The sequence below is a fragment of the Capricornis sumatraensis genome, chromosome 15 (assembly GCF_032405125.1).
Source record: "Capricornis sumatraensis isolate serow.1 chromosome 15, serow.2, whole genome shotgun sequence".
In the NCBI taxonomy this organism is placed as follows: Eukaryota; Metazoa; Chordata; class Mammalia; order Artiodactyla; family Bovidae; genus Capricornis; species Capricornis sumatraensis.
The window spans coordinates 14,627,305-14,769,532 of NC_091083.1; the positions used below are offsets into that span (position 1 = coordinate 14,627,305).

Sequence of the window (142,228 nt, forward strand, 5' to 3'; positions counted from 1 at the left end):
CCCAAACACGTGTCCTGAACTCTGCTCACTTTTCCCCTTTCAGGCTGGCCAGGGTCTCTTAATTTGGGGAAAGCAATGCCCAAGTCAGAAGCCGAGGCACCATCCTAGGTCCCTGCCTTCCCCTTGTGCCCAGCCCAGTCTGTCACTGAGACCTGTGGATTCTGTTTCTCATCTTTCGCATTAACCTGGAGGAGCTCCTTGATCTCAGATCCTCATCATCTCTTGCCTGTAATAGACCCTGGTCTCCAGCTAGACTCCCTGCTCTAATCCACTTCTCTCATCTCCCAAAGCAGTGCCCCAGCTGTTCATGTTACCCCCGTGTATTAGAGTCTGTGACCGTTCTCCATAGCCACGTCTATGCTCCGTAAGTGAATAAACTGGGGAGTTCACCCTACCCCATGTTTACGCTTCCCCCGCCGCACCTTCACCTTCAGTTCCAACAGTAGAAACACTGGCTGGGTTTTTGCTTACGTTCTTCCCTCTGCCTGGAGTACTGGACCTTTCCCCTAGTCTTCCATCAATTATCTTGCCCCTAGCAGATTGCTACTCATGCACCAGAGGCGTATAGTGGAAAACAACCATCCTCTACTCTGTACCTCTCATGCAGTCACTACTTTTAACTGTTTCATTTGGTGGCTTCTGGCCTCTGACTCCTTGTTTCCAAATACACCCTCATGAAGCTTTCCCCCACCAGCCACACACACATTGCCCGCCTTCTTCATCCTTCTCTCCCGGAGCAGGAATCTAAGGCCAGTAGTCTGAACTCAGTCTCCACCTCCCTAATTCCCACTACAACCCAAGGAGTAAATCCAGAAAGGATGACATTGGCTCAGGGAAGCAGGGGACCTGACAGAGGAGAGAGGGAAAGCTGTCCCAGGATGAGGGGAAGGAAGGCTTGGCCCAGGAACCGTGATGTGCAGACAGCCTGGAGAGCTCAGGCCCCCAGGAGCGGGAGGAGCAGGGCTCTCAGACCCGTGTCTCCCCGGGGGAAATGGAATGGACTTACTACAAACTTGACTCCCTTCCAGGAAAAAGTTGACTCAGTTAAGTCCAGGAAAAGTTGTATAACAATGAAAATTAGTCACTGTACACGGTTGACTCTACTGAGAGCAATATACAGAATGTCTTAAAAATAGAAGTACTAATTTCTGACTTGTTTTTAATGTTTTATGACTAACTTGAAAGAATGAGCAGAGAGGGTTAGAAGGGGTGTTTGGAGGCTGGACTGTTTCGTAGCAAACGAAAGTCAGTGGATTACTAAAATTCTGTCTCTCCTGTATTGGATCTTTTTCTTGATATCCTCTCTATTTCAGATGGAGCTTATTCTCTAGTGGTTTCCTGAGAAAAGAGACTGGGGAGGTACATTTTTTTGAAGCTTTGCCTCTGAAAATATCTTTCTGTCATCATACTTCATTGGTAATTGACTAAATATAGACTTCTGAATTAAAGTCCATTTTCCCTCAGCATTTTGAAGGCACTGCCGCTCTGTTCTCTTCCTGCATTGCTGTCAAGAGAGGCAGTGCCATTCATGATGCTCTGTCTTCCTTCTCTGGAAGGTTTTGGAGCCGCTGTTCTCAAGTGTCATGACTGTGCATCTGACGTGTCTGTGTTCACACATGTGTTGGGTGTCGGAGACAGACTCTTTCAGCCTGGAATTCACGTCCTTTGAGTTCATACCCTGGAAATTCGTGATATCATTTTGCTTTGATAATTCCCTCCCCTTCCTTCATTGGGTCTCTTTCTGGACCTAATATTAGTTTGTTATGGAGCCCGTGTGGCTTCCAGTCCGCACCCCGCCGGCCCCAGACTGTGCAAAAAAGTGTCCACACTGCCAACATGCCCGGCATCAGTGGGCACAGAGTAGGTGCTCTAGTCTCTGTTTAATGAAGGAGTGACAACTTCTTTGAGCTCTGAACGTTTTTGGTGTGACTTTTGCACAATTATTCTTGACTTTTTCCCCCTTTGTATCAGCAAGTTAAGGTTTGTGGTGTTTTAAGGGAATTGATAATGTGTATCAATAAACCCAAAGGAAACTTTTTTTTTTGCTGTCTGTTCTAACTTCTGCCATCAGTAAAAGGGTTTATTATTTTTTTTAACTTTTTATTTTTTATTGGAGTCTAGTTGATTAACAATGCTGTGATAGTTTCAGGTGAACAGCAAAATGATTCAGTTATATCGGGTTGGCCAAAAAGTTTGTTTGGGTGTTCCCACAAGATGTTACGGAAGAACCTGAATGAACTTTTGCCAACCCAGTACGTGTGCATGTATCTATTGTTTTTCACATTCTTTTCCCAAGTAGGTTGTCATATAACACTGAGCGGAGTTCCCTGCGCTGTACAGTAGGTCCTTGTTGGTTATGTTTTAACTATAGCAGTTGTGCATGTCCATCCCCATCTAACTATGCCTCCCCCTACTTCCTAACCATAAATTCATTCTCTAAATCTGTGAGTCTGTTTGTTTTGTAAATAAGCTCATTTGCATCATTTAAAAGAGGGCTTCTATGCCTGAGGAGACACTCAAAGCATGGAAGTAATGTATCAGAGGTATTAAGGTACTTGAAGATTGAGAGACGAGTGCAAGTCATCCAGTGTTGGAAAAAGAACTTGACACACGTTCTTGAGGGTTGTTGCTGCAACAGGGAGCCTTGGCTTAGGCTGACAGCAAGGGCTGTGTGTGCCCGTCAGGTTGACATCTGCGTTACATCAGGAGGAGGAGCCAAGAGCAAGGATCTCTCAGTTTGCACAGAAAGCGCCTCTCACATGGCAGTTACCCCGCTCAGATGCTGCTCACTCTGTTTTATTTTTGGAGTTAGTACAGTTATGAACCTGAAGTTTGGGCATAGAAGACTTAGTTACCACAGCTCCTCTAGATGGCTCTGAATGTACTTCCCAGGTAGCAGTCTGTGACTGGGCTCTGGGATGGCTCAGGGAGAGGAGGACAGGAGAGGGCACAGAGGGATGAGGGCACGAGTGTGGAAGAGAACCTGAATGTTGGAGAGGAAGCTCTGAGTGACCTTCCTAACTGGGCACCTGTCCTGCTCTGCCTTCCTTTCCTCTAAGGCTATCCTTCGGTATCCAAGGGGCATTGGTTCCAGGGTACACACACCCCCCTCCTACTCCTAGAATACCAAAGTCTAGGATACTCAAGTCTGTTGTATAAAATTGCATAGAATTTGCTTATAGCCTACCCACATGCTCCCATATACTTTAAATCATCTCCAGATTACTTATACCACCTAATAATGTAAATGCTGCATAGTTGCCAGCATGGGGCAAATTAAAGTTTTGCTTATTGGAACTTTTTTCTGGAAGTTTTTTCAGATATTTTCATCTGTAGCTGGTTGAATCCACAGATGTGGAACCTGTGGATATGAAGAGCCAACTGTCCTGCATTTTTTTATTAGTGGTGCAGAAAGCTGGTCACAGAGCACTGCTGAGTCCCAGTTGGGGGGTGCAGGGAGGAAGTTCTGGGCAGAGTTAGAGGAGCTGGTAATAAAACCTTTATCTCCTATAAGTCAGTGGAAACCACCAGCCATTTGCCAGCAGAATTCCCATCCCTGAGTAAACAGTGATGTTGGTGTAGAGATGAAAAAAGCGGTGGTTCTGCAAGGTTAATACAGACGGTTGGGCTAGGCCTTGCGTAACAAAGACAAAACATAGAGCAGGAGCTGTACCGGTTTCCTGGGGCTGCCGTAGCAAATGATGACAAACTAGGGGGCTGAAAACAGCAGACATTTTTTTTCTCCCATAGTTCTGGAAGCTACAAGTCTGAAATCAAGGTGTCAATAGGGCTGAGCTCTCTCTGACGGCCTCTTCCTTTCTTATGGCGGCTGTGGCCAATCATGTAGTTTCCTGACCTCAATCCTGTGGCTTTCTGTCTAGGTATCTTTTTCCTTACAAGGACACTAGTCATCTTGGATTTCAGTTCAATTCAGTTCAGTCACTCAGTTGTGTCTGACTGTGCGACCCCATGAATTACAGCATGCCGGGCCTCCCTGTCCATCACCAACTCCCGGAGTTCACTCAAACTCTAGTCTGTCAAGTCGGTGATACCATCCAGCCATCTCATCCTCTGTCATCCCCTTCTCCTCCTGCCCCCAATCCCTCCCAGCATCAGAGTTTTTTCCAAAGAGTCAACTCTTCGCATGAGGTGGCCAAAGTACTGGAGTTTCAGCTTTAGCATCAGTCCTTCCAATGAACACCCAGAACTGATCTCCTTTAGGATGGACTGGTTGGATCTCCTTGCAGTCCAAGGGACTCTCAAGAGTCTTCTCCAACACTACAGTTCAAAAGCATCAATTCTTCGGCGCTCAGCCTTCTTCACAGTCCAATTCTCAAATCCATACATGACTACTGGAAAAACCATAGTCTTGACTAGACAGACCTTTGTTGGCAAAGTAATGTCTGCTTTTGAATATGCTGTCTAGGTTGGTCATAACTTTCCTTCCAAGGAGTAAGTGTCCTTTAATTTCATGGCTGCAATCACCATCTGCAGTGATTTTGGAGCCCCCAAAAATAGTCTGACACTGTTTCCACTGTTTCCCCATCTATTTCCCATGAAGTGATGGGACCAGATGCCATGGTCTTAGTTTTCTGAATGTTGAGCTTTAAGCCAACTTTTTCACTCTCCTCTTTCACTTTCATCAAGAGGCTTTTTAGTTCCTCTTCACTTTCTGCCATAAGGGTGGTGTCATCTGCATATCTGAGGTTACTGATATTTCTCCCAGCAATCTTGATTCCAGCTTGTGCTTCTTCCAGTCCAGCGTTTCTCATGATGTACTCTGCATATAAGTTAAATAAGCAGGGTGACAATATACAGCCTTGGCGTACTCCTTTTCCTATCTGGAACCAGTCTGTTGTTCCATGTCCAGTTCTCACTGTTGCTTCCTGACCTGCATATAGCTTTCTCAAGAGGCAGGTCAGGTGGTTTGGTATTCTCATCTTTCAGAATTTTCCACAGTTTATTGTGATCCACAACAGTCAAAGGCTTTGGCATAGTCAGTAAAGCAGAAATAGATGTTTTTCTGGAACTCTCTTGCTTTTTTGATGATCCAGCAGATGTTGGCAATTTGATCTCTGGTTCCTCTACCTTTTCTAAAACCATCTTGAACACAAGGAAGTTCACGGTTCACGTATTGCTGAAGCCTGGCTCGGAGAATTTTGAGCATTACTTGTGTGTGAGATGAGTGCAATTGTGTGGTAGTTTGATCATTCTTTGGCATTGCCTTTCTTTGGGATTGGAATGAAAACTGACCTTTTCCAGTCCTGTGGCCACTGCTGAGATTTAGGGTCACTCAAATCTGGTTTGCTCTCATCTTGACTAATTGCGTCTGCAAAGAGCCTATTCCCAAAGAAGGTCACATTCTGAGGTTCTGGGTGGACATAAATTGGGGGATACTGTTCACCCCAGTACCGTAGCTTAAATAAGCTAGAAACAAAAGATGTGTTATCGTCTCTCGTAGAAGAGTTCCAATACAAGCCGTTTGAGGGGCCCAGATGAGAGTATCAGGAGCCCAGCGGCTGCCTATCTGATTGCACCGTCTTGTTCAGCACATGCCTTCTACTCATGGTCTGTGAAGACTGCCTGAGCTCCAGCCATCTCATTTGCCTCCCACCTGCAGGAAAGAGAAAGAGAGGATGAAGAGTTTACAGAGGCATATGCCATCTGTTCTTTGAGAAACAGTCCATTATTTCGGTTTGTGTTATATCAGATGAACCTCTGTCAGATGCACGGTCAGCTGAAAAGGAGGCTGGGGATGTCACCTTTTTTCAGATAGCTTTGTGTCCTGCTAAACCTTGGAAGCTCTCTTTCTGAAAACAAGAGGGTTAATGGGTATTAAGTAGGCAACCAGCAATCTTCCACAGTCAGGTTGGGTTGTCTTTATTTCCCCATGATATGTAAGAAGTAGTTTCTTAAGTGTATCTCCAAAACCTACTGTGCTTATTAAATGATTTTCTAAATGTCTTGATTATATATTCTCTTAAAAAGTGACCTAGGTTCGTAGGAACCAGAGATGACTGAAGAACTCCAAAGATGACTTAAAAAAATAAATAAGATGCAGGCTGTTGGTTGCCTGAGAAGCTCAAGGGAAGTGATGGTCCTTCGCGTCTGCCCCCTTGCAAGCACACAGCCAAGCCTCCCATCCCTGCCCAGGCTGCCCTCGTCCACAGAGAGTGGCGCCCTCCTCTCCCGCACGCGTGTCCGGGTGTCATGGAGTCTCCTCGCTGTTCTTCCGGATGTGTTCTCCATGCTCCCTGCTGTGGGGGCTTTTCTAAGCCCCTGGAGGCCTGAAAAAAGTTAGGGTTTCTTGCCACGTTTTCTCAAGCCTGGATGTGATCAGATAACACGAAAGGGGAGACATGGCGGTCACTAAGAATAACATCCTCGGTCCCGTAGAAAGCCTGAGGGAGGCTGGGAGAGGGCTGGAGGAGGAGAGCTTTCTGCTTCTGTTGCCTTGCTCGTGCCTGGTGCAGTGAGTCGTCGTCTCCTCGCTGACGCGGATCTCTGACTCACTTGGCTGCTCTCTTGGCACTCCGTTCCCCGCGTTCCCACTGAGGGGAGCCTCCTGCCTGTGCAGGGCGTGGTCCTCTCAAGCTTTTCCTCACAGTTGTCTTATCTTTTGCTCTCACTGACCACCCCTCCCACCCCTCATTGGACTTCCCCAGTAGCTCTGCGGTAAAGAATCCTCGTGCAGTGCTGGAGCTGTGGGAGAGGTGGGTTCAGTCCCTGGGTGGGTCAGAAGATCCCCTGGAGGAGGAAGTGGCACCCCACTCCAGTGTCCTTACCTGGGAAAGCCCATGGACAGAGGAGCCTGGCGGGCTACCGTCCATAGGGTAGCAGGGTGAAACATGAGTGAAGCGACTTTGGATGCACGCGCGTGCACACACACCCCCTTGTGAGCGAGGTGTAGGAAGGGCTTAGTCACGTCTCAGCTCGAATCCAGAGCTTGGTGTGGGTAGAGGGGTGACACGGGGGCTGGGACCACAGATGGAGACAGTGCACAGGCCGGAGGGCACTGCTGTCCTCAGGCTCCTGCCCTGAGCCCGCCCTCGCGCCTTCGCGCCTTCTCGCGAACGCCTGCTCTTGCAGCGCAAAGTCCTGCCGACCCAACAGCAGGGCCTGATGCCGGACGGCTTCCTCCTGAGCACTTGTAGCCGGCTGTATGTGCGTGCACAGTCGTGCCTGACTCTTTGTGACCCCATGGACTGTGGCTCCATGTGCATGAGATTTTCCAGGGAAGAGTACTGGAGCAGGGTGCCGTTTCCTCCTCCAGGGGATCTTCTCACCCACCCAGGGATTGAACCGGAGTCTCCTGCAATGCAGGCAGGTTCGTTGCCCCTGAGCCACCAGGGAAGGAAGCCCTCTAGTCCAAGACTCCATTCCTTTCCTCAAGAGGAGAGCTGACAGTTTCTCTGATTGTCTGCACCCTTCACAGTGGACGGTTGCTTATAAAACTCGAGAAGGCCGGTGTATAATCTCCACGTTTGCCACCTCTCGCTAGCTGTGCTAGTTTCATAACAATGACTACGCAGGACTTAAGGCAGTGCTTTTTCCTCCAGGCGATCAGGCCTGTTTTTCTGACAAAAATAAACTTTCCTCCTCGCATGTCCTTTTAGGTTTCCCACCAATCACCCACACGCCTCTCATTTGGAATAGCTGGTCCCTTCCTACTAATGACAGCCCTTGGGGGCAGGCCCAGAAATTGTGTCCAGAGACTGAAATAACATTGCCAGCTGGGTGGTGCCACTACAGTACTATTTGATGGCTCTTATCGAGTTTAATTATGTTGAAACATTTTGTCTTCCCAGGGCTTAGAGGGAGGAACAGGCTAGAGTAAGATGTTTAACTTCTTTTTGAAACAAGTCAACTTGAAAAGTATTGGGCGAGGCAGGGAAGAGTGATAGAACTTGCTTTTCCCAGTGTTGGAAGATGCCATCTCTCTGCTTGTTTGCAGAGAGGAGTCATTTAAGCCAACTTGCGTAATTTATTTGTTTATTGGGGCAGGTCGAAAAATGTATTCAGGGAAATCATGTATCTTTATACCAGTTAGCCTCTGAGTAAATATTTATGAATTGCTTACCATTCTGTTAGGCAGTAACATAAATTCAAAAAGTATATCAGCTGTCCCAAATCCACAGTGAAAATGAGGGAACAAATACAGTTCTAGAATATGAAAGCCATAATGCTGACAAACAGATGGAGGGACAATTAGCCTGAAAACCTCAGGCTTAGAAGTTTGTTGTTGTTGTTTTCTTTTTCCAGCTTTTAGAGCACCATTAAAACATTCAGTTCAGTTCAGTTCAGTTCAGTCACTCAGTCGAGTCCGACTCTTTGGAACCCCATGAATCGCAGCACGCCAGGCCTCCCTGTCCATCACCAATTCCCAGAGTATATCCAAACACATGTCCATTGAGTTGGTGATGCCATCCACCCATCTCATCCTGTCGTCCCCTTCTCCTCCTGCCCCCAGTCCCTCCCAGCATCAGGGTCTTTTCAAATGAGTCAACTCTTCGCATGAGGTGGCCAAAGTACTGGAGTTTCAGCTTTAGCATCAGTCCTTCCAATGAACACCCAGAACTGATCTCCTTTAGGATGGACTGGTTGGATCTCCTTGCAGTCCAAGGGACTCTCAAGAGTCTTCTCCAACACTACAGTTCAAAAGCATCAATTCTTCGGCACTCAGCCTTCTTCACAGTCCAACTCTCAAATCCATACATGACTACTGGAAAAACCATAGGCTTGACTAGACGGACCTTTGTTGGCAAAGTAATGTCTCTGCTTTTGAATATGCTATCCAGGTTGGTCATAACTTTCCTTCCAAGGAGTAAGCGTCTTTTAATTTCAAGGCTGCAGTCACCGTCTGCAGTGATTTTGGAGCCCAAAAAAAGGTCTGACACTGTTTCCACTGTTTCCCCATCTATTTCCCATGAAGTGATGGGACCAGATGCCATGATCTTAGTTTTCTGAATGTTGAGTTCTAAGCCAGCTTTTTCACTCTCCTCTTTCACTTTCATCAAGAGGCTTTTTAGTTCCTCATCAGTTTCTGCCATAAGGGTGGTGTCATCTGCATATCTGAGGTTATTGATATTTCTCCCGGCAATCTTGATTCCAGCTTGTGCTTCTTCCAGTCCAGCGTTTCTCATGATGTACTCTGCATATAAGTTAAATAAGCAGGGTGACAATATACAGCCTTGGCATACTCCTTTTCCTATTTGGAACCAGTCTATTGTTCCATGTCCAGTTCTAACTGTTGCTTCCTGACCTGCATATAGGTTTTTCAAGAGGCAGGTCAGGTGGTTTGGTATTCTCATCTTGCAGAATTTTCCACAGTTTATTGTGATCCACAACAGTCAAAGGCTTTGGCATAGTCAATAAAGCAGAAATAGATGTTTTTCTGGAACTCTTGCTTTTTTGATGATCCAGCGGATGTTGGCAATTTGATCTGTGGTTCCTCTGCCTTTTCTAAAACCAGCTTGAACATCAGGAAGTTCACGGTTCACGTATTGCTGAAGCCTGGCTTGGAGAATTTTGAGCACTACTTTACTAACATGTGAGATGAGTACAATTGTGCGGTAGTTTGAGCATTCTTTGGCATTGCCTTTTTTTGGGATTGGAATGAAAACTGACCTTTTCCAGTCCTGTGGCCACTGCTGAGTTTTCCAGATTTGCTGGCATATTGAGTGCAGCACTTCCACAGCATTATCTTTCAGGATTTGAAATAGCTCAACTGGAATTCCATCATCTCCACTACCTTTGTTCGTAGTGATGCTTTCTAAGGCCCACTTAACTTCACATTCCATCATGTGGAGATGTCTACCATCATGATTATCTGGGTCATGATCTTTTTTGTACAGTTCTGTGTATTCTTGCCACCTCTTCTTAAGACCTTCTGCTTCTGTTAAAACATTAGAGCACATTAAAACAAAAACTCCCAAAGTACGAACCCTTTCCTAAAGCCATTGAAAGGCCGTCATCCACGCCCAAACTTCAGTGTTTACTTGGCTCGTCGGTCTTACCTGAAAGGCAGGCAAACTCCTTCCACCCAACAGAGGGGGATGAGGGCTTTAGTTCCACATCCTCATCAGTGTTCAGTTCTAAGTCCATTGACCAGACATGGGCTGCTCAGCGTCCTCTGTTAGCAAAGATGTGGACACTGACTTAACCTAGGAGAGAGCAAGTCGACCATGAACTCCAAGCTGATCATGGACATCAGTTCATTCTGAGTGAAGTAAAAGTTGCTCCGTCATGTCTGACTCTTGGCCACCCCATGGAATTCTCCAGGCCAGAATACTGGAGTTGGTAGCCTTTCTCTTCTCCAGGGCATCTTCCCAACCCAGGGATCAAATCCAGGTCTCCCACATTGCTCTCTTTATCAGCTGAGCCACAAAGGAAGCCCATTTTAGTTCATTTTAGTCAGATGTTTTAAAATCCTGGGTCCATGATCGGTGCTGGTCTAGAATCTTTGCTTTGAGTAAGTTCTCAGGACTGGGAATGGAAGAACCTTGAATATCCTACAGAGCCTGCTTCTCCTCATGATCCTGAACAAGACTGAAAAGCCTTCAGATGCCCTCCTCCCCACATACTGGGGTCACACACTGTCCCCTGGCCTTCCTTTTTCTGCCTGCTCTACCCTAGGAGACACACTTTCTGCTTCCCCAGCAGCAAGCCTTAAGTGTGCCTCATGAGATGAAAGTAGGACCACGTTAGGCCCTCCAGGCAGCGCTTTTGCTTTCCTGGTAAAGGGGAAAGGTGAGCTGGTGCAACCCTGTGTCCCTCTTGTAGCTTGTGCTACGTGGCCCCAGCACCCAGAGGTGCAGCAGTGGCTGCACTGTGGGCAACAAGCTCACTTGCCAACAGAACCTGTAGACTCATCACCAGCTCTGAACTGCTCACCTCTGGACTGTTTCCCCACAAAAGAGGAACCTTTTCTTAATAAGTCCCAGCAGACCCAGGTTTCTATAACTTGCAGTTAGAAAAATCCCAGACTGGTATAGAGTTAGAGATCTGAAATTCATAGCTCTCTGGATTATTTTTTTTTAATATGGAGTATAGGAGGTATTAGGAGGCCTGTCTCCCTTGGGCCAGAGGCAAGTCACGCTACTTTTATTATGGAAAATAGTCTGTGGATAGTGGGAAAAGAACTTGGTCAGTGCACGGACTGTGAAAAACCAAAACAGGTGCAGCAGCTGTGCTTTGCTGGAGTGAGCGGCTATGAGGAGATACCCCACGTCCAAGATCAGAGAAACCCCAGTAAGACGGTAGGTGCTGGAGCAGCTGTGAGGAGATACCTAATGTCCAAGGTCAGAGAAACCCCAGTAAGACATAGGTGCTGGCGGGGCTGAGGAGATACCCCACACCCAAGGGCAAAGGAGAAGCCCCAGCAAGATGGTAGGAGGGGTGAGTTTGCATTTAGAATCAAACCCCATTCCCGCCAGAGACGCTCAGAGGGCTCAAACAAACCTTGTGCGCACCAGGACCCAGGGACCACACAGAGACTGAGACAGAACTGTGTTTGAACATCTGTGGAGGTATGGGTCAGCAGTGTACTGCCACAGGGCCAGGGCTTCTGGGTGCAGTAGATGTGGGAATGGCATAAGCCCTCTTGGGAGGATGGAGCTGCCAGACCTTACACAGGACTGGGAAATAGGCTCTTGGAAGGCACCAGGACCCAGGAGAAAGGAGCAGTGACCTCACAAGAGACTGACCTTGACTTGCCTGTGAGTGTCCAGGAGTCTCCAGCAGAGGTATGGGACGGTGGTGGCCTGCTGCAGGGTTGGGGGCACTGAGTGCAGCAGGGCCTGCATGGGACCTTTTAAAGGAGGTCTCCATTATCTTCATTACCTCTACCATAGTTTGGCCTCAGATAAATAGCAGGGAAGGAACACAGCTCCACCCATCAACAGATAATTGTATTAAAGATTTACTGAGCATGGCCCTGCCCATCAGAGGATAGTTTCCCCCTCAGTCAGTCTCTCCCATCAGGAACCTTCCATAAGTCTCTTATCCTTCTCCATCAGAGAGCAGACAGAATGAAAACCACAGAAAACTAACCAGTCTAATCACATGGACCATGGCCTTGTCTAATTCAATGAAACTATGAGTCATGCCATGTAGGGCCACCCAAGACAGATGGGTCATAGTGGAGAGTTCTGACAAAGTGTGGTCCACTGGAGAAAGGAATGGCAAACCACTTCAGTATTCTTGCCTGGAGAACCCCATGAGCAGTATGAAAAGGCAAAAAGATAGGTTAGTGAAAGATGAACTCCCCAGGTTGGTAGGTGCCCAACATGCTACTGGAGAAGAGTGGAGAAATAACTCCAGAAAGAATGAAGAGGCAGAACCAAAGCAAAAACAACACCCATTTGTGGATGTGACTGGTGATGGAAGCAAAGTCCAATGCTGTAAAGAGAAATATTGCATCAGAACCTGGAATGTTAGGTCCATGAATCAAGGCAAATTGGAAGTGGTCAAACAGGAGATGGCAAGTGTGAACAACAACATTTTAGGAATCAGCGAACTAAAAGGGACTGGAATGGTGAATTTAAACTCAGATGACCATTATGTCTATTACTGTGGGCGAGAATCCCTCAGAAGAACTGGAGTAGCAACAAAAGAGTCAACAAAATGGAGAGCAACAAATGGCGTGAACAAAAGATTCTGAATTGCAGTACTTGGGTGCAATCTCAAAAACAACAGAATGATCTCTGTTTGTTTCCAAGGTAAACCATTCAATATCATGGTAATCCAAGTCTATGCCCTGACCAGTAATGCTGAAGAAGCTGAAGTTGAACCGTTCTATGAAGACCTACAAGACCTTCTAGAACTAACACCCAAAAAGATGTCCTATTCATTATAGGGGACTGGAGTGCAAAAGTAGGAAGTCAAGAAACACTTGGAGTAACAGGCAAATTTGGCCTTGGATTACAAAATGAAGCAGGGCAAAGGCCTAACAGAGTTTTGCCAAGAGAACACACTGGTCATAGCAAACACCCTCTTCAAACAACACAAGAGAAGACTACACACGGTCAACACCGAAATCAGATTGATTATATTCTTTGCAGCCGAAGATGGAGAAGCTCTATACAGTCAGCAAAAACAAGACTAGGAGCAGAGTGTGGCTCAGATCATGATATTGCCAAATTCAGACTTAAATTGAAGAAAGTAGGAAAACCACCAGACCATTCAGGTATGACCTAAATCAAATCCCTTATAATTATACAGTGGAAGTGAGAAATAGATTTAAGAGACTAGATCTGATAGAGTGCCTGATAAACTATGGGCAGAGGTTCGTGACATTATACAGGAGACAGGGATCAAGACCATCCCCAAGAAAAAGAAATGCAAAAAAGCAAAATGGCTGTCTGAGGAGGCCTTACAAATAGCTGTGAAAAGAAGAGAAGTGAAAAGCAAAGGAGAAAGGGAAAGATATACCCATTTGAATGCAGAGTTTCAAAGAATAGCAAGGAGAGATAAGAAAGCCTTCCTCAGTGATCAGTGCAAAGAAATAGAGGACAACAATAGAATGGGAAAGACTAGAGATCTCTTCAAGAGATTTAGAGATATCAAGGGAACATTTCACGCAAATATGGGCTCAATAAAGGACAGAAATGGTATGGACCTAACAGAAGCAGAAGATATTAAGAAGTGGCAAGGATACACAGAAGAACTGTGCAACAAAGAGCTTCATGACCCAGGTAATCATGATAGTATGATCACTCATCTAGAGCCAGACATCCTGGAATGTGAAGTCAAGTGGGCCTTAGAAAGCATCACTATGAACAAAGCTAGTGGAGGTGATGGAATTCCAGTTGAGCTATTTCAAATCCTAAAAGATGATGCTGTTGAAGTGCTGCACTCCCTATGCCAGCAAATCTGGAAAACTCAGCAGTGGCCACAGGACTGGAAAAGGTCAGTTTTCATTCCAATCCCCAAAAAAGGCAATGCCAAAGAATGCTCAAACTACCACACAATTGCACTGACCTCACATGCTAGTAAAGTAGTGCTCAAAATTCTCCAAGCCAGGCTTCAACAATATGTGAACTGTGAACTTCCAGATGTTCAAGCTGGTTTTGGAAAAGGCAGAGGAACCAGAGATCAAATTGCCAACATCCATTGGGGATCATGGAAGAAGCAAGAGAGTCCAGAAAAACATCTATTTCTGCTTTATTGACTATGCCAAAGTCTTTGACTGTGTGGATTACCACAAACTGTGAAAAATTCTACAAGAGATGGGAATACCAGACCACCTGACCTGCCTCTTGAGAAATCTGTATGCAGGTCAGGAAGCAAAGGTTAGAACTGAACATGGAACAACAGACTGGTTCCAAATAGGAAAAGGAGTACGTCAAGGTTGTATATTGTTACCGTGCTTATTTAACTTATATGCAGAGTACATCATGAGAAACGCTGGGCTGGAAGAAGCACAAGCTGGAATCAAGATTGCCGGGAGAAATATCAATAACCTCAGATATGCAGATGACACCACCCTTATGGCAGAAAGCGAAGAAGAACTAAAGAGCCTCTTGATGAAAGTGAAAGAGGAGAGTGAAAAAGTTGGCTTAAAGCTCAACATTCAGAAAACTAAGACCATGGCATCTGGTCCCATCACTTCATGGGAAATAGATGGGGAAACAGTGGAAACAGTGGCTGACTTTATTTTTGGGGGCTCCAAAATCACTGCAGATGGTGACTGCAGCCATGAAATTAAAAGACGCTTACTTCTTGGAAGAAAAGTTATGACTAACCTAGATAGCATATTAAAGGAGATCTGTCCTGGGTGTTCTTTGGAGGGACTGATGCTAAAGCTGAAACTCCAGTACTTTGGCCACCTCATGCAAAGAGTTGACTCATTGGAAAAGACTCTGATAACGAGAGGGATTGGGGGCAGGAGGAGAAGGGAACGACAGAGGATGAGATGGCTGGATGGCATCACCGACTTGATGGACGAGTTTGAGTGAACTCCAGGAGTTGGTGATGGACAGGGAGGCCTGGCGTGCTGCAATTCATGGGGTCGCAAAGAGTCAGACATGACTGAGCAACTGAACTGAACTGAGAGAGCATATTAGAAAGCAGAAATATTACTTTGCCAACAAAGTTCCATCTAGTCAAGGCTATGGTTTTCCAGTAGTCACGTATGGATGTAGACTATAAAGACAGCTGAGCGCCAAAGAATTGTTGCTTTTGAACTGTGGTGTTGGAGGAGACTCTTGAGAGTCCCTTGGAGTGCAAGGAGATCAAACCAGTCCATCCTAAAGGAAATCAGTCCTGAATATTCATTGGAATCACAATGAATGTTGATGTTGAAGCTGAAACTCCAATACTTTGGCCACCTGATAGGAGGAACTGACTCATTTGAAAAGACCCTGATGCTGAGAAAGATTGAAGACAGAAGGAGAAGGGGACGACAGAGGATGAGATGGCTGGATGGCATCACTGACTCAATGGACATGAGTCTGAGTAAACTCCGGGAGTTGGTGATGAACAGGGAGGCCTGGCGTGCTGTAGTCCATGGGGGTCTCAGAGTTGGACACGACTGAGCAACTGAACTGAACTTAGGAGGTATTGTTTATTAAACTGCACTTTTCCATGTTTACTGAGCATTTTCCACATGCCATACATTGTGCGAGACCAGTGACACAGAGGACAAAATGTTATTTAGAGTCCAAGCCAGACAGAAATAAGAATCCATATTCAGCAAGGGTAGCTTTGTAATCGGCTGACTAATTCCTTTAACAATGGTTGTGTACCTACAGTGAACCAGGCTTTTGGAGCTGGAGATACAGAGATGAATATCATAGCTATAAGCCCTTAGGAGCACAATCTTCTAAATATTCATCCTTCATTCATCCAATAAATGTTCATTGGACACCTACTATGGGCAATGGCACCGCACCCCAGTGCTCTTGGCTGGAAAATCCCATGGATGGAGGAGCCTGGTAGGTTGCAGTCCATGGGGTCGCTAAGTCGGACATGACTAAGGGACTTCACTTTCACCTTTCGCTTTCATGCACTGGAGAAGGAAATGGCAACCCACTCCAGTGTTCTTGCCTGGAGAATCCCAGGGACGGGGAAGCCTGGTGGGCTGCCGTCTACAGGGTCGCACAGAGTCAGACACGACTGAAGTGACTTTGCAATAGCAATGTACCAGGCAGGCTCAGAGCTCAAGCTGAGGGGAGAGTAAACAGGATTAAGGAGTCATTCTGCTTTTGAATAGGACCACAGGTGCCGGAAGTTAGATTCAGGAAGGAATGAAACACGGGGTAGGGGACCTAGCTGGAGGCATAGCATGAGAGGTCAGCTGTCCTTGCAGCGTGACCGGTGGTCTCCAGCGACACTTGAGTCACAAGTCCCCTCCCTCACATGAGTTTTCCGTCTTGGCCAGGCTGTTTCCCTCAGCCCGCATCGTTTTCTCCAGAGCCCAACTTCCTCTAGGCTGTTTACTGTGTGACCCCTGCCTGCGCCAGCCTGCCCAGCGCCCTTGTTGCTGCTAGTTACCTTGTGACCCAAGTATCTTTATTAAAAGTGAAGTGTCCCCTAATAAGGAACATGTACCCTTTTTCTCAGGAAGTGATTATGTGACTAATTGAAATCACAATGACTCCTATTTTCCCCTTCAGAGGCAGCAGTGTATTCTCAAACCGTAATGGGGTGGAAAGCCGCCACTTGGCCCGAGAGGTTTGCCTGATTTCTGGGAAAGAGGCATCGTTGCTACTCAGCCATAAATAGGTTATCAAGACAAAATACACCGAGACTGGATGGCCCCCGATTCCCAGCTGAGCTAACCCCAGAGGATCCTGACATCCCACCCAAGGACACTGACAGCAAGAGAGAGCCCAGCTCCCTAGAGATTCGGGCCTCTGTTCTGTCTTGGTCTGGCCCAGCCACCAAGGCAAGCCACTTGCCCCATGGGGCCAGCTTTGTGATTCGCGAAACGGGGTGAATGCTGGACGCTGCTTGACTCAGAAACTTGTCAGTGCAGTGGAAAAAAAAAAACACATGAAAGCCCTTTGTAGCATTAAATAAAAGCTTAGTTGTACTGACAGAGGAGTGGCTTCCCAGCAGCAGACTGGTTATGCTCCAAGTCCTTTAGGACTCTGATGTTTTCAGCAGCTCCCTCCTCAAGGTAAACCCGTCCCTGGGGCCCGCAGGCATCAAAGGCCCGAGTTCAACTCTGAGCAGCTCAAAAAGGCTGACCACTGGAGCCTCACTTAAGCTAGTCTTTACTTCTGAAGAAAGGGGTGACCGTCCCGACGGAGCAGGTTGGCCTCGGGGTGCATGTTCCCAGCAGGCACAGCGGTAACTGCTCCCAAAGCTGCAGGCACAGTTGAGCAAGAGATACAAAGGTGCTTGCCTGCCTTGGGAACATTAATCAAGGGTCTGAGAAGGCTCTGTCCCCTAGAGATTAAATTCTGATTTCTGAAACTCCAGCTGGAAGAGAGGATAACGGATGACATTATCAACATCATGGTCAAGCAGCAGAAGCAGGAGGAGTGCTCAGAGAGAAAGGAGGCCCCTCTGACAATCAGCCATGGCTGGGCTGGGTCAGACTCACTTGTGAGGCCCTGGGGCAGCCTCACTGTGGGTAGTCCGCTCTGCCATCCACATGCCAGTTCATACATATGTGTTCGGTTTAAGAGGTTACTCTCCGTGGTAGGCAGGACTCTCATGTGGCCCCCAAGACCCCTGGCTCTGCTCTACACACCCCTCTGCAGCGAGCATGGCAAACATGAGTCTAGGTACTGCCGAGGAGGAAACTGCAGATAGAATTGAGATCCTAAGCGAGCTGGCCCTAAGAGAGGGCAATTATCTGAGTGGGCCTGACTCTTTAAGGTGGAGAGTTTTCTCAGACCACTGTCTGAGTGGTCCCAGACGTCAGAGCTCAATGCGTGAGAAGGATTCGTGGTCTTGAAGATGGAGGGGCCATGTAGCAGGAATGCAGGCAGCTTCTGGGAGTGGAGTGTGGCCCGCAGACAGCCAGCAGGACCCGGGGACCTTGCTCTTGTTGCTGTGAGAACTGAATTCTGCCTCCGAGAAAGGGCCCTGAAGCGTGTTTGTCTCCAGAGCCTCCTGGTGAGACCTGAGCCCAGCTGACACCGTGGTTCAACCTCGGGAGACCGAGCAGAGAGCCCAGTCCCGCTGTGTGACCTCTGACCTACAGAACTGTGGCCCAGTAGATGGGCAGTGATAAGGCACTGGGTTTGTCAGCACTTGGGCCACCCGGCCCTTGGGCAGTTCCAGTCACTAGGGTAACCGGCGGGTGATCACACAGCCAAGTCAGTTTGGGAGTCTTCGCATTTAGTGAGCTCTCCAGCATCTATAATTATGTTTTGACTTTTTAAACCTTTTCATTTTTAATTAATTTCAGACTCACAAAAAAGTTGTACACAGTACACAGCATTCTCAAAAACCCTTCACTCCAATCCCCCAACTGTTGCATAAACACAGCAGAGTTATTAAAGTCTGGAAGTGAATACATTCCCCCAGCTGCCCTGCTGGCGTCCCCGTTGTGGTTCCGTTGCAGTGCAGGAAGCCCTCTTTCATCTGGAACATCTCAGTCTTCGTCTTCCTGATTTTGATGTATTTGAAGAAGTATCAACTGCTTATTTTGTAGAATGCCCCTTACCTTAGGTGCCTGTTGTTTCCTCGAGATTAAATTCAGAGCACGGGTTTTTGGCAAGAGCATAGAAGATGTGACGCTGTGTCTTTCTCGGTGCACTGTGTCAAGAGGCCCCATTTGGTCCCTCAGGGAAGGTGTTCGCGTCGATCCCTTGGCCAAAGCAGCTGCTTGGTTTCTCCATCGTAAAGCTGCCTTCTTCCCCTTTATCATGAATAATTACCTTGTGGGAAAGACTGTGAGCCTGTTGGTATCCTGTTTCTCACTGTATTTTTGGTCACTGATTTTAGCAACTACCGATGATTCTTCTGTGAAACAATTACTGCCGTGGGATTTGCCAAAACGTTCCTGGTTCTATAATTCCTTCTACATTTATTAGCTAGAATTCTAATAATTTCAGTAAATCTAGAAAGCTTCAATTTCTACAAATCCTAGAATTTGTGGGGAAGAGTGTTCCTTCCAGTGCCACTTGTTTACTCACCTATTTATTTACTTCAGTGTGGATTCAGGGAATCTTTCTTTCTTCTGTGGGTCAGAACCCATTACGACCATGGTTTATCTTGCTGCCCAAACTGTCCCAGAGGAGCCCTTTCGGGTTGGCCCCCGGCTCTTCTGGACATGCCCCTGTCACTTCTTCATAACTCAGTGTAATGGTTAATGATTTCCTGGCACCCTTATCTTTCCTGTTCCAATTCTCCAAGGTCTCCTGGGTCCTTTATTGAGCGATTGGTATTTAGAAACCAAGATCTATGAGTATATAGACATGTCCACAGCACTGTTCTTCATTTTTAAAATTTTATTGAAGTATAGTTGATTTACAACATTGTGTAAATTTTTGCTGCATAACAAACTGACTCAGTTATACACATATATATTCTTTTTCATATTCTTTTCCATTATGGTTCATCATAGGATACTGAATATAGTTCCCTGTGCTCCACAGTAGGACCTTGTTGTTTATCCATCCTATAAATTATAGTTTGCATCTGCTGACCCCAGACTCCCAGTCCACCCCTCCCCTAACGCCCTACCCCTTAGCAGCACAAGTCCTCAATATCTGTGATTCTGTTTCTATTTTGTAGATATGTATCATAGTTTAGATTACACATATAAGTAATATCACATGGTATTTGTCTTTTTTTTTTTCTGACTTACTTCACTCAGTGTGATAATCTAGGTTCATCAATGCAGCTGCAAATGGCACGACTTCATTCTTTTTATGGCTGAGTGATCGTTTGCTGTACATAGGTACCACCATCTTCTGTATCTGTTCATCTGTTGATGGACATTTCTGTTGTTTCCATGCAGGTCTTGGCTGTTTCCATAGAACTGCACTTAATGGTCATGCTCTGACACTGCGGATCATTGACCCTTTCATCGTCACACACAGACACATACTCACCTTTTGGTAAAATGCAGGGTCAAGCGGAGCTCATCCGCCTGCAGCTGGACTCCTCTTGCTACACTTGACCCCCCTGAACCTCAGCCCCCACGTTCCTTGGACTAGCCATGTGCGCCTACCCCATGCCTCCGCAGGCGCTCCCATGACTCACCTCCTCTGCAGGGATCCTTCCCACTCAGTGACCCTGGAAAGAGCCTCTCTGCACTTTCAGATCTATTATTATAAATGTTACTAATAACTATTAATACCTCTTACTGGGCACTTGTGCTCCAGACAAACATGAGTTCGAATCCTTACAGCAACCCACAAAGAAGGCAGCTTCCCCATTTATGGACCAAACACGAAGGCTCCAAGAGGGCTGTCACCCAGCTTAGGAAGCACGAAGTGAGGATTCTCACTCTTCAGCTCTGCTCTTTGCATCCGCCCTGCCCTGTGCGGACTGTGGGTCTGCAGACACACCCAGGAGCCAGGAAGAGTGAGGGGCAGCCAGGCCGTGACAGCCCCTGGACTCTCCTCCCTGGGAGTCTGGCAGAGGTGGGGTGGGGCCGTTCCCCTGGCCCCCTCCTCTTTCTTCCTCCTTCATACACTCTTTTTTACTACTGTTCCTGGCCCCCATCAAAATTTCCCAGGTTCCTTCTTGGGCCTGGGAACTCCAGGAGACAAAGCCTAACGTTCTGTGATCAGGGAGACAAGGCTTGAAAATGCAGAGGCCCAAATACCTGGGGAAGGAAAGGCTGCAGGTGGGGTGGGTGAGTTTCCGGGGGATCTCTTCCTATTTTAATGTTCCTGTCCCTATGAGAGGACACGAAAGCCTTCTGCCTACGAGTCAGAAAAGAAATCTGGGTGGGGACCCTTTTCTTCCTGCAGAGAGAAAATCAGAGGCTGTGCCCTGGGCACTTCCTGCCAAGAGCCTGGGCACAGCGCACCAAAGCCAGGAGAAGGCAGCTCATATCCTGGGGAAACAGAGCCGGAGATGCTGATCTGGCTCCTCCAGTCCCCTGCCTCCCATCTAAGCTTCACTTTCCTTTCGGTTCTCTAAGTGCAGTCTGAATCAGGAGAACCAGCAGCATCCTTATAACCTGGGCTTCTTGACAGATGGGTCAGTTGCTGGGCCCCACCCCAGACTGAATCAGAAACAAGGCCTGAGGCCTAGCGGTCCGAGTGAGCAGCCCTTCAGCCTCTTCTCCTCTCCTGCCTGCAAGCTGAGTGCCTCTGGCCTCAGGACCTCAGATGATTCTGCTAATGGTGACCATCCTAAACTGATGATCAGCTGAGGGACTAGGGGAGGCCCTGGAGTTTCCTTACAGTTCTATAAATTAGGGTAGGTTTTAAAAATGCCACTTCGATGCACTAAGAGCTCCTTAGTAGAGAAGAAGCGTTGAATCAATACTCCATTAGACTGAGGACAGAAATGTCAGCTGACACAATTGAAATATGCTGAACACTGATGACATGACTTAGTTTATGACTCATGTTACATGGTGACAGGGCCTGGGAACATATTCTAAATTTCAAATCACTCCCGACTTTTCCTCCACATCTGCAGACCAGAGGACCATGACCCACCACCCCAGCCCATTGCCCACCAGCAATGCCTGTGATAAGTTAGTGCTTCAGCAAATCCCACTGTCCATGACACTCTTACCTCTTGTGGGAACTTGCTTGGGCTATTTCCTCCCTTCTGCAAGGGACAAGCAGAAGCACTCTGTTATTATGTGTCAACATCAGTCCTTGTTGGCTGCCTCTGACTGGTGGTAAAATAACAAATGTTCTCAGGGATGTTAAACAGACACCACAAAAATCAGAGAGGGCTGCTCTCTGAACATAGGAGGGAAACCAGACTGTAAGGAGTCCTGTTTCCTACTCTGCGTTATACTCAAAGTGGAGCGATCAGGCTGCATGAATCTGAACTGGTTTTACTCAGCCCTTCTGATACCAAACGTGTGGGTTTTCCACACCAACAGCCATTTGTCCCGCTGGATGTCCTGAAGTTCAACTCAGTCATGAAACCACCTGGGTTTAGCCCATATCCCACAGGTTACAGGCTTAGTCCCTCAAGACTGCCCCGTTTCAGACGCCTGTCACAAGTACTGCCCAGGGTACCATTTTCTGTCGAATTCGGCTGCGAAGTGTGGGGTTCCTCCAACCCCATCCTTTCAGGTTTGATAATTGGCTAGACAGGCTCACAGAAGCCAGAAAAGTATTAACCGCTATTATGGTGGCTCAGATACTAAAGAAACTTGCCTGCAGTGCAGGAGATGCAGGTTAGATCCCTGGGCCAGGAAGAGCCCCTGGAGAAGGGAATGGCTACCCACCCCAGTATTCTTGCTTGGAGAATTCCATGGACAGAGGAGCCTGGTGGGCTATAATCCACGGGGTTGCAAAGAGTTGGACACGACTGAGCAACTAACGCTAACGTAGAGGATGCAAGACAGAAGCGGCCACACAGAGGAGATGAAGGGGGCAGGTGAGAGGGGAGGGGGCAGAGAACCTCCAGGCCTCCTTGGGTGCCCCGCCATCCCAGCACCTCCACATGCCCACCACCCAGAAGCTCTCCTAACCCCGCCATGGTGGGGTTTTGACTGAGGATTCGTTTTGTAGGTATGATTAATTAAATCATTGCCCATTGGTGGTTGAGCTCCATTTCCAGTCCTCTAATCATGCTGGGTCTTTCTGACCACCAGCTCCTAACCTGAAACTATCGAGGGGCTCCTGGCTACTGCTCTAACTAGCATACAGAAGATCACTCCAGAGATTTCAAAGGTTTCAGGAGCTGTGTGCCGAGAACCAGTACAAAAGACCAAAGATTTCTTACTGTATTTCACAGTCACTCAAGTCCATAGAGCAGTAAAGGTGCCAACCAGAAGGACAAAAGGGCTGTCATTGCAAGGTGCACGTCCTCTGGCTTCAGTGACTCAGAGCAGTCTGCATCTGTGATGTGCTTTCCTGTGCACTTTATCTGTGCACTTAGATACAATTTGCCTTCCCTGGCAGCTCAGACCATGGAGTAAAGTGCACGGCCACCAGGCATTATGCTCGTGGCGGGAGAAAAGGGCAGAGGGAGCTGGAATTGCATCTGGGGCTCTCCCACCTGTCCCTCATTTCCTGCTCCTGTGGGCAGACTGACGCCCACACTCATCAGGGCTCACTAGCCTACTCTCTAGCTGGGTCCATGTAACAGTGTCTTTCCAGAAGGCTCCACCAGGGCCCTAGACAGTCTGACCCAATGGCCACTTCCTTCTTTCAAAACAGGGTGCGGTGGAGGGGGTTGGGGGGTGAGGAGGTAGTTAGGGCTGTTGACCAGTAATGGTTCTGATTCTGATTAAGAAAAAAAAAATTTTAAACCACACTACTAGCTTTGACTTTTCCAGCTCACCTGGTTGGTAGTTTTCACCACATAGAAATGCCAACTGCTATTTGCATGGATGCTTTAAATATTAGATCAGGAGATTGTGCTAACATCTTCAAACTGTAACGTGAAATAGCACTTGTCACAGGAATTAACTCCTACTTGACTGGAAGGATGACCTGCCTTTGAGGCTCTTTGAGTCCATCATATTATAAAGCATTTTCTCAGGTGCTGGTCTCGCAAGCAAACCAGTAACGTGAGGGGCAACGCCCCTCCCCCAATTCTCTGGGTTACAGTTCTGTAAGTCCCACTACCACCATTATTTTTTTAACATACTTATTGAGCTGTGCGTGTGGCTGCCCCCTCCAGCCCTCATTTAATTTCAAATCAGTTCAGCCAGCGTTGGAGCCATCTCCTGGGCCTGAGGACAAAAGATTGAAATGGAATAAAGTTCTCCCAGCACTTCCAGGAAAGAAGCCCCCCGAGCAGCCCGAAGGCTTTAATAAGGGAGTAGATTTTGTTCCCAATCAGGAGTTTCCGCTCAGATGCGTCAGGAGACGAAGGCCGGGCGTCAGGGAGCTCGGGACCCGGACCCCAGCAGTAGCCGGGAGATTGCCGGCGTCGGCCGGCCGACCGGGAGCGCAAGGGTTAAACAGTTTCCGCGAGGCCCGCCCTGGGGCCGCGCTTCCCGCTCCGCCGCGGTTCCTCCCTCTGCCGGTGACGCGCCGGCCTTTGCCCAAATATGTCCCTTTCCCCTCCCTCGCCCGACACCCGGCGCCCGCAGGCGCCCCCGAGCCACGGGGCTGGCACTCGGCCGTCGCTCAGCCTCGGCGTCCCGGGAGCACTTCTCCGCGATGCCCTTCCGAAAAGGTAGGCGGGGTCCCCGCGGAGCGCGCTCGGGCCGGGGCGGGAGACCTGAGCGGCCAGGTGCCCGGGGAGGCCGGTAGGGCGCGGGGCCCCGGGCGCCGCGGTGTGCCCGAGGCCCCCGCAATGCCCCTCTCCTTCCGCGCGGCTCCTCCGACCCCGCGTCGCCGCCTCCGGCCACCCGGTGGGCTGACCCCCACGTGCCCGAGCCGGTGTGCAGCGCGCGCGCCAGAGGCCGCGCGCAGAGCGTGGGTCGCGGTACTTGGACAAACCCCGATCCGATCGCGCCGCAGCAAGTTCTGAGACGCAGGTGGAATCGGGTTCTCCCGGCGGGTTGAAGGTTTGGGAGGGGAGTGTTCTATGGCGGCCAGAGGTGGCGAGAGGTTCGCAGTGTCGGGTCCCGGCGGCGCGCTCCGGTTGAGGTCCGAGCCTCCCGGAGAGACGGGCGGGGGAGCATGCAGGTGTGGAAGCAGATCCGAGTGGGAGTCCTGCCTCCGGCCTTTTCTGCTTACTCTCTGACTCTCGGGAAGTCCTTTAGCCGACCAGAGTCTCGATTTCTTCATCCGCAATACGGGCGCGTCAGCTGGGACGTGTGGGACTGGTGAGCGGCGCGCGGGGCAGCCGGCAGAGGAACGGCCCGCCCACCAGGCAAGACCTGCCTCCCCGTGCCCGGCAGCCTGCGCCGAGCTTCCCACCGGGCCCACCTTCAGGCCCTGCTCCTCTGCAGAAAAACCCCGGCTACTCCCGCGGCCCTTTTCCTGGCGGGGTGGTGGAGGCCCTGCTGTGCCCCGGGCGCTGAAGAGCTGGGCCAGGGCGCGCCATCCTCAGGTTGGACCCTGATGGATGGATAGAAGAGACTCGGCTTACTTTCCAAACAGGAGCAGTCTGACTGACTCCTGCTCTTTCTATTTCTGTTGGCAAGGGCTCGGGGACCCACTTTCACTCAGACCCAAGGCTTCCCCACCCCCACCTGGGTACCAGTGACCCATGCCAGCGACTCCCTCTCGAACACCTGGGGACTGGGGACTGGCTGCGTGGCTTCCTCCCGCTGCCTCCACCCACCTTTCTGGCCGTCTCTACACTTCTCTCATCATCTCGATACATCGTCAGATTAATGCTAGGGCTTCCCCGATTACCCTGTTGGCCTTTGTCCCTTAAACGGAGGTTGCTACGGTGCCACTGTGAGGTCCTGGTTGTGAAGGGGCACGGTCTGCATGCCGGCCTGTGGGGATGTTGAGAAGGTAGGTGGCAGCTCAGCGCAGGGACTGAGGGTTCAGTCAGGTCCTCGGCTGATGGCGTGTGGTCCCAAAGTGGCCGGCTTCAATGGATCCATTATTCCATATAATGGGGCTGCCATGCCTCTGGGCACTCCCCAGAGTCCCCACCTGACCTCATGTCGCTGCAGTGTGAATGGTCATTTATCTACTGTGTCCGTGTGGTCTCTGGAGGCAGGCTCCTGGGGGCACAGCCGCCGTTCACTCGGAGGGAGCCAGCCTTGCTCGGGAGGAGTAGGTCCCCGGGCAGCTGAGCCGATGTTCACCTGTGAAGATTTCCCTCGGTCCTCACAGCAGACCTCCGTCACAGCAGACCTCCGTCCTCACGCTGCCCACCGTGTTTTGACTTTTATCCCTAGTCTGAAGAGAAGAACATTGCTGCCTGGACAGGCGAACCCTGCCCCTCTGTTCCATGAATACTGATTCCTGAAGAGTCCAGGATGTGAGAGACCTGCCTTGTGGCTTTTTCCTAAGCTTTGTTGTGAGCCAGGGCGGGGCTCCGGTGGGCTTGCAGGCCAAGCAGAACTTCCCCACTTGACTGGGTTGGGACCTCCTGTTGAGAAATAAAGGCAGTGAGTGGAAATTAGGGCCAGACCAGGTACGTTCAGTCCAGTTCGGTGATGAGACAGCATTTGGACCTGTCAGGAGGTGGAAAGGTCAGCCTGTGAGAAGGGCTGCGGCACTCCATCCTGGGAACCATCTCGCTGCTAGAGACTTCTATATATATATACATATACACAGAATATATGCATGGTATATATACTAAGACTTCAGTGTACACATATATATATACTCTTTCATACTTTAAAGGGGGGGATTCCTTGGTGACTCAGATGGTAAAGAGTCTGCCCACAATGACGGAGACTTGAGTTCAATCCCTGGGTCTGGAAGATCTTCTGGAGAAGGAAATGGCAACCCCCTCCAGTATTTTTGTCTGGAAAATCCCATGGACGGAGGAGCCTGGCAGACTATAGTCTGTAGGGTCACAAAGAGTCAGACACGACTGAGCATCTTCGCTCATTCATACTTTAAAGAATTTGAATCTATTAAATATTTATTTTAAATAACTTAAAAAATGGGAAATGAAAAGACTTTGCTTCTCTCCCTGCAAAACAATGAGAAGCCAGATGGAGGGCTCCTTTGTGGCTCACATCCAGAAGGCTGACGGCTGTGTCTCCTAGGCTGTGTTTCTGTGTCTTGCAAGACAGATTCGGGGACCAGCTGGGTCAGGGCCTGACAGGAAGCACTCGGCCCACTCATTCCAGGCAAGCTGAGAAGAGCTTAGTGAAGGTCCTATTACAAAGATGCAGGATAAGGGAGAGAAAAACCACAGTGGGTATTACAGGAGCCCCAGCAGTCCCACCCCAGGCCGGGGGTCGCTGAAGGTCCAGCGGTCACTGGAGCTGGTGGCTGGATGGGGCCTGCCCCTCTCTGGAGGATGCTGGTGGCTCGTGACCCTGCAGAGACCGCTTGCCGCTCCCTCTTTCTGACCCTAGGGCACTGACAGCAGAGGGCCAGGAAACTCATCGTGTGCATGTGGGTCAGCTTGTGGGGACCCGAACCTGCTGGGACCTGACCTTGCCCTTCGTGGCAGTGGGTCTGGGGTGACAAACAGATCGCCGCTCAGGCTTTGGTTCTCAGCCTGTGCCTTACCTCTGGAGGGGCTCGATGGATGGCACTAAATGTAATGAGGACAGAGTTCCGTGACTGCACACCACTTGCTTGCTCGCTCATTCGTGTGCTCCTTCACTCATTCTTTAGATCGAGCGTCTGCTGTGCGCCAGGCATGCTAGAGGTTCTCTACTTGCAGTCACGCCCCCGGGCGTGATCCACCTGCTGTGATGACAGCAGCAGGAAGCATGGAGCCTGAATGGGGTGAACGGTGGGGCTGGGGTGGCGGGCAGAAACCTTCGATGGCCTTCCCCGCCGGCCAAGGGGGTGACATGCCAGCACCGTGTTCATGCTGTTCACATGTCCACCATGCTCACACCCGCCCTGGCCTCTCTCCTTGGTGGCTCCAGGGTGCCGGTGGCTGTGTGTGGGGGGGAACAGAGTGGGACCGTTGGGTGAACTGCTGGAATCTTGAGATGGGCTAGAGTGACAATGAAACACCCTGATGTGGCCCATCAGGGAAAATCGTGAGACCAACGGGGGCGGCCAAAACTTAGGTGGGAACCCATCACGGCAGGTGGATAACGTCCGGGGGCGTGACTGCAGGTAGAGAACCTCCAGTGTGCCTGGCGCACAGCAGACGCTCGATCTAAAGAATCATTGAGTGAAGGAGCCTACCCCAAAACTTAGGCGGTAAATCGGGCGATTAAACCTGTGAACCCGTCACGTCCACCTCTGGGGGACTTTGAAGCCAGGCTGGATGGTGATTTTCTAGGGGGTGGAGGGGTGCTCCATTCTGAGTCTGGGGCTTGGACCAAATTCTTCGGACTCTCTCAGGTGAAGAAGCTGGAAAAATGTCTTTAGATGGTGGAGTCCTAGGTGTTCTGCACATCCCACCTTCAGAAGGGAAGGGGAGAGAGGGGTGAGGTTCTGATAATAAATAACAGTGAGAAACCAAACTCACACTTAGGGAGCACCTTCCAGTCCTGGGGTGAGAGCTCTGCCTGTGTGCACTTACCCTCTCAACCACCCCAGGACTGTTATGTCCACTGTGAGGGTGAAGGAGTGAGGCTCAGTGAGGCTCTGTATGCAGCAGTCAGCTCGGGCGCTGAGCAGACCTGGACCAAGGCTTTGCCTTTCCAGCTTGGCCCACGATGATAGGCTAGGCGGGGATGTGGTACTTTGTGCATCAGGCTGAGACTGTGCAGCGTGAAAGTCTGCAGTTATGGACCAGCAGCATTTTCCACGTTAGACAGGAGAAAGGAGAAAGTTAGATGCCTGAATCTTCTTTGTCCTTGAGGGAGGCCCGAGGAGGGCATGGGTCTGCACGTGGAGACAAATCGTGTTCCTGTTTCCAGAACACGTTTGTGGCCCCGAGGGCACACCTGTCAGGGGCAGGACTCAGTGCCCTGGTCTGGCCAGATGATTGGCTACAGGTGCCTAGGGAGCTGCCCTGGCTCCTGCTGGGAGTGGAGGCACAGACCAGTGCCACCATCACAGGAGAGGCGGCCCCTGAGGGGTTCCTGCAGGTGAGCTGCTGGCAGTGGGTTTTTGGACCCAAGCTGGGGCCCTCTCCTTCCTTTCTCTCCCAATAGGATTGCAAAAAGCAGACCCCGACTCTACCCTCCAGGAGGCTGGGCTGGTCCCCTGTCCCTCCATCAGCCCCAGCGCTCTGGTGCTGGGCCAGCACCACCCTCTGCCCTGGTGCAGGCAGGCCGTGTCGTGGGGCGCTCTCCTCCCGTGGGTCCGGGGCAGCTTGCTGGGCAGGAGGCTCTATCTCAGAAACTCTGCCCCAGGGAAGCACCTGCCAGCCAGGCCGGGCCATCTTGTTTCCTTGAGGGCCTCTGTTCCCCACAGGATCCTCTGCTTTGTCCTCCTAGGCCTTCGATCCCTGAGCTGTGCCCCTCTGACTCTTTCCTGTTCCCTTAAAGCGTGTCCTCTGCTGTGGTCCATGTCCTCAGCATCCAGTGGTGGCCCCCAGGACCCCCATGCTCCCACATCTGGGCTCCCCGCCTGCATCTGCTCCCCTGGGAGAGCCGTCGGCCGCCTCATTGGTTGCGGAGGGGGAGATGTACCATCCTTCATGGTACATCTGCACACACGTGCATATACACACAGGCTTCGGGTCCTGCCTTAAGGCCCTGCTCAAGTTCACGTCTTCTCTGCCCTGTTTTCCATCTATTCTGTGCAGATCGGGCTCTTGCAGACGCTTACTTTTGCTCAGTTTGCTTGCCCTCGATTTGGGGAGGGTCGGGGTCTCATACTTCTGTCCAGCCAGGTGGTTGCAAGTGCTCCGTAAATCCTTGTGCCTTGTTAGTTTGTCCAAAACTCCATTTTTCTCTGCGGTAAGCAGTGGTAGAGCCGAAGTAAGACTGTCAGATTCCCTGATCACCGAAAGATTTACGGTCATGCTCCCGTGCGTAGTCTAAAATAAAGACAATGCCGAGCCATAAATGTAAGCAAGGCAGACACACTTGTGATTCTGACGATGGTCCCTATTTTTTTATGTTTCTGGGTGAAACTGTAGGTCCTTAACAGCAGCACCTGATGCTGTGCGCCTGTGTGGTCTGCACCTTGGTGGGTTCCGACCTGGGGGCCCCATGCAGGCAGACGCTCTTCTCTTCTCCTTGTGGAGCTAAAAGCACCCATTGCTCACACATGCTCAGGATTTGTGGATCCATGAAGTGTCCAAGCCTCTGGCACACCCGCTCCCCCAACCTCCCCTGCATGGGACATGAGTCTCTCCTTGAACTTCACAGAGTTTTCCCCGGGCAGGCCTGCCTGAGCCATCATCTGTCTCCCAGTACCCAGCTTCTTTGTGGGTGGCCTTCCTGTTACCTCCTGATCTCCAGTGGGTCCCGGGAGGTGCGGACAGCCCTCAGCCTCAGCTGACCATTTGGAAACAAAGGGGTAGCACCCTGGGATTGCTCCAGCTCCGGCCCAGGGACCGATGTCCGCGCCCCCCCCCGCCCCCCGGCTTGGACGCTCATCACACACGCTTTCTGCTCTGTCTGCCCCTCCGAGCTCCTTTAGCTAAGCTGAGCTGTGGGAGGCAGGGGGTCCTCCACTGGACTATGTCCTCCAGGGACTCTATCCTGGGCACCCTGGACAGCCTCTCCCAGCAGCTCCAGGGGACGGGCTGACATCTCAAGAGAGTGGCAACTGAAGGTGTCCTGGGTGCCAGGAAGAAGCGCATCCTTGTCCCACTGGCCTGAAACAGCCCGTCTGGATACTGGCTGCATCTGTGTCCAGGGACTGAGCAGGGGGGCCCAGCTGAGGTTGGGGACATGTCGAAGCTCTGGGCAGGGGCCAGGCAGGCAATGTGTGAGCAACAGCAGGGTGTGGGACTGTCCGGCCCTGGGTGCCCCTGCTGGGATGGGCAGAGGTGCTGACGCTCTTGAGGGAACAAACGTGTTCTTTCTGAGGACCGACTACTGCTTTGGTGTTTTGCCTGTGGGCTTGACCTGCTGAACCTAGAGTAGGGTTCAGGGAGGCCTCCCCCTGAGGCTGCCTGGGCTCATCCGGAGGCCTAGGGACCTGGGCCCGTGCAGTCAGAGGGAGAGCAAGGTTCCATCAGCCTGTGGGGGTGGACAGGAGCTTCGCGAGTTGCAGGAAGAGAGAGGGAGAAACACCCGAGCAGGACCCTGGGGAAGGCCCAGCCCCTGGCACCGTGGCCCCAGGACGGCAGGTGCTGGCTGGGGACAGGGCTCCAGGGGTACCGTCTGTCTTATTTCTGGCTGCACACTTGGGTTGTGCTTAGCTGCTCAGTCATATCTGACTCATTGCAACCCCACGGACAGTAGCCCACCAGGTTCCTCTGTCCATGGGGATTCTCCAGGCAAGAACACTGGAGTGGGTTGCCTTGCTCTCCTCCAGGGCATCTTCCCGACCCAGGGATTGAACCCAGGTCTTCTGTATTGCAGGTAGATTTCTTTACCAGCTGAGCCACCACAGAAGCCCACACTTGCGTTAACTGGGGGCTTTTTAAAAAAGTCTGATGTGCCAGAAATTTTGATTTAATGGTACTGGGTTGATGTCTGGACAGAAAGATTCATGAAACAGTCTCATCCTTAGCATACAGGTACACGGTGACATTTCCAGTCAGTTCCATTTCATTAACAAGGAGGCTGGTCAGGCTTCAGCAAACCCACTTCAAGGCCATGAACAGGGAGAGCCCAGCACTCCTGAGAACGCTCCCATTGCACCTCAGGGCGCCTCCAGACTTCTTGCCGCTTGGGCTCTGGGTGTGACTGAGGGTCTCTAGCAGGTCTGGGGGTGCAAGGGACCTTCCCAGACTCAGTGGGGTTGGGGGGCTTTGTGAATCTGCATCAAAGGAAGGAGGCCCCCACCATGCAGCCATCCATCTGCAAGGGCCACCTTTCTCTGGGGAAACATCAGAAAACAGATGTTTGGGGAACACGAGGAAAGAGAGAGTTACAGCTGAGGAACTTGGGAGAAAAGGCAGGAGACGCACTGGGAGGCTGGATGGGCTGCCTCGGACGACCCCGACCCGGTGATGTTACTTCAGTCGCCTCCAGAAGTCTTTTGATTGCACGGCACATGTCTGTCCTTTGCCTCATGGAGCAGGATTGGGTGAAGCGCCAAGGGGGCAGCAGGGAACTGGCCAGACGCCTGCCCTTGTGGGCTTCCATTCTGACGGGGAGACAGACGGTAACAGGCGAGTCAGTGAGCACAGCGTCTGTCCACGGGGTATCTGCGTGGGGTAGAAAAATAATGCAAGAAAGACAAGGGAAGGTGAGGGGGGGCACTGCTGTTTGCAATAGGATGGTCACTGAGGGGACATTTTAGCAGGGACCGAAGGGAGTGGGGAGTGAACCACGTGGTTTCTTAGGAGAGTGTCTGGCAGGGGGATGTGTAGATGCAAGGGCCCTGTGGCTGCCATGGGCTGAGTATGGAGGTGGGAGGGGCTGATGTAGGGTGGGTGTGGGTCACGGTGCCAACGGGCTGGGTAGGTGGTGTGGGTCCTCAAGGCCGTTGTAAGGCCTTGGCCTCCTCCCTGCAGTGGGATGGCAGGCCCCAGGAGGGACTTGGTGGAGGGCAGCCACAAATCAACTGTATTATAAACCCTCAGGCTGGCACGTGGCTGCCCTCCTGGGACCAGACTGCAGGTGACGTATTCATGAGGTAGAGATGGTAGGTCTGGATCGGATGTGGAGGGAGAGAGAGTTGGGGCGGCTCCCACGACTGCCCCCCGCTGACCTGTGCACATGCTAGGCACGTTACTGTTAACAGTTGGCGTGGTCAGCAGAGGGGGCAGGTCACAGCAGGGCTGGGGGACTCAGTGATTGCTGAGTAACCGTGAGAGGATTCAGGAGGATTGGGACTCGGCAAGTGGACATCTGCAGAGATCCAGTTTGCTCTGGGCTGATCTCCAGACAGACGCTTTTTGTAAGAAGAAACTTTCTTTCAAGTCAAATCAGTGTTGATGTTCTTTTTATTAAAAAAAAAAAATTATTTGGCTGCATCGGATTTTAGTTGTGTCATGCAGGATCTTTCTCTGCAGCACAGGACTCTTTAGTTGCGGCTCGCAGGCTTAGTTGCCCTGCAGCATTTCGAATCTTCAGTACCTGCTGTTGTTCAGTCCCACAGTGGTGTCTGACTCTGCGACCCCATGGACTGCGGTACGCCAAGCTTCCCTACCCGTCACTCTCTCCTGGAGCTTGCTCAAACTCAAGTCCATTGAGTTGGTGATGCCATCCAACCATCTCATTATCTGCTGCCCTCTTCTCTTCCTGCCTTCAATCTTTCCCAGCATCAGGGTTTTTCCTAATGAGTCAGCTGTTCACATCAGGTGGCCAAAGTATTGGCGCTTCAGCTTCAGCATCAGTCCTCCCAGTGAATATTCGGGTTGATTTCATTTAGGATTGACTGGTTTGATCTCCTTGCTGTCCAAGGGATTCTCAAGAGTCTTTGCCAGACAGTCTTCTAGTTCCCTGACCAGGAGTCAAGTCTGTGTCCCTGAGATCTCCCCATTTTAGCATCGACAGTCCCCAGAGCCAGCTGCCTCCTCATCCCAAGCAAACTGGGACGGTGGATACCTGACCCACCTTCCACCAACCCTCGTGCCTTGGGCTTGATGACCCCTGGATGGCCTCTTGTTGGAGAAGTAGGTTTGAAAACATTCATATTGGAGCAACAAATCGAATCCAAGTTATTTTTATGGCCCTGGGTTACAGGCTGGAAAGTATGGAAGATAAGTTTCAAAGCAATTCTGTCAGCAGACACCGTAGAAAATCAGAACAAGAATGTTATCAGCAACTCGCTGTAATAACAGCAAAGGAATCTGAATCTGCAAATTGCCTGGCTTCTGCATGAAAAACCTAAAACTCAAATGTCATCCCTTTTTCACGAAAGTGAGTCAGTCAGCATCCACTTTACCACGAGTCATGCTTGCTGTCATGACATCATTTCCCAGACGTGAAAATGGGGAACGAACCACGCTTCAAGCTGAAATCAGGTTTGGTGCAAATCCTAGATGATATAAAAGCTTTTTTTGTATAAAGTCATTTGAATGCAGGGAAAGGTCATGTGGTCACTGAGTGCTCTAGAGGAAATTGATTTCTTCACGTTATAAAACTTCTACAGATTTCATTTGTGGATGCCTCCCAGTGCATAATTCAGGGCGTGATGGTAAACCAGTCATCTGCACCCCAGGAGCACCAGCTGTGCCCAGCAAGCGGGGTGGCCTGTGTCCCTCTGTGGCCACGTTCCTTTCTCTGGCTCCTGTTAGAAATAGCCAAAGGCCTGGGAAAACCTTTTAGAAATCAGCCAGTGTGGAATGGGATGAAGGAGAAAAAGAAATTCCTCCTCTTCACCGCTCAGGAAAATGCAGGTGGAGAGCGTGGCGGAAGGCACCATTTTCCCCTTCTTTGCTGACAGACAGGAAGGCTGGCATTATGGAGTGCTGGGAAGAACATGGACCAGAAGGGTGGTCTCTGACATACTGCTGGAGGGTGACTGAACTGGCACGCGTGCCTGGGAAGCAGTCTGGGGCTGCCTTATAAAGTGGACACCCACACATCCTATCACCAGGTCATTCTTGGGTGTGTCACTGAGACAGACTCCTGGGCAGCTGGTGTCCACTGAGACTCTGTTAGGAAGCCCTTTAAACACCCCGAAAGCACATGAACAGAAGCATGAGTTCACTCTTGGTATAGCCCCATAATGGAGTATTCTGTGGCCGTCTGAATGAGCTACACTCTGAAGACAGCTACACTCAGTATTGCCCAAGCCTATTAAAAAAAGACCTCAAAACATTGGATACAGATACTTTCAAAAAAATAAAAACCACAAAATCTAAGCCATATGCTTTTTAAAAACTTCATTCCCTTTTATAGCTTTTTTTCTTTTTTAAATAATTGATTTGGCTGTGCTGGATCTTAGTCACGGCACGTGGGATCCTCGTTTTGGCATGTTGATCTAGTTCTCTGCCCAGGGATGGAACCCGGGCCCCCTGGGTTGGGAGTTCGGTGTCTTAGCCACTGGACCACCAGGGAAGTCCTACCATTGCTTGGTTTTAAATGCGTGAATTATGTCTCAAGAAAGCCGTTCCAAACACCAAACAAAAAGACTTCGTTGTCTTCATGGCAGCCGCTTTCTCAGCCTTCAAGAAGCAAGGTTTTGTCTCCACTTTCTGGATGAGCAGAAAGAGAGAAAGATTTCACAGACCCTGCCTAGGTGACGGATGACCAGGAGGAACAGCCGAGGCTGGTGCTGGGTTCCAGTCTCCGTCGGGACTTCTGCCCACCCACCACGTCTTCTGCTTCTTCCGAGGGCGCCAGGTTCCGGGCAGGGGTGACGTGGACCTTGGCCTGGGGGTGCCCCAGCCGACCTCAGGGGGCATGGGAGAGGGTACTGGGCGGGCAGGAGGGACTTGATTCCAGTCCTGTGATCTCTCTCTCTGTCGGAGGGCCTCTGATGGTCCCTTCATCTCTCAGGACTTTCGTTCTCTTCTATAAAAGGAGGAATCGGCTGGGTCATCTCTTCCAGCAAGCGCACTGTGTGATTCTAATGATCCTCTTTCATCTCTCATGCTGTTAGGGTTGGTTTCTTCAATATGCATTTGAGTTTTAGTCCCCAAAGGGCTACACTAATGATTCCTACACTTAACTGGTAATACATGTAGTATATGTAGTTATCTCGATGGGTATCCTGAAGGTCTTTCAGTTTTCATTAACCCCTCTTCTTCATCCCCTCTACAAAGTGTGTGTCACACTAAGAGCTGGTATATAGGTGACTTGAACAAATCACAACAGGACAGTCTCTCCTGCTCTGAAGTGTCATCTTGTCCTAATCTGGTGATCCATACACCTGACGTCTTTGGTGATTACAAAAAAGTGGTTTACACCAAGACCTAAGTGAGTCTTTTCTGTTATTGGCTTACATTTTATGTGCTTTTAAGCTGAGGTGTAACATATACGGGAAGTATTCAAATCTCCATCAGTCTCTACACGTCTATAGGTATTGAATTCACTAAGACATTAGAAGCAATTCTTTCCTTTGCAAGATCTAGCCCTTTCTCTCTCTCCGGAGGTAATAGTGGCTCCTGTGCCATAATGTATGTTCACTCCATTTCCCCAGCTGGACCGTAAGCTCCTGGGCAGTGTCCCCTTGTCCTCGGGCCTGATATGATTGATAACCATATACTGAATTAACTGAAGAATTAGTAGGAACATTAATGCTTCAGGCCTCAAAGGATATCACTCTCTGATTTGAGGGTCTTTCTTTCTTCTTGATTAACTTATTAATGGAATCTTCTCCCAGCCCCTGACAGCGATCGCATGGAAGATCCACGCAGAGGAGCCTGACCTTCACGGGAAGGAACACAAGGCTGCAGAGCCAGCGCCGTGTCCAGAGCCTCCAGGCTTTGTAGCCCCCTGGCTCAGGAGCCCGCAGCCCCTCAGCCTCTGTGTGTTGTTGACGCTGTAACACCGCTCTAATGACTTCTCTGAGGGGCATTTCTGCAGGTTTTATTCTGCCTTGTACCTCTCCTTCATTGCTCTGCCTGGTTAACAAGTCAAATGCCTCTTTTTCAAACTGGGGGACCAGTTTGGGTTAGACACTGTCCTCTTCAAGCTGCTTAGATTGAAGTCCTGAGTTATTCCAGCCAGGACACGTGCTGTCCCATTCACACAGGGTGTCTGGGGGGTTGTGCAGAATGAATCAGAACCCCTGAGAGGAGGGCCCTGGAACATGAGATAACAGAGTTCAGGCCACCCTGGGTCTCCTCCCAAAGGCTTGAGAACCACGGCAGCAAGTGTGTGATGAATGAATGACATGGGCCTGGCCGACCTCCTGTAACGAAGGAGACATATAATGCTTAAATGACAGCAGAAATGTGTCCCAGCACAACTAGCCAAAGGGGGGACCTTGGTTTCAGGAGACCTTTGCAGTGACCCCGTGTGCTTCTTAATAATCAATGTCCACGTCGCTCTTTGAGCTGCACCTGCCCTCCTCAGAGTCCATTATAAAGAGGCCCCCTCTGAGCACGTGAGCCCCCCCGGGGGGGACACCGCCCTGCTGAGAAGGCGGCCTGGGAGTAGATGGAAACCTTTCAGCCACGAACGTTGGACAAAACACCTGGGATTCGTTTGCCCCAGACATGTCCCTTTCACTGCGTATGTATTTTATTTGTGAGTCTACAGGAACATAAGATGTTTGATTTATGTTCGATGACTCAGAAAACAGTTCTCAGGTCCACAAGCATTCTTTGCATGTGTCAGCAATGAGTGATACTCCTTGCCTGGAGGAAGTTTTCCATTTCTGTCTGTACCACTTTCTACTTTAAAAAATGGTAAGCATTTAGCAAAGTTGCAGGCACAGCACAGAGGATGACCTGCATCGCCTGGATTCTCCAGCGGTTGTTGCATTTTACTGTGTTATTGTCTCAGGGTGTTTTGTTGTTGTTGAAACATTTGAGACTTCATTGCAGACATCCTAACACTTCATCCCCAAATACTTTAGCGTGTTCCTCCCCAAATCAAGAATGTTCTCTTAAATTATCCATATGGATTCGAGGATTTTTAAAATGATGATTGCATGTGTTAGAATCCAATCCTGACTGCATGGATTTTAATGCTCAAAACGTCCCAGATTTAACAGACACCCTTTCAAGTCGGCTGCCATGTCTTTTCGACACATTCCCTTTGCCTTTTGAGCTCTTCCTTATTTTTCTGGCACCACCAGGTGCTTTGTCTCTACATCCTGTCTCAGCCTTGGGATCAGCGGCTGCTCCAAAGAGCCCTGGTTTCTTTCACTGGAGGATGGTGGTTATAAGTCAGACCTGGGCTCTGGTTTGATTTTTGCTCATGGGCTACCGTTGTTTCTGGGGACTTTTCAGTGGCCAGAGCTAGGAAACATGCTTAAAAAATATATAAATTCATACTGCTCTCATTCTGGCCCAATACCAGATAGCTCTTCCTCTCCTTCCTCCCAATTTTGCATATTTACCTTTTATATTTTCCCCAGGAATCTTTTTTTAAAAAATCTCGGGGCTTCCCTGGCAGCCCAGTGATAAGACTCCATGCTTCCACTGCAGGGGGCATGGGTTCGATCCTGTCAGGAAACTGAGATCCCAGAAGCTGCACAGTGAACCATGTTTTTTTTTTTTTTAATCTTCACTCTCCTTTACTCCTGGTATTATTAATTTGGTATCCAAAATTCCTTGTGCTGCATATCTGATTCCACATGAGTGACGGCATTGAGTGGATCATAAATTCAGTGCACAGGTGGGGGCTGATCGTCCTATCTTCTGGGGCCTTAAAAAATATCTGCAGACAGGAAGTCTGAAGGAGACCACAAGCAAGAATACTTCGGTTCCTTCTGTGTCTGCCAGTCATTTCACAATGCATGTGTTTTAACAGAATTTTTACCGAAAAGTTCAGGGGACAGAGTGTGGCACTCCCGCACCTGCCGTCTGAGTGCCCCCAACTCCTCTGGGCAACAGGCCTGCTCCTCAGCCACGGCCACGAGCAGATAAGCAACATGCAGCACGGACCACCAGGTATTTAAAGGAGAAAGGAAATGAAAGAAAAATGTTCGATGAAGATTGCTTCTCCCCTCATAAAAAGATCAATAGAAGGAAAACAATGTTTCAATGATGAACAGACGTATACCCACAAAGATATGACACTCAAAAGGCTGCCAGGCAGTTGAACTAAGGACAAGGATGAGGGTCTGGGGGCTTCAGAATGAAGGATAGGTCGGTGAAGAAGCACTGTCTCCCATAAACAGGACCCCTTCCAATGTGAATTTCTCTTATAAAAAGGGTAACTTTTCCTCTGTCTGCGGTCTCTCTAAAATAACCAGCTCAAAATAATCCTTAAGCCAGGAGGCATATTTTAGGGTGGCAAGCTCTGCCGCCCTCGATACACCTCCTGGAGCCAGGCTGCAGGGACGGAGGTGGCCCAGGGGCTGGGGGAGAAAGAGGGGCAGGCAGAGGGCAGGTGTCCGCGGGGCTTCCGCCGTGGGAGGCCAGGCAGGAGCCTGCAGGTGGAGCCCTGCCCTAGCGGCCGCCGCCTCACCCTCCCTGGGTTAATGATGGGCGCGCAGGTCAGCTGAGCCCGGCTGCCTGGGGAGAGGTCACCCCGGGACACGAGGCGGCGGCGGGAGGGGCAGGGAGGGGCGGGGGACAGGGCGGGGCCGAGCGCGCGGACTGGCGCTCGGATTGGCTGCCTGCGAGGCGCACGGGCAGATCAGCGCGCGCCCCGCCCCGCCCCGGTGCGCATCACGCCGCGTTCACGTGGCGCCGCCCCAGCCGGCTCTGCGGCGCAGGTCCTGCACGTGGGCACGGCGTGGCGTGCGCCCCGCGGTACCGGCAGGCGCCGCGTTCGCGTTCCGCGCCTACCCTCCCCGCGGCCTGGTTTCATTTTCCGGCCTAGGGTTCTTTCCGAGAAGGCCCGGGAGTGGCCGTATTTTGTTTAAAGCGCCGGAGGAACTAGGGCGACAGGTGGTTTGGCATCCGGGCGGGGCCGGGAGGGCGCGCCGCAGAAGAGGAAGGGGATCGGAGAGGCATTAAAAAGAGCCCTGACGGGGAGATTGCGTAAGCCCGTGCAGTTTTTTTATCTTCGGGACGTAAACAGTGGCCGCGTTTCGTTTTACTGCCCGGCCGAAAGATACACCAAAAGATGTACCAAATTGACCGTGGACGCGGTGTTCCGTGCGACACGGTGTAAACAACTTGCACAGCCTCCCCTGGAGGGCGCCTCCAGAGGGTCGGGGGCCTCTGTGGCCCCAGGAAACCGTGGCCACCTTCTGCGTGCGAGCTCTCCCAGCCCTCATGGGTTGAGGCTTAGGTGTCTCAAGCTTCGACCCCTAGCTGAACAACTCTTTCCCCAGCCTCTCACCCTCACTCAGAGCCCAAAATGAGCTGGGTTTGTGGAGCTCTGGAATTAACTTTCGAGAGTGACTCAGCTAGTGGAGGGTCAGGAAACCAAGTCACGTGAGGAGTGGTTGAAGAATTGGGGTGTTTAGCCCAGACAGGTCCCTGGGGCACACAAGCCCAGCTACAAATATGTGAAAGACTCTTGGATTGCTCTGGTACAGTGCTGCCTGAGGGGACAGAACAGGGATATTTATGGCAGGTGAATTTCAGGTCAATTACGGAGAAGGGGCAGCAAAGAACCTTGCTGGAGTTTTATCCAGGAACCTGGTACAGATAGGTGTTTACTTGTTTCAGTAGGAAAATGGTGGCGTTTAGATTCAAACTCTGATCTGCCAGATTCCAGAGCCTTTTCATTTTTCATGATGCATCGGTTTTAATGCAGTGGGTTACTCTGTGGGTAATGACAGTGCCAAAGTGTTTCTGCAGTGATGGAGTGCAGTGGACTGGAAGGTTCAGCCAGCCCTGTTTAGCCGTGTCCCTGATTTGTGTATCTGATGGAGAAGGATCTTGTCCTGGGCCAGACAAGGATACCAGGGCTACCTGAGGAGGAGGAGATCCCCCCATTTCACCAGCAAGTCAGATTTTCCATCAGGGCACATGTCTGCTCCGTTGGCCCTGCAAGTGCTCTCTCTTATTGAAACAGTCCTGACTTTGAGTTTAACAAATGTGGTCACAGGGTCCAGTTGTCATCAGTCCTTGTTACAACCTCCCAGCCCATTTTTTGCATCTGACACTGCCCCTTGTGCACTTCATCTGTCTAGACTCAGGTAAACGTGGGACTAACACAGTAAGAGCTGAGGTCTGGGGGAGCAAGTAGGACTGAGTATGTCAGTCCTACGGGCAGCATGAGACACAGCACTGTGAAAAGTCAGGAGGGGAGGGCCCAGGCTGGTTGGATTTCAGTCTGTGGCCCCTAGTGCCTCAAGAGTTCACACTTTTAAGCTTCTAGAGAAGATGCATAGAGGAAGTGGCCCTCTTTGAGGTCTTGGATTCACTTTATGAGTTAATATCTTCAAGCTTTCTGAAACCCTGAGCACCTTAGGAGTCATTTTTTGTCTCCACTACATGTATTGTTCAGTGTTTCTCATGTTACCAACCCTGGGAGGAAGGTAAGGGTATGAAATGCATGTAACATAGGAGGCAGAATCTGGTTTTTCTTGGCTCTCTAGTGAACCTGGCTACAATTTCTTATAAAAATAACCCACGGAGAAAATACCAGGCTGAGCCCTCTTCCCCTAGAGGAATTTGCCTGCGGCTGCATCCACCCTGCACACAGTTTTTAGACCTCCAGAAGGCTGTTGCTGAATGTCCACTCTTCTTCCTTTCATTAAGTTTCCTGATTATTCATCCTTAACCTCCTGGGTCCTCCCGTTTCCAGGGTACCAAGACATTGGCCATCTCCCAGGCAGCCCAGTCCAGCCCTGAGCAGCACCACAGAGAGTGAAATACGTCTGCCTGCTTCCTTCTGGCCTCTTTCTCGCTGGGTTACTTCCTATCTCTCAAGCCCTCTCCTGCACTCTCCTGTTCCTCACAGCCTTCATGGCCATCATCTGAATTTATTTTATCTGCTGTTTATTTCTGTCTGCTCTGGTCGCTGTGCGTGGGCTTTCTCTAGTTGCGGCCAGCGAGGGGCTGCTCTGCAGTTGCAGTGCTCGGCCTTATTGCGGTGGCTCCTCCTGTCTCAGCTCACCCTCTAGAGCACCGGCTCCACAGTGGTGATGCACAGGCTTCGTTGCCCTGCAGTATGTGGAATCTTCACGGACCAGGGAGCAAACCTGTGTCCCCCGCATCAGCAGGTGAACTCTCAACCACGGGACCACCAGGGAAGGCCCCATGGACATCGTCCTGAAGGGACAGTGTTGCAGAGAAGCCAGTTCTGACTCCATGTTGGAACTGTTTCTTTGATTTGCTTTTCGTTGCTTTTGTTGTTATAATCATACGGAATGGGCTGCCTCAGAGTATCCTGCCTCTCTGCCTGACTGTTAGAGTGACTTTGTTCAGAACCCAGTCCACCTGTGGCTGGCAGGAAGGAAGAAATGAATACATCCCTTGCCTGAGGCTTGCCATTCTAGGAGATATTTGCAAGACTAATGGCCTTCTTATTTTGCTCCCTCATCTCCTGGGATCTCTGGTCTATAAAAGAACCTGGAATACAGACCATCCCCACCCCCCCAAGGCCCCCAGTCATCAGATAGTTATTTTGAGGCACTAGCTTGCCATCTTCTTGGTCAGCCGGCTACCGTTAAGTGTCTCCCTTGCCTCAACTCCTCATCTCTTGGATGCCTTGGCCCATCATGCAGCAAACAGAGAGAGCTGCTGCTGCTGCTTAGTTGCTTCAGTCGTGTCCGACTCTGTACGACCCCATAGACGGCAGCCCACCGGGCTCCTCTGTCCCTGGGATTCTCCAGGCAAGAATACTGGAGTGGGTTGCCATTTCTTTCTCCGGTGCGTGAAAGTGAAGTCACTCAGTCGTGTTCAACTCTTCGCAACCCCATGAACTGTAGCCTACCAGGCTCCTCCATCCATGGGATTTTCCAGGCAAGAGTACTGGAGTGGGGTGCCATTTCCAAGAGAGAGCTAGGACTTGGTAACAATAGTAGCTTGGTTTGTATTTTTACTGATGAACATCCTAGGGTTAGGGTGGGGGCAAAGGTTGAATCACATCCTTCTTTTCCCAGCTTCCCCCCTTCTCACCCTAGCCTACTCACCCTGAAGGACCGCTGGGGTGGGGCCCAGATCGCCTGACTGTGAGGTCCCTACTCCTGCTCCTGCTTACTGAGCCAAGGTTCTGCTCCCCAGCCAGCTGTCTTTCACTGTTCACGTATAATCCATTCAATAAGAGATTCCGTCAATGAGATCAAAGCCTTAGACTTTGTGCTGGAGGCAGAGGTGGGATGTTGCTGCGGGCTCTGGAGGCTTGCGTCTTGGGTTCACACACCAGCTGCGTGGCCTTGGGGAAGTTCCTTCCTCTCTCTCTCCCTCGGTTTCCTCACCTGTCAGCCTTGTGGGGTGGTCGTGAGGATGAAGCAAGAAGCAGCCTGGTCTGGGACTGGCACATGCTTGGCAATCCGTGGCTGGTGCCCTCTGCCCACTGATGCCAGCTCTGAGGGTGTTGTTGCCACCCGCTGCTGTCTGGGCATCAGTGCGCTGGACGATGCGGGGGGCAGGTGGTCAGCACTGCTGTCACGCCACTCCAAGGGCTTAGTGCCCTTCCAGACCCACCTGAGTGCGACTCCCAGGCCTGCCCTGTGGAAAGGCGGGCTGTCTGCAGTGCTGTGTCCAGGAAACTGCCAGGGATCCATCCACCCAGGACCACACCTCCCGAAGGGGTCCTCGGCCGAATGACCCCCTTCCTGCCGCCCTAGGTTCTCCGCAGGGACCACCATGTGTTTTCTTGGGTGTAGCCAATAGAGTGGGCCCTGCACCTGGGGAAGAGAAGGACTGTGTTCTTCACTCTCACAGCCTGTGGGGCTGTGATGGGGTCTCTGGTGGCCACACGCATCTTAGCTTTAGTGGGAAGAAGAATGAAGAGGGTTCAACCCGCGGCCAGTCACGGGAGCTGTTGGGAGACAGGCGTCTTCAGTGGGTACAGAGCAGGTGTGTTCCCCTGGGATTTTTTTATTTTGATCTTGAAACTTTGTGTCTGTTCCTAAGGCTGCCAGGAGGCTGGGAGTGGGAGGCGGTGGGGGGGGGGGGGTGTGCCGTGTGTGTGTGTGTGTGTGTGTGTGTGTGTGTGTGTAAGTGAACTTGCCTTTGCTGATTGTTGGGTGTGGGGGAGGAACTGCGAGAAAGAGGTAGTTTTCTGAGGTCCAGAGAGAGGCTCAGTCTAAAGAATCTTTAAAAAATCTTTCTAAAAAGTGTGTGCATGTTCAGTTATGTCTGACTCTTTGTGATCCCCTGGACTATAGCCCAGTAGACTTCTCTGTCCACGGCATTTTCCAGACAAGCCATTTCCTACTCTAGGGGATCTTCCCCACCCAGGGATCGAACCCATGTCTCCCGTGTCTCCTGCATTGGCAGGCAGATTCTTTGCCACTTACACCACCTGGGAGGCCCCCCTAAAAGGTGTGGCATCCCTGAATGTTTGTGTCCTCGGGTGAAATTCCAGTTCCTGGGCTCTGCTGCAAGGTTTGCCAGGAGAGTCAGAGACCCCAGGGAGGACTGGCCCCTCCCTGCCTCTCACAGTTGGGTTTTTATAAGGTTTCCGTTTCAGTTTTGTATGTTCATGTCCTTGAACCTCCACCGGCGTCTCTGAGGCTCTGGGTTTGCACTGGAAAGATTGATGTTCTCACTGGTTGTGTGCTCTCTGGGATGACTTGACTCTTCCTCTTCCCTGTTTGTAGAAACCTTAAATTAGTAACATTTTGGGATTTTTTTTTTTTTCTTTGCATCCAGTCTCCTGGACTTCTTTCTGTGGTTATTTTGAAGTGTCAGCACTGGGGGATGTGCCTTGGGGGCCCACCCACTGGCTCTGTAATGAGGAGACTGTAGTTTGCTTTCAGCGGGAGAACCAAGTTTACCACTTACTGGAGCTCCAGAAAGAGCCATAGACCCTTATCCCAAGATAGGAGGCTGTGAGCCTAGAAGCAGTTTAAAAACCTCTGTACTTTGATCCTCATCTTATCCGGAGAGACTGCTTAGATTGTTTGGTGATCTAGGAATCAGAAAGAGAACGGATGGCTTTCACGTTAAAAGAGAGACCTATTCTCCAAGCTCACTCCCACCCTCCTCTGCGTCTCATGTGTGTTTTCCTTCCTGTCCCTGTAACAAACGAAGTACAGAAAGACAGAATGTTTGAAAGGGACTAGAAACTTTCAGCCACAGAAATTCCTGGGGCGGTGGATGGTGCAGAAGGGAAGATTAGGAAGAAGAGTGGAGGTGGGTAATGTATGGAGGTGATGGTCAAGCAGGAACAGAGTGTACTGGGGGGTGAGGGGAGTGAGAAGCTGGAGGAGATGACCCGTGTATGCCAGGAGCCCGAGCTTCCTTCCCTTAAGCTCGCTGTTGGGAAAGGCAGGGCACGCCGTGTCCCTGCTCAGCCCCCAAAGCATGACTTCAAGTACCAGAAGAAAATACCACAGCTTCTCTTTCTGCTTGCTGCGAACTCATCTTTCTTCATTTCTAATTTTCAAGCAGGTTTTACAATGTACATAATATTATCAGCACAGTGGTATGTGTATATAATTTACAACTAAAGACATACCTTCTTGGGAGGTGGTGGTTTGCCATCAGAAGAGTTGGGAGGTCACTGCTCAGAAATGATGACACAGCAGGGAGAGACCAGTGCTCCGCAAAGTTGAATGCTCGTGACTCATTGGAGACTTTGTTGCTGAAATGCAAATTTGTGTTCAGGACGTCTGTGCTGGAGCCCCAAATTCTGCAATTGGAGGGCTGACTCAGAAGGAGTGAAATAGTGGTCCCTCTGCCTGCCTTTTTTTTTTTTTTTTTCCCAGTACTGTTCCAGTTGGTGTTTTAGTCATTGAGGGAAAGCCAGTGGGGGGGTCAGAACAAGATGCTGTGGAGCCTCTTCCCTGGAATGTCCCAGCCTGACCTCCAACACTGCAAGGAAGTCCCCGTGTGGTCGGTGTCACAGAGGTCCTGGGATCCGTTCCCATCAGGGATGTGTCAGTGTCCTGCGTCATATGACACTGTGATGCTGCTTTGCTTCTTGGGCCAGATGGCCCTGACCCTCTGCGGTGTGCGGGCACGGGGGAGGGGAGGGGGAGAGAGGGAGCTGGTGAGCAGACAGGTGGACCTGTGAGAGCCGGTGCCGCCCCTCCTTGCTCCGTGTGGTTCCTGGTGTTTTCCGTCCTCTGCTGCCTTCATCTGGGCACTCTGCGATGTAGGCACCTTCTGCTTCTGACACTTAGCTCACATTTGCAAAGCACATTTCAATACTGCTGCTTAAAAAGGATAGCTCCCCAGGCCCAGAGTTGTTAATACTATTATTTTTTTTTTAATTAGAGTATAAGGCTTCCCTGGTGGCTCAGTGGTAAAGGATCGGCCCTGCTAATGCAGGAGATTCAGGAGAGTCCCTGGTCCATGAAGACCCCGTGTGCCATGGAGCAGCTGTAGCCTGTGTGCCACAACCGCTGAGTCTGTGCTCTGGGGGCTGGGGGCCCAGCTGCTGAGCCCACTCGCTGCAGCTCCTGAAGGCCGTGCTCCACAGCCAGAGGAGCCACACAGTGAGAAGTCCGCGCGTCGCAACTACAGGGCAGCACTCGCTGGCCAAGGCTAGAGAAAAGCCCTCGCGGCAGCAAAGACCCAGCATGGCCTAAATAAATAGATGATACGATTATTAAGGTCTCATTGCTTTACAGGGTTGTGTTAGTTTCCGGTGTACAGCACAGTGCATGAGCCATACCAGTACGTGTATCCCCTCCCTCTGGAGTCGCCTCCCGCCCCCCAGGTGACTGCAGCACACTGAGCTGAGCTCCCTGCACTATACAGCCGGCTCCCACTCACTCTTTTATACATGCTGGTGTGTGTATGGACTTCCCAGGTGGCGCTAAAGGTAAAGAACACGCCTGCCAGTGCAGGAGACATAAGAGACGTAGGTTCGATCCCTGGAAAGACCCTTGGAGGAGGAAATACAATGCAGTGCAGTATGATTGCCCAGAGGACCCCATGGACAGGGAGCCTGGCAGGCTACAGTCTGTAGGGTCGCAGAGAGGGCGGGACAGGACTGAGCGACTAAGCACAGCCCAACGCAGTGTGTTACGGATGCCAGCCCCAGTCTCCCAATTCATGCCCCTCCCCGCCCCGACTCTGTCCGCTTGTCCCGTCCCTGCAGCTGCGTCTCTATTCCAGCCCTACAGATAGGTTCATCTGTTCCATGTTTCTAGATCCACATATGTGTGTTAATACACCGTATTTGTTTTTCTCTTTCTGACTTGCTTCACTCTGTACAAAAAACTCTAAGTCAATCCACATCTCTACAAATGACCCAGTCTCATTCCTTTTTATGGTTGAGTAATATTCCACTGTATATACGCACCACATCTTTATCCATTCCTCTGTCACTGGCGGAATTCTTTTCACCACTTCTTGCAAGTGAAGAAACAGCCCCTGAGTGGTCAAGTGACTCATGTGAGATTGCAGGGCTGGGTGCAGTGGAGCAGAGAGGGTCCTTCCCAATGTGTGCTCACTGTTCCTTCTGTCTGACAGAAGACTGCCTCTGTGCTGGCAGCCCACGAGACCTAAGAGGCTTGCGGTTTTGAGGACTTCAAGTCCCATTCATTCAATCATTCATTCATCAGAAAAGTTTCTAGGGTGTGTCTAGACCTCAGTGTTCAGAATTCAGGGGTGAACAAGGCGGTCCTTGGCCTTAAGGAGGGAGACAGAGGAGCGGAGATGAGTCTCCCAGCTTGTTGGGTGGCTGGTGGGGTCAGGTCACTGTGCCGCTGGCGGGTCCCATTGCCGTGGAAGGGGCAGCCGAGAAGGTGATCTGGCAGGGTGTGTGGGCTGAGACCTGAGAGTAAATTTCCAGCAAGACAGGGGCGGGGGCGCCAGCACCCAGTGACTCAGTGTGTGGACACTGGGCTTTCTCCTCCATTCAACCGAAACAGAAATGATGGTGATTAATAATACATTTGAAACCTAACAGTGATAATCCTAAATCATTATCTAAGTCATTAGATTAGTGATAATCCTAAGTGGGCTGCTTGTTGTGTCTTCAGCCTACTTAATCATCATGGAAGGTCCCTCCTAAACACTGTGAATACTGTTTGTTCTGAGAGTTACTTTGCTGTTAATACAGCAGCTCCTTTTTCTGGTGACATGTGTCTGCCTGCTGTAATTCCCACATTGTTTTACTTTGAACAACGCACATCTTCATATTTAAGCTGGATTTCTTATCGTCTGGCTTGCTTTTTCTCTTTATCCAGTGTGATGTGTCTTTTAAGTAGTGTTTAGGCCGTGTATGTTTAATGTAACTATCAACTGTCTTCAAGCACAAGAACAGAGAGTTCCCCAGGGCCAGAGGGTTTGCTTCCAGTCTGTTCTGGGCCAGAGTCTGAATCAGGTTTGGCCGGCTGGCTCTGAAGATTTCCCCAGCAGTCGGCCCAGGAGTCACCAACCTCGGGTTTGGAGCCCCTGGAGCTTGGTCTTCAGGTTTGGGGAAGGAGCTGACTGTGAGCAGTCAGCCCAGGACCCCCTCTGCCCACCCTATATGCATGTCCTGCCATTTATAAGCTCCACCTTACCCCTGAATCCCTCTCTGGCAGAAAAAGCCCACTTCCCCCATGAAGCCTTCCTGGACTGCTGACCAGCTTATAATGGGGTTTGTCTGTGCAGGGCACACACACTCAACACCAGCCTTGCGGTGACTTGGAGGGTGTGGTGAACTTCCCAACACAGAATGAGAAGAGTTTCTTTAAAAACAGAATTTCTAACACTTTCCCTAAAGCTTCACATGTAACGGCCAGGTCGGGTTTGGCACGTCCTGGACTGGAACAGGTGGACCCTGAGCATGGGAAGAGTGGACATCCACCCCTGAGTTTGCACCATCTGAGAGCAAGGTCGGTCTCCAAGTCAACACATCAACACAGAGGCCGCTGCACAGGTCTTGCAGTGCAAGCAGAGAAATTAGAAGTGGTCTTGGTGGGGGAGTAGGGAGCCAGTGGTAGCTTCCGAGCTGGGGAAGAGCAGAGCTGAAATACTGTTTCAGGAGATGAACGTGAGAGCATTGTGTGCCAGGGGCTGGAATAGGGAGGCTTGCGTGGCCTGGGGGTTCAAGGGAAACTGGAAGCAGTCCTGTGCTCTCTGCGCAGTTTCAGGGCTTAGATCTGACCAGAGGCGATAGGAATAGGCGGAATACAGATCACTTGTCTGAGCGATGTTACATCAAATAGGGTTTTGTGACTAATTAGCGGTGGGGCTCAGAGGGAAGCTTCAGGTTGCGGTCAGAAGCGGGGTCGGAGGCCACCGGTAGGCTGGTCTTCCAAACTCCCGAGCCTCAGTTTCCTTGTCTGTACCCTCAGGGAGCTACAGCTGGTGATTCATCCCAGACTCACACTCGCCTGGCCTCCTGGCTCAGACCTGCTGTTTACATCGTTCACTGACCCGGGCTGTTTACCAGCAGCCCGCTCCCCTCCTTCCCCCGACCTCGTCCCTGCTTTCCCCGTCTGTCTAGGGTCCCAGCACCTGGCCGGTCTTGGCACGGCTGCCCAGGCAGGGTGTACCAGGGCGCAGCTCAGATTCCACGAGTGAGGGTGGCCACAGCCTGGGCTGACCTCCTGGGCCCGCTGCCTAGAGCTGCCCCGAGGCCCTGGCCGAGGAGGCTGAGCTGGGCCCAGCTGTCGGACTGACCAGGCGAGCCTGGGACTAAGCATGGAGGCGGGAGGAAGCGTGGGTGTGGGGCCGCCCTGCGCTCCGTGGGCTCTGTGTATCCTTGGCTCTGGGCTCCCCGCTCCTCCTCTGCAGCCCCAGTGGCTGTTGCCCGGACCTGGGGTCCCGGCGAGCCTCATGGACGGTGCTGTTTGGTTTCTTTTCATTGGTGACGGCGGGGCCCCAGCTTCTCCTCTCAAATCCCTGCATCACCTCTCCTCCGGTTCCACGCACCAGGGATGTCTCTCTTTTCCATAGGGGGAAGTAGGAGGCCACTGAAGAGATGGTAAGTTGCCGACCGATTGTGAAATGTCCTCTTGGTCTTGGTCCATGCCCTCTGCCCTTTTTCTCTGCAGTTGCAGGCACTTTCAGGGGCAGATTGCTGGGTGTCGTGGTAAAAATCCCAATGCATGGAGCACTTAGGATGTGTGGGTGTCGTCCTGGGCATTGGTGTGCGTGCACACCAAGCTCACTGAGTGAGATCCTGGCATCCCCACCCCGTTTTACAGAGGGCTGAGCTGAGCATGGAGCGGGTGGAGCCCAGCATGATGGCCGCTCCTTGTCTACTGGAGCTGGGACGTGAGGAATCGAGCATCAGGGATGCTCAGACTCAGATAGAGAGCGCCCCATCTATCCAAGCCCCATTGCTTTTGACTTGTGTGAGCCCGTGGGCACATGCTGCCCAGCACAGCCAGTACCATCCACTCATCGGATGTTGCCACCTACTGGGTGCCAGGCTTCATTCTAGGTATTGGGGCTTCATCAGAGGCAGAAACAAGCAAAAATCTGTGCCTTCATCGGGGAGATGAGGCAACACACAGGATAACAGAACACAGCACATTAAGGGTGATAAGTGCCAAGGGGCAGAAAATAAAACAGGAAAGAGGGACGTGAAGTGTTGGGTGTGTGTGCTGAATCATGGTGGGGGCCATCACCAAGTGACTTTGGCAGGACAGGGGAGTGAGGGCCAGGGGTCCTGGGGTGGGAGGGCAGCCGCAGGAACTGTGAAGGGGATAGAACTCTCCCCCAAGCCAGGTGCCTTGGAGATTACCCTGGAATGCAGTCAGGTGTCATTTCTCCTGGGGGCAGGGATTGGGCGTCTTTGCCTTGAATTTGTTTGCTGGATCCAGGTATTTATTGCTTTTGGAGCAATTCCAGGCCTGCAGCAATGTTTGAGGGCCCCCGCATGTGTCTAAGCCCCCCGCCCCCCCAGCTTGCACCTCTGCCCCAGCGGGCATCCTGCACTTCTGCTTCTGCAAAGCAGGCGGTGGGATATGATGACAGACTTTGGTTGCTGCTGGCACCACTTTTGAAACTGCCTTGGGAAATGGTCTCTAGCCTATTTCCTCCTCCTCACCCCGGTGACCACTGTGAAGGGCCTCCCCACCTCTCCATGTCCTAGGGCGAGTTATTTAGTCCCTCTGAGATTGCATCCTAACCTCCAGAATAGCCAGGATATAGCGGTAGCTAGTTCCCACATGGTTGGGTCAGTTCCAAAGATGAGAGATAATTTCTTTTAAGTACTTAACACAATGCCTGGTACATTCAGTAAAAGGGAGCTGTGATGAATTTATTGGCTAAGAATAAAAATAGCTAATGCTTCCTGGGCTATGTGACTGCTCCTGTTTTACCAGTGAAGAAACTGAGGCGCAGAGAGGTTAAGTTCTCAGTCCAAAGTCACACAGCTGGTAAGTGGTGAATTTAAACCCAGGCCATCTGGTTCCCATCGGGGAGAAGTAGCAGATGAAGGTGAAGCAGCCAAAAGCTAGAACTTGCAGGACCTTATGCTGCTTCTGAGCTCTTTGTCCAAATCCCATTTTTGCTGGAAGCTTTCTGATCGTTTATCAGCTAACAGTTTGCTCCTTCTGAAAGGAGGACTGGGGTGTGGCGAGGAGGCCCCCAGCTGGAGGAATTTTCCCATTCCTTCTTTCTCTGCTCTGGGATGTCACCATTAGTGGGGGCTGTCAAAGGACAGTGTGGAGACTCAGGAAGGCGTCAGGCAGAAGGTGGGGGAAGAGAAGGGACCCTGAGTTCCACTAGGCTGGGTTTTTGAACGATGTACTCGCTGGTGCCCCAGGAGCGAGGTGGGCAGGATTCCTGCTGTCTGAGCAAGTGGGTACGGGAGGGACGGGGTACAGAAATACGGAGATGGGCACCTGAGCCAGACTCAGCCGAGGTGGCCAGCAGGGGTGGCGCTGGAACCCAGGGCACCTTCCAGCTTCGTGAGTTGTGAGATGACCGCTGGGCCCCTAACTGACACCGAGGCCCATGACCAGCTCCAGACTGGGCACATCCTTTCACAGCTGCAGAGTGAGATCAGGCTAAGTGACCACATGGAAATGACCGGACTCTGGGCACTCAGCCATTCAGAGTAACTGGCTTCTAAAAATCTCTGGAATTAGCGTTAATTTGAATGAATGAATGATGTATACGTACGTCAGTGTTGACTCTCGGACAGCAGGCAGGCAGTCCTAAGGAATTTGGACCAAGAGAAAAACACAGTCCTGTTTTTTCCCCTTAAGGATAACAATAGGACAGGCTCATGGAGAAAGGGCAGGAAAGTGGAAAGAAAGAAAGGCATCCCCTATAATTCCATAACACAGAAGTAGCTTTGTTATCGCTTCCGGGAATTTCCTCCTTTTTTTCAAAAAGTTGATCATGGGATATATGCAGTTTGTACTCTGATGCCTTACTCTTTCAAGAATAAATTTTAATAAATTTATTTATTTTCTTTTTGGCTGTGCAGAGTCTTTGTCATGGGCTTATGGCACCCCACTCCAGTACTCTTGCCTGGAAAATCCCATGGACAGAGGAGCCTGGTAGGCTACAGTCCATGGGGTTGCAAAGAGTCGGACGTGGCTGAGCTACTTGACTTTCTTTCTTTATTTCTCTTGTTGCAGTGAGTGGGGGCTGCTCTCTAGTTACAGTGCGAGGGCTTCTCACTGCGGTGGCTTCTCTTGTTGCAGAGCATGGGCTGTAGGGCGAACAGGCTGAGCAGTTGTGGCGCACGGGCTTAGTGGCACCTCAGCATGTGGAATCTTCTAGGACCAGGGATCGAACCCATGTCCCCTGCACTGGCAGGTGGATTCTTAACCCCTGGACCATCAGGGAAGTCCTGACTGCCTTCCTTTTAAGAATTCAGATGAAGGTGGTCTACTCTGGGTGTTAGTCTGGAAAATGACAAATTGTTGCATGTGTTCCTCAAACTACGGCACGTCCTAATCATATAATACTGAGACGGATCCTCACAGGTTTCAACTAGAACTGGAAGTGAACACACAGACTCAAACAGATGTTTGTACACCCAAGCTCATTCACAGCAGTGCAAAGGGCGAAGCAGCCCAAAGTGCCCATTGACGGATGCCCAAGTGTGGGTGAAGTTAGTTGTCCAGTCCAGGGTCAGGGGACAGAGGGCCAAGTCTCTGCCAGACAGTGCAACACCATTACCACTGCCCCAGGGACCCCACTTGCTCCACTGCAGGGTCAGCCAGAGGGTCCGTCTGTCCCCGTGGACCCACCCTGGTGACCTCAGAAAGTGGATGTGGCCAAGCCCTGCAGCAGAGAAGCAGCAGAGCTCCACATGCACGCACGCACACACACACACATGCATGCACACACACACGCACGCACTCACGCCCCGGCCCATCCCCATGCCCGCCACCCCTGCTGCTCTCACAGGGGGTGAGGGTGGGGCTCCCAGAGAGTCTCCTCATCTCTCCTGGGTGAACAGACCCCATGGGCAAATGACCTCTTGGGGGATTTTCTCGTCTAGCATAGCAGGCAAGAGGGAATTTTCTCTGGAAACCACCTAGTAGTTTAGTATCCCAAGAGTTTATCCAGCCTTCCTGGAGAAGGTCAACCCAGTTCTTCATCCTCAAAAGCAAAACGAAACACATAAGAACAGGTTTCTGAGCTGCTAAATGGTAATCGGCCATGGAGGAGATAGGGCTGTAGGTACAGCGGAAACACCGACTCTGAGGAGTTCTCTTATTCTAGATGTTTTTGCTCACAAGTCTCCAGAACACCAACAGACTCCACGGGGACTGTGTTTACTGGTTTCTTCCCATGTATGTACGCTTGGTTCCTGAACACAGTATGAGACACGTGTGATCAGACGCCACTGACTTCTCCCAATCTCGTGGCCCCAACCTGAAGCCCGGCACAGCGTTGGTTAGGTGTGGTGCAAATTGGAATCTTTATTTGGCTAGACCCAGGCATCACTTGAAAGGCTTTGAACAATTGCAAAGCCTAAACCCCACCCAGCAGCCCTGATCAAAAGGGTCTACACGGAGTTTACACATCGGATGTTTAAAAGATGTGCTCTGGATGGTTTTTCTGTGCTCCTGATGCAGAGAACCAGAGATCCGTATCGTGGTTCAGGTTCGGTGATCAGTTTTGTGTGGTCGCTCTTTCCCTGCTGCACCACCCCCCGCCTCCAGATTATCCAGCCTAGCAGCCTGCGACCTCAAGTTACTGAAACTTAGGACATAAGGAACCTGATGGAAACAGCCAGGAGGCTGAGGCCTGGCTTTGCATGAGGCTCCGCTGGGAGAAATGCCTGGGGGACCAGGTCGTGCCCCGGAGAACTTCCTGCTGAAGCGGCCTTCCATCCCTTACGAGCCCACGAGGCTGTACAGTTCTGTCTTTCCATCCTGAGCTGATCTCTCGTTGCTTTGTGAGGATCGTGGAAATAGTCTCTGTTTCAATCTGCAGTCCACAGATGAAGCATCGCGGGCTGGCCGGGCTATTTCTGCAGGGAGTCCCCCTTGTCCACAGTGCCCGGAGGTGCGCGTGCCTGATCCTGGCCCCTGTTCTGAGGGCACACACTGTGAGGGGTCTGCAGCCTTTCCGTTCTAACTCCTTCGGAAGAAGGCTGGTTTTAGTATTGTGTGATACGTCAACACAGTTTAACACATCACAGGAAGTGTTGGACTAATCCCTGTTGGGCACAGCCGTGCTGTGTCCCACACTTGCCCCACAGCTAAGCTGCCAGGTTGAGGGATTTCATCTCCTTCTGACACCTCCAGCCTCCAACCTGGGGCTCCTGAGTTCCCTTGCCCAAAAAACCAGGAAGGAGGCAATCAAAAGACGCCCTCATCTCTGCTTGCTATAGTCCTGTACTGTATCCGTTGTTTTTCTTCAAGTGTTATTCAACCTGCTTTTGTACCAAAGGTCAGATGGAGAAATGAGAGTCTTGATCTTTCTCTAGGAAAACGGTCCAGGATCAGCAAATAGGTGAGAAGAGGTGGTGAGGCCTGCTGACCACAGAGAGCCCTTCCTCTGGGTGACACGGGGGCTCCACGGCAGACCCTCACCCCAGATCCACTGTCTTTCCCTCTTTCTCTGCCCCCTTGAGCCAGATTCACACATAGGCATATATGTCCTTAAAAAGGGTTTCATTTCATGGTGGTTAACCACATGGACTATTTGCAGCAGACACATTGGAACTGGAATCCCCATTGTGTGAGCTGGTGCAGGACTTTTACCTCTTGACCTGGATTTCTTTCTCTGAAAACTAGTGATACTATTACTTACCTGATTGCATTGTTGAAAATATAAGCTAAAAGTGGAGCACAGAACTTGGCCCCGATGCAGTGCTTGGGATACACAGTAGCTGTTTTATCAAGTAGTTGTTATAGTATTGTGTTCTAGTCTTTATAAAGTATCTTACAATATATTCACTTAATGAAGATGAAAGTGAGTGAAAGTCTCTCAGTCATGTCTGACTCTTTGTGACCCCATGGACTTAGTCCATGGAATTCTCCAGGCCAGAATACTGGAGTGAGTAGCCTTTCCCTTCTCCAGGGGATCTTCCTAACCCAGGGATCGAACCCAGGTCTCCCACATTGCAGGCAGATTCTATAGCAGCTGAGCCACAAGGGAAGCCCAAGAATACTGGAGTGGGTAGCCTATCCCTTCTCCAGTGGATCTTCCTGACTCAGGAATCGAACCGGGGTCTCCTGCATCGCAGGCATTACCAACTGAGCTATGCCTTTCATCATGAAAATGAAAATCACCTATAATTCAACCACCGAGATTCATCATTTCTGATCTATGTGTGCGTGCTAAGTCTCTTCAGTAGTGTCCGAGTCTTTGCAACCCCGTGGACTGCAGCCCACCAGGTTCCTTTGTCCCTTGGATTTCCCAGGCAAGAACACTGGAGTGGGTTGCCATGCTCTCCTCCAGGGGATCTTCCGGACCCAGGAATCGAACCAGCATCTCTTGTGTCTCCTGCATTGGCAGGCAGGTTCTTTACCACCAGCGCCACCTGGGAAGTCCTTCTGATCTATAGACATACCTAATATATTCTAGAAAGTTGAGATTCCCCCAGCATTGTTTTTAAAAAATGTGATTGAAGTATCATTCATTTATAAATTTCTGCTGTACAGCGAAGTGATTCAGTTATGCATACGCATATATGTGTATGTATGTATATTCTTTTCCATATTTTTTTCTTTTGTGGTTTATCACAGGATATTGAATGTAGTTCTCTGGGCTATTCAGTAAGACCTTGTGGTTATCCCTTCCACATATAATCGTTTGCATCTACTAACCCCAAACCCCGAGTCCCTCCCTCCCCGACCCGCTCCTGGCAACCTAGTCCGCTCTGCCTCCCACCGGCCTCACTTTCATGTGTCCTTCCCTCGTCCCCATATTCTGCCATCAGCACGTGACAGCGTCAAAAACACACTCAGCTTGGCAGTGACGCCATCCGGGTTCAGTGACTTCTGGCGTTCATCCTTTTCCTCCTTATTCCCTGGTGGTGGGTTTCTGACAGCTCACCGTGGAGGTCGCTCATCACATTGGGCTCCCTGCATCCCTGGGGGCTGTTCTTCCCTTGATCTGTGCACCCAGAGGATTCCTGTGGAGCCGGCGCTCTCCCCGCTCTGGCCCGGGATAGGCAGGGCTCGCCTGCACCCCTCTGCCACCAGCCTCGAGCCTCCCACTCCTCTGGGTGGGGGTGTCACTCTGACTGTGGAGGCAGGGAGCTGGGGTGGCCCAGGTCAGGACACTGAGTGGCTCGGGCCAGTTTCCCAAAGACCAAAGGAAAGAGAGCATCTCCACTCAGCAGGCAGACATGAGGGCGCTTAAGGGTGCCCCCCGTCAGAAGAGATCAGCCCCTGGGAGCAGACTCCAGCCGCAAGAGGCCAGTCCCAAGCCCATCCCTTCATGCAGGGCCTCAGGGTCAACACCTGATGAGCTGTCTCTTCAGCTTAAGGGCTGGATGGCGGGTAAGTCAAGGACCACCGGAGGGGAGATGCGCTAAGCCAACCAGGAACCACTGATAAGCTAATTCGGTGTGATGCAATCTTTTCTGGAAGCTAGTCTGATAAGGTGGAGAAGGCAATGGCAACCCACTCTGGTACTCTTGCCTGCAAAATCCCATGGACAGAGGAGGCTGGTATGCTGAGGTCCATGGGGTTGCGAAGAGTCGGACAGTATTGAAGCAACTTAGCAGCAGCAGCAGAAGTCTGATAAGGAAGGAGAGAATGGGCCCTAAAAACTGGGCACAGAGGTGCCGTGGAGGGTTGGGAAAGAAGACCAGTTCTCAAAGAGGGTCCTGCTGGTCCCGCCCATCTCCTCTCTGGTGTGGCTGGACCAGTGTTCTGTCTGGGAGATGGGGATTTCTGCCTCCCCCATCTGCCCTTTTGAGGTTTGGTCAGCCAGGGGCGAGCGTGGAGGTGCTAGAGGGCAAACGGTGGGCCGCGTCCCCACCTACGCATGCATTCTCAGTCGTTCAGTCGTGTCCTACTCTTTGCAACCCTATGGACTGTATAGCCCGCCAGACTCCTCTGTCTGTGGGATTCTCCAGGCAAGAACACTGGAGTGGGTTGCCGTTTCCTTCTGGAGGGGCGTCTCCACATCCATTGAAATAAATCTTCAACGTTCTGTCTTTGACAACTAACACATGCTATTTGATTTACTTTAGTTATGGAAGGGAAACATGAATTTTCCACAAGTGAGTTCAAGAATGGCATTGTAGGGAGCTCCATAGCAGTCCAGTAGGCAGCACTCCACACTTTCACTGTGGAGGGTGAGGGTTCAGTCTCTAGTTGGGGAACTAGGATCCTGCAAGCTGAGTGGTGTGTCCCCCCGCAAAAAAAATGTTAGAGTGGAAGTTGAATGTATAAACATCGTTGGTCTTGTCTAAGTACAAAGCTTAATATCTTTCCCCACTCTTCTTGTGATTAAAGACCATGTCTCCTGAGAGATGTTGGTTGGAAAACTGTGTAAGCAGAAAAGGATGCTATTGCAGAGATTGTTAGCATTCCCCCAACATCCATGCACCACTTTCTGAGCAGCAGAGTCCTGGGCAGAGAGTTCAGTTAAAAGACTGAGCTCCCCACTGAGTTGGTGGCTAGTGTGACTGGCTCTACGACCAAGTTCTGCCTAGTGAGATGACATGGAGGTGTTCCAAGGACTTTTGCAAAGTGTTTTAAAAGCAAAAAGCCAGGCATCCTTTGAGCTGGTGGTATTTTGGCATACGTGATTTTGTAGTATTTATATAGTGTAATATATACGACATATCTTATGTCACACTGTTTAATATAACGTAATACATATGACGTGGCTTAGGTTACACCATTTAAAATACGGTAAATGAGGAGAGAGATATTAGGCAACAACTGTTCTAGACAGCTTCTGCACAAATTACCTGTTAGCTGCATGGCGGGCCTCTTGTCAACAAGTGAAAAGTCAAATTAACTGTAATTGCAATTAAACATTTTATAATTTATAATAGGTTTAGCTAATAAACCATTAGGTTTTGACCTATGGGAGATGCCTTGATTTGATGAGATGTGTGTAAATTCCAACCCCGAGGAAGAGCCTTTTGAAGTGAATGTGAATGTGCAGAATTGCTACCATTTTAGGCCCTTTGTGAACTTAAAATTTTTCGAGTTTAATTTTTTGTTTTGAAATCATCGTAGCGCTACATGAAAGTTGCAAAAATAGCACAAAGCCTCCCAAGATAACCTTCACCCAGATTTTGCAAAAGTTCACATTTACCCTATTTGATTTCTGAGTCTCTCTCTCTGTTTTTTAACTTTAAAAATGTATTGATTTTCTTTTTTCCTGTTTCTTTTTTTAAAAACAATTTATTTATAATTGAAGAGGAATTGCTTTACAATATTGTGTTGGTTTCTGCCTTACATCAACATGAATCAGCCGTGGTATACATATGTTCCCTACCTTGTGAACCTCCCCCCCACCTCCCACTCCACTCCCCACCTCTAGGTGAGTAGTGTGCAAACATATACACTGCGATATGTAAAATAGGTAGCCAGTGGGAATTCGCTGTGTGACTCACGGAGCTCAAACCTGTGCTCGGTGATGACCTAGAGGGTTGAGTCTATTTCTCGTTCTTTCCCTCTTTCCTTCACTCCTCTGCCTGCCTGTCTCTTTCTCTCCACCCATCCACACTGCCTCACCTGGAGCAGACATGGAAGTGGAATCATAAGGTATTTGTTCTTTTGTGACTAACTTAAAAAAAATTATTTATTTCAATTGGAGGATAATTACTCTACAATACTGTGATGGTTTTTTTTTTTTTTTTGCCATACATTGACATGAATCAGCCATGGGTACACATGTGTGCCCCACCCTGAATCCCCCTCCCACCTTCCTCCCCTCTCCATTTCTCTCGGTTGCCCCAGAGCCCCGGCTTTAGGTGCCCTGCTTCATGCATCGAACTTGCACTGATCATCTCTTTTACATATGGTAATACAGATGTTTCAATGCTATTCTCTCAAATCATCCCACCCTTGTCTTCTCCCACAGAGTGCAAAAATCGTTTTTTTATGTCTGTGTTTCTTTCGCTGCTTTGCATATAGGATCGTAGTTACTGTTAATATACAGTATTTGTGTTTCTCTTTCTGGCTTACTTCACTCTGTATAATGGGCTCCAGGTTCATCCAACCTCACTAGAACTGACTCAAATGTGCTCCTTTTTATAGCTGAGTAATGTTCCATTGTGTATATGTACCACGACTCTCTTATTCATTTGTCTGCCTATGGACATCTAGGTTGCTTCCATGTCCTGGCTATTATAAACAGTGCTGTGATGAACATTGGGGTACACGTGTCTCTTTCAGTTCTGGTTTCCTCGATGTGTATGCCCAGCAGTTGGATTGGTGGGTCAGCTTTTTAAGGAATCTCCACAGTGTTCTCCATACTGGCTGTACCAGTTTGCATTCCCACCAACAGTGTAAGAGGGTTCCCTTTTCTCCACACCCTCTCCATCACTTACTGCTTGTCGACTTTTTGATGATGGCCATTCTGACTGGCGTGAGATGATACCTCATTTTGGTTTCGATTTGCATTTCTCTGATAATGAGCAATATTGAGCATCTTTTCATGTATCTATTAGCCATCTGTGTATCTTCTTTGGAGCAATGTCTGTTTAGTTCTTTTGCCCACTTTTTGATTGGGTTGTTAATTTTTCTGGTATTGAGCTGCATGAGCTGCTTGTACATTTTGGGGATTAATTCTTTGTCAGTTGTTTTGTTTCCCATTCTGAAGGCTGTCTTTTCACCTTGCTTATAGTTTCCTTCATTGTGCAAAAGCTTTTGAGTTTAATTAGGTCGCATTTGTTTATTTTTGTTTTTGTTTCCATTATTCTGGGAGGTGGATCATAGAGATCTTGCTGTGATTTATATCAGAGAGTGTTCTGCCTATGTTTTTCTCTAAGAATTTTATAGTTTCTGGTCTTATGTTTAGATCTTTAATCCATTTTGAGTTTGTTTCTGTGTATGGTGTTAGAAAGTGTTCTAGTTTCATTCTTTTGCAGGTGGTTGGCCAGTTTTCCCAGCACCACTTGTTAAAGAGACTGTCTTTTCTCCATTGTGTATTTATCTCTGGACTTCCTATATTGTTCCATTGATCTATATTTCTGTCTTTGTGGCAACTGACTTTTTTCACTCAACACAGTGTCCTTACAATTCATCCCTGTTATAGCAGACGTCAGAATTTCCTTCCTTCTTACAGACTAATATTCCACTATGTGGAGAGACTACATTCTGTGTATATGTGCACTTAGATACATCTGGGTTGGACATCTGGGTTGTTTCCACCTCTTGGCTACCGTGAATAATGCTGTTTTGAACATGGGTGTGCAAATACCTCCTTGGGATCCAGGCCATTTACTTCTAAGAGTACCCCCCCCATCCCCCGAGCTGGAATTGCTGGTTGCTTCTTTATAATGAAACCCAGGCTTTGCACCTTGGCAGGAGCACCCGGGGGAGCAGTACCATGTCTTTGGGGCATCATGTCAGGACACACGTGGTAGGTCTTTGTCCCATTCTTGCCCATATTAACTTTTAAAAATAATTAATTGATCATGACTGTGCTGGGTCTTCCTTGCTGCTCACAGGCTTTTCTCTGCTTGCAGTGAGTGGGGACCACTCTCTAGTTGTGGTGCACCAGCTTCTCATTGTGGTGGCTTCTCCTGATGCAGAGTCTTGGTCTCTAAGGCGAAAGGGCTTCAGTACTTGCGGCTTGTGGGCTTAGTTGCCCCACAGTATGTGGAATCTTCCCAGACCAGGGATCAAACCCCTGTCCCCTGCCTTGGCAGGCGGATTCTCAACCACTCGACCAGCAGGGACGTCCCCATGTTCACTTTGATCCCTTGTTCTGGATGGCATCTGCCAACTTCCTCTGCTGTGAGGTTACTGTTACTCCTTTGTAACTAAGAGGTGTCTTGTGGGCAGATACTCTGAGACTCTGCAAATATCCTTTTTCTTGCCAAACTTTCATCCACTCGATGACTCTTGTCTGAAATTATTATTACCAACCGGTGCTTTACAAATTTCATTATTGCTTTTACACTTATTTGTTGGCATTCTGTGCAAGGAGAAGCTGTCTCATCTCCTGCACCCATTTATTCGTTTTATTTACAGTTGAATGGGTTTGGGATTCTCACTTTTCTCAGGGTTCAGTCAGTCAATTCAGACACTCAGTCATGTCTGATTCTTTGCAATCCCGTGGACTGCAGCATACCAAGCTTCCCCGTCCATCACCAACTCCCTGAGTTTACTCAAACTCATGTCCATTGTGTTGGCGATTCCATCCAACCATCTCATCCTCTGTCGTCCCTTTCTCCTCCTGCCTTCAATCTTTCCCAGCATCAGGGTCTTTTCCAATGAGTCAGTTCTTTGCATCAGGTGGCCAAAGTATTGAAGCTTCAGCTTCAGCCATCAGTCCTTCTAATGAATATTCAGGACTGATTTCCTTTAGGATGGACTGGCTGTATCTCCTTGCTGTCCAAAGGACTCTCAAGAGTCTTCTCCAACACCAAGTTCAAAAGTATCAGTTCTTCAGTGCTCAGGTTTCTTTATAGTCCAACTCTCACATCCATACATGACCACTGGAAAAGCCATAGCTTTGACTAGACAGACCTTTGTTGGCAAAGTAATGTCTCTACTTTTTAATATGCTATCTAGGTTTGTCATAGCTTTTCTTCCAAGGAGCAAGTGTTCCTCAGGGTTATGATCTATTATCATTATTCATTTTTTTTTGCCCAGCTCCTACCAGATTTGGCCAGTGGAACCCCTTAAAGTAGCCCCTTGTTTCTTTTTTTAACATCTCCTTATCACTTTCTCAGGAAGTCACATGTCAACATCAGTGTTTCTTTAAAAAAAAAAAAAGTTACTTTATTTTATTTACTTGGCTGCCTCGGGTCTTATCTGCAGTACACGAACTCAGTAGTTGGGGTGCATGGCTTGGTTGTCTCCCAGCATGTGAGATCTTAGTCTCCTGACTTAGGATTGGATCTGTTTCCCCTGCATTAAAAAGTGTCTTCTTGACCGCTAGAGCACCAAGGAAGTCCAAGCATCAGTGTTTCTTGTGTTGTTCATTTTTACATAGTCATCAACATGGAGTTTACGTGAAATCTGTCTAATACTGTATGGTGTCCAAACCCACAAGGCAGCTGCTGATACTTTGTCTGAGTGATAAGCCAGCCCAGCATTGAGAGCACTCTTATCTTGCACCCTTGCTTCTGTGAACTCCAAACACACTCGGATGCTCTCTGGCTATTTTGGGCACGTGTTGGTTGTAGCCTTGGAGGAGCAGACAGTGGGATGGAGTCAGAAGTTTAAGAGATGTATTGGGGGTAATGCTTGTGAAACAAGGAGCAGGCCTGATATGAGTACATATGAATGAAGGGAAGCGGGGCAGGAGGGTGGAGGGCAGTCTGAGAAGTCTGGCCCCAAGGGCAGCTCCAGTGCAGAGTTCACCCACTGTGGGCAGAAGTGCCAGACCCTCGTGCCCTGCTGGGCTCAGTCCTTGCCTGGGAGCTGCAGGGAGGGGCATGGCCGGACTCCGGGGCCTCCATGGATCCCAAGTACTGCAGTTGGAGCCTTGTTTAACCCCACTCCTCGAAGCTGACAAACAGGTTCTTTCTTACAGGGAGACCTGAGGGGCGTGCTGCTAAGGCTGTCATAGGAAAAATATTTAAAGATTGTATTTATTGATTCAAAAATTAGAAATTTGAAACAGAACTCTTTCTACGTGGGATGTGAACTTCTTGGGCTCCCACCCATTGGCAACTCGCTAAGGCTTCAGTCATCGCTAGATGGGACATGCTGATCTAGGTGTCTGACTCCATTCTTATGTGGGGTTTTGAGCTGACGTCTCTGATTGGTTCAGAGGGGCCATAATGGTCTCTAGTTGCCCCAGCTCATGACTGGAAAGAATGAGTTGTCAGCCGGGATCACCGGAGGGCTGTTGCATTCCAAGGGACTTGTTAAAAGAATGTTCCACCCAATCAGTGGCTCCGGCCCCTTGCCTACCCAGTGTGATCAAATGCACGATTAGATGCTGGGTCGGCAGCTTCGTACCCAGATTCACTTAGTATCTGGTTCCGAAGACTTCACCACAGAACCAGGCCCCTGAGGTCACAAGCTCGCTGCGCATTTCAGGTGTGCAGCTGTGCCCCGTCCCGCGTCACCGGGTTGCTGAGCCGGGCTGGGCTCGCGGTGGCGCAGACCCTGTGTCGCTGCTCTGCTCCGGCGCCGCCCCGCGGCCTCCAGCCAGCGCTCCGGCCTCTGCTCGTGGGAGCGGTGGGACGTGAGGCAGGCTCCCCTGTGCTGCGCCTGGCCGTCGTTTTAGCTTATCAGCTCGCTCTTTAGCTAGTCCTCAGAGAGTGTGGTTCCCCACGGCTGGGGCACCCTGATGGCCTGTCTCTGCATGCGTTTGACTTTGTCACCGCTCCCTGAGAGGGCGTCACCCAGCACGGGACATGTGTGTGGTGTGGTCTTAGCACCGGTGATTACAGACCAACACGGGGCGTTAGCACGGCCCAGCTGCGGTAGGCTTTCCAACGTCTAGGCAGCATTGTTTTCCGAAACCTGCACTTAAACATTTTTGGGGGGCTTGATTTGCCCTCTGTGCCTGACACGGTGGCAGGTGTGTGTATGAGGTGTGTGTGGGTATGTATGAGTTATGTGTATGTGAGAGTGTGTGTATGAGTGTATGTGAGTGTGTGTGAGGTATGTGTGTATAACTATATGTGTGTGGATGTGTATGAGGTATGTGTGTGAGTGTGTGTGTGTGTGTATATGAGTGTGTGTATGAGTGTATGTGAGTGTGTGTGAGGTATGTGTGTATATGTGTGTGGATGTGTATGAGGTATGTGTGTGAGTGTGTGTGTGTGTGTATATGAGTGTGTGTATGAGTGTATGTGAGTGTGTGTGTGAGTATACATGTGTGTGTGAGAGTGTATATGTGTATGAGTGTATGTGTGTATGAGTGTATATGTGTGTGTTAAGGAAACCAGGGAGACCAGATCACAGAGCCTCAAGAGCAGAGGAAGTCTGTCCAGACACTTCAACCACCACCCCGGGGTAGGCCTGGATGATTCAGAAAATGCTAATCTTTGTTTTGAGTCCCTCAGTGTTTCCACAAGCATGTTTAGTCGTATCTGCTTTGATCCCCTCAACTACCTCTTGTGGTAGCCGGGTGGCACTTATCCTCATTTTCCAGATGAGCCAGGATGACTGGTGCTCTGGCCCCCTCTGAGCTGGGGTTCCCAGAACATTTACAGAGGCTGCTTCCGGCCCATGATGTGAGCCATGAAGAGTCGCTGCAAATCCATTCTTCCTTCACCTAACATACAAAGATGCCCTGTGTGCCTGACACGGTGGCCGGCTCTGGTGGTGCACGCCTGCACAGCTGCCCCTCTTTCAAGTGCTTCTAGGCTAGTAATTACCATCGAGTTTATCTGTGTTTAACTGAGAACAATTAGAATCCTTGGAGAAGTGGAGGAGATGCTTTGAGGCCATTTCAACGGCTCACGGGCAGAGGAGGGAACTGGGGTCCGGAGAGAGCAGTGCCATGACTGATACAGATAGGTTCAGAGCGGGATCCAGGCTCTCAGCCCCCAGCCCACGCCCCCGCAGTCTCTTCTGTGCCCCTCACTCCCACAGGATAAGCTTGGAGACCTTATCCAAAGGGCTGGTTCACATGGTTGAGGATCCAAACTTCACTTATCTACGAGTTTCCCAGAATCACTTTTTGCCAGTCATTTTGAGAGCCTGGCTGCAGTATTAACCCTAAGTCTCACGGTGTCACTCAGCATTCCCTCCTGCCTAGAACCCCACTCCTTTCACATCCTGCAGCCAGTTTGGTCTTTCAGTCGGTGTTGCTGTTTGCCGTGGAAAGCGGTGTTCACGCTGCTCTGAAGCCCAGGAGTGGGCTTTGAATCTAAGGAGTGTGCGTCTCATGGGAACTCGCTGGCTGCTCGTCTGAGTTGAAGGGTGGGCGGGCATCTGCTCTGGAGGACGGGGCAGGCGGCACAGAGAAAACCAGGGCGGGAGTGGTGGGAAAGGCTGTTTGGCTGGGTGGACGGAATGACTGGCCAGCAGCTCGTCTAATAATAGGACAACCAGCTGGAAGCCACAGGTTCAAGCTGAGGGCTCGCTGGAGGGCACCGGGGTTTCTGGACTTGGTGAGGGAGCGGCTAGGCGCCTTGGGGGCAGGGTGTGGAGGGTGGGAGGGGAGCTGTACAGAAGGAGAGGGGGCCGCCAAACGTGGGCGGCGGAGTGGCCCCACCTCCACCTCTCAGCCTCAGCTCACCTGCTCCTCTGAAGACCATCTTTCGGCTTGGAGATTGTTTAGCTAAAACGGGGGTTCTGCCTTGAAGGATTATGGCAGAGTGGCTCCTGGGGTGTGCAAAGGCTAATTTTATGTCTTGATCTGACTGGGCCAAGGGGTGCCTTGGCAGCTGGTTAAAATACGATTTCTGGGTGTGTGTGAATGTTTCTGGAGAAGTTGCTTTGACTCAGTGTGCTACAGAAAGCAGATGGGCCTCCCCAAGGTGGTGGGTGGCATGCTGTCTGGTGAGGGCTTGGATGGGACAGAAATATGGAGGAAGGGTGAACCCACTCTCTTGGTATGAGTCAGGACGTCCATCCTGTCCTTGGACTTTGGATGTCAGAGCTCCTGGTTCTTGAGTGAATCCCACCTGCTTTCCTGGGTCTCCAGCCTGCAGACAGTAGATGGTGGGACCTCTCGGCCTCCAAAACCGTGTAATGAGTTTCCTTTTATACATACATAAACACATGTATACATACATGCACACACACACACATCCATACCTACATACACACAAGTGTGTGCCAAGTCACTTCAATCATGTGCAGCTCTTTGCAACCCTATGGGCTGTAGCCCACCAGGCTCCTCTGTCCATGGGATTTCCCAGGCAAGAATACTGGAGTGGGTTGCCACTTCCTCCTCTGGGGAATCTTCCTGACCCAGGGATGGCACTCGCAGCCCTTTATGTCTCCTGCATTGGCAAGGTGGGTTCTTTACCACTAGCACCACCTGGGAAGACCCCCCCCCGCCAACACACACACTTACCTACACACATACATACCTATGCATATACATACACGCATGCACACATATCTACATACATGCGTACACATATACATACGTACAAATCTGTTTCTCAGTTACAGGAAGTCGCGGAACCTCCCAGCCACAAGGTGGATGTCGCTGAGTTGGATGGGGAAGACGAAGGAGCTGGGGAAACCCATTCTCTGGCTTAGGTGGCATCCCCTGGCTGAGAGTTCAGGGAGAGATTCGGGGTCTGGAAAAAGGAGAAGGCTCACTTTTCACAGAGCTCTTCCCATCTCAGGATGGGAGGTCCTGAGCCCACAGTGTGCCGAGTCTCTGCTGTGCACTGTTCGTATGAAAACCCTGTGCTTTAGGTAAGCATTGACCCTGATGCACCGCCAAGCAAGCCCACTCAGGTACAGCGGCTCGCGACTTGTTCAGCCTCCTGCTCTCTCCTCTCCCCTCCCTGTGTTGTTGAACCTGGAGGCGCTGGGTAGGGGGCAAAAGGGCGAAGGCTGCCACTTGGCAGGTCCTTTCTGCTCATCTCCATTCTCCCAAACTTGCTTTTTCCTGGTCTCTCTATCATCCTCTTCTCCTCTATCTTGTTGACCACCTTGTCGTAACTTTAACAGATTTAATGTTTTCATTTTTCAGGTCTCTCTTCATCAGCCCTTATCTGCTGTCTTTTTCTTTTTTTAATTGTGCTGAAATTCACACAATGTAAAATGAATGATTTTAAAGCGAGATTTCTCCTGGGCGTGCCACGCAGCATGTGGGATCTTAGCTCTACGGACCAAGGATGGAAACCACTCCCCACTGCATTAGGAGAGAAGAGTCTTAACCACTAGACCACCAGGGAGATTCCAAAATGAACATCATAAAGCACACAGTCCAGTGGCATTTAGTACAATATGTTCACAGTGCAGTGCGACGAGCGTCCCATCCAGTCCCAAAAGGTGGTTGCCACCCCCAAAGAAAGCCGCATCCCCATTAGTCACCCCTGGTCTCTCCAGCCCCTGATCATCAGCCATCTGCTTTCTGTCTGTGTGGGTCCACCTATTCTGGAGAGCTCCCCTGATGGAATTATACGAGGCCTGACCCTTTGTGTCTGGCTTCTTTCATGGAGCATAATTGTATTAGTTTGCTCCGGCTGCCATAACAAAATACCCCCGATGGGGTAGCTCAAACAACAGACACTTGTTTTCTCACGGTTCCAGAGGCTGGAATCTGAGAGGAGGTTCGGTTTCTCCTGAGGCCTCCTTGCGCTCACAGGGCCTTTTTCCTGTGGGCACACACCAGGTTTCTCTTTGGATGTCCAAACTCCTCTTCTTGTAGAGACTCTACAAGGTTGGATGAGGGTCCACTCTAATGGCCTCATTTAACTTAGTTGCTCCTTTAAAGACCCTATGTCCGAATACAGTCACATTTAAAGGTACTGGGGGTCAGGGCTTCAGCATGTGAGTTTTCAGTTCAGTTCAGTTCAGTCACTCAGTCATGTCCGACTCTTTGCGACCCCATGAATCGCAGCACACCAGGCCTCCCTGTCCATCACCATCTCCCGGAGTTCACCCAAACTCATGTCCATCGAGTCGGTGATGCCATCCAGCCATCTCATCCTCTGTCGTCCCCTTCTCCTCCTGCCCCCAATCCCTCCCAGCATCAGGGTCTTTTCCAATGAGTCAACTCTTCGCATGAGGTGGCAAAAGTACTGGAATTTCAACCTCAGCATCAGTCTTTCCAATGAACACCCAGGACTGACCTCCTTTAGGATGGACTGGTTGGATCTCCTTGCGGTCCAAGGGACTCTCAAGAGTCTTCTCCAGCACCACAGTTCAAAAGCATCAATTCTTCGGTGCTCAGCTTTCTTCACAGTCCAACTCTCACATCCATACATGACCACAGGAAAAACCATAGCCTTGACTAGACGGACCTTTGTTGGCAAAGTAATATCTCTGCTTTTGAATATGCAGTCTAGGTCGGTCATAACTTTCCTTCCAAGGAGTAAGTGTCTTTTAATTTCATGGCTGGAATCACCATCTGCAGTGATTTTGGAGCCCAAAAAATAGTCTGACACTGTTTCCACTGTTTCCCCATCTATTTCCCATTAAGTGATGGGACCAGATGCCATGATCTTCGTTTCCTGAATGTTGAGCTTTAAGCCAGCTTTTTCACTCTCCTCTTTAAGTTTCATCAGAGGCTTTTTAGTTCCTCTTCACTTTCTGCCATAAGGGTGGAGTCATCTGCATATCTGAGGTTATTGATATTTCTCCCGGCAATCTTGATTCCAGCTTGTGCTTCTTCCAGCCCAGTGTTTCTCATGATGTACTCTGCATATAAGTTAAATAAGCAGGGTGAGTTTTCGGGGAACACAAAAATTCAAATGAGTTCCCCTAGACACACGTGTTGAAGAAGGAAATGGCCACCCACTCCAGTATTCTTACCTGGAAAACCCCATGGGCAGAGGAGCCTGGTGGGCTACAGGCGATGGGGTTGCAAAGAGTTGGACATGACGTAGCCACTAAACAAAAACGGCACATATGTAATGTCGTCAAGGTTTACCCATATTGCAGTATGTATCAGCACCTCCTTCCTTTCAAGGCTGAGTAATATCTCATTGTGTAGATGGACTACGTTTTGTGTTTCCATTCATCTCTTGATGGATACTTGGACTTTTGGCTCTTGTGAAAAACACTGCTATACCCACTGCCTTTTTCCATAAAGGGGTGACTGGCACTGGGGGAGTGGAAGGCAGAGGAGAGCAGGCATGGTGTGTACCCTATCCCCAGAGAGCAGTGCTAAGAGTCTGGGTGCAGATTTCAGGTCCAGCCTTCTGTATCTGGGTGGCTCTGGCCCTCCGCAAGCCAGTAACAAATATTTGACCAGCAACTGTGTTGTTGTGAGCTTGCCTTTGGGCAGTGAAGGGCTGCCAGACTGAGTCTTTTTTTTTTTCCAACGGTCTATTTCCTTTTGGCTGCACTGGGTGTTGGTTGCTGTGTGCAGGCTTTCTCTAGTTTCAGTGAGTGGGGGCTACTTTCTTGTGGAGCACGGGCTCTTGAGTGTAGGCTTCAGTACTTGTGGTTGCCCCTCGGCATGTGGAATCCTCCCAGACCAGGGATTGAACCCCTGTCCTCTGCATTAGCAAGCAGATTCTTAACCCCAGGACCACCAGGGAAGTCCATTGGTTGAGTCTTTAGCTGATGTAATCACTGTCCTGGTGTTTGCACACTGTCCCTGGCATCTGTCTGGCCTCTTCATCCACCATGACTAATGGCCAAGTGATAGCTTTCTTGCTGATGAGGAAACAGCCTGAACTAGGGGAAAAAAAAAAAAATTCCCGAGTTGTCTAACTTATCCTCAGCTTATCCAGTGATGTGTTCTGGAAATCTTTCACCTACCGAAAGTCACCCAGCCCTTTTCTTATGGCACAGGTGGGTTTTTGCCTGTTTCTTTTCCATCTGTGATTTGGAAGAGAGTGTCATGCAGGTCCTAGAAGACCCTCAGGAGACATCCGCATTGGGGGGCGCTTAGGGATCAGTAGCTGCTGTTGTTTCCCCTGCTCCATGGCGAGCTGACCCAGAGCTGCCGCCTCAGTTTATCTGGCTCTTACTACACGTCTGGATTGCTTCTTCGACCTCTCCTTGTTTTGTGTTTGTGTCTAATAAAATATTGTCATTGGGAAACTCTTCTGGCAAGAAATAGAGTCACAAAGTGTTCCAGGGCACGCTTCCATGATTGTGATGAAAAGAAACAAGGCTGGTGTCAGAGAGAAATGGGTGGCCAGCGCTGTGTGTGTGGGGGTGTGTGGGGGGGGCTCCCTGTGGCCCAGTGTCTAGTCCCCAGATTTTCCTCTTTAGAAGTTGGATGTTAGTGCAACCAGCGGTGGTGGAGCTCGGGGAGACCAAGTCACAAACCAGACTGGTGAGAGAATGGTCTTTAAACTAGATTGCTCACTTGGTACGTTTCCAGGAGGACCACCGCTGCTGGGCAGGATAGAATGTTGTGGTCTGCTCACCAGTGGGTTGTCTGTGAAGGTGAGGGGAGGTGGAGGCGTTCTGTGCCTGAAGGGTCCCTGTCACGGCTGCTCACAGAGCCGAGGCAGCCTGTTAAATGAGGCTCCCAGCCGTCAAAAGTGAAAGTCGCTCAGTCATGTCCAGCTCTGCGACCCCATGGACTGTACCCCATGGACTGTACAGTCCATGGAATTCTCCAGGATTACTCATCAATTCATCCTCACTGCAGGTGGCAACTTTTTCAGGATTTGAGGGCCCTGTAACCTGCATCCTATGGTATGGTTACAGGTCCCTACATCCACTTAGGGTTCTAGCACCCCAATCTTTTCCTGCTGCACCCCGCCACCTCTTGTTTTCATGCCTTTGAGATGACTTTTCCAGAAAGAAAGTTTTTTGGCCTGCCCTTCTCTTAGGATAAATGCTGTTTGGGGAAGGAGTGGAGGAGAAATTGAGAACTAAGTCATTTGAAACCATCATCTCCACGCAGGGGGGCCTGTCTCTTGAGCTCCCCCTCACCCTATCTTCCTTAACCCTGAGCAGAGACTCTGAACCTTATCTCAGGGTCGTAAGACTGTTGCCTGCCTGTTATAACCTGTCCTTAACACTATGACCAGAGGCCAGCCTTTCACCAAGTGCGCATGCCGATAGCCAGTGCTGTGAGTACCTGCCACCAGGCCGGCTCCATTCTAGCCCCTCTGGCTGAAAACAGCCAGGATTACGAAGAAGTTCCCTCCTGTCTTCTTGCTGCTCTTTCTCGGTGCCCACTGGGGTCTTCCTCTATTTTAAAACAGGAGCTAGTTGTCCTGTTGGTCCACAAGGTGCCCCCTGGCTGCCCCCCACACCCCACTCTCTACCCACCTGGCTGTCTGTTGCACCCACCTGCCTTCTCCCCGAATCTGGATCCCAGCCCAGCGCCTTCCTCTTTGTGCCTCCACTTGGGTGCTTCTTACTCCACAAACCTGGGAGGGCGACTGAAGATGCGGGATACAACACGGAACATGGACCATCCGCCAGCTTGTTACAGCACAGTGCGCTGAAGCGACGGTGTCTGCGCTCCATGAGGTTAACTGGGACCCAGCGCTGCCCTTAGCTCCTTCTGGTTCTTCTCGACTGGAAAACCTTCAGCCACAGTTGTTGCTCCTGTGGGCCCGCACTGTCCTGGAGCCACACTGATGGCATGCTCTTGACAGTCTGGCCACAAAGATACCTTATCAACCACAGAAATGTGGAGCTCATCAGAGAGTTCGAATAGTTTTCGAGAAGTAGGATATTTCTTTTCCTCTTTGCTTTTATTAGGACATCTTAAAACCTTTGAGAAGTACGCAAAGAGCTCAAAGCCTCCCTCCTCCACCTCTTTAAAAGAAGTTTTTAATGCTGACTCACTTTGATTTCATGAAATAGTTATTTCTTTTTAATCTGCTGTGGTGGCAACTATTAGCCTTTTAAGAAGAGGACACTGTTAGGTGTGAGTGCTGGGACTCTTTGTTGGGGTGGGGGGGTGACTCTCTCTTCGTATCCTAAGGAGCACTTTACAGTATAGGCTTAGTTATTAATCTTTGTAATAGTTTCTGAAGACGCTTCTTATTTCCTCGTTATATCCAAATAGTAGGTAATGTAGATATTGTCATAGAAACCACTTGGATCCAAAGTTTTGTTGTTGGCATTGTTATTGAGAAGGAAACTGAATGTTCTAGTTGGAAAGTAATTTAATTGGGTGACACTTGAAAGAATACCAGCCTAGTCAGGTATTTTTTTATTCCTTGGCTCATTATTAATAGCTATGTGATCACAAGGAAGTCATATTGGTGAGCCTCGGTTTCATTAACTCTAAGGGGAAAAGGTAGGAGAGTGTGTGTGTCTGTGTGTTTCTGTGTGTCCGTCCATGTGTGTGTGTGTGTGTTGGGGACACTGTGAAATTCAAAAATGAATCCGTATTTCTGACAAGGACCATGCCTCATTTGACTTTGGTGCCCCCAGGACAGCTGCTGTCAGTAAATGCTTGTTTCATGTGGGAAGAAACAGAGATACTGACTTTCTTCAATGTGTGACCTTGGACTTAGCGGAGAAACGCTGTAGGACAATGAGATGGATACGAAATTCCCAGCCCATCTGCGAGAAACGCTGTAGGACAATGAGATGGATACGAAATTCCCAGCCCATCTGCGAGAAACGCTGTAGACAATGAGATGGATACGAAATTCCCAGCCCATCTGCCCCAAGTCCATGCAAACTCTCCGTATTCTCCCAATGTGAGCTTGTTACCCTGAGCCTGCATTCAGCATGATCTTACCTTACCCAGCACCTGTCTCTCAGTTCCCTGCTTGTATTCTATTTCGTGGCCATGTCCCACTCTGGTCTTCAGCTACAAGCTCTTAGGCATGGAGATCTTTCTTCGTCATGCTCGGCGTGAGACAGAGCACGCAGCACTGTGATGAGCTAGGTGATCACCTGCTGCTGCTTCCTGGCTAGACCCGAGATGAGGTGGTTGTGATTCCAGTGCAGCCTGTTCTGTGCATGACTCGCAGCTCCTGCTCCTGAGCATCTGTTAAATGTACCAGAAGATGGACAGTGAGCTGCTTGCTGGTCTCTGTGTCTGCTTTCCCCTCCAGGAAAAACAGGTTTGGCACGGTCGTCGGGAGCCCTCAGCCGACCTCTACATGGGTCTCCTCTTTATTTCATGTCGTGCCTGCAAAGACCGCAAACCTGCTGATACTCTCCCGAAGATCTACACAAAGCCCGTAAACAGAATCATCGCCCCCATCTCCACCAAAGTAAAACAGTTAGCTTGATTCCTCTTTTCCGCAGGTGTGGGATTCGGAAGCAAAGGTGTTAGGAACACATGCAAATCCCCAGGTTCCTGGCTCCCTTTCTGCCAGTTCCCATCTCCCTTCATGTCTGTACTGTCTAGAATCCCATGAACAGAGGAGCCTGGCAGGCTACAGTCCAGGGGGTCGCAAAGAGTCAGACTCGACTGAAGCTACCTAGCACACACTGTCTATGCTTTTGTCTATTTTTTTCTCCAGAATTTGAGCAAACTGAGTGATCACCAATTTAAAATCTGAGGTGTTTTTAAACAACTTTTTTTCTTTTGAAATTGAAAAGTTACAAAATAGCACATAGAGTCCTATGAACCCTTCACCCAGCTTCCTCTTATGGGGACATCTCCTATGACGGCAGAAAAATATCAAAACCGGGAAACTGATTGTTGGTACCAGACTGTGAAACAGACCACAGAATATCTGATTTTTAAAAACACACACAAAGGAATGCTTTAAAAACTTTTTTTAATTGGAGGATAATTGCTTTACAATATTGTGCTGGTTTCTGCCACACATCAACATGAATCTGCCACAGGTATACAAATGTCCCCTCCCTCTTGAACCTCCCTCCCATCTCCCACCCCATCCCACCCCTCTAGGTGGTTGCGGGGGGTGCCCTAGGTTGAGCTCTCCGAGTCACTGGCTATCTATTTTACATATGGTAATGTATCTGTTTCCAAGCTACTCTCTTAGTTTGTCCCCCTCCTCCCCCTACAAGTCTGTTTGCTATGTCTGCATCGCCATTGCTGCCCTGCAGACAGGTTCATCAGTACCATCTCTCCAGATTCCATACACACACATAACATCTGTCTCCATATTGGGTGAAGAGGTTGGCAGGGAGTGTCAGATACTCTCAGAGCAGGAGCCTGATGCAATGCCTGCTTGAAACACCCAGGGCAGTTTTAAGAGTATGGTCCCTAGGTCACGGGTGTGCCTTCAGAAGAGGAAAGGCCTGCAGAAAGTGGAGGAACAAGGGCTGGGCAGAAGGAAAGGAAACTTGCTGGTTCAGTGGGACTTCAGTCATGACTGTTCACCAAGAGCCAGGCTGTGGCCACATTTAAGTGTCCTGGTACCTCATAATGAGATGAGTAAGTCCCCTCATTTGGAGAAACATCTATACGACATTTGTAGAAAAATAAATGATTTTTAAAAACTGGACTTTATTTTCAGAGCAGTTTGAGATTCACGGCAAAATTGAGAGGAAGGTACAGACTTTTCCCAGGTGCCCCCCACCCCCACCCATGCCGTGCCCACTGTTATCAGCATCATTCACCAGGTGGCACGTGGTTACTGAGGCTGAACCCACACAGACACATCTGCTGCCGTTGTGTGCTGTCGTGTCCGACTCTTTGCGACCCCATGGACTGTAGCCTGCCAGGCTTCTCTGTTCGTGGGATTTTCCAGGCAGGAACACTGGAGTGGGTTGCCATGTCCTCCTCCAGGGGATCTTCCCAACCCAGGGATCGAACCCTCATCTCCTGAGTCTCCTGCAGTGGCAGGCGTTATCGTCACCCAAAGTCCACCGTTTACCGTGGGTTCACTCTTGGTGTTGTATGTTAAATGAGTTTGGACAGATATATAAAGACACATATCCATCACTGTAATATACAGAGCAGTGTAAATGCCCTAAAAATCCCTTGTACTTTACCCGTTTATCACTCTTTCTTCCCTAACCCCTGGCAACCATTCATCTTTTTACTGTAATTGTACCTTTTCCAGAATTTCATAGAGTTGGAATCATAGTCTGTAGCCTTTTCAGATTGACTTCTTTCGCTTAGGAATATGTACTTACCGTTCCTGCATGTCTTTGTCATGACTTGACAGCTCCTTTCTTTTTGGCAGTAAATAATATCCCATTGTCTGGAGGTATCACGGTTTATTTACCCTTTCACCTGCTGATGGACATGTTGGCTGCTTCCACCTTTGGGCGATGGTGAATGAAGCTGCTATAAACCTCCATGTGCAGGTTTTGAACTGGGTTTTTAACTCGTTGGTGTTGGATCGTGTGGGTCTCTGTCTGTATCTGTGTTCCTATTCATGTATGAGTGACATTTTATGTATATATATTTTAAGTCCTCTCCCCTTTCTTTGGATGGTTGGTGAGGTAAGGGCTGATTTCAGTCTTTTATTTGGTGTCTGTCTTCACTCTCTCAGACACTGGATTGTTCGCGGGAGCAAATGACGACACTTTGTATCTAATTAGCAATATCTGATTGCTCACCACCTGCCAGGGCTTGTTCTGTCTCCTCTCGCTGGGGAGAAGGTGGGTTCTAGCACCATTTCAGTGTTTAAATCTGGTTCAGTGGCTCACCATTGTGCAAATGGTGTTGCTTTTTTGCTGTAGTTACAGGAGTGTCTGGGGTGGTGGTAGTTGGGGGGATGGGGTGCGGGGAGGTGGTTAGATGACCTTGGCTAGCAGAGGGAACCGAGAAGCAAGAGGTCATGGAGAAAACCCAGCCCCACCACTCCTGCTGAGTCTGGACCCAGCGAAGGAATTCTCTATAAAGAAGCATGGCAGCAGGCCATGCCGCACACGCAGGGTTTTCTCAGCTATGTTCTGGGTGAGATTATCTGAGTTACAGTGCACACTTCTCCCCTCATCATCACTCTGCTCAGCACCCTGGAGTCAGGCTGTGGCCATCACAAGTCTCTTGGGAGATGTCTGTGTCAAGTAAGGGAAAAAAGTTCCTAACTGGCTGTGGTCCTTGACCTTTAGCCCGGTTCTGACTCCTGTAATCTCTAAACTTCCTTTTACTCATTTAAAAGGATGATTGGATAATCTGGAAGATTCCTTGTAGACCTTGGGTCATAAAATTCTACACACCCCCCCCCCCCGCCCCCCGCCACCCTAATCCTTGAAGCTGTCCTGTTTGTAAAAATATCATTGGATTAGAGGGGTTTTTACATTCTCTGCTGCCTTTTCTGAAGGACGGCATCCCTGATCGCCAGATTTGGGGGTGGGTCAAAGCCATGGATGGTTGGATATAGATGAGGTTGTTAACAGAACTAGGGAAACAGGTGGATGTCTAAACCAGTTGCCTCTGGACCAGTCCATTCTGGAGTTCAGATGCGCTTGGCTTGTTCGTAAATGAACTTGCAGAGAAGCGATGTTATCTTCCAGAAGAACACTACCCTGATATACCGTACTGGGGGACTACAAGGACTGCTCCAGTTCTGGCTGTCTCATGACCCACACACCCCCCCCCCCAACCTTATTTTTAAAGTGTGAATTCGAGCTCGTCCCCCACTCTCTCCCAGTTTCTTTGCACTTATATATAAGAAGTGGGAGAAGGATTACGCAAAACTTCCGTTTGCTGGCCTCCATCAGGTGAGGGAGGTGATGATCAGCTAGAACTCCGTCTCTGCTCTAAGGCACTGTGGACACCCAGGCAGCAAAGGCGCCAAGCCTCAGCTAGAAGCTCCGAGGACTGTCACTGCCTTGTGCCCGCCGAGCTGGGCCCTGGTCAGACACGTGATCCAGACAGGGAAATTAAAGATACACTGTCAGTTCACTTCTGTGGCCTGCTCGGAAACACAGTCCCCTGCAAGCTTGGAGGGTGGAAGAATGCCACCCCAGCCTTGCCCTGTCCTTCAGCCTGTGCAAACAAAAATCGGTGGGCAATAGCTGGCACACAGGTACCCTGGGTCCTCAGGGAGAGACGAGTGTGCAAACATGCAGGGGTGCAGCCGGGGCGCCCGGACCCAAGCAGCTGGGGGCAGGGTGCAGGTGCGCCCTCCCCACTGTTTTCCTCTTTGGGTCAGCCCGCTCTTATTTCTGGAGTGGAGTGGGACTCTCCCTGGGGCGATCTAGGGTGTCATCTCTGGCATTTGCTCCCAGTGCAGAAAAACAAGTCCGAATGCAACGCACTCGGGTTTCTGAACAGCTGCCCAAGCTCCGAAACCAGGCAGTCAGCAAAGCGGAGGAAGGGAGGAGGGCAGGGGTTCGGGAGAGGGAGGAGGGGGCGGGGCGGGGGGAGGCGGTCAAGGGCGCTGTTTCGGTGGGCGACGCTCCTCCCCGGGCTGGGGAGTGGGGAGAGTGGGGGACGTCCAGGCGAGTGGGGTGCCCCTAGTGGGGATCGGGGTGCAGGAGCGAAGGGGTCGAGGGTACCCCCCAGTGGACGACAATGGGAGATCCGGACCCCTGGGCGGGCGAGGGTGGAGGAAAGTGAGGATGCTTGGGCTCGGTGAGGAGCCTGCAGTGGGGGTCGGTGCGCGAAGGGAGGGGTGTTGAGGGTACGTCCCCACCCGGTGGGTAGCGCTGGACGCTCTGCGACCCCAGGCGGGCTGGGGGAGGGGACTGCCTGGACTGAGGGAGTGCCCAGGGTGGGGGTGGGCGTCGGGCTGGGGGATGGTTCGGAGCTCCTGCTCTGGGCGAGCTGGGGTGCGAGGAAGGGGGAGGCGCGGCGGGGCGGGGCGGGCAGGCCGGAGCTGCTTGCCTGCCGCCAGGGAGCGGGCGCCTTCCCAGCCGAGCCATGCGGTACGTGAGCGACGTGTGGCAGCCTCTGCGCAGACTGTTCCGCGGCAGTGTGGGTTTCGGCGAGCGCCGCCTCCTTCCAATCACCGCGCAGCCCCAGTGGAGGGATGCGCCTGTGCAGCGCAGCGCTGCTCACTGAGGCGTCGCGTGCCAAAGTCACATCCAAGTGAATGCCTGCGAGGGAGGCATCCCTCCGCTCCCCGCACCCCAGATCTTCACAGGGCGGCCACGGACCTGACCTCACGACTGCCGCATATCCCCAGCTGATGCAAAGCCTTGGGAACCCGGAATACGGAGGGACACACAGCAAAAACTGGCGAATTTTAGGGGTTTGCACAATCAAGGTGCCACCTCCCAATAGTTATTCCGGACTTTCAGTCAGGTAATCAATTTCAGATTAGAATAGGATCGAGGTTTATTTACTCTTCTACTAGAAGAAATAAAAGTATATCGAAAATATTGTAAACGGTGACCGTGAAAACCAAGATGCCACGTTCCATTTTGGTCCAGCCTCCGAGTCTTTCCCGCCCCCTCCTTGTGCCCAGCATTCCGGGGACCTTTTGGGGAGCAGTGTTCAGCACAGGTCAGGGTTTCTAAGGAATTCAGGAAATTGGGCAGAGTGAGGACCAAGGGCCAAGGAAGCCCCCTGCCCTGGGGTGGCGCCAGGGCAGTGGCGGCTGAGACTCACGGATATTATTAGGGAGCAGTTCCAGCAAGGAGTGACCCCAGAGGCGCTCTCAGCGACCTCCTTCTGGCCTCCCTCTAGGGTAGCAGAGACACACACCCCCGTCCCCTCTTAACTTTCTCCCAACTTTTAACCCTAAACCCCTGTCTTCACCGTGACCGTGCCTGGCCCGGAATGCATAAAGTAATTGGCCTCCAATTTAAATAAATTTGTATTTAAAAAAGAATGCACAGTATCTGGGTCCCATTCCCAAAGAGGCCGAGTCTTTAGGATGCAATAAGCATTCCAGGTGATTCGCTTGCAGGGCTCCACGGGCCGCACTGGACGGTGCGGTTTCTCTCCTCCCAGCACAGCTGCAGTGGTTATTCTGGGAAGCTGTGCCGGGCGTTTTTAGGGGATGACAGGAGGAGGCTCACCAAGTGGCACCTTCCGCCAGGGCTCCTTTAGGGCGTTATCTGAGTCGGCGTCGCCGGTCTGCAGGGGGCGCCAGCAGGCTGGGCCACCCTCCTTCCACGTGAAAGGGGGCTGGAACCCGAGGAATGCATCCCCGCCCCAGGGCTGACGTGTGCGTGGCTGTCTTAAAAGCCGGGGCAGCGGGCTGGGCGTCCAGCAGAGCCGGAGAGGAGGCCAGCGGGCGAGGACCGCACGGGCTCTAGCCGGCGCAAGAGGACCGCGGCTGTCACTGCGCTCGGAGCATCTCCGCCCCGCGGGAGCTGTGGGTGCCGCCCCAGCCCCGCGTCCCTCTCGCAGCGCTTGGGGAGCCTCGCGCCCCAGGCGAGCGCCCGTGATTTAGCACAAAGCACGTTTCCAAAAAGCCGCGCTTTCGCGCACGCACCCTCGCCCCCCTTTGTTTCGGGGGTCGCCAGGCCGCTCTCCTCCCCGAGTCTGAATTCTTCGGAAGGGGCGGAGGGCCGCCGAGCCTCGGCTGGGAAGATGCCCTTGGAGCTGACTCAGAGCCGGGTGCAGAAGATCTGGATCCCGGTCGACCACCGCCCCTCGCTGCCCAGGAGTGAGTGCAGACGCGCGCGGGGCCGGGCGGCCGGGGAGGGCGCGCCGTGCGCGGAGAGAGGCCATTGTGTGGAGGGCGCCGGCCCGGCGCTTTTGTGCCGGCTCCCCTCCTCCGGCGCGCTCGGCCGGCCGGGCGCCGCCCTCCGCGCCGTCCCCGCGTCCCGGCCCGGGCGCCCCCCGCTCCTCCCCACCAGCTCCGGCGCGGGGCGGGCACGGCGCCGGCGCTGCGCCTCCCCTGGCCGGCGTCGGGGGCGCTGTGGCCCGGCTCGAGGGCTTCGCCGGGCTCCGCTCGACTCGGCTCGCGCGCGGAGCGCAGAGGGACCCGGAAACGGCGCGCGCGCTGAGCGGGAAGCGCCGGGCGCCGCCGGGAACCTCCGTTTCGGGGACGCGTGGGAAGGGACGCCGGCGTCTCCCGCGGCCCTGGCCCCTCTCCCGGGCGCCCGCCGCGCCGCCTCGGGTCCCAGCCGCCGTTCTGTGTCGATCGCTACCTCCTCTCTCCTCTCTTCTCTCTTCCCCTCCTTCCCTCCCGCCTCCTTTTCTCCGCTTTCCGCCTCCTCTTCCCCACCGCGTGTTTCTCTCTCTTCTCAACCTCTCTCTGCTTCCACCGCCTCACTCCATCCTTCGTCTCTATGTTTCTCTTTCTTTATGTATTTCCATCGTCTATCTTTTTCTCCTTCTTTCTATGTATTTCTAATCTCCTATCTTTAGTTCTCTTTCGCCCCCTCTCCCTTCGCGGTCTTTATTGCTGTCTGCCTCCCTCTCTCTTCCTCTCCCGTCCCCCCTCTACCCCCTGTGCCGGGGGCGTAGAGAGTTGTCTGGAACTCAGCCTTTGTGCACGTTTTGGGGAGGGTCTGCGGGTGGGGACTACACAGTTGGCAGCGTTTCCCGAGTGTGCGAGCCGGCGCGCGCGCGGGCACACATGCACACTCTCTCTCCGGACTTGGAGTTTGCTGACAGTTCGCCTCTCCGCCCTGTCGGGCCTGGCCCGTAAATGCTTTGAGAAGGTTTGCCTTGGGCTCTGTCGCCAGCCACGAAGAGAGCCACCTCTTAGAAGGGTGGTTCCAGAGGTTTGAAGGCGACACCCGCTCCTCCAGCAAAATCACCAAGGGGCCTGTCAGGTGGACAGGCTGAGACAGTGGTGAGCATTTTGCTCCAGGTCAGGTCAGGTCAGGATGCCTGAGAGATAAACACTGGCTCCCAGGTGCAAACCCTCCCAAGTGGCTTCAAGGCATCTCCCGAGCTAGGTGGCCTGTGGGCTTTCTCTGCCATCACATTTTTCAGGGGCTGGTCACCAAGGCCGCAGTGACAGCTCCTCTCCCTAGGGTTTGCGCAGGTGTGAGTTACCTCCCTGTCCTCAGACCTGCCCCAGGAGGTGGGGAGAGTTGGCCCTGGGGTGCTCTTAGGACATCCTGGTGATGGGAGCCTGACAAGGTGCTCCCCATGCTGGCAGGGGTGGGGTGGAGCAGAGTGCCCCTCCACCAGCTTGATCCCTCAGGTCCAGCAGGCCACAGAAGGACAACTAGGCTTCTTTGCAAGGTAGCTGGGCACTGGGGAACCTTACAGGTGTCTTGCTCCCCAGCCCTTTCAGGTATGCTCTTAAATAGCCCACTGAACAGGCTGACCACGGTCCGGTTATATTTCTGTAAAACCTGTTGGTGGAGAGAAATGCCCCACCTGAAATCAGGAGGGAGATACAGAAGGAGCCCCACCCCTTTTTGACTTTTGAATAAAAGATATTGATAAAAGAACACTTGATACACTGGGGCACACAGATATACATTGGTTCTCTCAACACCTGTAGGTGTATGTGTGCACACAGAAATGCACACTCACATTTAGCCGTCCTCTGGGGTTCACGGCAGGGCGGGGTGGGAGGGGGACTCTGAGCTGGGCTGGCATCCGCTTGTTGAGTGATTCTGACAGACACAAGTGTGCGGCCACGCTTTTCCTCGGGGCTTCAGAGATCCATCCATTAGTCCCTATCAGCCTGCACGTCTCGCACGCAGATGAGATATTTGCCTGAAAATCCCTGTCGGAACAATTTGCAGCTTGATGGGTGGGGGGCTGGGGGGGGGAGGCGGTTTGCTGAAGCTGATGGATTAAGTCCCTTGTCCCCGCCCACTCCTGCAATCCCTGTGTGTGGCTGTGGGGTTACATTTTTTTCTTAGAAGATTATCTGCACCCTGGGTATTTATTGCTTGCATGCCGTTATTTTAAGTAGCAGTGTCTTTCTGGGTTTATATGGTCACAGTTGTCTCCTCCCATCATGGAGAGAGGGTATCTCTTCCTGGCATCTTTCCCATTCCCTGCCCCTCCCCCATTCTTTAATGGCATTGGGAACTGGGTGGATTTTTCTCCCTCCTAAACCTGTTGCCATCTTTCTAAGTGCTGTCCTAGTTGGGGGGTCACAGCAGACCCGTCTGAGATGTGTTAACTAACAGAGGACACAGAAAACACGACTGTGGATATATAAAGAATGGTAAAAACAGCCGCAGGAAGCCCCAGATTGATTCATTTGGTGGCACTTCCACCTCTGAAGCCCATCGTTTCGGGGCCCGATTGCTACAACTTCATGGTGGTAAATGCTTCTTACAAATCCTGCCGCTTCCTTCAAGCATAGACTGTAATTCAGGGAGACTTACTGACTTGGTGAATCAGCTGAATGGACAAGGAAGTAGGCTCTCGACTGGCAAGAACTAGCGATCCTTTGTTTCTCATCACGGAAAGAGTTGTGTGTGCAGGTCCCAACTCATGTATCATTTCTCTGCTCAGAACCCGGTTTCCTCATCTGTAAAGAAGGCTATGCACTGTCTGCTGAGAGAAGGTTTCATCTCACAGAGGCTTTAGCCCCACTGATGGTTTTCCAGCTCAAAGAGGGAAAATCGGGGAAACCTTACAGACCTTATCATGGGGGCAGCCACTGCAATCTGCAGTCGTGAATCTCCTCCCTGGCTTCACATTTAAATCATGTCGGGGAGACTTTGGAAAAAATGCATGCTGGTACCCCCTCTCCAAGTTAGAATTGCTACAGGTGCAGCCTGTGCATCCTGGTTTTAAAAGCTTTTTAGGTTCAGCCGCTGGTCGAGAACCACTTTTTGAGGAAGGAGCACTTCAAGGGTTTCAGGTGAGAAGGACCAAGGTGAACCCCAGGTCTGTCCCTCACCGCTTATGCAGGGGACCTCCTTCACTTGTGGGTCCTGGTTCCCTCGTGTCTGGCCTTAATGGAAGGAAGCCCTAATGGCTGATGGAGGCTACCATAGCAAGTATCCTACACGTTACCTTCTGCTTCACCCTCTGGGAACCTTTGTGAAACATCCGTGGATTTCACAGACAGGGAAAACTGAGACTCCAAAAGGTCGAGTAACTCGTCCGGGACCCGAGGCAGTGCTGGCTTTGAACTCTCCTGGCTCCGGGCCCTCTCAGCCACCATGTTCCTGCGTTGTCAACTGATTCCCTGAAACACCCCTCCCTCCTTTGCTGGCAGAGAGCCTGTTGGGTTGGGAGGGCCATTCTCTGGACGAGAATTAGGCATTGAGTTAAAATGTGCGTGCAAAGCAATGAATGAGTGCAGCATCCACTGCACAGTCCAGAAGAGTTTAGGAAAGAGGTTTTGCTGAGCTGGGGTCTCCCCACCCTGCAGAGCCTCAGCCCACCTCACCGCCACCCCCCCACCATCCCCCTGGGGCAAGGTCACTTCCCTGTCGATTCCTAACACGGGACCAGGTGGACTCTCTGGGCTGAAATGATCCCAGGAGAAAGTTTGTGTCCAGTGAACCACAGTCAGGTATCTGCTGTGGCTTTCTGGCCCTGCCTTCCATTCTCCTAGGGCAGAGTGTGTGGTCCTGTTCCCCAGAGAGCCCTTTTCAGGTGGTGGTGTCACAGCAGAGCTTACTGTGCAGCGTGTCATTTGCCCTTGCCTGGCAGCGATGGGGGAGCAGGTTGCCATGGTTACCATAGACACTCTGCCGTGGAACTTGCATGATGCCCGCTGGGCACTGGCCTGGTCTATATCTGCAGCCCGGCTGTCTGTCTTCCATGAGTTCCCCTGAAACTTGGTGTTGAAGCCTAACTACCTACTTAGAAGAGAAGAGCATGAGTAACGTGGCATCTTTCGAGGTTAACATTTTGGAGTGCCTCTGGGTGGCAGGAAGTTTACAGGAGGTGCAGTACGTGCGTGCTAAGTCGCTTCAGTCATGTCTAACTCTTTGCGACCCCATGGACGGTAGCCCACCAGGCTCCTCTGTCCATGGGATTCTCCAGGCAAGAATAACGGAGTGGGTTGCCATGCCCTTCTCCAGGGGATCTTCCTGACCCAGGGATTGAACCTGTGTCTCCTGTTGCTCCTGAATTGCAGGCAGATTCTTTACTGCTGAGCCACCAGGGAAGCCTACAGGAGCAATGGCAAAGTGTCTTCCATTGGTTTTTTTTATTTTCTGAGCCTGCAGTACAGCATCAGTATGGTAAGCTAGGACAGCGGTCCTGCCTGCTTGAGGCAGTGGGGAACATGAATCAGAGAGGTCAGCTGCTCAGTCAGGGTGCAGGACTGGAATCGGAATCTGCCAATGCAGCCTCTGTCCAGGGACTTCAGACTGTTGCTTTATCTCTAACCTCCGTATATCCTTTTACATGCAAGTACTTTGGGGAAAACCTAGTGTTAAGCTATACACTTATCTTCCCTATTCCTGAGCTGTTGGAGAGGAAGATGAACAGGCAGGACTCCAGGGAGGAAGGTATGAGAGGTGGGACTGTTAAAAAGGTCAGCAGAGAAGAAGAGGGTCAGAGTGGAATTGAGACAGAGGCAGGAGATTATGGGACCAGGGGAGCACTTGAGATGTGCTGTGAGTTTAACAAACAGGAGGGAGGGTAAAGTTTTGTCATTTCGGGGACCCCTGAGCACCTGGGCGGATGGGCAGCAGCAGACAGCCTTGGCAGCTCTTTGAATCTCATGCAAGAAGCCAAAGGACCCAAGGAATGACTTCTGCTTCCCTAGACAAGCAAGGGATGGTTTATTTGGTTTTGAATTTTGGGCTTAAGGTATTTATGCTGCCGTGTCTTTATGGGTTTTGTTTTTTCCTCCCAAAGTATCTATTGCCAGAGGAGATTTGCACATACGATTAGTGGATATAGAAGTAATCCCCTATTTGATAAATTAGTCAGCATCTGCCTCTGCTTCCTTGGCATGAGTCCAGCAGAAGTATTGCATACATGTGCACAGCCGAGAGTGTGTGTATGTGTGTGAGCGTGTGTGAGATGCTCCTGGGAGCAGTGACACGGTGGGGATATCAGATAAGACCAGGGGAAAACCAGTGGGTTGCGGGAAGGATCAGCAGAGTGGGCGTTTCCGGGCGCAAGCGAGGACACTTTCACTTTCTCGTGAGTCACCTGCAGCTGTCACATGCTGACGGTAGGTGTGTCTTCTGTCCCCACTGGTCTCTGAGGAGGCCATCAACTTTTTCCGCTTGCCCCTCGGGGACTCCAGAAAGCCCCCTGGTGCATCTTTGCTCCAGTCCTGTGCTCATGCAGTTCGAGAGGCCTCTGTTTTCTAGGAGCCTGTTTGTTCCCAGCCCCTGGCCGCTGGGGAATCCAAGCCAAGGGTGTCTGTGGCTCCTGCGTGTCCCGTGGCCTCCTGACAGCCTTTCCTCTTCTTCCTGGCTCTCATGGAGATTGTCCCTGACAGTCTAGAAACATGAAAGGAGAAGCAGTGTCTGTGTGTGGCACTTGCTGCCCCATGTCCCCAGGCTGCAGGTCCCAGAGGCAGAACCTGGGCATCGCGGCCAGTGCTTGGGCACGTGACCTAAGTCTGGCCACCAGGCCTAGCATCATGAGGCTGTGTTGAGGTGTCCAGATTGAGAGGAGGGGTCTCCTCAAGCTTGTGCTGTCAGCAGCCTGGTGGCCCCCCACCCTCCCATCTGACACTCACCTGTTCAGAAGGAAACAACCTCGATTCCATGGTGCAGTCTGAGTCGCTTGGTCTGCACTGTGGCCGGAGCCCAGAGAGTGGGGCTGTGTGGTGGTCAGTGAGCGCCTCGCACACTGCTGGGTGGGGAGCGGGCAGGCAGCCGGTCTCTGCCCCACATGGGTGGTCCCGGGCTCATGAGCACTTGTCTCACGGGATGCCAGAGACTCTCAGGAAACACTGCATCCGGCAGGGTTCTTTGGGCTACTTTCTGCAAACCTAGTGAAAACCTCTCTCCCTAGAGTTTTGTTGAGATTCCGAGGAACATGGTTGAGAAGCCGGGAGAGGCTGCACAGGCAAGACCCTCTGGGTTTCTGGGAGCCCTGCCTGGGGCCCTTGTGACTTGGCGACAGCCGGAACTTGGACGAGGAGGAGCAGGCAGGGGCGGTGGAATTTGTGGGGTCAGCTCCTTGGTCCCTGACCGACTTCCATTTCATAAACTCTTACTGTGGAAATTGCCTTTTAAAAATAACCTTTTTTAGGAAAGCCATGCAGACCTCGTGCATGGAGGTACAGAAATTTATCTGTAATTTGGCTGCTGGAGCCCCACCCCCCAGGGCTCTTACCTGGCACCTCTATTTACCTGTTACATTGCATCTGAGATAGCCTCTCCTACTGATGACCTCACCCTATTGGTGCAGGGGAGTCCCTTCCTTACACCCCAGGGCTACTTTCCCCTCTGGGGTTAGTCATCATTTTCTGGCTGGGTTTGGGGCCCTTAGGTGTCAGGCTGGGAATTTGGGGTCCCTGCCATGAGGACCTCAGAGCAAAAGGGAGCCGTGTGACCGAGGGCTCTGGCAGTCAGGGGCCCAGTCCTGCGGGATTGTAAAGTGCAGGGGCTTCGAGGTGGGGATGAAAGCTGCGTTTCTGTGGGATTCTTTAACGCCCATTGTGGGCAGCGCTGGCTGCTTTATTCATGACCCTTCTGCTGTCTCTCCCCAGCCTGTGGGCCGAAGCTCACCAACTCCCCGACAGTGATTGTCATGGTGGGGCTCCCCGCCCGCGGGAAGACCTACATCTCCAAGAAGCTAACCCGCTACCTCAACTGGATCGGTGTCCCCACGAAAGGTGAGGCTGCAGCCCAGGCCGGAGCTGTCACACTAGGGGTACATTCTGCTCGCCACGACCCCCATCCCCCCAGAAAAGAACGGCCTTTCCCTCTCCAGCTGCTGAAACTCTCTTTGCGGGACCACTCTAGGGGGCTCTGTCTGCAGTGAGGGGTCACAGCTTCCTTTCCAGTATGTCACCCACCACCCTGTATTGTACGCCCTGCTGGGTGCATGGGAGTCTCTGCTCACTGGCTGCTCTCTCGTTCTCCCTGCCCTGCAGCTTCCCCAGCTCAGCCCTCATCTCCTCCAGGAAGCCTTCTCTGACCACCCTAGTCTGTGCGGCTCTTTTCCTTCAAACTCCCCCAGCCCTTGTTTGTGACATTCCTCCGCTGCTGTCTTAAAGTACTCTTTCTGTGCTATTGATTATATTTTTCTATCTGGTCTTCCCACTGACACGGGGAATGTCTTTAGCACAAGAACTAATTTTTCACATTTGTTGCCCCACCCCCCACCCCCACTCCGAGCCCGTGCCCAGCACAGTGCTACATACACAAACTGCCCGGTCAGGGCCCAGTGCCCATCCTGGCCGTGGGCTACTGGTATACAAAGTGGCTGCTGTGGATCCGGCCATGTGTGTGAGTCCGCACTCCCTCTCAGCCATGTTGGCAGGAATCATGGCCCCAATTTTCACTAGACACGTGGCCACCACCTGCTTTCAGGCTCAGTCTCCAGCCCCGGCCCTGAAAGGCTAGTTTCCAGGCTGGGCTGTGGGAGGTGACCCCAGAGAATCAGGGGCACCGTGAGCAGTGCTGGGTCTTGGGGAACCCCGGCTGCCTTCCAGATCAAGCCATGCCAGTGCAGGACGTACGGCCCACTGCCTGGTTTCTGGTTTCCTTGGGATCTTATTCAAGTCATGCGCCGGCTTGGTTTCCTTCTTTGGAAAGAGGGATCCTGGCCCGGGGAGATCCTTTCTGGTGGTCAGCATGGTCAGTGAAGGGGCTGTTCTTTTCCGCACAGTGTTCAACGTGGGCGAGTACCGCCGGGAGGCCGTGAAGCAGTACAGCTCCTACAACTTCTTCCGCCCGGACAACGAGGAGGCCATGAAAGTCCGCAAGTGAGGCCCCGGCTGTGGGTGCAGGGCGCTCTGTCTGTTGCGTGGCCTTAGACTGGGCGGGAACGGGGCAGCCGGCCCCTCCGTGTGCAGCTCGGGAGCCTCTCGGCCTCTGAGCCTTGCCGCTGTCCTCCGCTTCCAGGCGATCTGCGCCCGCTGGTATGAGGCGGATCAGCGACAGCATCTCACTCGGCACGAGCTAAATTGTTTCCTGCAAAATCGTCTGTTTATGCTAGAAAAGGATTACCTTTTCGGCCCAAAATGACCAGAGCTCCCAAGTGTGACCTTAGAGCCACTTGGGAGCAGGACATGGCCCCAGTGCCAGCCCTGCCTGGATGGGTACAGTGGGCGTCCGTGGGCAGGACTTGGGCAGCCGTCTTTTGGAAGCTCCAGGGGTGGTTTTCGGCACGCCAGCCGCACTCAAGCACTCCCCGAGGGCCGCAGCTGTGCGTGCGGGGCTCTGACTGGGAGCCTCCGGCCTGGTGGTCTCAGCCATCTGGTACACTTTAGCGGCAGAGTTGTGGGTCACCCTGCTCATTGTGGGGGGTGGGGTGGTGGTGCCTGGGTGTCCCCTCGGATGGACCCCCTCCGACGCACCCGTCTCTTTCCGTGTTGCAGGCAGTGTGCCCTGGCTGCCTTGAGAGACGTCAAAAGTTACCTGACGAAGGAGGGGGGCCAGATCGCAGTAAGTCTAGGGAATAAGTCTTGTCTTCCTGCCGCGGGACGGTGCCCTGGAGGGAGGGGCGTGTGGATGGAGCCATGGGGGGATGCTGCTGGAGGGGACAGGCGTCTGGCCTGAGCCGTGAGGGAAGCAGGGGGTGCAGGTAGCCCCAGGACCCAAGAGGAAGCTGGTGAGTGGGGCAGACTGAGGAGCACAGCCTGCCGGACCTGGGGGGTGTGGCCCCCGAAGCCAGTAGCCCTCCGTGGCCCTCCCCTGCGCATTGCTTTAGGACTGCTCCCATCCCGGCCTCCCCTTCGGTCTCTGAGCGCAGGAGGGAGGCCGTGGGGGGCCTGGGAGGATGCAGTTTCTCCTGGAGCCCCAGAAAGTGCAGTAAACACTGCTCAGCACCAATCGGGTTCTCTCCTCCGGCCAGGTTTTCGATGCCACCAATACTACTCGAGAGAGGAGACACATGATCCTCCATTTTGCCAAAGAAAGTGACTTCAAGGTGAGCCTGACTTCTCATCCTGGCCTGGTGCGCTCAGGAGCAAGGGGGCCCCGCAGGGATTGACTGGTTCCTTGACTGGAGCACCTGAGCTCCACGCTCGGGCTTCCCCTGCCGCTGCCTGGGAGTTGTTGCCTACAGATTGGGCTTTCCTGGTGGGGGCTCTAAGGGGTTCCTGAGACTAGATGCTCCCCTCCTCTCTTGGTGGGAGGGCAGAGACTGAGGGCTGGATCTTTTTTGTGTATTTGGGCATTTATGTGTGGGGTCCTTCCTGCTCCAGTGTGGCGGTGATGTCACAGCGATCCCAAAGTTGGCCCTTTGTGTTACCGCATTTGTTGTTTCCTAACGTTTCTGTCTTGTTTCCTTCCAGGTGTTTTTCATTGAGTCTGTGTGTGATGACCCTACAGTCGTTGCCTCCAACATCATGGTAAGACCCCCAGAGTGTGGCAGTCTGAGAACAGGGTGACTGGGTCAGCCAGGAGAAGCCGTAGAACTTGGAGAATGAGCTGGCTCTGCCAGCTGGTGGGGGAATCATCTTGGGGGGAATCAGGCGGGTCAGAAGTGCAGAGCAGTCGTTAACTTAGAAACACATTCTGCAACCCGGAATTGATCTTAGCAAGGCCCTTCAGGTGGTTGGCAGAAAGAGAGAAGTCGAGGAACTCAGTTTTGGTGGGATAACTGTTTGGTGGCAGTATCCTTAGCCGCTGGGGGGTGAGGGGGCTGCTTAGGGTGTAGGATGGAAATAGAGACAGGAGGCTCATCTCTTGCTGGTAAGTTTTCCCAGTAGGTAAGCATGGGCATGTGTTGACAGCAACCTATAGGACCCTGCAGACAGAGGGCAGAATTCCCAAATTTGGGAAAAATGGGAGTGGTAAAACTGTCTTCCTGCTTTTCTCCCTGTGTCAAGGGGAGGGTTACCTGGGTAAATTGAGGGTACTTGGCAGCTTAATTTGATGTCTTCTTAAATTGTACTTGATGACAATAAACTGTAAACAGAAAAGGTTATCGTGAAGACTTCACCGGAAGTCCCCTTCTCTTGTTGTAGGTCACTTTCTCTCCAGCTTAAATACATCCGAGTAAGATGTTACCTATAGCAAAAAGCTGGTCGGATCCTTCTACGAGGAGTGCCAGACTTTGGCCATATAGTGTGTGTCCTTCAAAGGAGTGCTGAGGGTTTGTTAGTTTTTGGTGGTGGGTCTTGGCTCCAAGGCAGTGGGAATATCTGCATGCATTTCTCAGGAATGGGTCCATATTTCAGGAAGGGCTATTGAAATGGTAGAAAAATCAGCCCAGATTGGCTTCAGTGGCCCCAAAGGAGGAGCTCAAAGTGTGAGAAAACACAGGTTGCCTTGGGCTGAGCCGAGGCTTCTGCTGTATTTCTCTGGTTTGGTTCTGCGTTTCCACCGGTAGGGAAGCAGAGCGCAGCTGCAGGATAGTCTTTCCCTGGCGAGTAGTTGACACTCACTTGGCCAGGAGCTCAAGCACCATCTCGTCCTCTGTGAATTCCTAGATCCATGTTCCCCAACCCTCTGTGTTCAGAAATCTCTTTCTCTGATGACGCCTCAGAGCTGCTTAGCAGTTTTTAGACTTTTCTCTCATGCTTTTTATGCGAGAGGCTTTGTTGGAGGAAGAGATCTGTGAACCGAGTGTTTTTTTTTTTTTAATTATGCTAAAATATACATAACTTTGGTGGTGGTGGTTTAGTCTCTTAAAGTCGCATGTCCCACTCTTGGGACCCCATGGACTGTAGCCTACCAGGCTCCTCTGTCCATGGGATTCTCCAGGCAAGAGTACTGGAGTAGGTTGCCATTTCCTTCTCCATGCATAACTTTGGGTTGGCCAAAAACGCTTTTCAGATTTTCCTGTAACATCACATGGAAACACCTGAATGAATTTTTTGGCCAACCTAATAAAAAAGGTTACCACTTTGACCGTTTTTAAGTGTTCAGTTCTGTGACACTCGGCACATTCACCCTGTTGGGAAACCATCCCTGCTGTCCACTTCCAGAACTTTTTCCTCTTCTGGACTAAAACAGTGCCCCCGTGAAACACGAACTCCCCACTGAAGGTGGATTTTTGCAGTGTGCCCGCCTCTCTTTGATGGCTGTGGTCATTGCTGAGGAAGAAAAGAGCACGTGTGAACGGATTCTGAGTTCCCCCGAAATCTGCCAGGTTTCTCAGGCTTGTTCGGTTTTAGAGGATGGCGGGCCCGAGGGGCATTTCTCCTCTGTCTCTGTCCCATGAAAGCGAGCCTTGGTCGGGACCAGGTAGAGAAGCATCCGTTGGGGCCCAATGACAAGGGGGTACCACCCCACCTGTGGGCAGTGCAGGAGGAACCTGATGATTCCACCAGGAGGGTACCCACACTGACGGGGCATTGCCAGCACCCCTGGGGCACCTTTGCTGACAGGCAGCCTCCTGTCATGGGTGCTTATGTGGGACTCAGCGAGACTGAAGACCAGGTTGTCTAGTGGTGACCTGGCTACTGGATTGATCCTGAATCGGGGCCCATTCAGAGGGATTTATTAGAATCCACCTGGGATAGGACTTCCCTGGCAATCCAGTGGGTAAGACTTCGCCTTCCAATGCAGGGAAAGTGGGTTCGTTCCCTGGTTGGGTTCCTAAGATCCAAAATCCCCAACAGAAAACCAAAACATAGAACAGAAGCAAATGGTCACAAATTCAGTAAAGACTTTAAAAATGGTCTGCATAAAATATATATATATATATCTTAAAAAGAATCCTCTTGGGTTTCCTGTCCTTGCCTTACCATGGGTGCCCTCGCCGTGGAATCATCAGGCTGTGACTCAACGCTCAGCCATATCTCTTTTTGTTTTTCCTCTTGGAACGCTGGGTCGGGTCATCATCATTCTGAGCCCGTCCATGCCTTTCCCAGTTTGCAAGCCCCAAATCCTGCTCATTCTAAGCAGAAAGCCCTCCAGCGTGATTCATCAGCTGCCTCTTTGTGGTGTTACAGGAAGTGAAAATCTCCAGCCCGGATTACAAAGATTGCAACTCCGCAGAAGCTATGGACGACTTCATGAAGAGAATTAACTGCTATGAGGCCAGTTACCAGCCCCTCGACCCCGATAAATGTGACAGGTAATTCCTGAACCACTTGTTTCAGGGCTGAGAACATTATTCCTGATGAATAATATTCCCATGAAGCGTTTGCTCCTGGATACTTTTATAAACTCTCTTTTTAAATATCTCAAGAAAAGTATATCCTTGGTGATCGATTCAGTGTAACTATCATAGACACTGTGTGCTGTTGCTGCTGCTGCACGAGTGTGCAAAGTGAGTTTCTGGGCCCCGTCTCTCTCTGTCCTTTGCTCTTTCCGCTTATTTTCCTTTCAATTCTCTCGCTTTTCTCTCCTATCCTCTGGGAGGCCCTCTAGCCCCACTCTGCTGTGGGAATTGCAGACTCAGACCCCCCGACTCTCGGAGCAGAAAGGCTCGGTCTCTGCCCCCCTGGAGCTGACGCTGTGGTGTGGTGGAGGCCGAGTCTGCCTGGTGGGGCTGGGCTGCGTCTGATGGGCCGGCCCCCCCTGCAGGGACCTGTCGCTGATTAAGGTGATCGATGTGGGCCGGCGCTTCCTGGTGAACCGTGTGCAGGATCACATCCAGAGCCGCATCGTGTACTACCTGATGAACATCCACGTGCAGCCCCGCACCATCTACCTGTGCCGGCATGGCGAGAGCGAGCACAACCTCCAGGGCAAGATCGGGGGCGACTCGGGCTTGTCCAGCCGGGGCAGGAAGGTAGGGGGAGCAGGGGCTGGGCGGGAAGCGTCCCTGTGTGTATGTGTCCCTGTGTACATATCTGTGCCTTTGTGTATATGTGTGTGTATTCCTGTCTGTGTGTGTTCCTCTGTGTATGTGTCTGTATGTACCCTTGTGTGTGCACCTCTGTGTCCTTGTGTGTACATGTGTCCTTGTGTCTGTGTGTGTTCCTCTGTGTGTCTGTATATGCCCTTGTGTATCTCTGTGTCCTTGCGTGTACACGTGTCCTTGTGTCTGTGTGTTCCTCTGCGTATGTGTCTATGTGTGCCCTTGTGTGTGTATCTCTGGGTCCTTGTGTGTACACGTGTCCTTGTGTCTGTGTGTGTTTCTCTATGTGTCTGTATGTGCGCTTGTGTATCTCTGTCCTTGTGTGTACACGTGTCCTTGTGTCTGTGTGTCTTCCTCTGCGTATGTGTCTATGTGTGCCCTTGTGTGTGTCTGTGTGTCCTTGTGTGTACACGTGTCCTTGTGTCTGGGTGTGTTCCTCTGTGTATGTGTCTGTATGTACCCTTGTGTGTGTACCTCTGTGTCCTTGTGTGTACGCATGTCCTTGTGTCTGTGTGTGTTCCTCTGTCTGTATGTGCCCTTGTGTGTGTACCTCTGTGTCCTTGTGTGTACACGTGTCCTTGTGTCTGTGTGTTTCTCTATGTATCTGTATGTGCCCTTGTGTATCTCTGTCCTTGTGTGTACACATGCCCTTGTGTCTGTATGTGTTCCTCTGCGTATGTGTCTATGTGTGCCCTTGTGTGTGTACCTCTGTGTCCTTGTGTGTACACGTGTCCTTGTGTCTGTGTGTTCCTCTGTGTGTGTGTCTGTATGTGCCCTTGTGTGTGTACCTCTGTGTCCTTGTGTGTACAGGTGCATGTTCCTGTGTCTGTGTGTTCCTCTGTGCGTCTGTGTCCCTGTGTGTGTCTGTGTGTTCCTCTGTGTATGTGTGTGTCCTCATGTGTGCATCGGTGCCCTTCTGTGTACATGTGCGAGTCCCTGTGTGTGTCTGCGTATGCCGATCAGACACTGACTCACACGTGTGCACGTGTGCGCGCCTGAGGGGAGGGTGTGTGTGCAGGGCTGCTCCCAGGGCCCCCTTCCCCCAGCAGTGAGGACAGCCTCGCCCTCCCGGAGGGGCTCGGTCCTCCTCTCCCAGACGGGTGGAGCCTGTGACCCAGCGCACGCCCCTCACCCCATCCCCCCAGTTCGCCAATGCCCTGAGCAAGTTTGTGGAGGAGCAGAACCTGAAGGACCTCAAGGTGTGGACCAGCCAGCTGAAGAGCACCATCCAGACGGCCGAGGCCCTGCAGCTGCCCTACGAGCAGTGGAAGGCCCTCAACGAGATCGACGCGGTGAGTGCCGGTCGGGGCCTCTGCCCCAGGCGCTGTGGGGGACCCCCAAGCCTCCCATGCTGGCCGGCTCCGCGGCTACGGGCTGCGCCCTCGAGCGACCTCCCCCTGTGCCCGCAGGGCGTGTGTGAGGAGATGACCTACGAGGAGATCAAGGACACCTACCCCGAGGAGTACGCGCTGCGTGAGCAGGACAAGTACTACTACCGCTACCCCACCGGGGAGGTGCGTGCGCGCTGGGCTGCTGGCGGGCGGGCCGCGGGGCTGTGGCTGAGGAGCTAGCGCTGGTTCTGCCGAGGCTGTGGTACCCGGCGAGGCCAGGGACACAGAGGGGCTGAGCGGCTCCGCGAAGGAAGGGCCTGTGCCTCCGCCCTGCTGAGCTGCCGCGTGCTCCTCCTCGCCCATCCGCCGGTGAACAGAGTCCTCCCCCTCACACAGCTCCAAGGGAAGCACTGCTGGGTTTCCCAGCAGCTGGGACAGAGGTGTTTCCCCAGTGACGGAAATGACAGTTCAGGAAAGGGAAACAGTCCTGGCTGCTGGTGCGCTGGACGCAGGAACGCTGCTGACTGTGGGCATCATGGCAGGCGTTCAGCAAGTTTCTTGTGCCAGCTCCACGGATGCTGGCGGAGGGACCCCTGGCCCCTGCAGGCCCTCGGGCTGAGACAGCAGCTGCCTGGAGCTCTGCACCGAGGGTCCCGTGCAGGCGGAGCTCTGGGGTCTGTGGAAGGCTTGGCCTGGTGACACCCCGCAGGGGTCCTTCCTGTCTGTGGTCCTGCTGCTCAGCATTTGTCACACGTCAGTTAGCGGGAACCCAGGGCACTGTCCCTGGTCTCATTCCCTGGGGCCTCCTTAGTGAGAGAGGGACCAGGGGTCACGGTGGTCTTGAAAGTCACAGGCTCACCCCTTCTTTTTCAATTTTCTCCTACTGAGATAAAGTTCCTATCATATAAAAGTCACCGTTTTAGCCAAAGTACACATCAGTGGGTTTTTTTGTATATTCACAGTATTGTGCGGCCATCATGACTAATTCTAGAACATTTCCCCATTGCCCCAAAAGAGACCCCCAGTCTCTCAGCAGTCAGTCCCAGCTCCCGTCCCCCGGCCCGTGGCCTCTTTGAGTCTGTGTTCTGTCTCTGGAGTTGTCTGTTCTGGGCATTTCAATGGAGTCACACGCTCAGATGTCACTCCGTGTAGCGTGTTCAGGCTCCTTCGTGCTGTGCTGTGTGTTGGGGCTCCTTTTCCCGGGGCAGGGTGGGGGCCAGAAAGGAGCAGGGAGAGGGCAGTGGTGTGGGTCCCCTGGGCCCGGGATGGATGCAGGACCAGCGCGCGGGCGGTGGGCTGATGCAGGACGAGGGGCGTGGCCCCTGGTTTATAACAATGGGCGTGGCGTGGCGGGGGGGCGGTGCCCGGCGTGGTCTCTGCGTTATAACGACAGGAGGGCGTGGCCCGGGGTGCCCAGCGTGGTCCCTGGTTTATAACAATGGTCAGGGCGTGGCCGGGGGTGCCCGGCTTCTGCTCCAGGTCACCATCCCCTTCTCCCTCTGCTCTGCAGTCCTACCAGGACCTGGTGCAGCGTTTGGAGCCGGTCATCATGGAACTGGAGCGGCAGGAGAACGTGCTGGTCATCTGCCACCAGGCTGTCCTGCGCTGCCTCCTGGCCTACTTCCTAGACAAGAGCGCAGGTGCCTGGTCTGCAGCGCGCCCTCTCCTGATGGAGGGTGGGGTTGGGAGCTGGTCCCAGCCCCTCCACGAGGAGGCAGGGCCCCTGGGGTAGCCCCCTCCGGGTGCTTCCTTGCAGCCCCCAGAGGATATCAGAGCAGTTTGAAGCTGGGTGGGCTTAACGGCCTCAAGAAACCCAGCCTCCCTGTCTCCCCACATCTCAGGGGCTGTGGGTCTTTGGGAAAGGGGCAATCCACCTCTAAGGGGCTCCCAGCCAAGCAACCTCTAAACACTTGTGTGTCTGCCTGTGGGCCAGCAGGATCCCAACTCCTACAGTGTTTGGGGAATGATGCTCTTACTCCAGCTCATTGTGTGAGGCTTTGGTTCAGCTCTGATCGTGCTCTTCTGGGTGTCTTAGCAGGGCGCCGCTGGCAGCAGGGCCTGTGCTGGGTCGGGGGCGGGGGTGGTGTGCACCTGCCCAGCCAGGCGTTTGCGGTCCCCATGCAGTGCAGGCTCTGGTGAGGGGCCTGGGCATGGCCACCCTCCAGTCTCCCATCTCACCATGGGCCCTTCTGTCATTTTCAGAGGAGATGCCCTACCTGAAGTGCCCACTTCACGCTGTCTTGAAGCTGACGCCCATCGCTTATGGTGAGCGTGGGGACCCAGCCCCACCTAGACTGATCCTCCCAGGTGGGCCAGGCGGGGCTGTGAGCTCAGGTCCCCCTTTAACCGAAGCCGACCTGTCCCCGCCTTCACCCAGGTTGCCGAGTAGAATCCATCTACCTGAATGTGGAGTCCGTGAGCACACACCGGGAGAGGTCAGAGGTGAGTGTGAGCTCGCAGCCCCCTCCTCACCCCCGCTGTGTCGTCTGTCTGGGAGGGACCCGTGGGCGCTAGCCCCTGGAACGCCCTGCCGTGGCGGGGCTGGCAAAAGCTGTGTCAGTCGGTGGCATCTGCCTGCCTCCGTTTGGACCCGTGGTCCTCAGGGCTGCCCTCCCCGACCCCCTCCCCGCTTTCTCGGCTCCGTGTGCTTCCTACCTGCCTGTCTGGTGGCTTCTTGGCATCGTCCTCCTTTTCCTTTCTCTCTGTGCTGCTTTCCTCCATTTCCTCTTGACCCAAGAAATGAGTGTGGAGGAGGAACCTCTTTTAAACGTGACCACGGTCTGGTTACCGTCGCTTTTTCCTCTGGGGAAGCCAAATGATTGCAGGTTCCAGAGTCCCGGGTGGCAGTGGGACCCACAAATTTCGGTGTCATCCACGTGCACTCACGTCTCTAATCTCACAAAGACAATAAAGAATGAAGAAGAGGGTGGGACCAGGGGAGCACAGCTGTGACTGGGGGTTGGCGATGTGGCAGATGGGATGTGTGATTCTCTGGACAAGCCCAGTGCCTGACCGCACGTGCCACCACCTGGGGTCAGCTTGGCTGGGATCCCCCAGGAACAGGACAGGGTTCTGCCCAGGCGCAGGAACCTTGTGAAAGGAAGTTTGAGTTTACTTTATCCCATCAGCCAGACTCCAGTGCTCTGCCGACATCCACCCGGCCCTTTCTTTGACACTGAGCTTGACATCCCTTGTTCCTGTCCCTGCTCTCATGGAGCATGGCCAGAAGATCTTGGCATTCAAATCCCAGCCTCCAGTCGCCCGGCTGGGCGACCCAGACAAAGGTGGGCCGCACGCCTTGGCTCTGGCAGTGCCTCCCGAGTTGGGGTGGCAGGATGGGCGGCGGCAGCAGCCTCCCCACCGGACCCTCCCGCAGCGGGATGATGGAGGTGGGCTGGGACTGGGCTCTGATGGATCCTGAAAGCTTTGCCGGGCAGAACAGGGCAGGGGCTTGATGGAGACCCTGGAGGTCCCCACTCCAATCGAGTTGTCCCTTGGTCGGAAGAAAGCTAGCGTTTCCTGTGTCTGTGGTCCCCTGGCTGGGGTGGAGGCTGCGTTTCCTGTCCGAGGCTGGGTGTGCTCCCTGGGAGCAGGAACTGGGAAGATGCCGGCTTGAGGTCAGCAGGAGGCGGGCCCGGCACTGACACCTCCCGCCGCCCACGCCTCGAGCCCAGGACCCCGCCTCTGCGTCCCTGGAGGCCTGCAGCCAGGTCTTCCCCTGCCTCTCACGTGCTGTCACCGCATCACTGTCCCGCTCTCTCTTCCTCCCTCGCCTGCTTTGCGAACGTTGTGTCTGTTGAGCGGTTGTCTGGCAATGATCGGGGCAGGGGCTTGGGATGAGAGATCACCCCTTGTTCTTGCTGAGTGGGAGACGCGGGTCGAGCCGGTGGCCCTGCGGTCCAGGGCCGTTCTTCGTGGTCAGTCTCGTGGTCTCAGTGAAATCCGGAAGCAGAGAAATGTGTCTGGTTTGGTTTCGGATTTGGGGTTTTTTTTGGCTTATTTACCTCCCCCTCCTCGTAACTGTCGCCTTCTCTCTTTTGTCTTTGTCTCGCTTAGGATGCAAAGAAGGGACCTAACCCGCTCATGAGACGCAATAGTGTCACCCCACTAGCCAGCCCCGAGCCCACCAAAAAGCCTCGCATCAACAGCTTTGAGGAGCATGTGGCCTCTACCTCCGCTGCCCTGCCCACCTGCCTGCCCCCGGAGGTGCCCACGCAGCTGCCCGGACAAGTGCGTTGACCCCCCCTTCTCCTTCCTGAGTCAAGTCGCATGCAGGGTGGGGAGAGCGTGCCCGGCAGGGCGGCAGGGGCCACAGACTCAGGCCTGTGTGGGGGGTGGGGACTGGGAGGAGAGGACACGGACTGTCCCTTTGAGTGTGGAACCCCCAGATCCATTCTCAAGATTGGCTTTGCACGGACATGCCCTTTCCGGGGAGGTGGCCTTCCCTGGGCAGAACCAGGCCAAGCAAAGAGATGGCCCAGTGTCCGTGATCCATTCACATTCGTGGACAGTTTCTTCTAAAAGTTAAGGCAACCCCCAATTCAGGACCAGCTCAGCCCCCATCTGGCTGAGGGCTGTTGGCTTCTGTGTGGCCTGGGGACCTCTCTTCTGTCCCCATGATGAGTATCTTTCCTGACTTCCTCCCTTGCCATTGCTCTGTTAGAGAAAAGCTTTGTCAGATGGTGCCCTGAGAATGTGTCTGGAGCTGGTGTGGACAGACTGGAACCCGGGCTAAAGGACCTGGAATAGACGCTTTCTCCTATAACAGTAAAAAAAAAAACCCCAAAGGAGAAAACCAACTAGATTAATTCTTAGATTATTTCATCCTTTGTGATGCTAGGCTGAAAGATGCTGGCTGTTGGGCCGTAAAATTTGTTTCCAGCAAATCTTCCTCAACAACACTTGAGAATCCTGGCCAGGGTGTGAGGTGTAGAAGTCCCTAGGCACAGATTTGGGTCCCACCTAGGGGTCTCCCCTAACCGCCACCCTCTGACATAGAAATCACGGGTTCAAGTTCAAGCTGAATTTGAAGGCCCGCAGGCTCTTCCTGAGTTTCCTGGAAACTCCTTTAAACCTTATGCTGTCTGGAAACGTGCTGTGTGTGTCCCTGGAGTTGGGGGCAGGGGTGACGGTGCTGTGCCACCCCGGGCAGGCCATTGGCCCGCTTGAGGCCTCAGTTTTCTCATCTGTGGAGTGGGGGAGCAGCAGCTTCTGCCACAGGCTGAACATGGGGAGACTCGTGCTGAGTGTGTCTGTGGTCGTGTCCCGCCCTGGTGCCAGCTCTGGGGTTTTATGTCACGTTCTGTCACCTCCCTGGCCTTCAGTCTACCTGTTTTTTTAAAATGAGGGAGACAGACTGGCTGGAAGACATCTAATAGTGGTCCTTTCGGGCCTACCCTCAGCGGTGATTTTGTGAAAACTTAGAGCTAAAGTGCCATGTCAGTGACATTGTGTGTTGGTGTAAATGGTGGAGTCACAGATGGAAGGTGAGGGGCCACAGTCACAGACACAGGGACCTGTCGGGTGGGGGTTGGGTGACACTCAAGGCTGTGCTGCCCTGGGTGACGGGGGTCGGGGGGATGGGCCCGTTGTGCAGGGTTGCAGACCTGGAAGCCGCTGGCCAGGCTGGGGGTGCCCAGGGCTCCATCCCATAGAGAATGCCTGGTCCCCAGTGACCCAGGCCCTCTCCTTTCCCTGCACTGACTCTCTCCTACCTTTTCTTTCTGCAGCCTTTGCTAGGGAAAGCCTGTTTGTAAGTATTTTTCTCTGAATTCTTTCATCTCTTTCTCCCTGCTTGCCAGCTTGGCCCTCCTGCCTGTTGAAGTGGTGAGGGTCACGGCAGTTTTTGTAAAATCTGACGGAGGAAGGAGAAAGGGTCCGTGAATTTTCAGGACGGGACGCAGGGAGTGGGTGTTCCATGCGTCTTCCGGCCATCCTGGCCACCGCCGCCTTCTCCTCGCTCCCTCTCGGGGCGGGGTGACTGTCAATGTTTGTGGTTCTCAGTGGCTGGACATCGGTCTGCTTTTTCCCTCTTAGCGTCAGACGTTGGCAGGAAGCTGCATCTGCCTGTTGATGTTGTCTTTTATGTTCTGGGCCTCCCCCAAGAGCCCTACCAGTTTGAGAGGAAAGTTTGCGCAGAGCCTAACCTGCACAGTGAGCAGTGGAGGGCCGGAACACCCCCTCCTGTCCTGCAGGGATCGCCCACCTTCAGGGGCTCTGGGACCCCCGCTCTGGAGCGTCTGCCTGGACACCACTGCTCCGTATCATGTGATCCTGGACCAGAACACCCTCAGCCTTTACGGTCATGTCCAGGATGGGGTGCGGCTGTCTCTGCAGTTTCTGGTGAATTCAGCGCTGGTTTTAATTCCATTGGATAAATTCAGTGCTTCCTCTGCTCTGGTGGTCCCGAGCCACAGGAATGAACTGAGGCTGTCGTATCACAAAACTTTAACAAGAGACACCCTGAAATACACGTGCCCAGAAATACACGTCATCACTTTTCAGCTTGTACACATCCCGAGTCTTTAGTCCTTAAAATAACCCCAGGAGGTCACAGGGCAGTTGTTGGCCCTACTTCCCAGATGAGGGTGTCACCCCACCAGCCCTCAGCAGAACCAGTGGTTGGATGGCTCTCCAGTCCCAAAGGCTGGCTACTTTCTCTCTGCTGGCTTCCAGAGCTGCCCAGGTCCTGTTCCCCTGCCCATCCCGGGCACCTGGTGTTTGCAGCCTGTGGGGCGAGGCCCAGAGCAGTTTGGGTTCCTTTCTGGCTCTCGCAGCCTCTGTTTTGCAGCCACTTCCTGTGGCTGAGACGTGTTTATTGAACAGTGGGCTTGCCCGTCAGAGTCAATCTGTAAGAGTAACAGTCCTGTGTCTGTGACCCCTTTGACATGTAGAATGTCCCAGGGGCGAATGTGCTTGTGTGAAAACCAGCCTTAGAGGTTTGGAACCTTACAGTTTTGTATCTGTGCGTGTCCTCTATTGATCCACAGCCTGGTGTTGCCAGAAAGGACATCTTCCTGCTGGGAGAGGGCCATTCAGCCACCCTTTGAGGCTGAACTTGTCTCTTTCTAAGGCTGGTCGTGCCTTTGGTCAGAATCCCTCCAGTTCAGTGAAAATGTGTTCTCTGCATCCATGCAGGTGTGCCAGCGTTCAGGTGTCTTGATGACGAGAATGTGGGTGTAGCGCTTAGCAAAATACCTAGCTCAGGGCTGGTGCCTGGTGGACAAGAGCTGTTCCTGAGGGAGGCTCAGTGCCCTGTGCTTTGGGGGCCTGCCCAGGCTGGGGGTTCCTTCTCGTAGGCAGCAGGAGTCCTTAGGGCCTGGGGACGGGGTGCCCTTGGGGTCTTAGGGTGGCGGCCCCAGGATGCTGGTGTCCTGGTAAAGCAGACTCGTGATAGACAGGTGGGACACATCGCCTATCCTGCAGCCCGCTCCCCGGGGGCCGGCAGACCGTCTGGCCTTCACACTGCACCCTTGATTTTTTTTATTTTTAGTCATAAATAATGCGTTTAATTATTTAGCTTCTTATAGTACTCACATAACAGAAACTGACAAATTCGTGTTGTTGTTTAATCACCCAGTCGCGTCCGACTCTCCTGTAACCCCTTGGACTATAGCCCGCCAGGCTTCCCTGTCCACGGGATTGCCCAGGCGAGAATAGCGAAGTTGCCGTGCCTCCTCGACTTGTAAATGTCAAATGCGCACTCAGAAGACAATCCTACTAAAGATGTTGTTTTGTTTTTCTTTCCCGACATGTTTCTTCCTTCCCCCTTCTATGCTTGAAAGACGAACTGTCTGTCATATTTTCTCAAAGTTCTCTCCTTACTAACCTTGGCAAGGTAAACGCTACCTGCATGCCGGCCTCCGTTCCTTCCACGCCTCTCTGCATCATGGCATCTCAGCCCTCGGGGCGTCACGGTCTGCGTGGAGACTGGCCATTGTGAAGTCTGTGACTCATTCACCCAGGCCCCAGAGCATGTGTGTTTTTAATGGGCAGCCCCCATGTCTCTGTGTCCAGAGCCCCAGGCACCCAGAGCGCATGATGTGGCCTGTGGTCTTCAGTGTCCTCATCGCATTGCCATCATTCGTGGGTGCCACAGCCTCGGGCGTGTGATGTCCCAGCGCGGGTGGGAGCTGGACCTCCATCCTGACCCCACAGGTTGACCGAGTCCTCCCTGCTTATGAGCCTCGCGGGCCTTGCTGGAGACGCCTGGCTCACAGGGGCGGTCTGATGCACTCGTGGGCGGCAGGTCGGTGGCCTGGGCCCTGAGTCCGGCTGAAAGCGGGCTCAGGTGGGACCCCAGCTTCCGTGCCGCCAGCCCTGCAATGGGCCTCTCTTTTGGAGATTCTTGGTTCTGGCTGGAGGGGAGTGGGCTGTGATGATGCTTGTGTTTCTGTCCTCCTGGGTTCCACTTTCCCTGCCGCCTCTCTAAGACAGTCTAGGAGGAGAACACTTTTAGAAATTGTGTTTCCCTTTTCTCCAGGGCAGGTTAAGGAGGGTGGGTTAGGAGCCCACAGCTGTGCGGGGTGGGCATGCAGTGTGGACATCAGCTCTCTCCCCCAGACGATGGAAAACGATTTTTTCAGGGGCCTTGGTACTGGCCAGCTCCTTCGGGGCAGGGCTTGTGGGCAGGATTGCTCTAATGAGAACAGGATGAGAGCTTCACCCTCACGGGTCTTCTCTGCCCAGCTCCTTGCCTGAGTTCCGGCATCCCAGCTGTATCCCGGGTCCCCAGGGCTGTGGTACAGCTCCGCTTAGGCCAGGCTGAGAGGAGGGTCCTAGTGCTTGTCCAGGTTTAACCACCCCCCACCACTCCTGCCTGGTAGCGAGGCCAGCACGGGTGCCCCGGGTGGGGACAAGCCCAGCTGTGGACTCTAAAGAGGCAGGAGCTGGAGGGGCCCCAGGTGCTGGCACCCAGTGCCCCGGGAGCGGCTCGGACCCCAGGAGCTGTGCGCCCTCCCCGCCTCCTCCGGGTGCGTATCAGGGCCCTTCCTTGACCCTCTCCCCATGGGACCCCAGGCTCGGCCACCACCATGTTCCTGGGCCGCACTGTCCTTGGCAATGCTGCTCCTCCAGGCTGTTGGGGAGAGGGGGCCTGCGTCTCAGTTGCAAACTTCATCTTTGCTTGCGAAGCCTAGTCAACAGGCATGGTAACCGGCTTCCCCCTCTTCTCTCCCGAGAGCAGAACATGAAAGGCTCCCCGGGCAGCGTGGACGCCTCCAGGATGCACTGACCGCCCCGCTCCCCGCACCCGGCTCCCGCCCTTCCGTCTGCCCACGGCCAGCGATCCGAGGACGTCTCGCAGAGTGGAGCGGGGCAGAGGGCAGCACGGAGGAGGGGCTGCTGCTCCAGGGGGACCGGGCCCCCGCCTGCCCCTGCTCCCCCAGCCTTCAGGCCGCTCACCCCATGGACCCCAAGTGGCTCGGGAAGGACCATGCACAGAGGAGGCAGGACGGGGTGCCTCCCTGCGGGCTTGTTCATCTCGTTCTGTACCTGCCCCGCTGGGGGTGATGCTGGTCCTCGCCTCCTAACCTTAAGGGGGGCCAGGCTCTCAGCCGCTGAGGGTCAAGGGAATGAAAACTTCCAAGAGGCTCCTTGGCCTGGACGTTGCCTCCTGCAGGGAAGCTCACGGCTTGAGCTGGGTGGGGCTCACCCAGGAGAGCCGGTCCTGCAGCTGAAGAGAGGAGCCCCGCGCTGGACCCGCTGGTCAGCCAGGCAGCAGCCCCTCTGCATGTCGCCTACCCTTCCCAGTCTGTCCTGCCTCTGAGGAGGGCGTGCGACAGTCTGGCAGGAGGAAACACGTTGCTGAAACAGCCCCGGGGGCCTCGCCTCCCAGCGCAAGTTCCTCCCTCGGCTCCCAGGCCTGCTGGCTCGTGCACTTTCTTAACGGCAGAGACTGTGACCTGAAACATCTCACCTTTGGCAACTGAAGATGCTCGGGGTTTGTGCCCTTGGGGCTGGAGCTGTGGAAGGTTGTGGGAGCCAGGCGTGCCTCTGGGGAGGTGAGGGGATACCCCCACCCCTAAATGGCTGGGCAGGGAGCATTGGGATTGTTGCTAGACTGACTCTGGGCAACAGCATGCGGAACAATGACCTGGCCCCCTCCTTCGGGACATTCATCCCCTCCTGTGCTTCCTGGGTGCTGCCCAAGCCAGGCCTCACTCGTGGCCACATCCTCCGGGAGGCTGGCCGTAGGATGCAGAGCAGTGCCCTGCGTGCGTGCGGAGACCCGCTGCCCCGGGCGGGTCCGGAGGAGAGGACGTCCTTGTCCTCCATGGCACCTGTGGCATTTCTAGTGGGGGGTGGTCAGAGCAGGCTGTGGGCACGTGGTTCTGAACACCTCTAGTTTCTGCCTGCTGGTCTTCCCCTGGGGCCTCTGGGCACTCAAGGGGGTCGAGGCCCAGGAGAAACGGTGTGAACTGAGGAAGATCTTGTCCAGTGACCTTTTTCAGAATCTTGAGAAGCCGGTGCCAAAGGTCACCTTCTCTTCTTGCCTTCCCCGCTCCTTCCCCCTCTTAGCTTGTGAAGTAGTCACGGGGGTGGGGGGCCGTTTAGACAGCTGGAGCCTGGAGTGGGGAGAGGAGCTGTTTTCATTTGTATTTTTTGTTTGAGAGGAGCTTTTAGAAGAAAAATGCATGTTTCTCTGATTGGGACTCAGTGGGGAGTGGGGACAGGATTCAGAGGCCCTGCAATCAGGTGTGTGGGTTTCACATCAAACTGTTCAAACCCTCCCACCCCTGGCCATCTTCCCAAGAGGATGTCTGTCTCCGTTCCTGTGCAGCGCTTGTGTTACTCTCCCTCTTTGCTGCTGCCTTGTCGTTGCGTGTGCTATGTGCGTGTGTCTGTGAGTGTGTGTCTGTGCGCGTGTTTAGATGAGGGGACTGCTGTCCTCCTGAGAACGGCTCTTACGTCCACCTTCTGGCTCCTCCTCTGGTGTTTGGAGCGGACCCTGAATTTCGACTCTTGACGGCTTATCTGAATGCTTACCCTGGCCTCTGACTGCCCGAAATCACTGCATTTACATAGGAGGCCTGGCCTGACCGGGACTTGGCTTGCAGGGGCCTTGATGTGGAGAGAGAACCTCAGTGTTGGGGGAAGGTGGGGGACAGGCAGAGAGCAGAGGCTGGGGGTCCCGGGCCAGAGACTGGACTTCCAGGGAGGGAGGGGCGGGCAGAGGCTGTGTCTGAGCCACAGTCGCAGGGCTTCTGCTTCGCTGACCGCTGGCTCTCACTCCCCTCCCCCAGAAGCTTCTGGGACCAATATTTTTAACTTCGCTTATTCGTTTTGGGGTGGGCTTGCCCCTCCCCTTCTTCTTTCCTGAGACTGTGGGCAAAGCTCTTCATTTGGGGGTGGGGAAGAAAGACTGTTTGAACCACGCCAATGACGTTTTCGTTTCTAATACTTGAAATTTATTTTTTTATTATTTTGATAGCAGATGTGCTATTTATTTATTTAATATGTATAAGGGATCCTGACAATGGAAAGCTGTATAGATTGGGTTTTGTTGGTTGTGGGCTTGGGGGCCTTTTACGTGTGACTTCTGACTTCTCTGTGTTCTCTATAAATTTGTCCGAATTAATTACCTGGCATGAAGCTGTGCCAGCTTTCAAACGGAAAGCCTGTCGGAAATTTGTATATTTTGCAGTTGCCAGAACAATAAAATACCTGGTTGAAATACACAGGTGAAGCACCCCTTGGTCCTTTTTTGGGGGAGGGACAGGAATACTCTTTAACGACACTGGGGGTCACTCCACCAAGTTTCTGCCACTCAGCCCCATCACCTTCCTTTAACCAGGACGTGCAGGGACTTCCCCGGTGGCCAGTGGTTGAGTGGGATTCCATGCTGCCACAGCTGGGGGCACTGGCTAAAGCCCTGATACGGGGAACCGAGATCCCACGTGCCTTTTGGCCAAAAAGTCCCCTAGGACTTCAAATTCACCTGCAGCAGATAAAGTCATTCCATCAAACAGCTGCAGTGCGGACGGCTTAATAATCTTCCGTGATCCTTATCCTGCATGCCCTGGGTAGGGGAGGCTGTTTCTGTCCTGCTTTGCAGATGAATAATTTGAGTCTCAGCAAAGGTCAGTCACATCCCCCAAGGCTGCATAATGGGCGAATTTCAGGGATTCAAATCCAAGTGCCTGGGACTCTAAGGTTTGTGTGTTTAACCATCATAAAATTTACCCCCTGCATGTTCTTGGTCTCGCCAGGGTAATGGAGTTAACAGTGGAGCCTGTGAGAGGTCAAGTCAAGCTGCTCGCCTGCGGGGCTGGGAGTCAGGGGCTATCCTCCAGCCGGCTCCCTTTGGGGCCTGGCTGGTGGTCAACGCGGTCAGGTCTTCAGGGGGAGAATATGGGAGCCCTGGTCTGGATTCCAGAACTCCCTAGGTAAAGTCAGATTCCACCTTTCTTAAGTCCTTCTGAGAAACTGACTAGCGCTTTTAAGAGGCCGCAGATTGCACCGCGTCAGAGAGACGGGGTGTGGAGTCAGGGCGAGGGTGGGCCTGTCTAGGAAGCATTGCTGCAGCAAAGTGACCTCTGAGCAAACAGCCGGTGGCGTGCATCTCGAGGGCAGGGCTGTGCCTGCGTTCACACCAGGTGTTCCCACCTGCGGACCGGGCAGGGGGAGGGGCCTCCAGGCAGACTGATACTCATCTCACTTCGCCCTCGGCTAACTTTCCACTTTTCCCACCAGCTCGGTGGAGACGCTCATAACTTGGAATCACTTAAATAAGCTGTGGCGGGAGAATCGGCCAGCTATTTCGGATGAAAATGCTAATCAAATCATAGAATTGCACCATCTAAGTGTTCTACAAAAATTCAGTTTTATTAACAAAGGAGAAGAAAATGTTGGTGAATAACTTTGGTTGGACAGAGACCAAGCTTAAAAACAATAACAAACTACAAAGGAAATACTGAGATTCCATCTGATGAATGTTTTAAGTCCAAGGTCATAAAAAACCTTGAACATGAGCAAAAGCAAAACTACAGGCTAGTGGATATTTGCAACAAATTAGACAACCCCCAATTTTTCTAAAATGTAAATTGGAAACACATCCAGAGCAGTAAGAAAAAACATGACAACTCTTCTAGATCCTTGGACAAAGGCTTGTAGTTAATCCTTACTGTGAACTTTGGCAATCTTAAAGACAGGACGTCTGAAGTTTGTTATGGTTAGGTTCTAATGGTTGTTTTATCAACTTGAGTTGGAACTCACTTTTTTAAAAAAAATCTGGCTATCGCAGATCTTCGTTGCAGCGTGCAGGCTCTTAGTTATAGCATATGGGATCTAGTTCCCTGACCAGGGATTGAACCTGCGCCCCCTGCATTGGGAGCATGGAGTTTTAGCCACTGGACTGCCAGGGAAGTCTCTGGAGCTCACATTTTTGACACAGTGTGAGCAGTTTGGGTCAAGGCTTCAGCCAGTGCTTTGATGGCTTAGGTGTGTGCTGTTGTGCTCAATTGTGTCTGACTCTGCCATCCCATGGACTGAAGCCCACCAGGCTCCTCTGTCCATGGGATTCTCCAGGCAACAATACTGGAATGGGTTGCCATTTCCTCCTCCAGGGGCTCTTCCCCACCCAGGGATCGAACCCGGGTCTCTTGTGACTCCTGCATTGGCAGGTGGGTTCTTTACCACTAGCGCCACATGGGCAGCCCTAGTGGCCTTGATATGAAGCCCCAGTAATCTTGATATGAAGGCAGTGGTTTCAACCTACAGGTTCTGACATACACCTAAGCTCATGATAAAGAGGACTTGCGTAAAAATAACAGAAGCATGGAGGAGTAAGAGATACAAACTCTCATGTATAAAATAAATAAGCTACAAGGATTTATTATTGTACAACACAGGGAATATAGCCATTATTTTATAATAATTAATATCTGCTTAGTCTCTCTTAGTCTTTGCAACCCCATAGACTGTAGCCCTCCAGGCTCCTCTGTCCATGGAGATTCTCCAGGCAAGAATACTGGAGTGGGTTGCCATGCCGTCCTCCAGGGGATCTTCGCGACCCAGGGATCAAACCCAGGTCTCCCACGTTGCAGGCAGATTCTTTACTGTCTGAGCCACCAGGGAAGCCCAAGAATACTGGAGTGGGTAGCCCATCCTACCCCTTCTCCAGGGGATCTTTCTTGCCCAGGAATCTAACCGGTGTCCCCTGCAGTGCAGGAGAAAGATGGTCTTAGGCTCACCTCTGTCCCACGATGACCTCTATGTGTGGACCTGGACAAGTTATTTCCTGTTTTTGCAAATAGTTTTCCAAATCCATGACTTCCACATTCACCCTTTCCAAGGCAGTTTGAGAAGTTTGCTTAGATTCTCAAATAGCCTTTGTCTACTTTCCAGACAAAGCAGAGAAAGGCCACTTCCCTCTCCCATCCCAGAGCGCTCCCTGCAAGGAATGCTCCCCGCGTGGAAACACCTGCAGGGCGCCCAAGGAGAGAAGCCTCCTCTAATGGTTGACTCGGGCACTAAGACTCAGCTACTCTTGGAATGTCCTGAATTCAGAACCGTGAACACAACATAAGCTAGTGCAACAGCTCTCCAGGTTTCTGGTCTTAAGGCGCTTTTGGAGGTTTCCCTGGAGCCTAGTGGTTAAGGTTCTGTCCTCCAGGGCGGGGGTGTGGGTTTCATCTCTGGCTCCTCCACGCCTGGCAGCCAAATAAACCAAAACATAAAACAGAAACAATAGTGTAACAGATTCAGTAAAGATTTCTTAAATGGTCAACATAAAAAAAAAAAAGAATCTTAAAAAATAAAGTGGAAAAAGACTCCTTAACACTTATAAAATCATTAAAGATTTTATGTAGGTTATATCTATCGTATTTAGTGTATTTGAAATGAAAACTACAAAATTCAAAACCTATTAACGTGTGTTAGTAATTTATTTAAAAATAACAAACTCATTCACCTGTTATAACTAACGTATATTTTATGCAAAATAACTAATTTTTCAAAATAGAGAATATTTAGGTAGGAGAATGGCATTTGTATTTTTTAGAAAGGTTGTTAACTGCAGATCCTCATATTTGATTCGATAGTCAATCTATTGTAATGTGTTGCGTGGGCTGATATATGGGAAGAAAATCTAGCCTCACACAGAAATGTAGATGAAAATGGATGGAGAACGTTAATAGCCTTTTCAAATAATTGTGAGATTCCTTTTTGTCCCAGACTGGACAAATTATAGTTACTTGCAGTGCTGAATCTCAAACTACCTCACTGAACTTCTAGTACTTTGTTACATTAAAATTCATTTGGTTGATCTTATTTTGGGGTTGATTTTTCACCCACATGTGATTATGTAACATCCAACATTGGCCATTTGGAAAATATTAACTCACTAAGTTATGGACATCTTCCAATATTGACACATTCCATAGCACAATATTTTAAAAATCACATTGGTTAATCTCCCTCTGATCTCATCAAAAAGTTCTCAGGAAAAGAAAAGAAATTCCCTGGTGGTCCAGTGGTTAAGACTCCACCTTCCAATGCAGGAGATGAAGGTTCAATCCCTGACGCGGGTTCAGTCCTTGATTGGGGAACTGAGACCCCCCACAGGCCGTGGGGCAGCTAAACGTGAGCTCCACAATGATAGAGCCCATGTCCTGCAAATAAGACCTGGCACAGCCACAGAAATAAATTTTTTAAAAGAAAATTCTCAAAGTATTGGAAAGCAATGAGCCTTATGGTGATGGATTCTAGTTTTCTACAAAGCCAGTTTTCACTTGAAAACTCAAAATGGTCAACAAATACTGTCAGTTGTTTTGCTTAAAGTGATAATCTCCCTCATTCATGTTTGAGAAAATATCTAAGTATTACCATTTAAGGCTTTTTAAAGGGAAATCTGATAATTCCTGAGCATAAGTCCTTTCCATGGCCACCCATTCATTTCCCACAAAAAGGGACAGGACATTAGTGTGGCAGGCAGAGCCCCCAAGCCAGGGACCCTTCCGCAGAACTCTACCCTTCTGCTTCAGGTTACTTCTTACCCTTCTGCCTTTTATTAACCAAATTGTTTTCTACTTGATTAGTCACAGATCACCTGGCTGCCATTCTGATCACACGATATTTTATCAGAAACTGCAGTGGTGGACAATGGATAAAACGGCTCCCACCCAGCTCTGCATTTCCCTCGGAACTGCAACTGTTGTTTAAAAAAATTTTAATTGAAGTAGAGTTGATTTTCAGTATTGTGTTAATACCTGGTGTACAGTAAAGGGATTCATATATTTCAATATATGTATTTCCATATATTTATATATATATTTCTTTTATATATTACTTTTCATATGCTTTTCATTACTTTTCATTTCTATTATGGTTTATTACAAGGTACTGAATACAGTCCCCTGTGCTACACAGTAGGACCTTGCTGTTGATCTATTTTACATACAATAATCTGTGTCTGCTAATCCCTAACTCCTAACGTATCCCTCCCTCACCCCTTCCCGTTTGGTAACCATGAGTTTGTTGTCCATGTCTGGGAATCTGTTTCTATTTTGTAAATAAGTTCATTTGTTATCATATTTTAGATTCTACATGTAGGTGATGTCATGTGAAATTTGTCTTTCTCTATCTCGCTTATTTCACTCATTATCCTCTAGGTCCATCCATGTTGCTGCAAATGGCATCATCTCATTCATTTTTATGGCTGAGTAACATTCCAAATCATGGTTTTCTCTAGACATATGCCCAGGAGTGGGACTGCAGGATCATATGGTGGCTCTTTTTTTAGTGTTTGCTGCTTGTGGATTTTTTGATGATGGCTATTTTGACTGATGTGACCTGGTCAGTCAGTCAGTTCAATCCCTCAGTCATGTCCGACTCTTTGAGACCCCATGAATCGCAGCACGCCAGGCCTCCCTGTCTATCACCAACTCCCGGAGTTCACTCAGACTCACGTCCATTGAGTCCGTGATGCCATCCAGCCATCTCATCCTCTGTCGTCCCCTTCTCCTCCTGCCCCCAATCCCTCCCAGCATCAGGGTCTTTTCCAGTGAGACAACTCTTCGCATGAGGTGGCCAAAGTACTGGAATTTCCGCTTTAGCATCATTCCTTCCAAAGAAATCCCAGGGCTGATCGCCTTCAGAATGGACTGGCTGGATCTCCTTGCGGTCCAAGGGACTCTCAAGAGTCTTCTCCAACACCACAGTTCAAAAGCATCAATTCTTCGGTGCTCCGCCTTCTTCAAAGTCCAACTCTCACATCCATACATGGCTGCAGGAAAAACCATAGCCTTGACTAGACGGACCTTTGTTGGCAAAGTAATGTCTCTGCTTTTGAATATGCTATCTAGGTTGGTCATAACTTTCCTTCCAAGCAGTAAGCGTCTTTGAATTTCATGGCTGCAATCACCATCTGCAGTGATTCTGGAGCCCCAAAAAATAAAGTCTGTCACTGTTTCCACTGTTTCCCCATCTATTTCCCATGAAGTGATGGGACCAGATGCCATGATCTTCGTTTTCTGAATATTGAGCTTTAAGCCAACTTTTTCACTTTCCTCTTTCGCTTTCATCAAGAAGCTTTTTAGTTCCTCTTCACTTTCTGCCACAAGGGTGGTGTCATCTGCATATCTGAGGTTATTATTTCTCCCCACAATCTTGATTCCAGCTTGTGCTTCCTCCAGCCCAACATTTCTCATGATGTACTCTGCATAGAAGTTAAATAAGCAGGGTGACAATATACAGCCTTGACGTACTCCTTTTCCTATTTGGAACCAGTCTGTTGTTCCATGTCCAGTTCTAACTGTTGCTTCCTGACCTGCATACAGATTTCTCAAGAGGCAGATCAGATGGTTTGGTATTCCCATCTCTTTCAGAATTTTCCACAGTTTATTGTGATCCACACAGTCAGAGGCTTTGACATAGTCAAGAAAGCAGAAATAGATGTTTTTCTGGAACTCTCTTGCTTTTTCGATGATCCGGTAGATGTTGGCAATTTGATCTCTGGTTCCTCTGCCTTTTCTAAAACCATCTTGAACATCAGGAAGTTCATGGTTCACGTATTGCTGAAGCCTGGCTTGGAGAATTTTGAGCATTACTTTACTAGCATGTAAGATGAGTGCAGTTGTGCCTCATTGTAGTTTTGATTTGTATTTCTCTAATACTTAGTGATGTTGAACATTCTTTCACGTACTTTTTGGCCATCTATATGTCTTCTTTGGAGAAATGTCTATTTAGGTCTTCTGCCCATGTTTTGATTGGGTTGTTTGTTTTGATGATATTAAGTCACATGAACCATTTGTAAATTTGTATCTTTTCAAATTAGAGTTTTCTCTAGATATATGCCCAGGAATGGGATTGCAGGATCACACAGCAACTCTATTTTAAGTTTTTAAAGGAACTTCCATACTATTCTTCAGAGTGGCTGCACCAATTTACATTCCCACCAACAATGTAGGAGCATTCCCTTTTCCCCACAACATTTATTATTTCCCTTTTCTCCAGCATTTATTATTTGTAGACTTTTTAGTGATAGCTCAGTTGCTAAGTCATGTCTGACTCTGCAGCTCTATGGACTGTAGCCCACCAGGGTCCTCCATCCATGGGATTTTCCAGGCAAGAATACTGGAGTGGGTTGCCATTTCCTTCTCCAGGGGATCTTCCCCACCCAGGTTTTGAACCTGGGTCTCCGGCATTGCAGGCAGATTTCCTACCATCTGAGCCACCTCGCATTTCATGTAGACTTCTTAATAAAGGCCATTCTGACCAGCTTGAAGTGATACTGCTTTGTAGTTTTGATTTGCTTTTCTCTAGTAATCAGTGATGCTGAGCACCTTTTCATGTGCCATTGGCCATCTGCTGAATCTCGACTCTTCATCCTCGTGTTGGGTGTGATGAGGGAGGGCCATCTCCCTAATCTCGTCTCCAAGAATCTGGGTTCAATTTTCCTCCTTCCTTCAGTTTAATACCTTCTCTGGCCAGACACTCATGACATGTTCAGGACAGTGATATTTAAAATGGTACACAAGGTTTCCCCTGGGGGTTAAAGGGAAGACTTTCTAAGATTTAAGGTAAATAGGATCGTATCTAGCAATCCAAGACTTTAAATTTCATGTTTTTTTTTTTTTTTTGCAAAAGTTATGTGTCTGAAAACATGCCTTTAGCCCATGTTAAATCTTACTTAGCTGCATTGCCCTAGTATGTAAAAAAAATTCTATGCCACAAAGCAAAACGTAAGACTTCATCAATTATTAATTAAGATACCCTGAACCCTGGACCTCCTGCCTTTCTCTGCTTTATAGATAATTCTTTAAAAGGAGATTCATTTTGTTACATTATTCTGAATGGCATATGGTAAAAGGAAGTGGAGGAAATAATCATTTTATTTCAGTGTCTTGGCTTCTTCCATTTCTCCATTGGTATCCAAGCATACAGGCTTCCCCGGTGGCTCATCATTAAAGAATCCGCCTGGCAATGCAAGAGATTCGGGTTCTATCCCTGGGTCAGGAAGATGCCCTGGAGGAAGGCATGGCAACCCACTCCAGTATTCTTGCCTGGAGAATCCCATGGATAGAGGAGCCTGGTGGGCTATAGTCCACGGGGTCACAAAAACTCAGACATGACTTAGTGACTAAACAACAGCAATAGCGATCCAAGGATACAGCCCTCTTGAAAGACAGTCCGTTGTGTGCAAAGCAAAGACTATCAGTAAGACATACTGAGTGCTTAAGATTAAAAAATTCAAACATAAGCAATTATTTTCAATTATTCTCAATATTCTCCATCTGGAGAGAAAAATCCCTTCAAAAAATCAGAGCAGCAATATAGATTGTCATAAATATTCTTTAAAACATAGCAGAAATGCTTTCTAGGGCTAAAACAATTTATAGAAAACATTGGAAAAAGTTTCCACATATGAAAGTTCTACCTCATCTCTTATACTACTGGTTTCAGGGGGGTGATGTCGACATACCTATGATTTACTGTAAAAATGGCCGAGTGAAAATTTACCTGGAGAGAGTGAGAATGAATGATAAAGCAAATGGGATAAAATGTTAGCAATAAGGAGACCTAGGTAAAAGTTATATAGTCTTTTTGGTTCTATTCTTATTTTTGCAACTTTTCTGTACTTTTGAAGTCATTTTCAAAGAAAAAGGTAAAAGATTATATGTTTTCATGTGTTTTTTTTTTTTAAATAATAAACACATCTTTGCTGATGTCATTAAACAAAAACTGATTACATTACTAGCAAAACAGTATTTCCTTGAGTTGCAGTCAGGGGCAGTTACTCTCCAAAATATTAAACAATATCCAACATCAATATCAAAACATTAAATTTTGCATTGTCTTTACCACTTTTGATATTCTGAACAATTTTATTGAGCAAAATAAAATAGAAGATGACATGTTTATTTTATCTTCAGAAGTGTCAAGGTCTAAGAATCCCAACAATTTTTACTATAATGTCAAAATCGGGAGATGTCTAAGGAGTTGCTCTTTTTCCCCTCTTGAAATCAGTGGTCTAACAAGGATTAAGAAGAAAAATCCTTTTCAGTGCTTCTGACAGAGTAGAAGGAGTGAGAACAGCAGCGTGGAAAAGTAAAGGACGTGAAAGAGTTTCTTCATGAAGAATTTCCTGAATTCTTTAAAAAATCTTGTGTCTTTTAATTAGAAGGTTGAAACCAACACTTATTGAGTCTGAGCTCGCTCTGCTTGCCACATGCCAGGCCAGTGACTCAGACACAAGGCAATGGAAATCAAGTCAAAGAAACAGTTCCAACATGGAGTCAGAGTTGCTCCTTCTTTGCAACACTGTTCTATCGAATTGTATCATGAAATGTTTATTCTGATTGCCACCAATCCTCCTTTTATCTTCAAATGCATAGTTATGTCTGCCTCCTTGTAGTTAAAATTAGAATGATGTACCAGCCACCAGGCAGATTAGATTTCAGCCATGTTAACCTTTCTCTTTTACTAAATATGTTACAGCAGAGAAAAGCCAATTCTGACTCCATGCTGGAACTTTCCTTGACTCGCTTTCTGTTACTTTTGTTATCATAATCATACATGAAGGCCTGCCTCAGAGAATTCTGCGGCCTCTGCCTGACTGAAGCACATTTGTTCAGGACCCTGTCCACCTGTGGGTGGCAGGAAGGAAGAAATTAACACATCCCCCTGCCAGAGACTTGCCGTTTTGGAGATATCTGCAAGACTGATGGTCTTATTTTGTTTCCTCACCTCCCCCATCTCTGTTCTGTAACAGAACCTGGGATATAGACTCTGACAAGATGCTCATTTTGAGACGTTAGTCTGCTATCTTTTTGGTCAGCAGGCTCTCAGAATAAAGTCATTTTCCTTGCCTCAACAAATATAGATAGGGAAAGGCTAAATTTGGTGGTTAGTGAAAGGAATGGAACAGCTTCCTATTTTTACTTTATATGTTTCTGTTTTATCTTTTAAAAGCAAAAGTTAACATTATCTTTACTTTATAGAGTCAGTGTCTATAGGGACTTGCCCAGGACTAGATGGTAGGATATCTGGGTTTTATGGCCATTAGGGTCAAGTCCGTGTAATTAAAGGACCGATTATCATGACTTAGCATATGCCTGGTGTGAGGACACTGAACATCGGCGCATTAGCATCCCTAGATTTCTTACCTATGAAACGAAGGGAGTAGACTAGATAGCTTCACAAACACTTTTCACTTTTGAATATTTTTAGATTTACAGAAGAGTTGCAGAGATAGCACAGAGAGTTCCCATCTACCCTTTACCCAGCTTCCGCTAACATCTTACAAAAACACAATATGCTCATCAGCCACTAGGGAAGGTCTCTGTACCACTCTGCACTATACAAAAAAACTAGAGAATTGTATACTGTACAGGAGTGAATTTTATGGCATGTGAATTGCATCTCAATAAAGGTATTATAAAAAAAAGAAACTAAGAATTAACATTAGTATAATGCCATCAACAAAACTGTAGATTTAATTTGAATTTCCCAAGTTTTTCCATTAATATCCACTTTCAGTTCCAGAATCCCATTCAGGATCTCACATGGCATTAAACGTGCTTCAATCTGTGAGTTTCTCAGTCCTTTTTTTCTTTTTTTTTTGAAAAAAATGACTTTGATGCTTTTGGAGAGTGCTAGTCTGGTATCCTGTAAAAGGCTCCTGATTTGATTTTGTCTTAGGTTTTCTCATGATGGGACGAAGATAATGCATTTGGGGGCAAGTGACTTTCTCATCACACCATTTTGGGGACAAAGAAACAACATGACTTGCTGCCGGTGGTGTAACCAGTCATTTGGTGAGGGTGGTGTCTGCCGGTTCTAACCGTTGTCAGGTTGGTATTTTTTCCCTTTCAATTTATAGTTCTTTGGAAATGAGCCATAGTCCAGCTCCCGTTCAGAAGAGGAGAATCATCTCTGTCTCTGAAGGGAGGAGTGTTAAAGAATTTGTGGGCATGTGTTAAAATCACCACAGAAATTGATCAAGGTTTGGAGGGGAGACATTTTGAGGATATACAAATAACTCATTTCTGTGATTGCAGTTTTCACTCTGGAGCAAACCTCGGGAGATAGTGAAGGACAGGGAAGTCTGGCATGCTGAAATCCATGGGGTCACAAAGAGTCAGACATGACTGAGTACTGAACAATAACAACAAAATGCCCTGTTTCTTCTTAAAGTTTCACTCCTGGACTTTGGCATCCATTCATGTATTTTCCTTGCAGTTGTTGTTACTGTGATGTCTAATGGCAACTTTCTATTTCCTTCCTTTTATAATTGTTGTTTGTGATTCTTCTGTAAGGAAAATTAGTCACTTCTCCCCATTCATTTACTTATTCAAGCATCTATTTATATCACTACGGACTCACGGATATTCCTCTGCAGATAAGTTTTTGAGTTTCTTACTTGCTCTGCAGTTCTTTGATTTCTGAGAACAATTTGCCTTCTACTACCCAGAATGTTTGGTACTTGATAATCCTGCCAGGGATGGAGGTGGTGACCTCAGTTTCCATGCCAACCCGATGGTCAGCATCACCATCATGGTTCACTCATGTGTTGTAACTGCTCTGGATGACTTCTTCCTGGTCTCTGGATGGAGCTGGCAGGATGAGAGCAATCTCACTGTAATGCTCTGAAAACAGGGTTTGTTTTCTTTTTTTAAAAATTGAGGTATAGTTGATTTACAATGTTGTTAGTTTCAGGTATACAGCGGAGGGATTCAGTTATACATATACATACACACGTTCAGTTATACACGTACACACATATCTATTCTTCTCCAGATTCTTTTTCATTATAGGTCATTACATGGTATTGAAATAGTTCCCTGTGCTATGTAGCAGGAACTTGTTTATCTATTTCATAAACAGTAGTGCGTATCCATTCATCTCAGGCTCCCAATTTATCCCTTTGTCTCTTTTTGTTCCCCCAGCAGATTCAGTTACTGGGCAATTTAAGGGGTTCATTCACCAGAATGTAAAGCTTTCACATATCACTTGCAAGAGGCTTACCCTACCCCCTCAACAAGTATCTATTTTTAAAAAAACTTTTTATTTTGTATCAGGGTATGGCTGATTTAACAAGGTGACACTTTCAAGCGAACAGCAAAGGGACTCAGCCATAGGTATCCATGTATCCATTCTCCCCCATACTAGGCTGCCACACAGTATGGAACAGAGCTCCATGTCCCAACAAGTATCTGCTGAAGGCAGGTTATATGCAAGTCACTGTTCTAAGCATTAGAGACAGAAATTGTTTTAAGACTTGGCATCACCCTTTCTGAGCCAGAGATCTAATCCATTCACTGCGGATGCCCAGATCCTGAGGCCCAAGATGCCCGAGGTGGGAGCATAGAGAAGCAGGCAGGAGCTTCACTGTTTCATTAAAGAAAGAAAAAGATTCCTTTACAAACCACGCTGCCATGACCGGAAGTGGAGCAGCAGTTGGTCCCAGGACAACAAACACATCTTTGGTCCAGTGCTGAGATGTGAGCATAATTCCATTTAAGACTGTTTACTTTGTTATTAAATCCTGGAACATCTGAGCAGATGAGGTTGGTGAGGAATGACAGGGATGGAGGGAGGAATACGGAAGGAGAAGTGAACGTGAGGTGGCAGCTTCAGACAAGCCCCCCTTCACACTGAGAGGGAGCAAGGACACAGCGTCTGCCCGACCAGCCTCTGGGTGCAGTCCCTCGGATCTGCCTGTCCGTCTGACCCATCACCCAAAGCAGACGTCTGCCTCAGCTGCTCCCTGGGGGCCCGGGACTGTTCTTACTGGAGCCTGTTCTCTTCCTCTAATGCACTTTCCATCTCCCCATGATGGAGTGGAAAAGAGCATGTGAGACAGATTGTGATTTGTTATTTTGTAACTCCAAGGCTTTGGAGTTAAACACATTAGCTGTTTGTTTTCTCAGCCCATTGAGGGGACATCGTGGCCTTGTTGACTCAGCTGTCGGGGACTTTCTGGGCCCCCAGGTGCCAAATGAAGGCATGAGAGCCACTACTCACCAGGATAAGAAGGTACATACACGGAGTGTGGATCAAGTGCTCAGCTGCTGCTGCTGCTGCAAAGTCACTTCAGTTGTGTCCGACTCTGTGCGACCCCATAGACGGCATCCCACCAGGCGCCCCTGTCCCTGGGATTCTCCAGGCAAGAACACTGGAGTGGGTTGCCATTTCCTTCTCCAATGCATGAAAGTGAAAAGTGAAGTCGCTCAGTCGTGTCCAATTCTTCACGACCCCATGGACTGCAGCCTACCAGGCTCCGTGCATGGGACTTTCCAGGCAAGAGTACTGGAATGGGGTGCCATTGCCTTCTGTGATCAAGTTCTCTAGTGCAGATCAAACCCTCTGCTCTCCAAGGGTGTCCGACCACCACCAGCCAGAGAAGACGAACTTGGTCAAGAGAGAGGGACTTTCTGGAGAGATGCTGATCTCTCTGGAGCAATGTGGTTGCTCAGTGTTTTAGGGAGTGTGTTAGCTGCTCAGTCATGTCCAACCCTTTGCAACCCTGTGGACTGTAACCCATTAGGTTCCTCTGTCCATGGGATTCTCCAGGCAAGAATACTGAAGTAGGTAGCCATTCTTTACTGGGAATGATCATCTTCCTGACCCATGGATCAAACCCAGGTCTCCCCTATTGCAGGCAGATTCTTTACCATCTGAGCCACCGAGGAAGCCCATTTTAGGAAGACACTAACCATATTCCAGTTCAGATCAGGTCTGGGCACAGAACCTCCCAAAGATGCGTTCGGTTGGAGGCTCTGGGTCAGAGGGACCTAAGCCCAGTCCAGACTCTGGGCTTTCTTACACAGGAATAGGTTAGTTCTACGGCAAGCAGAGTACATCTGGACAAGTAATTTTTTTTTCTGATTTGGTAAGTTTTTTAATGTTAAATTGTAAATTGGAGTTGATTAAAGAGAATGTGGGTTTTTGTTTTTTTGGGTTTTTTTTGCATGTACAAAGATTCTAATTTTTGGCCTTTAATCTATTGATGTGTTAAATTACATTATGGGAGCTTTCAATCTTATTTCCCTCCTCCTCTTCTAAGATATACCCAACCTGGTCATTATTTACTTTTAACAGCTTATTGAGCTGAGACGTTTTAACACGTCTTTTGTTACTGGAACCTTGACGGGTGACATTTCAATATTTACTTGTGTAACAAATCACCAGCTACAGGCCTTAGTTTCTGCGAATATCCCCCGGTCAATAATGTCTCAAGATATATTGTAGATTTCAACGTGCAGGTAGACATTTTTAGGAGCTTTTTGTATATTTGCTGTAGACTGTGGCCAAGCCTACTCTAGACCCAGTAATGCAGTGAAAACATAGTGTTTCAATGACACAAAACTGTGGTCATCACAGTGGAAAAAGGAATTGCTTTGTATAGCAGTGGAGAGACACTTGGATAATGCTATGGCCTCTGTCCTTTTTCTAAAGCATAAATGGAAGAAAGCTGGTGACTTGAACTCTTTGATGCGGTAGGCTTCTCATCCTGCCCTCTCTTCAGAGAAAACAAAACTTGGGGAAAAAAAAAAAGAAAACACAACTTAGGAAGCATGTCTCCGAGAAACTCAGCAGGAGTTGGGAAGCTTCACCCAGTTTCTAACTTGTGTCTTTATCTCATATATTTTGTGTTTTCTTTGTTTATTGATTCAGCCTGAAATGAAAGTCACCAGGAATTAGATTTCAGCCATCATTCTCGGCAGTCTTGAAACCAAAACCAAGCCTTTTTATTCTAGCCTCACAGTAAATTAAAAGTGAGATTGGGAACTTCCCTGGAGGTCCAGTGGTTGACGCTTCCCCTTCCAATGCAGGGGTGCAGGTTCGATCCCTGGTCGGGGAGCAAAGTTTCCATATGCCTCATGGCCAAAAAACCAAAACATAGAACAGAAGCAATTTTGTAATAAATTCAGTGAAGACTTTACGAATAGTCCACATCCAAAGAAGTGAAATTGGCTTATAATAGTTGTTTCTTATACTGTTCTTTTCTGATTTTGACTCTGACTTATACTCATTTTACAAAAATTACTTAAGTGATTTTCTTTCTCTGTTTTGAAAGCTTCAGTCAAGTCTGACTCTTTGTGAACCCATGGACTGTAGCCTGCCAGGCTCGTCTATCCATGGGATTTCCCAGGCAAGGATACAGAAGTATGTTGCATACTCTCCTCCGGGGATCTTCTTCACATTGGGAACGAACCTGTCTTTACCACTGAGCGACCAGGGAGGCCCCCTTCAAGGTCCTCCAATTCAACCCTAACATATTACGGGTGAGGAAACGGGGGCTCACAAAGGGGAAACAATTGCAGGCATAATAGTAGCTGGGACTGAAATAACTTGACTCCTGATCCAGCTGTTTTTCCAGTGGAAGTTACTTTCCTGGAAAGGAGGGGAGAGAAAACAGTACCCCAGGAATTTTCAGAATTTTCTGTGTGGCATTCAGAAAAAAGTTCTGAACTGCCAGGTACAGCTGCTCCCCTCTACTACTAATGGCTGAGAAGACACCTTCCTTCATTTTCTGCAAACTGACCCTCTTCCCTCTTCTCAAAGATGCTGCCTGGGTCCCTGAGCCTTCTGCTTCCTTCCCTCAGCCCCAGAGCTCTCCTGAGTCGCTTTTTGATGGACTCGAGGTCTGTAGAACCTCCCATTTTAGGGGTGAATTTGCCGGGAAACTTGTACTAAGAAACTCAGGCAGTAATTCCCAAGGAAAGGACTGAAGACGTTTATACTAAGATCAAAGCCACAGAGCACAATCCTTGACTCTCAGAGCAGGCCGTCATTTTAGACAGGGACAGAGGGAAGTTCTCAACGGCTCTGGAACTTCAGAGAAAAACCCGTCAGTATTGCCAAGCGAGGCACCGAGGAAACCTCCAGAGATGGTGACAATGAGCACACAGAACCCGCCTGCTGGCAGGGCTACTGCCCGCCCCGAGTCTGAAATGCAATCTGCCCCAAAACAAAGGAAGGAGGAGAGCTGATGCCATCGTGTAGGTGAACCAAAGGTGATCTTTGCTTGTGTTCCTTCATTGGAAGTAGAAATGAAATGCCCAAATGAGTGTCTTCATGCTCTCCTCTGCTAGCAGGGGTCTCAGAGAGTGTGTGTGCATTCAGCCTTATCCAACTCTTTGTGGCCCCATGGACTGTAGCCCACCAGTCTCCTCTGCCCATGGAATTTTCTAGGCAAGAATACTGGAGTGAGTAGCCATGCCCTTCTCCAGGGGATCTTCTAGACCCAGGGACTGAACCTGTGTCTCTTGCACTGGCAGGAAGATGCTGCCACCTGGGAAGCAGCTGGGGTGTCACTTCCTGGTATTTTGACATCTCTACAAGCCATGGTGGGGACTTTCTGTCTGGTGGAAATCTCCAGTTCAGTCTCTAAGGGAGAAAACATTGTCAGTTAAATGAAAAGGAAGTGAGAGCTGTTTTACTTGGGGGCCCAAACTTTGATCTAAAATAAGAAGGCTTTGCCTCTCAGCCTGACTTAATCGCTGAACAAAGCCCTCTTCTTGTGGGGAAGAAAGATGAGGACTCAACAATCAGCCTCTCAAAGTGTAGGTCTGTGAAAACAACTGGAGGAAATCGGCAGAGACATCCATCCACCCACTGCTTTGGGAGAGTCTGGGGGAAGGCCAAACGCAGGAAAACACATCCGGTTGGTTCAAGAGTTCAGCTCTCGCTTTAGTAACGGAAAAATCCATTTTTCTTCCCCCTGGCCAGTCCAGTCTGCGGCTCCCCTGCTGTGACGTGTCATCTTCCAGACCCGTCCTAACTCAACCCTCTAGTCCTGATGGCGAGGATCGCCCAGCTCTTTTGGGGACCAGGTTTGTCATTGGATGGTTCCAGGAATCAAAACTAGAGGCAAGTGTTTAACTTGATTGTCTTACCAGAGGCTATCTAAAGATGTATAATAATATATATAAAATTCATAATATTAATAACATATTGTTGTTTTTCAGTTGCTAGGTCATGTCAGACTCTTTGAGATCCCATACATGAACTTGCAGCACACCAGGCTTCCCTGTTCCCTGTTATCTCCCGGAGTTTACTCAAACTCGTGCCCGTTGAGTCAGTGATGCCATCCAACCATCTCATCCTCTGTCACCACCTTATCTTGCCCTCAACCTTTCCCAGGATCAGGGGTTTTTCCAATGAGTCAGCTCTTTGCAGCTTTTCGTGGCCAAAGTTTTGGAGCTTCAGCTTTAGCATCAGTCTTTCCAATGAATATTCAGGGTTGATTTCCTTTAGTATTGACTGGACTCTCAACAGTCTTCTCCAGCACCACAGTTCAAAAGCATCAGTTCTTCGGAGCTCAATCTTCTTTATGGTCCAGCTCTCACATCCGTACATGACTACTGGAACAACCATAGCTTTGACTCTACTGACCTTTAAGACATGTAATATGCTATGGTCCCCAAGAATACAAAGAAGTAATACTTGAATGCCCACTATGGCTAGATGTTTAGATTTGGAACATTGCGTTGAATCTTCCCCACAACTTTACAAGCTGGTTCTTTGAGGGTTTTATTTCTCACTTTATATTGTTAAAAACAAAGCAACAGGTCCAAAATAGAATCATTTATGCTAAGCCCCACAGCACCAAACCCAAACTTAATTACAGTTTCAGCCCTCCCAGAAATGGAGTCTTAAACCAGTTAGTCAGGAAACACCTTATCGGCTCTGGTTAGGTCACCTCCTGATAGACCCCTGTGTCCCTCACAGGGAAGGAGCCTTGCAATAACCAGCCCAATTTTTTTTGCCTCGAATAACTTCCTTGTCTCTGCTCCCTTCTGGCTATAATCTTTCATTTTGCACAGCTTCTTTGGGCAACTTTCTTTCCGCTAAATTAGCTCTACCCCGATTCAAATAAAGTTTTGCTCAAATAAACTTAAAAGTTTAATATGCTTCACTTTATCTTTTAACATGAGAAAACTCTGGCTCAAAGGTTAAGTAATTTGCCCTGGATCACACAGATGGTTACAGCAAGAGGGGACGTCAAACCAGCTGATTGTGGTTACCAGGTGGTCAATGTCTTAGTTTTTTGCTGGATCCGACTTGAGTAAACAAAAGTCAGTTTCCAGAAAGAGAAGAAACTGTGGAAGCAATCTTTTGGGGTGGGAAAACCAACTTTTTCTTTCATTTCCCTGGAAATGTATCCACTTCCACTTTCCTGGGCTGCTGTGAATTTTTATGTCTTGGAAATGTCTTTCTCCCTCTCCTATATTTGAAGTGTTCAATTTGAAGCTGTAAGAAACGCACTTGGGGGCTTCCCTGGTGGTTCAGTGGCTAAGACTCCACACTCCCAATGCAGGGGACCCCAGTTCGATCCCTGGTCAAAACACTAGATCCCACATACTGCAACTAAGAGTCCAAATGCTGTGATGAAAGATTCTGCATCCCACAACTAAGACCTGACACAGCCAAATAAATGAATATTTTAAAAGTATGTTTTTTTATATTTATATATTGCTTTATTTATTTTTTTGAGAATAATTACAATACTGTGATGGTCTTTGCCATACATAAACATGAATCAGCCCCAGGTATACATGTGCCCCCCCGCCTCTGGCCAATCCTGAATGCCCCTCCCGCCTCCCTCCCCACCCTATCCCTCTGGGTTGTCCTAGCGCACTGGCTTTGAGTGCCGTGCTTCACACATGGAATTTGCACTGGTTATCTGTTTTACATATGGTAACACACATGTACACATGTTTCAGTGGTGTTCTCTCAAAGCATCCAACACTCGCCTTCTCCTGCTGAGTCCAAAAGTCTCTTCTTTACATCTGGGACTCCTTGGCTGCTCTGCATGTAGGATCACTGGTACTGTTTTTCTAAATTTCATATATATGCATTAACATACAGTGTTTGTCTTTCTGACTTTTTTTTTTAAAAGAAATGCAATTTCTTCCCTATGTTAAGTCCCTAAAGACTAACTCTCATGGGTGTGTATTTAATCTATCACCTTGAGAATGTTTATGGAATACCTACTGCACACAGAGCACTTTGGTGGATGCTGTAAAGACACACTGAACCTTTTCTTTTTGCATATTGGCCCTTAGTTCCTCAACCAGGGATTGAACCTGTGTCCCGTGCAGGGGAAGTGGGGAGTCGTTACCACTGGACCACCAAGGCAGTCCCTGGACGCTGTAAAGACAGAAAGGTGGCTGAGAAGTGGCCTGAGCCCTCAGCAGTGGGGAGGAGATAAAATAGTTTAACATGTGAAAATCTGAAGTCTAAGGGATGAAAGGAACAGGTGGAATTAAACCAGCGCTTCTTAACATTGGCAGCACCCCAGACTCACCTGGTGAAGTTTAGGAAGCCCTGTGGTCTGGGTCTTACCACAGAGCTGTTGTTTTAATTGGTCTGGGCATCCACTTGCCCTCCCCTCCCCGCCACCCCCACCATGGATGTATTTTAAAAAATTTCCTGGTGATTCTAACATGCAGCCAAAATTGAGAGCCTTCAACTAGAATAACCTAAACTATTTTTTTCTAGCTCTCACTGCAAAAGTTAGAAGGGATGTTAGTATACCTCGGGTGTCCAGGGCCAAGGGCTGGGATGGGAGGGAACCAGTGCATTTATATCTGTGATCTCAGTTAGCCCTCAGAGGGATTATCCATCACCTCCCGTCCCTCAGATTCATCCTCCCACCTTTCCCGACCCAGCCATCATCTCCGGAACAAAGTGCCATCTGTGACCACGGAGAAGAGCCCCTGGCTCTCTGTACAGTTTAGTGCCTTTAGACTTTTTTTTGAATCTGTGGTTCCCAATGGCTTTTTTATTACTCATAATTTTAATTTTTAATAGACAGGTAATTGCTTTAGCACATTGTGTTGGTTTCTGCTGGCCAATATCTTTTTTCTTATAACTATTTATTCGCTTTTTCTTGGCTGTGCTGGGTCTCCATTGCTGTGCAGGCTTTTCCCTAGCTGCAGCACAAGGGCTTCTCACTGTGGGGGCTTCTCGTTGTGGAGAGTGGGCCCTGCGGCTCTCCAGCTTCAGTAGCTGCGGCTCCAGGGCTCTAGAGCACAGGTGTGGGCTTCGTTGCTCTGTGGCTTGTGGGATCTTCCCAGTCCAGGGATCAAACCCTTGCCTCCTGCATTGGCAGGCAAATTCTTTACGACTGAGCCGCCAGGCAAGCCCTGGCCCAGAGCTTTTTAAAAATATGTCTTTGCTATTTAGCTTTTGTTTCTCTCCTTTTTCCGGGGTTGTGGGTAAGTGTGACGGTCTGTTACAAGCCTCTGTGTTCCAGTGGGATGCAGACATGGAAGCCTTAGAAGGGAGGGGTGTGGCCTGGTGCAGGGGGAGGCTGGTCTGGGGGCAGAGGCGAAGGGACTGGGGCTGAGGAGATGGAGGCGAGGGGAGGCCATGGCGAGAAGGGAGCACAAGCTGACAAACAGGTGTCACGAGAGAACAGGCTTCACGTTGTAGAGACAGATTCAAATCTGTGTCTCACTCCAACACCTGAGGCTTCCGTCTGTGTCTTCCGTGTTATTTGGCTGTAGGGAGCTCCTCCTGCTGCTGTGTGGCTAGTATAGAGTCTATTCTCTTTGGCTTAAGTTGCTGTCCTGGTGTATTTGAAGGATATACTCTTGGGACTCCTAAACTCAGCTTTGTTTTACGAGAATGAATGAGATGGCTCAGAAAACTCATGTCAAAACTCATGGTATGGTTGATAACAGACACCCGGAATGTCCTCGGTCAATATTGGGTGTGTGTGTATGTGTGGTGGTGTGAGCAACAGTGCGGTTTACTTTCTGATTGATAGTTGGATAATTAAGCATGTAAAACTTTTGTTTTGAAAGTTTGTCTTCAATTCAGTGATTCAGCTTCTAGAAATCTGTCCTAAGACATAAATGCAAACACTTGTACAGAAAGTTATTTATAACATGGATAAATTTAAAAATGGTAGGAATGTCTTATCTTTAGGAATGATATATGTCATATACCCATATGCATGGATATATGATTATAAAATATCTGAAACAACTTAAATGGCCATCAATATGGAATTGGTTAAAAAATCATATGATCATACTATGGAAAACTGTGCTACAATTAAAAATAATGAGATAAACATACAGTTTTGAAAATATCTCTAATACTTAGTAGTAGTATGATATCACTTATGTCATAATAAATTATATGTAATATATAAAATATTTTATATAATGCAAAATATATATATAGTTTATGTTAACTACATATCATTTATATTTAACCAATATAATATAACTTAATATCATTATAAACTATAATATAAAATATACAAACATGATTTAATAATATAACTATATAGCAATTATGTAAAATGTATAAATTTATATGTATATTATATGCCAATACATAGAAATAGACTTGAATGATACATATCAAATGGATAGTAGTGGTAAGTTAGAATGGGTGGGAATGATAAAGCAGGACCTTTACGATTTACTCTATAAACTTCTATGTTTGAATCTTTTACAATGAGAACAATTACTTCTATTACATACATAATTAAAAATTGTAACATCTTTAGAAGAGTTGACTTTTCCTTTTCATCCTGTGTGTGCACGCCTTCTCCTACAGCTTGCTTGCTTACTGCAGGGTTAAAAAAAAATGTTATCCTCTCTTCCACAAATCTAAATTGGTAGCAGCAAATTTAACTAACTGGGCAAAGCCCTGAGGCGAATTGCCTACCCGGTGAGGTCGCCCTCTGAGCTGCGTGGAGGTGGAAGGCTGTGGGTGGCAGGATGTGGTCCCCTCGGGGGCACGAACTTGTTCCAGGCCAGGGTGACAGTGAGTTCTGTGACAGGATTTTTTAGCTCAGAAAAAGCTCCCCCAGCCTTGCTTCCAACATCCTTCTACTGTTACCAGCCAGGGTTCTCAGCCTTCCCTGAATAACAGATATTGATCAGAGGCCAGACAAGAAATCCAGGCAAGGCTTTACTGGGGCCTCCGCTGTGGTGAGGGGGCAAGCTTGTTCCTTCCATGGGGTGAGGGTAGGGGTGTGTCTAGGGGTCTGGCTGGAGGGGTGGCTTAGGTAACCTGCCCACCCTTTTGTAGTGCCGAGTGCAGGGGGCGGTCAGTACCCTGCTTTTGCTCCCAATCCCCTGTTTTTGTTCCAGACCCTTCAAAAGTGGAAGCTGGGTTTTTTGGTCTCTTTGTATCTTTTGGTCCAGAATTTGCCCCAACCGTGCACGTACACAGTTATTTTTAGTCCCATACAGGTTTTGGGTTTTTTTTCATATTTTGTTGCTTGAGGAAAATTGTGTCCAGGTGCAGGCACGGCAGCCCTGCCTCCGAGGGCCCCAGGTCCCAGCCTGTCTTCCCACCTCGGTCGCTGGCATGGAGAAGGGACTGAAAAGTCTGCCCCAGCCAGGCGCTGGGGTCCAGGGAGCAGGAGAGCAGTCGGTGCGCCGAGGCAGAGAAGGAGCACAGCCTTGGGGCAGTCAGCCTGGAAAGGTGATGCTTCAGGCGAGACAAGGAACAGAGCATCTTAGTTCACACACTCGCAGGTGGCTCCATCCTCTTCTGCTTATCCACTCAAGCAAATCCATCCACAATATGCTCCCTCCTATTTAGGAGTTCAAGAGTGGAATTGCTGGGAGGGACCCTGGGTCACCCCGTTCAAGCCCCCGGGCTGGCATGGTAGGTGTGTGGAGAGGGCGCCCAGCACTCAGCCTCAGGGCTGGTACCCACATCCGGCACCTGGAGCCGAACTGGGGCTTAGACTCCTTCACTGCTGTGGCTCCTTGAAGCAGTTGCTAAAGATAACCTGAGACAAAGGTTGGCCCTCTAGAGAAGGTTTCCTAGCTCTGGGGTCACCTGGCACTTTCAGATCAGCGATAGCTGTGTAAAATGTAAGTTTCAGTGTCTTCACGTCCATGCCTTTGGTGCCAATACAGACCGATTGAAAATGATTGTTATCCATTAGCCTGGCATTTTATACTGTTTGGGCTCCACACCCAGTGTTACATTGGGGGTTTACATCTATTTCTGTTTCTTTCTGACCCACATACAAATGAAATACAATTTACTCAACCTCTCTTTCTTAAATCAATTTTAATGCAAAAATGCAATCTATTTATATTTATCTATATATCTATGTCTATATTCTGGATAATTTCAGCATGTGTCTCCCTTATCTGACTGTGTAAGCTTGACAGACCTAGAGTACTTTTTTGGCTTAGTTTTTGTTGAGTACACAGATCTGGGCCAGGTCAAGTAAGCGGTGGTGGTGGATGAACAGGCCTTGCGGGGAGCCACCTGGGAGGTGTGGACTCCAGGAGGCAAAGGCTAAGGATTCTGAGCTTTGTCTCGCTGGTGATGCTCTGAGTCGTAGGCCCAGAGGGGTGGCCTGGGGGGCACATGATGATGAAACTGCTGGGGAAGTGATACAGTTGCGTCTTCAGAAATAACATTCTGTGATATTAATAACAATGATTATTATTATTTAAAAAGTAACTGGCAGGTGATGGGAGCCTTGATGCGTACCTTCTGTCCTCTCCCGTGTTCTTTGTATCTAATAACATTTGCAATACATTTTGGTGGAAAGAGAGTCCAGGCTAGGATTTGGGAGAACTGGCTGCAACCTCTGACTCGGCCACTGATGGAAGGTTTGGGATGAATCACCTAGACTCCGACACATTGTCATTCCACTTGCCTCATCCGCTTCTTAGTCTGAGTCCCTCCACTCTCTGAGACTTGAGCGCCTGTGCACTCAGAACTTAACTTTGTCTTTTGTTCTTAAAGCATCAGTACTGAGATGCTCTCCGGAAAAAGCATCTCCTCTTTGTGGATGGTTTGGCCTGGAAGATATACCTCCCATCAGAGGATGTAAATTCCCAGGGACTAATTGAGATTTTTTTTTTTTCCAGAATGGGAAGGGGTGTGTCAGCAGGAGATGGTGAGAGGTAAAAAAAGAAAAAAAAAAGAGTCTTTGCTGGATGTGACTGAAACACACAGAGGAGATGGTTATGGTTGGACCTCTCTCATCCTAGGGTTGTGAAATGCGATTATGTGTTCAATGCCTTCTCCAGTTCTATCACACAACCCAGAGATGGCAGCCACAACACTTCTATTCACATGGGGTTGTGTGTTTTAAGTGGTGTGTGTGTGTACTCAGTCATGTCTGACTCTTTGCAATCTCATGGACTGTAGCCTTCCAGGCTCCTCTGTCCATGGAATTTTCGAGGCAAGAATACTGGAGTGGGTTGCCATTTTCTTCTCCAGGGGATCTTCCTGACCCAGGGATCGAACCCACGTCCCCTGTGGCTCCTGCACTGCCATCGGGGTTTTAAGTGGACTGACCTTATTAGTTGTCTCGAAAGCTTCAATAAAGAGGTGGGGCTACTAGCAGGTATACTTAACGTGTTGGAGATTTATCATCAGAATGAAATGTCACTTGGAACTATTCCGTGAGTGGAAATACACAGCCAGAGATGAGAGGGGGCCTTTCAGACACTGAGAGATCAAACGTCTGCCCACGAGAAGAGAATCAAGAAGGAATCCAAAGATTCCTGCCTTAGGTTCTGTTATCAAGAGAACAGTGTGGAGAAAGTGTCTGTTCCAGTGATTCCCCAGAGAATAAGATAGTTTGGCTCATTTTTAGAGGTTTCTTAAACAAAAGAGTTTCAAATAGATTTCCATGTCCTCGCTGTTCATTTCAAAATGAAATTTTCAACCCACTTGGAACCTTTTCCTTGTGAAAATTTCAGAGTAACATTGATAAATGAAGCTTCTCCAGCATCAGGATTTCATCTTTTTTTAAATTTGGGACCGTCCAAGGTGTTAGGATGGAGAAGGAAATGGCACCCCATTCCAGTATTCTTGCCTGGAGAATCCCATGGATGGAGGAGCCTGGTAGGCTGCAGTCCATGGGGTCGCGAAGAGTCAGACACGACTGAGCGACTTCACTTTCACTTTTCACTTTCATGCATTGGAGAAGGAAATGGCAATCCACTCCAGTATTCTTGCCTGGAGAATCCCAGGGACGGAGGAGCCTGGTGGGCCACCGTCTATGGGGTCGCACAGAGTCGGACACGACTGACGCTACTTAGCTGCAGCAGCAAGGTGTTAGGAGGGGCTTCCCAGATGGCGCTAGTGATAAAGAACTCGCCTGCCAATGCAGGAGACAGAGGAGATGCAGGTTCAATCCCTGGGTCAGGAAGATCCCCTGGAGGAGGGCATGGCAACCCATTCCAGTATTCTTGCCTGGAGAAATCCATGGACAGAGGAGCCTGGTGGGCTACAGTCCATGGGGTCACCAAGCATTGGACATGACTGAAGCACTTAACATGGCACAGCAAGGTGTTAGGAAGAGATTAGACACTGGGGTGTAAAACCTTGTAATTTCTCTGACCAAAGGACTCTTGAGTCATTGATCTAGAAATACAAGGCCCAGCCTCTGGGAGGGTGTGTAATAATAGCCATTGATTACTTAGGAACCTGAGAGCTGAGCAGTTCGGAAGTTGTGTGGGCTGAGTCCTCCGATCCTGACTTAACTCCAGGAAAAATAAACAAGCTTGCTGAGTCATCTGTCTTCTCAGTGGCTAATATTGGTGATGCGTTCTTCGCTGCTGTGTTTACAATTCTTATGTTTTCTTGGTGGGCTCCTTCTTTGCATGTGGTTTTTAAATCGACATATACTTGATTTACAATGTTGTGCCAGTCTCTGCTGTACAGCTAAGTGATTGTGTTATCCGTATGCATACCTTCTTTTTAATGTTCTTTTCCATTATGGTGTATCACAGGATACTGAATGTGGTTCCCTGGGCTGTGCAGTCGGGCCTTGCTGTTTATCCATTCTGTGTATAATAGCTTGCATCTGCTAATCCCCAGCTCCCGATCCATCCTCCTCCACTACCCCACCCCTCGGTAGCCCCATCTCTCTTGGCAACTACAGGTCTATTCTCTGTGTCTGTGAGTCTGTTTCTGTTTTGTAGATACATGTTTTTTTTCTTTTTCCGGAAATTGAATTAAGTCTCATTAATTCTAGGGCAAACTCAAAAGGGTTTCTATGTTAGTGTGTGTGTGTGTGTTTGTTTTAGCAAATCCTAGTATATTATTAACAACAAAAAAAAGATCCGTACCTATGCCATGATACACTTGAAAGTGAAACAAATAAGATACAAAGACAGACACGGTTGTAACACGAAAAAGCCCCCCAAAACCAAAACCAAAAACCCAACCCAGGGGTGTGGGGGCCATGTGTGTGTACAGTGCCAACGTGGCTGGCATTTTTCAGAAAATTGTTCTCATTTCCAAATGTCATCCTTAGCAAAGCCCTGGTGGAATTCTACAAAGTTCTTATTTGTTCTCCTTTAATATGTAATATTGTGCTTGATAAATACAGGGTGGCAGGGAAAGAAAAAGATTTGAAGACAAACCAGGCATGCCTGCATTCCTGCACAACTGAGAAGCTAGTGGGGCTGTGGCGGGTGCCCGGGGCTGTGGTGCCCCAGGAGGGCCACGTGCCTCCCCAGGCCCTCTGGTCCTTCAAGCTCTGATGACGAGAGGCCAGACCACTGACTTGGCCAGGTCCTAAGAGTCGGGGTGGGAAATGGGGGGCAAGGAAGCTCTCTGTTTTAGGATGGGTGTGCAGATGTGTGTATGGTATGGTCTGGGACAGGTAAAGTCAGGAACCACACAAAAACCCACTCACGGGAGACTGGGTGGATGAGTGCATATCCCATACGTGGAACAGTAAGCGCGGTGAGTCATCTTACTCAGACACACCCGCGATGTGACTTACCAGGGATGCGTTGCTAGGAAAGCCGCGGAAACGAAAGTGGGGCAGGAGCAGGGAGTGAGGGGAAGACAACAGGTCGGGGGGGAGTTCAGATGAAGCCTCAGTGCACGCCCCATCCCCATGGGGGAACTCAGAGTGTAAAGTGTACCACCTGCAGGCGCGGCCCTGGGCCCTCTTTTCTAAAAATCTACTTTTAATTGGATGATAATTGTTTGTGTTGGTTTCTGCCATACATCAACATGAATCGGCTGTAGGTATAGGACAGCTGTATGTCCGGGACTTCCCAGATGGTGCTAATGGTAAAGGGCCTGCCAGTGCGGGGGATGCAAGAGGTGTGGGTGCGATCCCTGGGTCAGGAAGACCCCCTGGAGGCAGGCATGGCAACCCACTCCAGTAACCTGGCCTGGAGAATCCCATGGACAGAGTAGCCTGGTGGGCTACAGTCCGTGGGGTCACAAAGAGTCTGAAGCGACTTAGCACAGCACAGCATACATACGTCCTCTTTCTCTTGAACCTTTTCCCCACCCCCAGCCCATCCAACCCCTCTAGGTTGTCACAGAGCACCAGGTTGAGCTCCCTGTGTCACACAACAGCTTCTCACTAGCTACCTGTTTTACATATGGTAATATACATTTCAGCGTTACTCTCTCAATTCATCCCACCCTGTCCTTTCCCGCTGTGTACGCAAGTCTGTTCTCTACGTCTCTTATGTTCTCTATGTCTGCTCTCTAAGGCCCTGGTGCTGGGCCTTCTTAATCCTGCGGGCCCTCCTGGTTCTCGATACCTCCAGGGAGAATGGGGCAGGCCTCAGGAGAGAGCTCTGAGGGCAGGAGCTGCAGGAGCGCACCCGGGAGCTGGGGGTGAGACACGCTGGAAAAACCAGGAGCCGAGGGGCTGTGGTGAGTGCCTGCTTTCCCACTGAAAGAGTAAAGTGCAGTCCAGAGCCCTTCCCGTGAAAGCTGTTTATGAGAAGCACAGGGCAGAGAAAGCAAGGTGCTGAGTGGTATATTCTGGGTGATTCCCAACACCAGTCGGTTCTGCAGCACCAGCCGGGTATCAGTGATTTAACGCAGTCCTGCACTAACTGCCTGGCGTTAAGTGTCAGATGCCGCAAGTTAGAGTGTTCAGTTCCACACGCCACCCCCCACTTCACGTGCCAGACGCAGGGGCCACCTGTCCTCTGGATGACAAATCAGGTGGTCCCAGGACCCTCTTTTCTCGTTCAGTGGTTTGCTAGAATGGCTCAGAGTTCAGAAGGGCATTTTACTTGCAGTTACAGGTTTATTATAAAGGGTACAGCCTGGTGGCTCAGTGGTAAAGAACCTGCCTGCCAACGCAGGAGACTCAGGAGACATGGGTTCAGGAAGATCCTCTGGAGGAGGAAATGGCAACCATTCTAGTATTCTTGTCTAAAAACTCCCATGACAGAGGGACCTGGTGGGCTTCAGCCCATGGGGCTGCAAAAAGTCAGAGATAGCGACTCAACAGCAGCCCAGGACAAATGGAAGCAATGCAGAGGGCGTGTACGCAGGACGGAGTGCAGAGCTTCCCTGCCCTCTCTGGGTGTGCCCTCCCGGAACCTCCACGTGTTCACCAGCCCAGGAGCTCATCACATCTCGTTGCTCAAGAGTCTTACCAAGCTGACTGTCCAGTCCTCCTGCCCTCTTGCCCTAGGTCAGTGGGTGGAGCTGAAAGTTCCAAGCTTTTCGTTGCTGGGTCTTTCCAGTGACCAGCCCCATCCTGAGGTTATGTGGGGGCCAGACCCTGATCACCTGATTAGCATAAACTCAGGTATGATCAAAAAGGGCTATTTTTGAATAATAATAAAAAAGACTCCTCTTACTCAGGACTTCCCTGGTGGCTCAGACGGTAAAGCGTCTGTCTACAATGCGGGAGACCCGGGTTCGATCCCTGAGTCAGGAAGATTCCCTGGAGAAGGAAATGGCAATCCACTCCAGTACTATTGCCTGGAAAATCCCATGGACAGAGGAGCTTGGTAGGCTACAGTCCATGGGGTCGCAAAGAGGTGGACACGACTGAGTGACTTCACTTCACTTACTCAGGAAGTTCCAAGGGTTTTAGGAGCTCTGTGCCAGGAACATGGGACAGAGAGCAAACGCATGAGTTAGTAGATTATACATATATAGTTGGATATTGTTTTTAAAATAGAAAGAAATGTGTGTGCAAGAAATAAGTCTGGAAGGCTACAGATTCCATCGTAATTGTGTTACTACAGAAGTGGCTGGGGTTGGGGATGGAGGGGTAGATGGAGACGCTGAGGCTTCCTGAGAGAGCCTATTATGCCTTATAATTGGAATAGGAAAAAGTGCAATGTACACAACTGCCATGTGACTGTAGCCTCTCAACAGCCTTCTTGATCTGCAGTTCTAAGACCCAGACAGCATGAGTGTGGCTGCTTGGTGAATGTAATGATGTTTTCTTGTCTCTGTGATGAGCAGAACCTTGAGGACTACAATTACCTATAATACTGGTCTGGAAATTGTGGCTTCAGTGGTCTCCATTCTGGATGCCTGGTGTCATTTTAGGCTGTCGTCGGAAAACATGTTTTTAGCCTAGCAAATCCAGCTGCATCGGATGAGCATCAGTGTAGCTTCTGCTCCCTGTGGGGGACTGTCTGCCTTCAGCCTAGACTGATAGCCCTGGCAGAATGCTTAATTTGTAGGTAAAATAAATTACCCACTTGATGGCAGATATTATAGATCCTTCTTGATATAAGCCCTTTCCCTGGCTAGTAAACAGCCAGGAAAGACCAAAACAAGTCCTGCAAAAATGGTCACCGATTTCCCTGTTATCACAAAGCCTAAAAGTTTTATTGTATGTGTGTTAAGCTCTGAGCAAGGAAAACTGCCTGGAGAAAGTCTACACTCTTGGAACTTCAAAATTTACATTAGTCTAACTCTTGTTTCAGTTTATCTAACCATCTACCCACCAATCCATCCACACACCCCCTTATCTATCCATCCATCCATCTATCCACCTACCTATCCATCACCCATCATCATCCACACATTCACCCATCCACTCATCCACCTGTCCATCTGTCTATCCATCCATCCACACACCCATCCACCATCTGTATTTCTAATAATTATTGAGAAAATTTTATAAAGCAGACATTGTGGTAGGCACAGTTCCTTGTCTCCTGGCATTCATTTGTAGAGTGCATGTGTGCTAAGTGGCTTCAGTTGTGTTCGACTCTTTGTGACCCCATGGACTGTAGCCCTCCAGGCTCCTCCGTCCACGGGATTCTCCAGGCAAGAATACTGGAGTGGGTGGCCATGCCCTCCTCCAGGGGATCTTCCTGACCCAGGGATTGAACCTGTGTCTCTTGCATCTCTTGCATTGGCAGGCACGTTCTTTACCACGAGTGCCACCTGGGAAACCCTTAATTTGTAGCAAATACACTTAAAACTCACCTCCACCCTGTACCTAGTCTTTAGTATATATTAGAAGCCATTTTAGCCTCTTTGACAACTTCTTGTTAGCGTTTTGTTTTCTCCTAACCAGGTTCATGATTATTTCTGTCTCTCAATTGTAGTGCACCTGATAATAATAGCAAGCATGTACTAAATACTTATTACATGCTGCGCAGTTTGCAAAGCCTCCTATACCCCTTAGTTCACTTCATTCTTACAATGATCCTAAGAAATGTGCGTTATTATCTACAGTTTGACTTTTTTTCTTTTTTTACAAAATACAACCTACCTAAAAAATAGTGCTTAAAAATGAAGTAGCATTCTATAATTTATCAAAAAGTAAAAACCATAAATGAGATTAAAAATAGAACATTGGCAGTACCCAGAAGACCTATTCATCCCCCTATTAATTCTCACTCCTCTTTGCCTCCCAGAAGTAACCACTATTCTAACACATGTGATGATCCTGCTTTTCTTTAGAGTTTTACCATCTATGTCCCTAAACTACTAGAGTTTGGTTCTGCCTGCTGTTTTTTAAAAAACAAGATTATACTGTGTATGTTCTTTGGTGTCTGTATTTTTTTTTAATTCAACATTAAATTCTTAAGATTCATACTCATTGTTGCATCGGTTTTAGTTGATTTTATTTTCTATATGATATTTTCTTATGAATATACCACGATTTATTTTCCATTCTCCTGCTTTTGGACATTTGTGTCTTTCCAGTTTGGGGCTATTCAGAAAAACGCTGCAATGAACATCCTTGCATATGTCTTTCAATGACAAAGAGCCTGCGTTTCGGTTGGCTGTGTAAACAAGAGTGGATTTGCTGGGTGATTGGCATGTGTTCAGTTTTCGTAGGTGATGCTGAACAGGTTTCCGCACTGGTTGTGCTAATTCACATTCCCACCCGCAGCGTACAAGACTCTGAGGCATGCATCCCTGCTATTTGCCCGGCATTATCAGTCCTAACTCCAGCTTCTATGATGGTGTGTAGTGACATCTTGATTTTAATTTGTATCCCATTTGTGAAAAATGAAGTCAAGTGCCTTTTCATACATTTATTAGACTTTTGGATATTATCTTTTGTGAAGTCCATTTTGAAGTCTTTGCTCATTTTTTTCAATTTTATTGAGGTGTAATTGGCAAATAAAATTGTATATAGTTAAAATATTTTGTTCGTTGGGTTTTCTGCCTTGACTTGTAGTTCTTCATGCCTGGATTGTTGTAGTTCAGTCACTCAGTCGTGTCTGATTCTCTGTGACCCCGGGGACTGCAGTATGTTCGGTTCCCCTGTCTTTCGCTACCTCTTGGAGTTTGCTGAAATTCATGTTCACTGAGGCAGTGATGCTATCCAACCATCTTATCCTCTGTCCCCCTCTTCTCCTTTTGCCTTCAATCTTTATCAGCATCAGGGTCTTTTCCTGGATAGAAGGCCTACTTTGTATGTGTGTGTGTGTGTGTGTGTGTGTGTGTGTGTGTGTGTTCAATGAATAGCAAATATCCCTTACTTGCCTGCTGCTGCTGCTAAGTTGCTTCAGTCTTGTCTGACTCTGTGCGACCCCATAGATGGCAGCCCATCAGGCTCCCCCGTTCCTGGGATTCTCCAGGCAAGAACACTGGAGTGGGTTGCCATTGCCTTCTCCAATGCATGAAAGTGAAAAGTGAAAGGGAAGTCGCTCAGTTGTGTCCGACTCTTAGCGACCCCATGGACTGCAGCCTACCAGGCTCCTCCATCCATGGGATTCTCCAGGCAAGAGTACTGGAGTGGGGTGCCATTGCCTTCTCCGCCCTTACTTGCCTATTAATACTTTAAAAGCTGTCTTTTGATATATTCAATGTAATCTGACTTCCCAAATGTTTTCTTTCTGATTAGCACTTCTGTGTCTTGCTTAGGAAATCTTTCCCTACCCTGAAGTCACAAGAATATGTGTTGTGTGTTGTATGTATCTGTTGAATTGAGAGAACAGAAATCACATTATCTCAACAGAGTTGAATAAGGAGACATGGTTACCCAGGTTTCAGAAACTGAAAGCCAAGAAGGAACCTTCGGGTAACAGGGAGACAATAGCTTCAGAGAACAGGTGCTGCCTTGAAGGCTAGAGGAACAAAGGGAAGAAATTGGGGTTATGAGAACCTAGAGGCTCAGAGAAGGGATGCCCGCAGCTGAGAAGGATAGACGCTGAGCGCTTGAGGGCGGGGTTAGGGCGATGAGATTGGATCCCGGTGTGCTGAATGATGCTGGAGGTTAGAACAGAGGACAGCAAGGGTGAAGGGCTGCAGCCCAGAGATGCTTCTGGACCAAACTGCGAAGTGGGAAGGAGGAAGCCGCTCCTGAGTTCCTCCTGACTCTCAGAATCCCTCTCAACCCCTCCTGCAGTCTAGCGGGATGCCAAGGGGCCAAGGAGACGTGAAAGCCCAGACTTCACTTCTAAAACATCAGTTCAAAGGTAAAGTTAAGGATTTCATGATGGCAGGAACACAGCCTTAATCCAGGCAGAGCGTCCTACTGAGCACGGGCCCCTGTGTGACTGCATAGTTCACTGGTCTCTTATTTTGGGAGATTTTCTTAAGACTTTTACTCCGAAGGACCTGAACACACAGCAGAACTCCAGCAGTAGCTTTCTTGTAATTAGGTACATATTTCTCTGCCTAATTCTCAGTTCCTCTCTATCCTGAGGATGCTGAGAGCATTGTGGTTTATTTTGGCTCCTTGATAATCTTAAGCTTTATTTTTTTTTAACATTCTTTTTTATTCTTTTATCTTTGGCAGTGCTTTGGAGGTTGTGTGGGGCTTTGGTGGTTACTTTTTTTTTTTTTTTTGAGGTTGTGTGGAGAGTTTTGAATTCAAGAGGTTGCTGTTATCTCTCAGACTAGGATCTTTTGTGTGTGTGTGTTTTGAGGATGTTGTAAAAATTATCTTTTTTTTTTCCACAAGAAAAAACTTTCATCACAAATTTTTTTTTTTTGGACTGAATGGTACATTTACAAAGATCATGAAGAGGTTAAAAGGCATCATCAAAATTTTATTCTTTATTTACTGCTGTTACATAGGAATAACAATTGTGGTTTTGAAAATTTCCTTGTATCTTGGGAGCTTGTTGAATTCACTGACTAGCTCTAATAGTTTTCCTGTAGTGTTTTGCTTGTTTGTTTTGGACTCTCTACCTAAACCTATTATGAGGTCAGACAATGATGACAGTTTTATCTCTTCCTTTCCAATTCTTATCCTTTTCCATTTTTGTTCCATTGCTGTTTGGCCCTCCAGTAAAATGTCGAATAGAGCTGGTGAGAGTGGGCATTCATCTCATTCCTGATCTTAGAAGGAAAGTACTTCCCTTTTCACCAGAGATATTATAGTTTTTGCAGCTGTTTTAGAAAAAAAAATAAAAGCAAGGAATTATCTTTTATCCCTAGATGTTTATGAGTTTTTAAAAAAGAGAGGAATATGTGCTGAATTTTATCAAATGCCTTTTCTGCAGCTAGTAAGATATCTCATGATTCTGACTGATTTTTGAATATTAAGCAATCTGCCATTCCTGGAATAGACCTAACTTGTCTGGGATATATTCACCTCTTTATATATTATTGCCTTTGGTTTACCCTCACTTTGCTTTAAGATTTTTATGTCTGTGTTTATGAGTAAGATTGGCCTGAAACTTTCTGTCTTTATAACGTTCTTAAGAGATTTTGGATCATGGTTAGGCTGGCCTCAGAAAATTGAGTTGGAGATGGCTTCATTTCTCTTTTTGAAAAGAATTTGTATAAGCGGAGCGTTACTTCTCCTCTGAGTGTTTGGTAGGATTCCCAGTGAACCCATGTGGACCCTTTCTTTTGGGGAGGTTTGAAATGATGGATTCAACTGTAATTTTCTGTGTAATCATGCCAGTTTTGGTAAGTTTCATTTCTTTGGTGGTTTGACTATCCATCGCAATTTTTCATAATTATTTTCCTAGAGTTGTTCATAATACCTTCTTAGGGTATTTTTAATGTCTGTAGGATTTGTAGAGCTATTTCCTTTTTAAATTTTTGATCTTGTATATATGTGCTATTTTTCACGGCACATTGAAGGTACCCTTCTACTGGCTTCCTGTTGAGAAGTCAGCTGACATTTCATTTTAGGTGTTTTACAGGTAATATGCCATTGTTTTCCCTTGCTGCAATCCAGATATTACTTTTGTGTTTGAGTTGCAGTGGCTTTATTTTGATGTGCCTGGGGTGGAATTCTTTTTTTAATTTACGCTCCCAGTATCTTTAGAGTGGTTTGAATTTGGGATTTTATGTTCTTCATTGTTTTTGGAAACTCTCAGTCATTATTTCTTAAATATTACATTTCCCCCCTTCCTCTCTCCCTCAGTAATTTATTAAGCACGTCTGCTAGACATTCTCAGTGTTTGCTCTCTTTCTGTTTTCAGCTCGGCCGTGTTCTCCATCTTTCTGATACTCGATGCTTCCTTTATTTCCCTCCTGCCTTCTATATTTTAGTTGACTATTTTTCTCTGAAACCTGTGCCAAGAACTCTTAAATGTGGTTGTTTTTAATGCTGGTTATTTTCAGTTCTACAATTTCCACTGGTTCTTTTTAAAGGAAATAATTTCCATTTCTCTGCTGAAATTCTCAGTCTTTTATCTCATTGAACATATTAAGCATGGAACGATTTATGCTTGTTGACTTTCACTGTTTACTGTTTCTGCAGGTTTTCTATCATGTGATTTTGTCTCACGTGCCTTCTTACTTGTGGATGTGCACAGGGCATTATTCTTATGAACTTACTTGTAGAGGTCATTCATATGTTGCTATCTTCCCCCAAATGTTGTCATTTTCTTCTGCTGGGTGCCTGAGGGTTCAAACAGTCTGATTGCATCAGTCCGGTTTCAGTGATTCAGCTCCTTTGAAACTGAGCATCGTTTTCCTACGGGACCGTCCTCTGCCCTGTTACCACTGTAGTCCTGTGAGGTTCCAATCTAAAGTGAGGGATTTTCACAATGTCTTCCTCCTCATTCTGTCCCTAGACTCCAGTCCCCAGGCCCTTAGCCAGGTGAGGCTACAGCATCACTGCTCAGCCTCTCAGTCAACCCCCTGGAATGAGCAGATGCCTCCAGGAGAAAAATGGTCTACACATGCAAGGGCTTATCTCCTGGGCTTTTATCTTTTCCAGATGGCAATTCTTCACTGCATTTTTAGCTTCCTGCTCCGTCCTGTAGACATTGTTCACATTTCCTAGCTGTACTATTTGTTCTCAGCAGGGTGTTTGGTTGGAATGACCTGTCCTCCACTGCTGAGAGTAGAGGTCTTCCATTTTACAGATGTAAAGACTGAGGCCTGCTATAAAGAACTTCCCCTAAACAAATTTAAGGCTGAATTATAGACTCAGGGGTCAAGGATGACTTAGACTTGCTTTAGGGAATAACACATAACACTGTATTTTCCTCTGCAGGACTCTGGGTTCTCTCTTACTTTTACTGATGAGGTTATGCTGAAAAGGCAGTGCACTAATCTTTGCCAGAGGAAAGCCACTGCAGTTAAAAAGTTAGGAATGACTTAGTGAAGAGAAATTGGAGGAGAAAGAGGAGAAGTGTATGGAGAGAGGTGGTCAGAGGCTTAACCATCCCTAGGGGTGGGCTTACGCAGCTTGTATTTCTGGCTACTGGCTGAGTCACTTATACCTGCACAAAGAATCAGTGTGTCAAATGTTTAAGAGAAGAAGGTCACCTAATGTGTCTACCAGTGTATTTTTCATCTACTTTTTTGAAAATGGCTGTTTAGAGACTTGGGAACATGCAAAAAGAATCTTACACTTTGGTGTTTTTTAATTTTTTAAAACATTTTTTTAAATGTAGACCATTTTAAACGTTTTTATTGAATTGGTTACAATATTGCTTCTGTTTTATATCTGGGTTTTTTAGCCTCAAGGCATGTGAGATCTTAGCCCCTGGACCAGGATTGAACCCACACTCCTTGCATTGGAAAAGGAAGTCTTTCTTTAAAAAGTAATTATTTATTTGGAGTGCGCTTCCCAGGTGGCTCAGTGGTAAAGAATCTGCCTGCCAGTGCAGGAGACATGGGTTTGATCCCTGGGTCCGGAAGATCCTCTAGAGTAGGCAATGCAACCCACTCCAGTGTTCTTGCCTGGAAAATCCCTTGGACAGAAGCACCTGGTGGGTCACAGTCCACCGGGTTACACAAAGCTGGCCATGAACGAGTGACCGAGCAGGCATGCAATTATGTCTTTCTTTTGCTGCGCTGGGTCTTGGTTGCCGTGTGTGGGTTTTTCTCTCTTGTGGCCGATGGGGACTGCTCTCTAGTTGTGACATAGGGGTTTCTCGTTGCTGCGGCTTCCTTGTTGTGGAGCAGAGGTTCTAGGGCGTGCAGGCTTCAGTAGTTGTGGGGTGTGGGCTCAGTAGTTGCAGCTCCCAGGCTCCAGAGCACAGGCTCAGCAGTTGTGGCACATGGGCTAAGTTGCTCTGAGGCAGGTGGGACCAGGGATCGAACCGGTGTCTCCTGTATTGGCAGGAGGATTCTTTACCACTGAACCACCAGGGAAGCCCAGAAGGCAAAGTCTTAATCACTGGACTCCCAGGGAAGTCCCAGGTCTTGCCCTTTGACTTCTAGTGACCTGCACAAGCTGCTTTCCTTCTGTGTATATCAGTGTTGTCATCCCCAGAGGAGGTATTGGTTCATATGTCTTCCTATTTTGTAAGGGGGTGCAGTGTGGCTGACATTGCTCACTGTTACCACCATGAAACCAGAGTCACGTTTCTGAAGGAACTGTTTGATTGTGTTACCCCGGTGACCAAAGCTCTCCCTCCACTGGGGCTTTTCCCAAGGCTGTCACTTTTTCTTTTCCTATTGCTCTTGGGCTTAGTGACAATCCCCAGAAGCACAGCTCACCATGGACGGGATGGCCTGGCCCTCAGCCACCTCCCTGGCTTCATCTTAGAACTTTTACTCCTCCCGGGTTGTGTAGACTTTCTTTACCTCCCTTGTCTGTGCCCTTGGAGGGTCTTCGTCCTTGTTAGTGCTTCTGCTCCTTGGTGTCCCTTCCCCCCTCTCATCCAAGGAGCTCCTGATGCATCTGGGGTCATGTCCTCAGGGGAGACATCCCTTAGTTGTTTAGTTGCTGAGTTGTGTCCAACTCTTTGCGATCCCATGGATTGCAGCATGCCAGGCTTTCTTGTCCTTCACCATCTCCTGGAGTTTGCTCAAACTCATGTCCATTGAGTTGGTGATGCTGTCCAACCATCTCGTCCTCTGTTGTCCCCCTCTCCTTTCGCCTTCAATCTTTTGCAGCATCAGGGTCTTTTCCAATAAGTCGGCTCTTCTGATCAGGTGGCTGAAGTATTAGAGCTTCAGCATTGGTCCTTCCAATAAATATTCCGAGTTGATTTCCTCTAGGATTGACTGGTTTGATCTCCTTATTGTCCCAAGGGCTCTCTATGGCCCCATTCTCACATCCACACAATGACCAATTTAAATCTCTG

The 142,228-nt window shown here is 49.8% G+C and overlaps 1 protein-coding gene across 4 annotated transcripts; it reads left to right on the top strand.

Moving 5' to 3' along the window:
• Nucleotides 1-24,180: 24,180 nt before the first annotated feature.
• PFKFB3 (6-phosphofructo-2-kinase/fructose-2,6-biphosphatase 3) lies at nt 24,181-104,184 on the top strand. Of its 4 annotated transcripts, XM_068987185.1 has the most exons (16): nt 78,548-78,676; nt 85,574-85,699; nt 86,698-86,794; nt 87,410-87,476; nt 87,886-87,960; nt 88,328-88,384; nt 90,935-91,059; nt 91,512-91,719; nt 92,934-93,080; nt 93,198-93,302; nt 94,630-94,759; nt 95,322-95,384; nt 95,497-95,561; nt 97,176-97,349; nt 98,849-98,871; nt 100,904-100,946. In XM_068987185.1, exons 1-16 carry the CDS (start codon nt 78,601-78,603, stop codon nt 100,944-100,946), a joined length of 1,581 nt encoding a protein of 526 aa, XP_068843286.1. In that variant the 5' UTR covers nt 78,548-78,600. The 4 variants fall into 4 exon arrangements, with proteins under 4 accessions (XP_068843287.1, XP_068843286.1, XP_068843285.1 ...); XM_068987186.1 differs by lacking the exons at nt 78,548-78,676; nt 98,849-98,871; nt 100,904-100,946 and adding exons at nt 24,181-24,234; nt 102,304-104,184; XM_068987184.1 differs by lacking the exons at nt 98,849-98,871; nt 100,904-100,946 and adding an exon at nt 102,304-104,184.
• The last annotated feature ends 38,044 nt before the right edge of the window (nt 104,185-142,228 follow it).

Excerpts from the sequence above, each read along its gene's own strand:
- PFKFB3 (XM_068987185.1), top strand. The coding sequence starts at position 78,601 with ATGCCCTTGGAGCTGACTCAGAGCCGGGTGCAGAAGATCTGGATCCCG. Across the intron at positions 93,303-94,629 it reads ACCGCTACCCCACCGGGGAG|TCCTACCAGGACCTGGTGCA; the intron begins GTGCGTGCGCGC and ends TCTGCTCTGCAG. Across the intron at positions 94,760-95,321 it reads CTTCCTAGACAAGAGCGCAG|AGGAGATGCCCTACCTGAAG; the intron begins GTGCCTGGTCTG and ends TGTCATTTTCAG.